The following is a 102,461-nucleotide window of genomic DNA, read 5'->3' on the forward strand; positions in this document are numbered from 1 at the left end:
CTCCACCCATTCCCTCATTCATTCACTCCTCCATCCATCCCCTCATTCATTCACTCCTCCACCCATTCCCTCATTCATTCACTCCTCCATCCATTCCCTCATTCATTCACTCCTCCATCCATTCCCTCATTCATTTACTCATTCAACAAACAAATGTTTCTTGAGCTCTACAATGGGCCAGGCCCAGGCTGGGATGTTCCTGATTTTTAACTGCAAATGTTGTTCCCTCCTGCTCAGCTGGACCTCTTCTAATGGACTGTTCATTGCAGCTTTGCATAATCTTTGCGAAGGATACAGAAACATCTCCAAATCGAGGAAATGAAAAAAAGAAAAGCAAAGCAGTGTTAATAGCATGTGCCCATTTGTGTTAAAAGGAGGGTGGGGAATAAGAATCTACATTTGTGTTTGCTTCTTTTGCACAAAGGAATCGGAAAGGGAGCTTGGTGAGAAGGTGCAGACGGGAGGCAGGCTCTTCGCTCTGTGCCTTTCTTTTTGTCTTTTTGAGCCATCTATTACCAACTGTAGTCCCAGTGGAAATGTGAATTTAAAAATCTGAGGTTTCTGTGTGCTGCCCTCCCGCCTCCCCTCACGGAATGCCAGGGGCCAAGCTTCTCTTTCCCACCCACCCTGGAGCAGAAACAAAGACTCAGAGAAGCTCACATCAATCAGAAATTCTTGGGTTTGAGTTGTACAATGAGTATTTCTGCTCCCGGAGCTTAGATAAGATGACAGCTGGGGGATTGGGCCAAGAGATTGATAACACTGGGCGGGGGCGGGGGGGAGGCGGCAGGCAGAGGCCTCAAAGATAAAAGCTGAAGAGGGCTCTCCCGTGATGAGGGCTGGGGAGTGAATGATGGGGCCTCAGTTCTGAGCTGCCCTGATTTGCTCTCATCCAAGACCATCCCCTGGAGGGGAGTGGGGGGGGGGGGGGCGGAGGCAGGGAGCATACTGGCCATACACAGACACTTGAAACCTCTCTGGTCAGAGGGTGGGGACTTGGCCGCCTTATGGGGAGGGTGCAATAGAAAAAATTTCACCCCCAACCAAGTTTGCCCTGGACAGAACCCATTGGGAAATTTTCTCTTGGATTGGGGCACTAATGGACACAAACCTGTTAGACATATATTCAGAAACTCTTAAAATGTGCCAGGTTCTGCACTAAGGCTTTACATTCATTATTTCAATTCCAAAAGGAAAAAGAATCACCCCCATGTAACAGATGCACAGACTGGAGTTCAGAGAGGGAACAGAATTGCTCCAAGGCACACAGCAAGGGCTAGTGGAGCTGAGATTTGAACCACAGGATGCTTCCGGAACCTCTGCTCGTAACCATACAGTGGGCGGTGCCACCCTCCCCCAAGGCGCTCCACGGCGCGCGTACTCACCCTCGCAGCAGCCTGACTTTGATACCCCCCAGGAGGGTGTCGCATCTCTCGATGACCAGCCTAGGGTAGCCTGTGCGGTCCATGGTCAGCCGGACCTTGGCCGTAATGTTCACCTCCACTGCGATGTCCAGGAAGCCGATGAGACTGGAGGAGACCATGAGGCCAGGGAGACAGAGCGTCACCCCCAGCTTCCAGGAAGCTCAGCCTCAGACAGCCCTGCCTGGCACCTCTCACCCTTGCCATCCCTGCCCCTTGCTATTATGCATCAATCATGCTCCTTGCTCATCTCTAGGGATCCCAAACCAGAAGACTTCCCTGGTCCCTCAAGTTATCTGTGAACAAATCTATGTCCCTCCTCAGTCTGTGAGAGCTTCTAGGGCTGAGGACAGGGGTCAGTAAATGAACTCTACATATACACTGAGTGGCCAGATTATTATGATCTCTGAATGCATAATAATCTGGCCACTCAGTGTGTTTGTATCTCAAATGGGTACCAAAAGTATTCTGGACTTTTGCTGGAGATCAACCGCCTATTTGCCCTGAGCTTTGTATCAGCCAGTGCAAAGGGGAAAACTGATCAGGTGCACGATTTATAGTATCTTTGATATAAAATAAATGAGGTACTCAAGAGAAGTACACTGAGTGGCCAGATTATTATGCGTTCAGAGATCATAATAATCTGGCCACTCAGTGTAAATTTTGGTTTCCAAGGTGAGCACCCAATGACCTAACTATAGACATGACCTCAATCCGTAGGGAGAAATCAATGCACACGTCCACGCTGAGGTCCTCTGATAAGCACCTCCCAGGCGGCAGGCACCATTCAGGGAGGCAGACGCCTGTGGCCACAGCCGCGTGGAAAAGGAGATGTCAGTATGCCCATTGCAGGTAAAGACACTCAGCTTCAGTGACATTAGGGGACGGGCCCAAGGTCACACAGCTTAAAAGAGAGTCGGGATTTGAACCCAGGCTGTCACCTGACTCCAGCCTCCAAGATCTTAACCATCTCGCAGACCGCCCTCACTGCTGACAGGGACTAAAGGTGGCCTGAGCCCAGGGGTGTAAGCCGTGCACTGGGTGGAAACACATTAGACCTTATTAGTCCCCACATTAAGGACAAAGAGGCTAACGTGTAGGGAAGAGAAACAACCGCCCAGGATCTCCCCGCTGGGATATGGGATGCTGGGGTCCCCTCCAGGGCTGAGGGCACACACCTCTTCCCATTGATGGCCACGCGGGTGTACAAGCTCAGGTAGACGCCCACGCCGGGCAGGAGCCGAACGGAAACCCGAGGGAGGGTCAGCTCCACAATTCGCAGCCTGCACGGGACCAAGAGCAATGAGAGGACAGGGGCCCCCACTGCTGGCCATGCCCTCCCTCACACACCCCTTGGCTGTGTCCTGTTCAGTCCTCCTGACTCTAAAGAGACCTGAGGTTTGTGGGTAGAACTTGGAAAACATAGAGAATAAAGGCAAAAGATGCCATGACCCCTACTCCCACTGCCCAGAGACCCACTCTGCATGTCCATGTATGTCCTGGGACTTTTTTAAATTTAAAGAGGCCATTCCTTTGGTTTGTCCCTGCCCCTCTATGCCTGGTTTCCTCCTACACATTCTCAGATTTCAGCTCAGGTCCTCTTCCTCCAGGAAGCCCCCCTGCCTCCCCACTATACACATCCTCATTTCTCCATGAACTTCTTACCGCTGAGGCAATTGGAGGGTTATTTCCAGGCATCTTTATCCATGTCCATAAGGACAGGAGATATGTCTTTTCTTGGCTAGCCATGGGGCCCTGTCTCCAATGCCAACACAGTGCCCAAACCATAGCAGGAGTTCCAAATATTTTTGAATTAAATAGTGAATGTGAGGAGGGAGCTGGGCAGAGTTGAAATTATAATATATACAGGGTAGGGGAAAAGTAGGCTTACAGTTGTTCATATGGAAAATAATACAATAATTAATAAAATAATAATACAAGCATAAACTCTGTTTCATGTACTCACAACTGTAAACCTACTTTGGCCCCACCCTGTATGTATGATTTTAAATTCTTGGGCTTTTCCCACCTAAACTATGTTACTCTGACCATTCTACAGGTGGAAAAGTTGAGACTCAGAGGAAAGGAATGGTCCAAAGTCACACACAAGTATAAAAGGTTGAGCTGGGACTCAAATTCAGGGCTGTTTAATGACAAGACCCAAAACCATGAAACTTGAGATTCTCAAGACGTCCAGCCCCGAGGCTAAGCCCTGAAGTGTCCAAGGCTCTGAAGATCATCCCTCCTCCACCTCCAGGTCTAGGGTGATCACCCGTTTGGAGATTCATCCCGGGGGACTTGATAGGGAGATCTTGGCCCCTCCTTACCCCGTGATGCCTTGCACAGTGCTCAGGATGCCTCCCTCGCCGAGCACGCCCAAGACGCCCCCTCCTCCGAGAAGTCCTCCATCACCAAGAAGACCACCTCCGCCAAGCAGGCCACCTTGGCCCGACAGGATGCCATTGGCTGCCAGCATGCCACCAGTGCCCAGCAAACCACCTGAGCCCAGGGCCCCAGTGGCCACCCCGGGTGGGATCTCTCCCGGCCGCAGTTCTCGCCGGTGAAGCCTGCCAACGGATGCTGCACCTTCGGCTGACTTATACAGCCTGTGTTCCCTGTGGCCACCGTGTGCATTCTCAGCCGTGCGGTAGTCTCCATTTCGGAGGTCTCTTACGTTTCCATCAGACTCAAGAATTTCACCGTATCGGTATTTGCCCCCGAGCTGAGCGGTGTTGTCATTGGTTTCGATGTGACCATACTTGTAATTACCGCCAAGCTGGTTGCCATTCGTATACTTTGGGGGGCGATCTCGGACATGGAAATCATTGTAAGGAACACCACCAACACCTCGGGGGTAGTTCATGCTTCTGTAGTCATCGTAATAGTGTCGGCCACCACCCAACAGACCACCACTACCACCCAAGAGGCCACCACCACTGCCACCCAAGAGACCACCACTGCCGCCCAACAGCCCCCCACCACTGCTGCCACTGCCACCCAACAGCCCCCCACCACTGCTGCCACTGCCACCCAACAGCCCCCCACCACTGCTGCTACTGCCGCCCAACAGCCCCCCACCACTGCCACCCAGTAAGCCTCCTCCAACTCCACCCAGCAGGTCACCGCCACCCCCTCCACCACCACCACCAAGCAGGCCCCCCAGAATACCACCTCCTCCGCCACCTCCACCTCCACTTCCACCAAGCAGGCCCCCCAGGAGAGGCCCACCACCATCACTACCAGCTTTACCCATGGGCACCTCCCTCAGGGCTGAGTGGAGAACATCGCTCTGCTGCAGGTTGCCAGAAATGGCTGCGGAGAAGCAAAGGTGTGTCAGGGGTTCCTCCCTTTCTCCACCTCCAGCCCCCAGGCACCACCTGGGAGCCCTGCTTGGCTCGCTGTGCCCCACTTTTCCCATAGGTAAAATGCCCAGGTCAAATGGGAAGATTCCTCCAGTCCCACCAGCCCTGATGTCCCGGTGAGCTCATTAGCTGCTGGCTTTGACCTGCTCACACATTCACTAGATTTCAACAGCATTCAGCCAAAACTAGATAAACTTGGTTCTTCACCCTCCTTTCCAAGTGTTCCACACTTTATAGCTCAAAAACCTACTTCCTCCTGCATTATCCCACTGACTCTTGGGATATAGTCAAGGCCAGAATTATTGTCCCTATTTGATGGATAAAGAAAGTGAGGCCTGTGACACTCAGATAGGAAATGACCTCATTTTTATTCTCATAATAGCCTTGGATGGGAATTGGAACGGGGAGATTAGAGGCAGGAATAATAATAGCTCCCGGTTTTGAGAGCTGTCTATGTACTGGGAGTTGTGCTAAGTTTTCAAAAGATCAACTTATTTAATTCTCATATCAGTTCTCTGAGATGGGAACTTTGATTACACCCATTTTGCAGATGAGTAAACTGAGGCTCAGAGACTTCAAGTCATAGACTTAAGGTCACACAGTCAGTATCTGAACCCCAGGAAGACTGACTTCAGGACTCAAGCTCTTACTCACTGCTCTCTACTGCCTCGTGCGTAAAGTTCCCAACATGGTGTTTGGCACATAGTAGGTGCTCAGGAAATAGTAACCAAAAGGAAGGGGGAAAACTACAGCCCAGAGAGAAGTCACCCATCCATCTGATGTAGAATCTGCCAGTGAGGAAGAGGGTCCTTGGGAACCTCAGAGTAGGAAGGACTGCCCTGCCCCCTCGGTGCCACACCTACCCCCTTCAGGGATGGACTCACCATGGCTCAGCACATCCTTGGTAACCCTGAGGACCGTGTTTGTTTCTTGGCGGATGCCACACACGGCTGCCACAGACAGAGCAGCCACACACCAAGCCGTCCACATGCTGGCGCTGCTTGCCTGCTGGAGACAGTGCATCAGATGGCCATCACCTCCCTGGCCAGCAGATGGAGCTAGGCACCTCCTTCCAAGAGTCATACCAGGATCCTGTTTATTGAGTGTCTATTATATACCTGATACAATGTGTTATGATTAGAAAGCAGAAAAGGATCCCAGGTCACACAGTGGGGCAGAGTCCAGAATTTCTGATACCACCTTCTGAGTTTTTCAAACTGAAATTAATCTGGAGATACAAAGCAGACCCATTAACTAAACTGCCCCAGAACATGGATGTTTGATTATCTCCCAAGATGAAATTTTTAAATGAAGCCTCAGGGAAAGAGGTCATGAGGATTCCAACCAGAACAGCAAACTGGGAGCAAGCAGGCTCTGGGGAAATCTCTCCAGCATCTACCCCTTTATTTACCTACCCACCCATCCATTCATCCACTCAACAACCTACTGCTCCAACCATCAATTCTCCCTCTCTTGTTCATCCATCCATCTTTTCAGCCATCCTACCATTCATTCATCCACTCTCCCATCTACTCATCCAACTGTCCATCTCCCCCTCCTCAATCATCTTACCCATCTATCCTTCCATTCATCCATGATACAGCCAGCCAACAAGCCAGTCATATATCCATCCATCTGTCCTTCCACCCTTCCATTCATTCTTCCATCAGTCCATCCATTTATCAAAGCATTCACATAGCCACCCTTCCATGCTTCCGGCCAGCCCGCCCGCCAGCAAACACCCTCTCCCACATCTTTGCAGGAGTCAGTTGTATACCATTTGGTTAAAGATAAAGGGCTCTGGATCTTTGGGTGTAATCCTTAGGCAAGAGACTTTACTTTTTTTTTTAATCTTCACCCAAGGATATTTTTCCATTGATTTTTTAGAAAGAGTGGAAGGGACGGAAGAGGGAGAGATAGAGAAACATTAATCTGTTGCCTCCCACAGCTCCCAAACCCAGGTCATGAATCGAACCTGCAACTACAGTATGTGCCCTTGACGGGGAATCAAACCCGTGACCCTTTGGTCCACGGGCCAACGCTCTAACCATTGAGCAAACCAGTGAGGTCAAGACTTTACCTTTTTGAACCTTTGCTTCCTAATCATAACATATTGCATCCGGTATATAACAGATACTCAATAAACAGCATCTAGTGTTATTGTTTTGGGACTCCTATCTCAGACCTCTAAGAAGTGGGTCTTAAGTTATGAGATAAGGGGCTGTGACTAGAGCAGTGAAGCTGCATGTGTGGGTGAGTTGGTAAGCCTCTAGGAAACTTTATTTTGCTGCCTTCATGCCATCACCCACTTCTCTCACTCCATCATCCCAGCCTACCCATTCACCAGCCTCAGAGAATCACCACCTCACATCTGGGCCAAACTGTGAAATTGTTGGCTTCAGCCCCCTCTACTTATTCACCCTGTTTCCCTTTTCCCTGCTCCCATTTCTCTTGAAGTTCACCAAGCCCCCAAGTTTTTTTCCCTACTCCCACTGCTCCTCGGAGAGTATCAGAGGCATTCATTTATACTAGAATATGAAGGACTAATATGTGTAAGAATTTTTCTGTCTTCCTCACCTCATCCTAACCCCACTACCCATAATTCTGTGTTCACTGAGGTACCACCACCTTCAGTTAAAAAGATGGGCTTTTTAATGAAGGGATCTCTGGCATCAGCAAGCAGCAGACCTCAGCTTCCCCCTGTCAACCTGGACACTGAAAAGGGAACAGACTCCTCCTTACCCCTGAGAAGTCCCTGCAGCTCAGTCCTGAGAGGTCCCGTTCACTGGCCCCTCTGCTTTGTGCTGAGTCTGGTCACAGGCCCCTTATATAGCAGCTAGAGCCGGAGTCCAAATCCAGAGAGGGAAATACCGTATAATTATAAGAGACCAGACAGATTTGCTCTGCAAATTGGGCATTGAGCCCCAAAACCACAAGGGTTTGCGGTTTGTGGCTAATTCCAAGAGCTGTGTTCAGCCCCGGATGGTGTCACATGAGCTGGGGTTTATCAGCCCCTGGTCTAGGCATATTCCTGGAGACCCCTGCTAGGCCCCTAGATGGGTGAACTGGAAACATCCCCAAATGCATCTATCTAATTTCCAGCTCCACGCAGGCACTGCTCACTCCAGGTGGCCTGGGAAGGCAGGATGTGCCCCGACTGGACTCAGCATCAGGCTCAAAGCCTGCTCAATCCCCATCTCTCTGCATGATTTTGAGCCAGCCACTTCCCTTCTCTGTGCCTCTTGTTATTTCCATCTGTTAAATGGGTATGATACCCACCTCACAGGACTGATTTGAGATTCAGGGAGATGTATATGGATCCGACCCTTCCAATTTGAGGCTGGTGTGAAGAGAACAAGCAGCTGGGCTTTTTTTGAGCTGCAGGCTTTCTCCCTGTGATTCATTATGAAACGTTCTTGTCACCTTATACCCACCAGCTACTTCTACCATTAAAACTGTGTTATAATTCCTTTATCACATAGCTATACGTCTATCAGTTAATCCATCTCTTTTTATGTATTTCAAAGTAAGTTGCAGACAACAGTACATGTCCCTCTGAACACTTCAACATGTATGCCATTAAGATTCTTTCCTTTAAATGTAAAATTTACGTATTGTAAAATTCACAAATCTTAAATGTTTATTCGTGGAGTTTTGACAATTTTATACAGCCAGGTAGCCCACAACCCCTATCTCAACATAGAGCATCTCCATCACCTCAGAACATTCCCTCCTGCCCCTTCCCAGTTAATACCTGCTCCCACCCCTCAAAGGCAACCACTGCCCCCTTCAAGACCACTGGGACACAGCCCAGACCTCTTCCCTGGCACTCAAGGCAAGTCTGCCTTCCACACTCAGTCCTGCTTCTGCCCCAGCCTCCTGCCTCTGGGCCTTTGCACGGGCAATGCCTGCAATCTAGAACACCCTTCTCCAGACTGCACTGCTCAAACTCCTGCAGAAATGTCAGCTGCTCTGGAACGCTTTCTGTGATGACCCTCAACCTTGATTCTTCCTCTGGACCACTCAGGGTCCTGCAGCCCATATTGAGACGGTGTTGCTCTGGGGAAACCAGGAAAAGCAGGCCTGGGCCCCACCCCTAGCCCAGCACAGGCACAGCTGCCAGTACAGCTGTGTCATAAATGAATGAATGAATGCTCTTACTTCCACTAGACAAGGAGCTCTCCGAGTTTCTCATCCCCCAGCCCCAGCCTAGGTCCTATGTCTGTGTTTAATTGATGCTCCCTCCCCCTGTCCTCACTAGGTCCACCTAAGAATCCTCTGGAGTGAGGGGACATCTCTCTCTCCCTACCAAGGCCTGCTCAAGTCAGGGGGAGAATAAATGTGTTTTCCTGGACTCTGCAAGGAGATCCTCTCCTCCTTCCCAGGAGGCAGTGGGGGATCTAAAGGCAGGCACGGTTGACGTCAAGTTTGCTGATGTGACCACTGGCTCCTGGGCCAGCCCCCCTCTGGAATTCAGTTTCCTCAGCTGCTGTGGGCACACTAATGGAACAGGCCCCGGAGCTGGATGCTGGGTTTGAATTCTGCTGCCAGTTCTCTCCAAGCCTCTGTTCCTTTGGTTTGAAGACAGTGACAGGAACAACCTGGCCTCAAAAGGATGTTGGGAGGGGTGAGAGATTTAATCGTGCAAAGTGCTGGGAACAGGGCCTGGCACACAGTAGGTGCTCAGAAGATGGCTTTTTCATCCTCATCATCCCAGGTCCTCACTGGCTCCTTATGGCAGCAAGTCGTTGAAAGCCATGAGGGGTGTGAGGAGGCGCCTCAGCTCGGGGCCTGGACCACCTTCTGCCCCATCATCTGTGGGGGTCGGAAGGGCTCCAAGGACAGGGACCCCAAGAGTCATGCACCTGTGCTTCCACCCCCCACTCTGTCCTTTGTGACCTGATGGTCACTTCTCCTCCAGGATCTCAGTCTGGCCCCATCTGAGAAGTGGGCTTCATTGCACTTTTCCAGTAGTGTTTTAAGGATTTCATAGGAACCTTCCAGAATGTGCCCAGAGTCTCGTGGAGGCTCAGTAAACAGGAGCCCCCTTTCATCTCCCCATTGCCTCCCACTTGGTGTGATATAAGTGCTCGTTCAACAAATATATTACTTTTTTAAACTGAAATACAATACGATGAGGGCCATGTGCCTCCTCCACCCTCTTCCCGCAGGGACCAATGCACATTGTAAACTGTAGGGGGCAGTGCACACACAAAGGTGGTTACTGTCAGTCACATGAGGCTCTGTGCCCATCCTCAGCCCCAGCCAGAAGGCAGGCCTACCCCCTGGGGCTCCAGGAGGATTAGTGTAACTGTGGCGCCTCAGGGAGGTCACCTGGGCTTAGCATTTAAAAGGCACCTTTGTCTGCAGCTGGAAGGACCAGGCCCTGGGAGGTGACTCACCCAAAGGTGACTCAGCCATGCAGGGGGCCAGGTGGGGGGCTCATGCAGGGGCCGCAGGGACCAGGAAACAGAATCCGTCCAGCAGCTCTTGTCTCCCCTATGAGCTGTCAGCCTCAGGGCTGCAGGCTCAGCGCAGGGGCTCCCTGAACATCCTGGGTCATGCCCCCTCACCCCACCCTAAGTGTGGGTTCAGAGCCTGGGCTTTGAACTCAGAGGCCTGGATTCAAATTCTAACCTCATCATTCCTAACTGTGTATCGTTGGGTGAATCACCTAACCTCTCTGTGCCTCAGTTTCCTCAACTATAGAATAAAGGTAAAAATAGTTCCTAGACAGGAGGGTTGATTCAAGGAGTCGATGACATGATGTATCTAAAGCACTTAGTAAGCATACAATAAATGCAGCAAGTACTACTTTTGTAGCATAGCAAAACCCAGGCTTTGGAATTAGGGTCAGGAGGCTCTGGTTCGAATCCCGGCTCTGCCACTTAGGAGCTGTGTTAGGAGCTGTCCAAAAGGGGGTGTTCAGCATCTAACACAGTGTCCAGTATACAATAAGCACTCAAGGTTAGCTGCTCTCATCGCCACTCTGTGCAGCCACAAGACTCACCAGGATGAGGCAGACACCATCCCTGACCTTGAGGAGGTCTTGGTCAGGTGGGAAAATGGGACCGGGGCAGTGACAATCCCGTGTGGCAAATACAATAACAGGCCCTGCCTGGGGCACGGCGAGGCTGGCAGCTGCGTGTGCCCATGCATTGAGGGGTGATAGGAGTTTGCCAGGCACACTTGGGGACAGGGACGCCCCAGAAAGAGGGAAGCACTGTTCAAAGGCCTGACTACCCATCATGCACGTTCACCACGTGCCAGGCACTCTTCTTAGTACTTTGATTGTCTCATTTAATCTTCAAACGACCTATGAGTGAGTCCTATAGTGTTCCCATTTTACAGATCAGGAGCCTGAGGCACAGAGACAACTCTGCTCTCTCTCCATGCTCCAGGGGGGATTGGCTGAGGCCAGGTCATAGCAGCCTTGAATGCCAACCTGGGAGTTGGGATAATTTCCTGCTGGCAGTGAGAATGCACCATTGAAGGGTTGTCAGCAGTGAGACATGGTCAGATGAGATCAATGATGACAGGCTGGAGGAGGATGGGATGGAGGAGAGGAGGGAGGGAGGTCAGGAAGGGGCAGGTGCGGTCCTCATGAGAAATGAGGGGGGTGTGCTGAAGTGTGGGTGGAGAGGAGAAAACGGATGAAGATCATGGCCTAATGCAGCAGTAACATGGGCTAACAGGCACCAAGAGCTTCTTAAGGGCGCGTCACCATCCTGAGTGCTGGTTAACCCTCAAACCTTACTATTCTCACCCCCAAGTTACAGGTGAAGCGATTCAGAGAGATTGCATGACTTGCCTGAGGCCACATTGCTAGTGCTGGGATGGGATCTGAACACAGACAGCTAACTCAAGCCACTCATTTAACCTCAGCTCTGTCCTGGGTGGAGCCAGGCGACAATGGAAGTGAGAGAGGAGTCAGAGATAAACCCTAACATGTCACTTAGTGCCCGGCCTGGCAGTAGACGGTGCCAGTATTTGCAGGGTGGGTGGATGGGAGGATGAGAGGAAGGGAGGGAGGGAGGATGAATGAATAGGTGGGAGGATGGATGGGTGGATGGAAGGATGGTCACACAGTCATTACTAGTGGGCAAACCTCAAGATGGGCTCCAACTCTCCTGTGTCCCCCCAAATCCTCAGAGCCAGTTTCAAAAACTTAGTTGGCACCTCCTTACTCATAAGTGCCATCTTGGGGCCATTGCCTAGAAACAAGGATGTCCATCCTGAAAGTGGGGAAGATCCCAGAACCAGGAGACAGGTTTCCCATCCCAACTCTGCCACTATGTGGCCCTGTACCGGCCAGGCCCTGCCTGGCACCTGTGTCCCCATCCGCACCACGAGCTTTTGGCAGAGCTGTGCCCTGAGGCCTCTCGGGGGGTGTCCACGGCTGAAGTGCAGCTAGTAGGGATCCTCCAGGACCAGGTCTCCTTGCTTCCTGGGATGCTGGCTCCTTTTCTCCCTGGAAAACTCCTATTCATCTTTCAAAACTCAGCTCAGATGTACTACTGAGAAGTGTCCCAAAGTCAAAGAGACGGAGACAGACAGAGACTCAGACAGACTGAGAGACAGAATGAAGAAAGATGTATTTACAAAAACAGAGCGAGAAGAGGGGAAGGGAGTAAAGAGAGGGACACAGGGAGCTCGAGGCAGAGGTAGAAGAAGGTGGTACAAGACACAGGCCAACCAGGTAAGCTTGAGACACGAAGCTACAATGACTAGGCCCCAAGTCTCCTCACCTCCCAGGAGACCCTGCCTGGAGCGCAGGAGGACACCAGAGGCAGAGGCCAGCATGGCCTGTGTGTGACTGGGGAACAGACTAGCCAGGAGATGCTGACACAGATAGTTTATTGAAAGCCAGGGACTGGCCACTGTGGCCCCAGAGCTCTCTCTGAAGCAGAGTCTGGTGGCTAGCCCTGCAGTCCCCACCCAGGCCGGGGCACAGCTGCAGGGCCAGAGCACCTGGGTGGGCCTGGGTTGATAAGGGACATTTATACTGTCACTGACATAGGCTAGAGACTGGGAGGGAAACTGAGGCAAAGGAGGCAGGTCGGCAGGACTTTGGCAGTCAACAGGGAGGGGTAGTGGCCATCTCTCAGCTCAGGATGCCACAGTCAGCACAACAGCATTCTGCAAGGAGCAACGGTTCTTGGTTAGGCTCTCTGAGTCCCTGTGCCCCACACACCTGTCCTCCCACCTCCACGCCCGTCTCTGCTTCCATTTCTGTGCCCCTCCCATGGCCTGAGGTTAGCACTGTACCTGGGACACAGCAGGCACTCATTGAGTGAATGAATGAACAAATAAGTGAATGATTAATAAATGACATCCAGCATGAGAGAGGTCACTGATTTACTGACTTTAGTTCTTAAAAGACCCAAGTTCAAGTGTCATTTATCCATTAATTTACTTGAACTTGGGCCAGAAATTTGACCTCCTTCAGCCTTGGTTCTCATCTGAGAAATGGGTCCAAAACTCTCTGCTCTACCTCCCAGAACTGTTCCAAAACTCAAAGTTATGCTGGGTTGGAAAAGGATTATGAGGCTATGTCTATATTCAACAAGAAAAGTGTCAGGATCTATTAGCGACGCCTGCCACAGGCACAGGATAAGGAGGGACAGCACATGTATTTGCCACCCCTGGACCAAGGGAACTGCGATCCTGGGAGTGAATCCGAGATCCCACCCTATAGGCCAGACATGGGTCTGAATCAGGGGTGGGCAAACTTTTTGACTCGGGGGCCACAATGGGTTCTTAAACTGGACCGGAGGGCCGGAACAAAAGCATGGATGGAGTGTTTGTGTGAACTAATATAAATTCAAAGTAAAGGAGCGGAGGGGAGAGCAAGAGAACCGGATAGAACAGCCGGATCCGGCCCGCGGGCCGTAGTTTGCCCAAGGCTGGTCTGAATAAATCAGGAAAGAACTCTGTAATTGACTGACAATGCCTGCCATGGGTTAGTAAGAAAGGAGTGGCAGCACTTGTGTCATCTGTTTGCCATTCCCAAGTTCAGTCGTTTGTAATTCCCTGAGCAATTTGGAAAACGGTGCATGGGCAGACCAGATGATGAGTAGAGCACTCTCCTAATGAGTTTCAAGCAAGGCTCTCCACAAACACGCGTACGGCCCATCTAGACCACACCTGCACGGGAAACTCACCTCGATGACCTCCAGGACCGCATTGCCAAAATTGACATTGAGAACATTGGGCAGGGGAATACCAACATCCAGGTCCACTGTGAAGAGGAAAGGGTTGAAAGCAAAGATATATGGGGCAGAGGGGGGGTCAGGGTGGGACCTGCTGACCTATTCCACCACTTTCCTTGAGCCAGCCATTTCTCCTCTTGGGGACTCAGTTTTTCTTATTGGCAGACTCCTACGTGTCCTACTAAACTCAAATGAAAATGCCCCTTTTCTGTATTGTCATCAGTGGCCTCTCAGCAGAGCCTCCTTGAGGTTCTGTCAGCCCCTTGCACATTCTGGGCCTAATATTCTAATCACTTGCTTATATGAGCACTCCCCTCTGGATTGTGAGCTTGAGGAGAGGACCCAGGTCAGATAGCTCTTGGGGCGCAGAGTCTGGTGTGATGTAGATGCTAGTCAGTGTTGTGTAAATGGAAATATTGGTGCCTCAATTTCTGCATCTCAGAAATGGGCATCAACTCCTCTCCAACCTCAGTGTCTCTCAAAACAAGGAAAGAGGCAATAGATTTGGCAGTCCCAAGTTCAGACACTGTCCAAAAAGACAGCAAAGGCCACCCATACCGTTGAGCTTCGGCACATACGCCACCCGGACCACATCACTGAGCCACTCTTCTAAATGGGACGCCTGCAAGAGAGCACAGGGCAGGGAGGTGGCTTCGCAGGGAGCAGCGCACTCCTTCCCGGGGAGGGAAATCCAAGGTCCAGCAGCCCCAGCCTCCCCCATGCCTGGGGACACAGCTCCTAGTAGGCTCCAGTGACCCCAGAGGGGACTCTGAGTCAGGACAGCTTCACCCTGGGCCCCATGAGCTTAGAAGAGCTGCCTTCCTAGAGGAGGGCTCTGTGGGGCCTGGAGGGGGGCCTGTGCCTGAGAAAGAAAGAGGAGGAGGTACCCGGCTCCAGTAGACTCTGTGTGGTCTAATCTTAGGTTCCCACCAACTTAAGAACCCTTAGAATGTTCTAGAACCTGAGAGGATCATGAGATTCCAGAACCACAGAACTATGTGAGAAGCAGAAAACTAAGGGCTCTCTGGGACTCTGAAATATTAGAACTTTCTGAGTTCAGGAGCCTTATTACTTGTGTGAAGTTCCAGAATTTTGAACCTTTGTGGGATTCTGGAAATGTATGACTTTGTAAGGTTCCAACACATTGATAGGTCATGAGATTCAGATTCATTGTCCTAAGGGTGATATCACACACACACACACACACACACACGCACACACCCTGATGTTTGTCCACTCTGTCCACTCTGGCTTGGGGCAGAGCTCAGACTGGGGCCAGATTAGTCACATGGCCCATGACTCATCCCACCTCCTGTCCAGCCCCCCTAGAAGATGCTCACCACTGCCAAGCTGCTCACCCTCCCAGGAACTTACATCAAAGGGGTGGACAAAGGAAGAGGCCAGCTTGACACTGAGCCTGTTGGAGAGAAGAGAGATGTTGGGGGTCCCAGCATCCACCCCAACACCTGCTGAGCAGTGCTCTGCCCCACCCCATTCCACAGCCTGCCCCACCCCTAGCTTTCCAGCATCAGAAAACAGGGTTATGGCCCAACTCTGTCTCTATCCAGCCTTAACTCAGAGACTCAGTTTTCCCACCTGTAAAATGGACCTGGAGGGATCTAACCTCCTTCTGAGATATCATGACCACCACCTCCGACTCCGTGGTATTGGAGCCTCAAGTCTGACTCCTAGTTGTTTGACTCTGGGCGAGTGGGTGAACCTTTCTAAAGAGTGGCTCTCCATAGATTGAGCACTGGACATGGGGTGCTCTGTATCCAGCAGGCACACTAAAGGCCGCAAGCCACTAGTGGATCGCAGCTGGCCAAACGCAGGTCCCAGCCAGAGCCTGGCCGCAGAGCTCTATTTCCTGAAGGGCTGAGACGTGAACTGCCACCAGGAAGGGGAGACGAACTCAGGCAGCAGGCAAGGTTAGAAATGGGAGTCTTGCAAGGGGCATCTGTATGCAGCCTCAGGGGCCGCAAGGGACATTCAAATAGGGTCAAGTAAGCACTGGGTGCCTATGGGCCAGGCTGGGCAGATCTCAGAGACTCTGGGAAAGCCCCCAATCCAGGGGAGGGACAGAGAGGCACCAGGCCACAGGCCATAGTGAGACCACTGAGCCTGGAGAATGGAGGCCCCGATTGCAGGCCTGCTTCCAGGGACAACCCACTGTGCCAGCCTGGGCTTTGCAAATGGTAAAGGGCCATTCCCGTGAGGAAGGATTGCCATCAACATCACCATCTTGGTCCTAAAGACGACCATGAGGCCTAGTTCCCACAGGGGTGGAGAGATTAGAGAAATAACGAATCCACCTGAATAACGAAGCATTTTATAATATCCCAGCACAGTTATCTCTGTGGCCAGCCTCTGGGGCTGATAACTCAGGAGTTTGGACTCCATATCCTGGCTGTAGGTGTATCTCCAGGGCCAGGCTCTGGGCGGTGCTGTGGAAGAAGCCTGCTCTGGACCGGCTTCTCTGAGCCCCAGGTGCCATCTATAAAAATGGGCTAACACCATCCCCTCCCCAGCAGGTCCTGGAGGCAACAAGATGCTGGTAAAACTCCTGCAACTTAGTTGGTGCCTCATAAATGGAAGGAGGTTCCTGTAGGTCCCTAATTCTTGGTCCCAGAGACAAGGCCCAGAATCCCATGTTACCGTTCCAGGGACAGGGAGAGGTGCAGCTTGGTAGCCGAAGGAGCCAGCTGGGCATTTAAAGTCATAACCTGCAGGGGGAAAGCAGGCAGAGGTTACTCTGAATTAGACAGAAGGAACTTGAGGACAGGTCTCCCTTGGCCAACAGGTGAATCTCCACCGTTCCTTCCACCAACCCTTACTGAGGCCCTACTGTGTGTTAGGATCCATGCTGGGCTATGAGGAGGTAACTTGAAGGTTCTGGTGTTCAAGAACTAGAGTATTAAAACTGAAGGGGCATCCGGGCCAGGTGGCTCAGGTGGTTGGAGCATCACCACCTCATACAACAAAAGGTTGTGGGTTCAATTCCCAGTCAGGGCACATACCTAGATTGTGGGTTTGGTCCCCAGTTGGGGCATATACAGGAGGCAACCAATTGATGTTTCTCTTACATTAATGCTTCTCTCTCTCTCTCTCTCTCTCTCTCTCTCTCTCTCTCTCTCTCTCTCTCAACATATCCTCAGGTGAGGATTAAAAAACAACAACTGATGGTGATCTGTTTATACAAGTGGAAGCTTTGGGGTTATAGAAGCTTGGGGAGACCCTCAGCCCAGCCTGCAGGGGGGCAAGGGAGGGTGTCCATTGAGGTGACACCGGAGCTGAATGTTGAAAGATGAGGCATTCGCCAAGAGAAGGAGAGAGACGGTACTGCAGATGGTGGTCCCTGCACACACAAAGGCAGGGAGGTGGGACCTGGCAGCCCTGAGTAAAAGGCAGAGGATGAGGCAGGGGAGGGACCTGCCTCTGCCCAGATGTGTTTGGGAAAACTAGGAGAGGTGGGGTGGAGAGGTGGGGGGGGCAGAAAGAAGTCAGAGAGTCATCCAAGAGATATCTGAGCACAGAGAGGATGGGGATATGGGGAATCATTCCTGAAATCCCGAGGAAGCAGACTGGACAGGCCTTGGCCTGGTCAGATGTGCGATGAGGAAGTCTAAGTGGGTACTTGGGTCTTAGCTCAGATGGTGACAATAAAGGAGAGGGGCTTCCTGGGTTGTGCCACCCTGAAATCGGGGGAAGGCAACCCCCCCCCACCTTCCACCCCCCTCACCCCCCTCCCCCCCCCCCCGCCGCCCAGTGGCCTGGAAAGGGTCAGCCCGCTCAGAACCCAGTGCCAGGCTCCCATCCTTTAGCCACTCACCCCATTCAGCTCCAAGAGGGCTTCCGGAGTCCCTGCAGGGAGGTGGGGCAGCACGTGGATGTTAGCTGTGATGGAGACTGCGGCCTTCTTTTTCTGGAGTGTGACCGCGGGTGCTTCCTTCACCTGCAGCCTGAGCAGGAGCTGCTGGCCCAGGGGCAACTTCCCCAGGACCTGGAGAGAGGCAGAGAGCAGGGCCTGAGGCAGCTTTGATGCCTCACTGATAGAGTCAGCCAGTGACTCAAGAGAGTCAACAAGCACCCAGGCACCATGCTGGGTGCTGAGGCTACAGACTGAACCATGGTCTCAGCCCCCATGAGACTGACAGTCAGGTGGGGAGACACCACCAACCCATGGAACAAGGGAATCAGACTCTTGTCTCACTCAAAATCCCCCGAGGCGCACCGGCCCTGCATGATCCCTCCTCTGCCCTCCTCTTCATCTCACCCCCACCACCAGTCCCCTCGTGCTCTCCTCTCCATCTCATCCCACCACCGGTCCCCTCATGCTCTCCTCTCCATCTCACCCCACCACCGGTCCCCTCATTCTCTCCTCTCCATCTCACCCCACCACCGGTCCCCTCATTCTCTCCTCTCCATCTCACCCCACCACCGGTCCCCTCATTCTCTCCTCTCCATCTCACCCCCACCACCGGTCCCCTCATGCCCTCCTCTCCAACTCACCCCCACCACCAGTCCCCTCATGCCCTCCTCTCCAACTCACCCCCACCACCGGTCCCCTCATGCCCTCCTCTCCATCTCACCCCCACCACCGGTCCCCTCATTCTCTCCTCTCCATCTCACCCCACCACCGGTCCCCTCATACTCTCCTCTTCATCTCACCCCACCACCGGTCCCCTCATGCCCTCCTCTCCATCTCACCCCCACCACCAGTCCCCTCATGCCCTCCTCTCCATCTCACCCCCACCACCGGTCCCTTCATTCTCTCCTCTCCATCTCACTCCACCACCGGTCCCCTCATCCTCTCCTCTCCATCTCACCCCACCACCGGTCCCCTCATGCCCTCCTCTCCATCTCACCCCACCACCAGTCCCCTCATGCCCTCCTCTCCATCTCACTCCACCACCAGTCCCCTCATGCCCTCCTCTCCATCTCACCCCCACCACCGGTCCCCTCATGCCCTCCTCTCCATCTCACCCCACCACCGGTCCCCTCATGCTCTCCTCTCCATCTCACCCCACCACCGGTCCCCACATCCTCTCCTCTCCATCTCACCCCACCACCGGTCCCCTCATTCTCTCCTCTCCATCTCACCCCACCACCGGTCCCCGCATTCTCTCCTCTCCATCTCACCCCACCACCGGTCCCCACATCCTCTCCTCTCCATCTCACCCCACCACCGGTCCCCTCATCCTCTCCTCTCCATCTCACCCCACCACCGGTCCCCTCATGTTCTCCTCTCCATTTCACCCCACCACCGGTCCCCACATCCTCTCCTCTCCATCTCACCCCACCACCGGTCCCCTTATCCTCTCCATCTCACCAGCTCCTTTCTGCTCCTCTCACCTGACAGGCATGCACCCACCTCAGGGCCTATGCAATTCCTGTTTATCCTGCCTGGAAATGTCTTCTCCAGATACCTGTACGGTCCCCGCCCTCACCTCCTTCAGCCTTGTGCTCAAACATCACCCCCTCAGGGAGGCTTGCAGAGCACCCTGTTTAGGAGCACCATCCCTGCGCTCCTCATCTGCTTGGACCATTCCATTCTCTCCATTCATTTGTCCAATGGCAGCTCCTGGAGCACAGGGACTTTTGTCTCCTTTTCACCTTTGCCCCTTCTGGATTCCCAGCACCTGGCACAAGGCCTGGTACACAGTAGGTGCTCAGTGAATGTTGGTTGACTGACTGACTGAATCACACAATCAGGAAATTCTGAGTCTCACAATCATGACATCATGGAATTATAGAAGCGCTGTAAACTAGAGTCACAGAAGCTTGGAGTCACTTGAATGCCAGAGTCTGGGGACCAATTCCTCAAACCCAACTCCCAGAGATGCAGGATCAGTCAGACAGGGAACTACCGATTCCACCCTGATGTGTCCTCAGATTCTGAAGCCATGGACCCAGACTTGGAGCTAGGGCTCTGGCTTCTGACACGGCAAGGCGGGCAACTGGAGGACAAAGGCTCCAGGCTCCCGGAGCTGGAGGAACAGGCCCAGCTTGCTGCATCCATGGGTCCCTGCTCCTGCCACCTGCGCCTCCCCCCAAATCCCTCTCCACCATTTATGGCTCCTGCCTTCAAGGAAGTGCTTCTGAATGTCAAGCCCCAATCTCATCCCTTGCCTGAGACTCCTAGGCCCTTTAGCTAAGGCCTCGAACCATGCCCACTAAGGCTGATTTGAATCACCCACTTCAAGGATTCACAGTTTTCTGTGTCCCCAAACTCAGCTTCCCTCTTCATCGTCTCTGGTAGAAGCCCAGATCTTGCAGACCTCTTTCCAAGCTCTGTCAGAATCTGCTATTATGTAAGGACCTTGTAGTAGTATTTCAACTTCAGAATGAATTCAGATTCTCACAGCTGGAAAGTATCTGGTCCAGCCCCAGGTGAATGAACAGGAAAGCTGAGGCCAGGCCCTGCAGTCTTGTACTGAGGTCCTCCCTGAATCTTCTCCTTTGCCTTCCCCCCAAAGCCAGTGCCCTGAATCTTCTCTTGTAGGACAGAGGAGACCAAGACTAAGATGAAGTGAGGTGGCAGGAGGGAGGGGACTCAGTAGCCTGAAAAGAATCTTCTGTCTTCTCCTTGATAGAAAAGGAACAGCCATAAAACAAATGTCTAATTGACTTCTGGGGCAATTAAAACCTGGTCCTTTCCACTCTGCTGTCAGGAAAGGATACACTGTTAGCCATTCACACTTTAGTGTGAATTTAGATTCAACATTCAATTACAGCTCTCTGGAGAAATGTATTGAGAAAGATTCTGGAGTCCATTCAGGCTCATCAGGAAAGTGCTACAGTGATCAAGGTCATAAGAAGGGTCACTCACCTCAGGGACCAAAGCTGTCAGGTCTGTTGTTGTCATTGGGACATTGCTGGGAACCTGGGCCCAAGACCAAATGAGAGGACATGGTGAACACAGACACAGGACAGGGATCCCTCAGCACACACAGGGCAGTTTTGTCCACATTCTGCCCCACCTCCACCCCCACATACACATCTCTACAAACGCGCATGTTCCTTCCAATGATCACTGAGTGCTCACTACATGCCAAGCACATGCCTTTGCTCATTTCACATTTACAACAGCCCAAGGAGGTGGGTGCTCTGAATACTCTCATTCTATGAGTGGGGAACTTGAGGCTCCTCTCTAGACTCATAGCTGGTAAGCGGTGGCATCAGGATTTGACCTGGGCAGGCTAATTCCAGAACCTTCAAACCCCTCACAATCTGAAGGCCCAGGGATCCGACCCTGATAAGAGGTTTCCCAGACTCTCGCCCAACACAAGACCATCACCCCCTGGGATGGACAGCACTTGAGGATAGCACCTGGCCTCTGAGATCCCTCTCTCTTGCCTAATACTCACACACACACACACACACACACACACACACACACACACACACACACACACTGCTCAGGCACATGCATCCTCACACTCAGAGTCTCTGCCTGGCTATGACTGCCACCTCCCTCCAGCAAGAAGACGCCTGCCTCCTAGCTCAGGAGCCTGGTCCAGTGCTCTCTGGACCCTACATGCAGGAAGTGCCCCCTAGGGCCTGAGCTGCAGATGGAGGCTGGGGGGCGGGAGGCATGATGACAGGTGGCTTAGAGCTCACTGCCTTTGGAGAGGGCTAAGGCCGAGAAAATGCCTCTGGATGCGGCTTCTGAGGGGTAAGCCTTCCAGACATCTGTGAGGTATGAGGAGCCAGAATGGAAGCAGAGGGGTCGCAGAGGCTTCAAAACAAGGGTCCAAATGACCTTTGGAAGAGTCTAACCCTAGTTTTCCTCTCTTCAACTCAAATCTGCTCTTGAGAAAGCATTAGAAATGTTAGTCATTCACACTTTAGTATAAAATTGGGCTCTTGACTCTGAAAGGGATCATCTGATGCCAGGATGAAAAGCTGGCTACATTTCACATGCCAGTTCTGAATAACTGAAAGTAACTCCCTGGAAGGAATGACTCAGAAGTCCCATTTAGACTTAGCCAATCGGAGGGCCATTGTCAATTAGCAATGTTTGCCACAACAAGAATGGACATTTGCATGTTATAAATGTGTCTCACTGTCCAATTACAGAGGAAGTGGCTCATTTAGGCTAATCAGTGATGATGTGACTGGGTCATTGGCATTTTCAGGGCACAGCAGGGGTGGGTGCCACACTCACCAGCTCAGGGGTGATGTCTATGTCAAGGGCACCGTTGGTCTGCAGGAGCCCAAATATGGTGCTGAAGAGGTACAGAGGCACGGTCACCTGGGACGTGTGGTCCTCCTTGGGAGGCACCTTGACGGGTTTGGGGGGCTTGGGGAAGTCAATGACGTCACCAGCTACACTCTTCACAATGGGCTGCAGGGGGAGGAAACGGCATGGAAAGGTCTCTGGGCTGCTCACCCACGTGGCTTTGACCCAGCATCTCCTACCCAGCCTCCACCAGTACCCTACCCCACCCCCAGCAGTGGGCAAGGCCTTCCGACTCACATTGATGTCCAGCTCTATGTACTGGTTAGAGATGAGAGGCAGTGTGGCCAGAGTGAATTCCACAGATCCAAGAGGCCCCAAGGGCACCAGGCCTGCGTGGGGAGAGGAGGAAGGAGGAAGACACCATGAGCCAAGCCCCCCAAAATAACCGGCCCCACTTCCATTTATTGAGTGCCTAGCACTCTACTAAGTATTCACCTGGGCACCACCGTCATCCTCATTATACAGATAAACTCTGAGGCTGGGACAGAAGTCACCAGCCCAAGGCCACAGAAACCACGCCAGGACTCCCCTTTTCCAGAGCTGGTGTCACTGGCCACACTGCGGCCCTGCCTCTCTCACATCCCGCCACATGCAGACACATCTGCCCCAGCTTTTCTGGCCTTATCCTGGCCACACCTGTTTACACTTGGCAAAGCCCATCTGTGCACACAAAAGGGATCTGTCCATGTCTCCATAAGGCTCAGGGAGACAGGCGGCCTCTGTGGCCGTGGGCCTTGGGTTTCTTACTTGAGCTCTCTGGGCCTGTCATCTTGTCTGTCCAGACAATAATAACAACATCTGCCTCATGTTTCTGACCATGCTGGACACCACAGGTGCCTGAAGCCCCCAGCAGAGGGAGAGCTGGGTGGCTATGAGTCCCTCACCTGCTGGACCAGCCTCAGCCCACACCCCCGTGAGGGCTCCTCAAAGGGGCGGCCTCGTCAGCCTGAGGAGGAAGTGGAAGGTCCCAGAATCCTGTCCCTTCCTCTCGGCCTGGTACTGCCACCCTTTGGAGTAATGGCAGGGGGTAGGAGAAGGGGCCAAGGAGGGGGTTGGGCCCCAACTTACTCAGCACAGCCCCAAGGAGCTCATTCACCACGCTCAGCACACTGTCCACCACGGGGCACAGCTGTGTCCAGAGGAGACGGGTGTTACAGGACAATAAGAGTGGGGCCCAGCCTGGCACAGGGGACAGTTGCATTTTCTATACCTGTTTTGCTATAACATTTGCTATCTCAGGGACCAAGGCAAGGCAGAATGTAGGGCAGGGTGGGATGACACGCAGAGGCAGGGGAGGGGCTGGAGCTTGACGTGTTGGAAGGGTGGAGTGGAGGGCCGGTTACATGGGCCCTCCCAGAAAACCCCCAAAGGATGCTGGGGGAACAGGGGAGACATATTTCAGAGGCCAGTTAGGGTGTGTGGACAAGGCCCTCGCCTGAGGGGACAAAGGCAGCTGTTCTCTCTGAGGTCTCAGGTCCCTGCTGTCTTCCAGCTGGACCCTGGGAGACTTAGCATATGGACCCCCAAAAAGGGTGCCTCCCCCTCCATCCAGAGAGTCAGGCTTGGGCCAGGCATTCACTGCATACACTACATTCATTGCATAAATTTAGGATTCAGAGGTCTGGGGATGGATTGTGCCAGCGTGTTTCCGAAAAACCCTGTGTTGTGCGAACAGGGAGCAGGTGGTTCGGCTTGCAGAATCCCGAGTCTGCGAATCACAGGATCCGAGTCCACCTGAGCAGGAACCTCAGGCGACCCAGCCCAGCCCCTTCATTCCACATCGGTGGCTGGAGAAGAATGGCAGCCTGCCCAAGGTCACAGCTGTTCTCAAGGGGACAGGGAGGGGATGCCTCTTCATTTAAACCCTGGGACCTCAAACTGCATGGCCCCTGGAGTCAGGCATGTCACAGAAATGCGAGGACATCCAAGGGGCTATGATGGGTGGGGAAGCCGCCCTGTGGCGCCAGCCATGTGACCTGCGGGAAGGAGGTACTGTGCGGCCAGGGTGGCTGATTGCACAAGAGATGCCAGAAATCGGATCGTTAGGAGAAATCTCCAATCTCTAAATGCTAGTAATTAGCTCTTATTTTTAAAGCCTCTTTGAGTCACACATATCCTGTGTCGCAGCCAGTTGTCCCAGAGAACCTAGTTAGGGCTCACAATTTAAATGCAGCCGCCCTTGTTGAAATCCACCTGAGATAGGCCTGGTTAGGGTCCTTGCTGCTGGGAGCTCCCCTTCTCCCCTGAGCTACTTTCCAATTGACTTCTTCAAGTCCAGGGCAGTTTTGCCAACCTCAGGCGCCCATACCCTTGCTACCTCCACAGGTGCCCTTCACAAGGACTCACAAGAGAGGTCCTGCCAGGGCTGGGGTTCAGGAGGCCTGACTGCCCTGTGCTGGCTGTGTGAGCCCAGCAAACCCCTGCCTGCTGTGGCCTCAATGAAATGAGCCTTTGGCCAGACCATTTTTTCTCAAGTGTGGTTCATGTCCCCTGATAGAAGCCAGGATGGCTGGGGCTGGCCATGGACAAGCATCCTGGAGCAGTTTAGTTATAATGTGTTTCTCTTATGACGTGTTGATATACATGTATGTAATTTTCTGAACATATATGCCAAGCACAGGGCTCAGTTGAAAATCACCGAGCAACCCAAGTTTAATTCAAAGCGAGTTTAAAGCAAAGTTTAAAGGCAATAATAATACAGGTGGCAAAGACAGAGAGGGGATAAGAAAGGGACCTGAATTTGGGAGCAGGAGAATCAGGTCATCTGAAGCTATGAATTTAGGATTCAGAGTTCTGGGGGTGGATTGTGCCAGCCCCCCTCCTCCCCCCCCCCCCCACCCCCCATACACACAGAGACTCACAGGCGGCACTTGAGCAGTTGTGGGCAGGCCAGGATGGATTACCGGGTGGGCGGGAGGGAAGAACAGCCTAATCCTGCCTGGCGCCCAGATTTACTCAAAGCCAGAGGAGGAGGGGCACAGCCCGGGGACAGGGGCGTGCCTGGCCCGAGGCCCCCACACTCACCAGTCCCGGCAGCACCTTGAAGAGGGTCTGTTCTGCGAGCCCCAGGAGCGGTGTGGGCAGCAGCCTGGAGAGTGAGAATCTGAGAGTGTGGCCACCGCACGGGACAGTGCCAACCTGGGTCACGGGCAGGGCGCTGGCTGGGACTTTGGAGACCGGGTTTAGATCTTGGCTCTGCCGCACCCTGAGGCCCCGGGGAGGATTTCCGTCTCCCCGTTTGTACAGCGCCTGCCTCACAGAGCTTTGCTGCCAAGATTAAATATGAGTGTCTACGCATCAGGTATACAGTCTGCTCGATAAATATCTGTTCCTTTTGTCTCCTCCAACATTTGTACATACGTGACATTTGAACCTAGAACAGCACCTGGCTTCAAGTGCGGGTTCAATAAATATTTGTTAAATGAATGAGTATTTGAAGAAGGAAGGAAGGAAGGAAGGAGAGGGTGGCCTGTGGGTGAGAAGGTCTGTTTAAAGATTATAGGGGCACAGAGGGAGGGGTGACAACCACAGAACCACAACCACAGGACACCAGCACCACCCTGGGCTCCATTCCCTCCAAGGCCCCCTATAGCCCACTGAAGCAAGAGGAAGCCAATGGGATTTAAGGGCACCAAAGACCCTATCTGGGATCCCCTTATTAAGGCCCTTCTGGAGACAGGAGCAACCCTGGCTCACCCTACTCCTGGGAGCTAAGATAGAGCTGTCTGATTACCCATCACTGCTCAGGGCCGCCCAACAAAGATGGGGTAGGGTGTGTGATTAGGCTTGGAATGTAGAAACGAATGGGGGAGACACAAAGCGTGAGGCAGGGGAGGAGTCAGGTGCCCCGAGGGTGGATGCAGAGCCCTGGGAAAAGCCTTGGACCTAGTTCCAGAGACCAGCCCACCTCCATCCCTGCCTCAATCTGGTGTGTGACCTTGGGCACGTCCCTTGCCCTCTCTGGGCCTCAGCTGTCTCCTGGGAGTGATAATTCAACACAGTGCAGGGAGGGCCACTGTGCCTGAACAGTTGTGGGAAGAACAAATATGAAGTGCCAGAGCCTTCCAGATCATCAAATACAGGTCCTCATTATACAGATGGGGACACTGAGGCCCAGACTGGGGAGGGGGTTCCCCTGAGGGTCACACAGCAAGTCAGAGATAGAGTTGGATCTCTGTGTGAGGACAGCAGGGACTGAGACGCTGGCAGATCAGATGGAGGGGACTGCAGAAGGCCCTGCTCTATGTGGGAGAGGGGACATCAGGATCTCAGGGCCAGAGAAGGGGGACACCCAGGGGTGGGTGGTACAAACTGTGGGCTGAGCCGGAGTCCCTGTCTGTGGAGGGTCTCATGGTGGGGGGGTAAAGAGCGGGGCAGGAAGGCTGGAGGCAGGGTGAGTTCAGGCTCCAGAGAGATCCAGAAGATGCCAACACGCATGGGCTCGAGCCTGCAGACTCACCCTGAGAGCAGGCTGATGTGGCCCAGGAGCGTGCTGCAGCGCTTGAGGATGAGGATGGGCGTACCCCGCGAGCTTATGCCCATTGCCACACGTGAAGACACATTCACCTCCGCTGCCAGCTGCAGGAGGCCCCCCAGGGTCCTGCGAGACAGGATGCTGGGGATGTGGCTAGGCCTCCAGGCCCCCACCCACCAGGGCCCTCCTTAACCACGCCCACCCCGGCTTGGACCCTGATGAGCGAATTGGGTGGCCTTGCAAGTGATCTGGTCCCCATGTCCTCCTCTCACCCCCTGTCTTCCTGTAGGTCCCCCATCTTGCACATCCCTGCGCCTTCTTCCCCATCTCTTCAGTGAGCTCTGAACAATGGGTAGGGGTCTCCAGGGATCATGAAGTGGAAACCCCTGGGGGTCAGGGCGATGGAGGTACATGGGGAGGGGTAATGGGTGGGAACAGTAGTGTAGGAGTCTCTTGGAGAGGAGCTAGAGTGGGAAAAATAGGGGGCACTGGAGTGGTGTGGGGGGCAGTAGGATAGGGATCCCCAGTGGGCAGTGGCATGGGGTGGGGAGCAATAGGGAAGAAGTTCCCAGGGGCACACTCACCCAGAGCCTTCCAGGCCCACCTTGGTGTGCAGGCTCAGCTGCACCCCAAACCCCGGCAGCAGCTTCAGCGACACCTGTGGCAGTGTGAGCTCCTCGACCTTCAGCCTGGGATGGAAGTCCGGGGGAGGGCCCCCAGTGCCAGCCTCTCAGTGCCCGGGACATCCCAGACCAGGAGGGGCCTGCAGGCCCTCTTGCATGTGCCTCCCACCCCACTTCTAAGCCACAAACTCAAATGTGGGCCCCATCATCTGGGCTTCAGTTTCTTCATCGTCTATAGAGTGGGACAATAATACTGGGACCCATCTCATAGCAATGTCGCAAAGACAAGTGAGATAATGTAGGTGCCACGGCTGGTACAGCATATGCCCAATGAATGTAGTATCATCATCGTCATTGGAGGCTCAGCGAACTAAACTGTTCTCTTCACCCTTCCCCATGGCCTCAGTCCTGGTTCAGTCTCCGGCCTTGATCATTGTCCCTCCACTCCCACACCCCTGGATCACAAGCATGCAACCCAAGTGGATTCCCAAATACAACTCTCACAGTTTATTATTTTCTCTGTCCTCTCGGTCTTTGCCCAGACTGTCCGTCCGTCTGAAACACTTTTCTCTTGACTCTCCTTCCATCCCACCTCCACCTTCGGTTAGCAGAATCCCGACTCTGCTGATTTCAGCTATGGCATCCCCTCCTCCAGGAAGCCCTCCTCCCTGCATCTCTGACTCGGGCAAACGCCCTCCTCTGCCCCAGTTTCCATGTGCTTCCTGGGCTGCCTCCATCACTGCCCTGAGCTTACAAGATCATCATTGTTGGGCTCTGCCTCCTACTGGGGACTCTTTTAGACAAGGGCAATGTCTGGTTCATGTTTGAAGCCTCAGGTTCACACCCACGGGGGATTCTACAGTGGGGGGGGGAGGGGGTTGGACTAGATCTATTAATAATAATAATAATAATAGTTAATATTTATTGAGCATTTAGTGTATGGAAACCTCTATTTAGCTCCTTGACACACATTGATTCACTTTCCTGGCAACGACCCCATGCAAAGCTGGTTTCGTGTAGCCAATAAAAGACAGCACTTCAAATCCTAGCTCTACTACTAACTGACTGTGTGACCTTGGGCAAATCACATTGTTGCTGTGTGCCTCAGTTTCCCCATCTGTAAAATGGGGATATTGACAATACCAACCACAGTGACACACAGTAGTCCTCAAGCAACAGCAATGCCAGCCCTTACCAGCTCCCTTTCTAGACATTTGCTATTTTGGGAGGTACACATCCATCCCCTCTTCTTCCCCCAGCAACCCATTTCCTCCTGTACAGTGACTCTTCCCCATGCCCTGGCTCTTGACCTTCTGCCTTCAGTCTGGGGCCTGTCATTTGACCTTCCCTTGATTCACTACCAGCCTGGGCTGGTTCCCTCCTGCTTTGGGCAGGCGGTGTGGGCTGTGATTAAACACCCAGACCCCCCCCACACACACACACTGCCACACTCCCCAGCAGGGTGAGCTTGAACAGTCCTTTCACGGCCCAGGGCCTCAATCTCCTTACCTGTTAAATGCGATTGATAACAGTCCTACCTCTGGATTCCGTGGGATAATTCATTTATAATGCTTAGCACAGTGCCAGGCACCCAGAAAACTCTGGCTTGGTAGTTATAAATATTAGTTGTTATGTGATTTCATTCATTCAAAAATGTTTTTTAGCATAAATTATGTGTGAAGCACTATTTCTGATACTGAGGACATGGCAATAAACAAGCCAGACAAAAGTCCCGCTTTTCCTGGGGTATAAATCTAGCAGGGGAGACAGGAAAAAGCAGTGAACTATATGAGGTGCAAGGGAATGATATGTCCCCTGGAGAACTCGAAGGAAAGAAGGGGACAATGGAGGGCTGGTCAGGGCAGGGCTATTCGGAGCAGACACCTGAAGAAGAGGAGAGCGGGAGCCGTGCAGGTACCTGGATTAGCCCAGAGGACTGAGCAGCTTGCCCAGGTCACACAGTGAGTAACTGGATTCGACCCCAGAGCGGGAGCACTCAACCACAGGGGCTCGCTGCCCTTCCTGTCTTGCCTGACATGCAGTAGACTCATTATTTTCTGACTCGGGTCCTGGGGCTCCCTATTCAGGGCTCCCGGTATCACCCCCACTGCCTGCCAATAAATTAAAGAGACACGATCTCTCCTCTGTTCCCTGAACGAAAGAAAAGACCAGCCTTACTGTAGGGCACACAGTAGGTGGGCAGTCAGGAAGCCATGCTGCGGTGACTCACCCGGAGAGCTCCTCCACAACACCAAAAACTCCTCCGTAGCCCAGCAGGCCGCCTCCTCCCAGCAGCCCTCGGGAACCCAGGAGGCCCTGGTTCACTGATGTGACAGACCCCAGCACGTTCTGCAGAAGGGGCCCCCCGACCAGTGAGTTCTGGATGGCTGCAGAGAGGGTGGGGAGAGATAGGTTCATTTTACACATGGGGAAACTAGGGCCCAGAGAGGGGCAGAGACTTGCCCAAAGTCACACAGCCAATCAGATTTGGTGCCAATAGTATGACTAGGGCTCCTGACCCCGGGCCACCTTGTTGGAGGACAGAAGCAAAGAAAGGAGCACACAGCCACCAGGGCTTGATCAAGATGGAGAAGGCAACCTCTGCTTCTCCTGGGCACCCCTAGCCTGACTGTGTGCAGATGGTGAGCAGGGCAAGACCGAGGGACCACCTTGTGGAGGTTGGGGCAGGATGGGGGTGGCCTCCCTGAAGCATTTTCTATTTAGGACTGCTCTATTTCCCATGAGACTGTCACCCCAGGGCAGTGGGACCCTGGAGCACAAAATGCTCCCACACCCCAGGAACGTGGCACGGCCAGCACCTTCCCCTTGACCTCCTCAACCCCACTCGTCCGCGTCCCTGAGGCTGATGCAGCCCCACAGGGCCTCAGCCCAGATCACCCAGTCCCCCTCTCAGAAGGAAGTGAACTAACCACTCTCAGAGTCTGCGAGCAAACCTCTAAATCCCTGAATTCTCTCAGCAGTTGAGAATCGCAGCCTGTTCCCTCTGTTCCTGAAAGCAGGCGCTCCAAGCATAAGGATGGGGTCATCTGCACTGCCGCTGGACCCCTCACAAACTGTCCATTGCGGGCTCACCTTTGCCAAGTTCATCCTTGTCAATCCGAGCGAGTGTGCCCACCGTCTCAAGCAGCCCCCGGCACGGAGTTGCCAGACCCCAGAGCAGAAGCAGCGACCACATGCCCAACGTTGTCAGCAGCACACCTGGCAGGGGCAGAAGCAGGAACGCTGAGGCCCTCCTCATGCCCAAGCCTTTCCCCTCCCTGGCGCCCTGCCGCTGGCCTGGCATAGTTCAAGTTCAGCTTCGCTCCCAGAAAGGCCCTCTCCATCCAAATGCAAACGGCGCTACCATGTGCACCCACAGTACAGCTTCAGTGCACGCTACGGTCTTCAGGGCACTTTCCAAGCCGCTGCCTCATTGGACCTCATTTCAGAGATGGGAAAACTGAGGCCAAGAGAGGGGAGGGGACTTGACCAAGGTCACAGAGCTAATCAGTGACAGGGCCAGAATATGAGCCCCCGTCTATGCGACTTAAAATATGTCCTTTCTCTCCTCTCCTGCCGCCAACCCGAATGATGTTAAAGAAAGAAATAGATGGGAAATGAGAGCCTGGCTAACCTTCTAGTTCCCTAGAGGAGCATATCTCTTTATGGAGTTCCATATCTGCCCCCTCAGTCACCTACCTCCCATCCCCTCAGGTCGCCCTGCTTAAACCCCACTTCCTGCTGCTCTTGGGATAGAACATGGGCTCCTTACCAGCACCCACTAGGTCCCTGCCTGCCTCTTCGACCTCCTTGGTCTTAAACATGACAAGCTCCTTCCCACCCCAGGGCCTTTGCACAGGCTGTCCCTTCTCTTAGGAAGGCTCTTCCTCTGGTTCTGTGCATGGCTGACTCCTCACCCTTCAGGTTCCAAATACATGTCACCTCCTTGGACAGCCCTCCCTCCTTAACCTTGTCTAAAGAAGCCCCTCTGCCACTGAACCTCACCCAGAATTTTTGTTTATAGGCACTTATCACAATTTGTAGCTAAGCATTGTGTTTGTGTCCTTGTTTGCCTTGTAAGCTCCCAGAGGGCAGGGACTGTGTCCGGGCCTCCAGGCATGGTTGTGTGCTGGAGACGGTGCCTGGTGAGGGGCAAAGGGGATGAAATCCAGCCCCACCTCACTTGCCCGCTGTTTGCCCTGGCGCCATTTGCACAAAGGTACATATGCACACGTCTGGACCAGCCACAGGCTCGGCAGTGTCTGCCTGCTTTCCCCAGGACTAGTCCCCTAATGGCTCTCTGTCACCTCACAGAAGGAAAGATTCCCACCATGGGAAGCCAGTTGGCTTAGAGAAAAATGGGCACCCTTCAGCCCTTCTGTCCCTGCCTTTGCCCCTCTCTAGGCCCCAGTATTCCCATCAGTAAAATGAGCTTTACCGCCAGGTACCCCAGTGCCCTCCTAGGGTGAATTCTTTCTGTGCCTGCTATTCAGATGGGACAGCTGGCTGGTCACAGGGTCAATGGTTGGGAGCTCACAAGGACAGGGCTGCCACAGGCTGCCTTACCCGCTCCTGCAGCTCCACAATGAGCAGGTGGGGTACCCAGCCTCCTGTCGGCTCCTCTACCCTCTCAGGCCTGGGGGAGGCCCTTATATGCCCACAAGGGCTCTGGAGACACAAAGGGGGCACAGCCGCCAGGAACCCGTCAATGTGTCATGTCAGAAGCAAATTGCGGTTTTCCCTGCGGGCCTGGCTAAGCCTTCCTTCTGGAGGAGTGAGAAAGGGGAGCTGGGGTTGATGCCCTGGGGCTGCAGAGGCACCATCCTCCCCCCAAGAGCTGGGGGGTGAACATTCAGCCCACTATAGGGTCTCCCTCCAGGCTTCCCAAGGGCCACCCTGTGGCACACAGTCTACCCTGACTCCCCACCTACCCCAACCAAGGCCAGGGAGGGGAGGAAAGAGCTTAAGGCTGCTGGGTTTCCTGACCCTCTGCTGCCCCTACCCCAGGCCTGGCCTGGAGATGGTCCTGGGGCCTGGAGAGAGGAACTCTGGGCCAACTGGGGCACCAACCCTCTTCCCCTTTCATCCCCAAGACTTGTGTCCCCCAAGCTCCAGAGAAGGCTGCTTTGTTCCCTTCCTGAGGCTGGTGCAGATGATGGTGGAGAGAAATTCATTCATTCTTCAGTGAGCATTTGTAGAGCTCCTACTGTTTGCTAGGTGCCAGGGATACCACTGTAAACAAAAGGGACAAATCCCTGCACTGAGGAGATGAGCAATAACAACACAACACAATTAAAAATTGTTCTATGCCCTAGCCGCTTTGGCTCAGTGGATAGAGCATCGGCCTAAGGACTGAGGGGTCCTGGGTTCAATTCCAGTCAAGGGCACATGTCCAGGTTGCGGGCTTGATCCCCAGTAGGAGGCATGCAGGAGGCAGCCAATCAATGATTCTCTCTCATCATTGATGTTTCTCTCTCCCTCTCTGAAATCAATAAAAATATATTAAAAATAATTTTTTCTAGTAGCTGCCTTTTTCAAAAGGTAAAAAACCACCAAGTAAATTAATTTTAATAATATAGTTTATTTAACCCAAAATATTTTTTAACATTTAATCAATATAGAACTACTAATGAGATAGTCTACTTTTTTTTTTTTTTTTCCTCTCATGCTAAGTCTGTGAAATCACTGACAGGACAGCAAATTTGGACTTGCCACATTTCAAGCACTCAGTCACCTCGTATGGGTATTGACCACTGCATTGGACAACACAGCTCTGGAGGGAACAGATAAGCACAGGATACGGTACATCAGAGGCTGGTGACAGAAATAAAGTAGGACGGGGTGCAGTTTTCACTAAGTGTTCAGGGGAAGCCTCAAATTGGAGCAGGAGGAGAGGGAATGGGCCAGGTGGCTATCTGGGGGAAAGCCAGACAGCAATACAAAGGTTCCGAGGCCATGTGTCCAGAAGCCCTAGGGAGGCCTATGTGGTGGAGGCGAGTGAGGGACATGGAATCAAGGAAGTGACAGGCCCTGCAGGTCACTGTTCAGACTTACAGACTTTAGCTGTTATTTGCAATTCTTCTGCAGGTACTGGCTTGGGTACCCCCTCCCCCAGGAAGCCCTCCTGATCCCCACGCTGGCTGTGATCCCACAGCCCTCTGGGATTTTCTCTCCCTGAGTCTGTGACATGCCTGGCTGTAACCGTGTTTCTGGGTGTTTGTGGGTCTGTCTCCTGCCTGGTGAGATGGGGAGGAGCGATGGCATCGGCCTGGTCCACCTCAGAACCTCGGAACCCCTAACCATGCAATGCTCATCCCAATGACTTTAGAAACTGAGTCAGGTTACTAAACCCACATACATTCTTAAAAATAAACTTTCAGTTAAAATATAAAGCACATACAGAGAAAGGCCCAGATCACAAGTGTACAGCTGGACGAATTTTCACAAACCGAGCACTCCAGAAGTCCCCTGGTGTCCCTCCAAGTCACTGTCCACCAAGGGTCACCATTGCCCCGACCGCTCACACAGTGGGCGAGCCCAGGATACTCCTGAGGGTCACAGAATGAAGTGGCACCTACGTGCCCGTCTATGTGTGCTTCCCTCATACTCACTGTCTGTGAAATTCATTCGTGTGTGTGGGACAATGACTCGTTCTTTGCTGTACGTACCACTGCACTGCGTGAGCACACCAGTTTGTTATCCGTGCTCCTGTCTCGAGGCACCTGGGTTTCCAGTTGTTGGCTGTGATGAATAAAGCTGCTGTGAACATTCTTGTCAAGTCTTTCTGTGGACATATATTTTCATTCTTCATTTCTCCAGGTACCTAGCCAGGAGCGGGGTTGCTGGCTCGTCATGGTGCACGTTCAGGTTCCACTTCCCCAGACACTGCCAGGGCTCCGCAAGCGCCTCTGCCGTCGGGACTCCACCAGCAGCCCGGAGAGTCACCACTGCCCCACATCCTCGCCAGCGCTGGGTATTTTTAAGGCATTTGTTTGAGGGAGGAGGAGGGAAAGTTAGCACCTAGCAGTTACTGAGCACTTACTGTCTACAAGGCACTGATGCGTGTGAATTCGTTTTGTCACCACAATCCGCTGTGAAGTCAGCAATGCCATATCTCCCCCTCTTACACTCAGGAACCAGAACTCTGCAAGGGACAGCCACTGCTCCAAGGTCACACAGGAGTCCAGCCAGGCCACCTGGCTTGACACTCATCAGCCTCGCCTCTTGAAAGGGCGGAAGATGCTACCTAGTTTCTGATCTGCCTTTTCTCCCCCAATTCTTTCTAGCTCCCCAGAGAAGTCTCATCAGGCACCAAAGGTGAGTCAGGGATTGGGCCTGGCCATGGGAAGGAATCCATAAAATACATGTCTTTGCAACCCTAACTCAACAGGCCAAGGATAGAGGGCCTAGGAATTGCCATGTTTAACAAACCTAGAGCAATCTGATGGAGACCTTTCTGGAGCCCTCGTGAGGGTGCTGAGGAGCCAAGGAAGGGACTAGAGCAAAAAGGGACTCGATGAGGAGAAATATCCCTGGGTTCAAATCCTGACTCTGTTACCAACTCCTGGGTTCAAATTCTGACTCTGTTACCCACTATTGAGTGACTTCCTTGCAGAGCCACAGTTTGCCCATATAAGCAAAATGGGCTTAAATTAAAGGTGCCCACCCTCACCTGACTAGCTGGCTGTGAGAATAGGCATCCTGGAAATGGACTTTAGAGCATCAAGGGAGGGTGCCAAGGGTGCCAGAGAAACTCTGACAACAGAAAGATCCCCGGGAGGCCTTCCTGGGGGTACCTGAGCTGAGAGTGGGCTGGGAAGGGAGAAGGGTGGATGGTGACGAGTGTGGACACAGATGCCGGGGATGTTGTGTTGTCTTTGTCTTCCCAGGTGTGGGCTGCCTGGCAGGCCCCTAGGGCTTGAGAGCTGTGGTCCCAGGATCAAAGACCTTGAGCCAGACACACACCCTGTCTGGACCTCAGTTTCTTTAAAGGAGGAGGATGCATTCGCTGCTGAATGTGATGTGACAGAGCAAAGAGGAGACTTGGACTCAGGCAGACATGGTCCAAGTCGCAGCTCCACAGGTGCCTGTGCCCTGGGGGGCTGGTCACTTCATCTCTCAAAGCTGCCACTTCCTCATCTAAGTTGGTATTAGGAAGGTGACCAGTGCCCATGGGCACAGAACTTCCATCCCTGCCTCCCCAGGGGTGAGGTCACAGGGCAGGGCTCCCCTTGCCAGCCTAGCTAGCCCCCGTGTTCTGCCCAGGGTAGACTGGTGACTGACACTCAAAGGATGCTGAAATCAGATTGGAGGCCAGAGCATCCAACCCCTCTCCCTTTTTACAGATGGGAGAACAGGTTCAGAGAGCAATTGTGGTTTGGCCAAGGCCACAATGTGCTCCTGGTGAGAAGCCAGGCCGTCAGACTCTCACAGCTTTGTGCCTTGGTTTCCCCATCTGTGCACTGAGCCTGGGAGGTTGTGGGGAGGCTTTAGGTGGCCAGGAGTGTGCTGTATGGACATCTAAGGGTGAAATGGGGAGTGAAGGGGGTGTCTATCACACGTCCCATGTCGGGCATCTGCCATCATGGATTACCCAGGCGTCTGTACCTGCCAGACCTGTCTCAAGGCTGCCATTGTCCCAGAATCAGGAAAATAATAATTATGGGATTAAGGCTGATGGTGAGGGACAAGGGGATGGTCCTGGCATCTGGCCAGAGGGGAGGAAGGGCCCTCTTTCCTCTGCAGCATGGGCCTGGGCCAGGCTGTGATAGGGCAGACCTGCCAGGACCTCGTGAGCTCCAGGAGCACTGGTCCCCTGACGAGGCCTCTGCCATACCACACCCCCCAAGACACCTGTGTGTGCCCAACACCAACTCCTTCCCCTGAGACCCACCCAGACTCCCCACATACAGAGACTCACCCCCACCGAGAGATATTTTGACAAATGCACACACCAACACACAGACATCCCACTCCAGTATCTTCCAGCACTGGAGCACCAAGCGATCCTAGGAGGCCCGTGCACATTTCTTTTTCAAAGTTATGGATTTATTTTTTTTTATTTTATTTTTTTACATCCTAGCAAATGACACTGAGTTTCAGGGTCCATTTAGAATACATTTATTTTAAAACGTATATTTAACTGTATTATGTGTAAACATATATTCATTTACTTGTAAAAGGAGTCCATTTAAAGACCAGTACCAGTGTCAATCTCAGATAGGAGATGGGGCAGATGTGACAAATATCGGGAGCTGATCCTCACATGAATGTCATCTGTGAGACGTGGAAACACCCTCAGCACAGTCGACATACAAGTGACCATGGGACACAGGTGCACGCAGACATGGACAGACACCATGTCTTTTCACAGACAAAGCTCCACAGCTGGATACCAGCATCTGCACAGATGCCCCCGGCCGCCCGGATCCTTAGGCCATTTATACTGACACCTTCTCAAAACTGCACATTCTGGAACCCGTCTGGCACAGCTGTCCCCCTCCCCCCCCCCGTCCCTGCCCTCCCCACTCCAGCATAGACACACCTGTTCACATCCCTCTTGGCTTCAAACACTTACCTGTGGCTAACATTTCCTGAGCACTTACTTTGTGCCAGGCCCTGTGCTAAGCACTTTTCATTATTTAATTAATTTAATCCTGAAGAAACCCTGCTGAAGTCAGTACTATCATTATTCCCATTTTACCGGTGAGGAAATGGAGGCTCAGAGTGAAGTGAACTTGCCCAGGGCACACAGCAGTGAGGAGGCAGAGCCAGGATTGGGACCGAGGCAGGTGGCTCCAGAATTCCAATCCCCAGCTCTGTCTCCTGACTTGCCAGGTGGCCTTGGGCCAATTGTTCCACTTCTCTGAGCCTTAGTCTCTGCATCTGTGAAATGAGGACAGTCCTCATCTCTCTCAACTGTTTTGTGAGGATTAAAGGAGGTGACGTAAGCAGGACGCCTGGGAGCCTGCTGTGTCATTGGCTCCCTCAAGTTACCAAGATTTGGGGGCAACTAAGGTGGGTGGGGAGAACTTTGCCACTTGCTAAACTGTGTAACCTTGGGCAAGGGAGTTGACTTCATTGTGCCTTAGTTTCTTCATCTGTAAAGTGGGGATGGCGATGTTGCTCTCTTATCAGGTTATTGTGTATTACATGAGATGGTACAAGTAAAACCCTGAGCATGACATTCAGCAGGTATTCAATATATGCTCAGGCCTGCTCCAAGACTGTGACCAGCTTCCCTCAGACCCCAAGCTGGTCTTAGACCCCAAAACCCACCAAAGGGGAAGAAAAGCCACACGTCGATTTGCTACAAATAATGAGGTCAAAACATTAGATGTTTGTAATGGCCTTTCTCCTGTTTATTGCCAAGGTCCCAGCCCAGGCCTGCCCACTTCACTTCTTGTTAAAGGAAGCAGCCAGTGGTGATAGGGGCCAGGCTCCGGTCAGGGGCTCCTCCACGGTGCACAGCCCATGGTGGTGTGTGGGCATTGGCAGCTGAATCCTGTCCTGGTCAGTCCAGATTCAAGTCCATCACTAGGGCGTTCTGGCAGGAGATAAAGGGTCAGGTGTAGATGGGTGGAGCAATGATGGGGCCACCCAGTGCAGAATGGGATAGACCAAGCCGTGGCCAGGAAATGGAAGCCAGCGTTTGAGAGCAGAGGATGAACGAGACTCGCCCTATGATCCTTCACCTCTCTAAGCTTCCATTTTCTCAATGGCCAAGTGCAGACAAGCACCCCTTCCTCCCAGATTGGAGAGACAGAATGCGCGAAATGCACATTGAATGCTCTTTGTACAATGCTTGGCATGGAGTGAAAAGCTAATATTTATTGAGTGCTTACTGTATACCTTTAGATGAATTATCTCAATGAATCATCACAACAGTTCTCAGGAGCAAGTACCCATATTATCATCCCCATTTTCAGCACAGAAAAATCTAGGCATAGAGAAAGGTGAGGTAATTTGCCTGAGAAGGCAGGGAAAGAGAGTGGCAGAATTCACATTTCCTTCTAGGGACTCCCTGGCCAAGAGGGGCCAGGTTCTGAAGGGGGTGAGGGGGCACTGCGCAAGGGATTGGCAAGATAGTATTGATGGCCACAGCCTTCCTCAGCCCTGCTCCCTCCAGGATGAGAGAGGCAGGCTTTTGCTCCTCACTCATTGGCCAAAAGTGTTGACTGACATGGCCTTCCCCAGTTCCTTTCCTTACCTCTGCTATGTCCAGCTCTGCCAGGTTGTAATTCATGTCCAGAAAGTCTGGAAGTGGAAGTCCAACTTGGAGCACATCTGAGAAATACAGTAAGAGTCATTTCAGCCTGATTACTCTGCAGTTAATTAAGGAGTGGATGCCTGGAGCAGAGGAGTGGGAAATAGTGCTGTGATTGATTCATGATGTCTGCCAGCTGCACAGGCATAGAGAGCATAGGCCAGATCACTCTGGATTTACATCCCAGGTCTGGGTTAAGATCTAACTCCTGGTGTGGGTTCAAGAATCAAGTGTCCAAAATTATGGGAGGTGCCTTTGTCTGTAGACAGGTGACGTTAAGATTACATTAACCTCAAAGATTCAGCAATGATCATCCATTCCCTGTTAGCCTCCCCCATCTGGGGCCAGTGGAGGGGCTTTAAGACCACCAGGTGGCATCCTTTCCTGCTCAGAGTGCTTCTGGGCACCAGCAAAATCAACGCCTGTTGGAGCTCTCACCATTGACAGCCGGGATGTAGGCTTCTCGAAGAAAATCAGTGATAAAGCCAGTCAGTTTTTTCTCCTGGTGGAGAGAAAGAAAGAGAGAAAATACCCACATCCCATCGTTCAATTCAATTCAACAAAATTTTCAACCCTCTCTCCAACTGGGTCTGGGGACCACAGGAATGAATATTAGAGACAGCAAATAATTTGTCCAGCTAACATCAAAACTGGGCCTGACCCTGTTTAACTGTAGGCTGATGCCTTTCACCTCTGCTTAGTCCCATTCAGGTGACATGTGGGCCTTGGGTCATGGTCCAGGCACGGGGGAATTCAGGAGACACTGGGTGGCCTGTGGACCCCATTCCTGCACCTACAGAAAATTTTGATCATTCATTCCGTTTCCCCATCTGTGAAAATATAGTATAACAGCACCTACTCACATGGCTTCAATGAATTTGGGTAAAGCACAGAGTAAGTGTTCAGTAAGGACTATGGTCGGGATTATTATTTTTAGCACCTATTGGGTCAGGTTCTGTGTTGGGCTCTGAGGCTACAGAGACTAATAAAAAGAGCACCTGGGTCATCCGAGTCAGCTCAGGCTGCTGCTATGCATGACAATGTTTTTTAAATCAATCGAAAGTGATGTCCAATTTTTTTACCCAGAAAAGAAAACAGGGACTCAGAGGCTAATTGGCTTTCCCAAGGTCAAATAGCAAGTCGGGATCCCCAAGTCCCACAGGGACCTGCTCTATTTACTTTGCCTCCATTTCGAGGCCGGTCCCTGCAGTCCCAAGGGAGAATAAGCCCAATCTTGCCAGACTAGGCAATAACACTTGGGACACTTACCTTGAAGGCACCAACTGATGAGGTCTCCCGGGACAGGCTCAGTAATCTGTGCAGGAGAAAGAAACAAAGTGGGGAGAGGGCAGTCAGAACCACTGCCCCTGGCCCTGGAGAAAGGGGATCTCAAACACCCCACCCCACTCTCATGCAGAGGTTTCCTCTATGCCTTCCTATCAGGTGTTTGTACGTCTGTGCTTGCATGCTACCTTTGATGGGGTGCTCACTACCTTTCATTATAGCCCATTCTGTTTCCCACAAGCTCAAGCCACTGCCTCCTCTCACTGGTCCTGACTCTTCCCTCAGGGACCCCAAGTCATGTCTATTGCTTCTTCCCAAGGCCACGTATGCAGAGATTTGCAAGCCAACTAATTAGTCCCAAATCCTTGAAAGACACAGAGTTAGGACCCCACCCCCCACCCAGCTCATCCCCTGGACAATCTCTAATATGCACTAATACATGTTGGCACCAGAACAGACCATGCGATGGTCATCTGGTGGCTTTATCATCCCAGCATCTATTCTCTACTCCAGTAACAGGTGCTCCATTTTCTACTCTTATTCCAAGACCTTCAGGTGGGGCTGAATTCAGCCTAAGCACATGAATCAGACCTGGCTAATCAGAGCATTCCAATCAGAGCAGTGTGGTGATTGGCTTAGGGTTGGTCATGAGCTCCATGGTAGACCAATAAGAAGCAGCCTTGGTAATTTTGTTAGAACTATTGAACAAGAAGCCTCTCTTGATGTTAGGGTCACTTTGCCATCACCTGGGGAGAGACTGCTTGAGAATTCAGCCAACAAAGTGGACAGCAAGGGCCAAGGGAGGAATGAGACAGATTCTTGAGGACTTCATTTGCATACCTAGATCTAGCCATTCTGGAAAGCAAGTCTGCCTCTAGAATTTTCAATTACATAAGCCAAGAGATTCTCTTTGGAGCTTAAGTCAGTTAAAGTTGGAATTTTCTCTTGCAACTGAAAGAAGCCTGGCCTAATGCAAGTCAGATGAAAGATTAAAGCAAATACAAAAATGAATGAACAACTAATAGTACAACTAGAATGTTGAAGTGGAATAATGAAAGTAATTTAGGTAGCCAGTGCCTAACACGTAGACAGAGCTCTAAAAATGTTGCTGCTATTTGCCTAAGAAAAAGCTGCCTGGAGGAGTTATCATTTGAGCTGGGCACTGATAAATGGCCTTTGGACAGTATGGACCAAGGCTTATTAAATGAAAAAAGGAACATGGTCTCACCATCAGAGCCACTGTCAAGAGCCTAGTGGAATGGCCTGGCCAGTGTGGCTCAGCGGTTGAGCGTCAACCCAAGATGTTTCCAGTTTGATTCCCAGTCAGGGCACATTCCTGGGTTGCCAGCTCGATCCCCAGTGTGGGGCATGCAGGCAAAGCTGATCAGTGATGTTCCTGTCTCATTGATGTTTCTATCTCTCTATCCCTCTCCCTTCCTCTCGCTCTAAAATTATATATATATATATATAGCAGTGGTGAGAGAATTTGAGAAGAGCCTTGAGTGCCAAGCTAAGATCTGAGAGGAGATCATTTAGACAATGGGGAGTCATTGAGGGTTCTGGAGTAAGAATAGTGAGCAGATTGACCTGACAGTGTGGCCTATGCTGGATGGATCAGAGAAAGACCCTGGAGCAGGGAAACAAATGGTGCTGGTAATACCAAGGATGCCAGAGTTGGCAGCAGACGCATACCTGTTCAGAGAGGTGGTCATGTGCAACCGGTTCTCACGCACTGAGTACTGAATTTTCAGGTTGAAGTGCTGGCATGAGGGGAAGCAGGGAGAAGGCAGTGAGCCCCCATCAGGGCTGGCAAAACCAGAAGTTTTACCACTTCCCCAACACCACACCACTGCCAAGACAGCAGTGGTCTTCCTCTCTGCCCATCCCATCTTCAGGAACTGAGCCCAGCAGTCTCCCCGTGACCCCAGCCCCGGCTGCTCATCCTTCCCTGAACCTAGCCCAGGACAGCACCCTCAAAAATACCTGGCGTGTTTGTAGATTCCTGTGCACCTCATGTAATTTCTCCAGGCTTTTGCACATCCTGTAACCTCTGCCTGGAGTGCCCTCCATCACCAGCCCAACCCCTTTCCTGGCCAGTTCCTGCTCAACTTTCAACTGCCTGCTTAGGTGTCACCTCCTCTGGGAGGTCCTTTGTGATTTCCTCTACTGGATTTGGAATCTCTCCAGGCTCCCACAGTCCCCAGGTTAAGCCCTTCACTGCCCTTATAAATGTTAATGGATGCTGAAGGGAGGCATAGGGTGGAGAGGAGAGGAAAAGGAAGGACTAAACTATTGACCCTCCATTTGTTGATCTTTCTAGCCATTCAAAGTTTCAATGGCAGAGCCAAGGATCAGACATCAGGTGACAAAGTCTGGGAAGTTAGGACCACACAATTGAGATGAACAAAGAACCCATCAGTTCGCTACTTGGCTATCAACTAAAATCCCACCTTCCAAGAGGTTAGGCTTAAATAGGGAAGAGATTCCACTCACAGCTTCCAGGAGAAAGAGGGACACAGGAGCCTTGCCCCGCCGCCGCCGAGCTGCGAACATCTCCAGGGTGCCATGGAGGTGCAGTAGGCTCTTACCTGTCTCCATGGTGACCTTGGGGGGCTTGTTTATCCTAATCTGAGTCACCAAGGGCTTTGGCTTGGGATAGGCCTCAGCCACCTACAGAAACCAGGAAACTCCCCTCAGAGCCAGCCCTCAGACTGATGGCTTCCGTTGAAACCAGGAGTCTGCCATGAACTAGGTGATTCCACCTTGGGCACAGGAAGTACAACATGCAAAGGCTGGGATGTGTCTATAAGGAAATAAAAGGAACAAACCAGACAATCTGGCTGTTTCTATATTGACACAGAAAGTACAACGTACACATTAGGACCCAAAGAGTATTTTCCGTCCGAATGATTCCACCCTGGACAAGGGAGATGAGCATTGAAAAGCTGCCTCCCCAGTTCCTTGTCCCTTTGACTAGAGGAGAACAGGGCAGAGCAGGAAGTGGTGATCATGGGTATTCGGGGCACTCACTTCAGGGATGAAGCCAGACAGTGTCTTAGTGGTTTGTGGGGGCAGCTCACCAACCTACAAAATGCAAGTCAAGTTTAGGATTACTGAAGCCTTCCTTAACCCATCCTAACAACCATCTCCTCTGACTTAATAAGGTGTGCCCTCTGAAGGTCCCTTCATCAAAACACTTGTTACTCTGTGATTAAGTAGATAATGAGCTCCTGGGTAGCCCAGACTGTGGCTTACACATTCTGATACCCATAGTTCTTGGTACATGGTGAAATACTGAGAAAATGTTGGGTGAAAAGGCAGGCAGATAGAAGGAAATGAGAAGATGTAATGGGGGGAATGAATGGATGGATAGATGGATGGGGGAAATGGACAAAGAGAGGAGTGAGTGAGTGGGTGGGAGGATGCATGGATGAAGAATGTTTATATAGGAGAATGAATAATAGATGATGAGCAGGTGGATGGGTAGGTGAAAGAATGAAAAGAATAATGAATAGAAGGGTGGGTGGATGCAAAGATGGTGGAAAGGTATGATAAATGGATGAAAGAATGGATGATGTATGGATTAATGTGCATGAGGATGGATGGGAAGGTACATGGATGGATGGTGGGTACATGGATGGGAGGATGAATGGATGGATCAGAGGGGATGGATGAATGAGTAGATGGTGGTTACATGGACAGAGATGGTGGGTGGCAGGGTTAACTAATGACAGAAACCTAAATCAGTTCAGGCATCTCCCTGTCCTAGCATTGCCCACAACCCCAGGATAATTCTAAGAATGGGCACATCAGACAGGGACTGTCATTACAGGGGGCGTGGCACTGTACAGCTCACCATGGTATCCTGGATGTTCAAATCAAAGGACTTCTGCAGAAGGGCAAGCTCTGCTGTGAGGAAGGCAGCTGAGAGCAGCAGCTGTGAAGAGCCTTCAACATAATCTTCGGGGAACTCTGGGGCCTCCCCGTCATCAGCAAGCTGGATGGTGTTGCCCTCTTGCTGCTGTACCACAGGCTGTGGGACAGCAGAAAAGAGACCGTCAGCCTTGGCCATGAGGGACTGTGGCTAAGGGTGAGTCTCAGTTCTCCAAACTAATGGCACTCAAGCCAGCCCTAAGTCAGCAAGCCATCAGCTATTAGAGTCAGAGCCCAACCCTCCCAGGGTACAGGTGGGTAGACAGAGGCTGATAGGATAGGGAAGTCAGTCACTAAACCACTGGCGGTTTCTCCTAAGATTACTTAAGTAACCTCAGTTAATCTAACTTTGACTGTCTGAGCCCTCATTTATGCAGAACATATTTTCTGTTTTATTCTCAGAAGAAAGGGTAAGTGGAAAATAATACAGGGCCTGTAAGAAACACGCTGGAAGGAGACTTAGCAGGGAGATAACTTCTTGGGATTTTTCTTCCCTTCCTTAAAGATACATCTCACCTAGTCACCTGCAGCTCTGGAAACGTGGGTGAGGACCCACCTCAGCCCCCAACTTATGGTGGGACCCTAGCTAAGCCTTGCCTCCTCCCAGGCCTCAGTGTCCCCGTCTGTACAATTGCAGGGTACAGCTGGGTGAGCCACTCATTGGGAGAAGCAGACAGCTTTGGGAGAAGGTGTGAGAGTGGAGTCAGCAGTCCAGGGAAATCAGCTAAGGGACTCAGGGTTCAAGTTGAGAGCAGAAAGAGGGAAAGGACCCTAGTGTCAGGAAATACTTGCATAGGTGAGCCTGGTCTGCAAGGACCACAGCCCCAGACAGCCCCCACCACTCAGGCCAGTGAACTTGAGACCCCAGGCCTCTGGTGACCCCGGTGCTTACACTGAAGTCCACTTGGATGTAGCTGGCTGTGGTGGACGGTATGGATGTCAGGATATACTTCACGGTGCCCATCTGGCCTATGGGCATGGGGGCTGTGTGAAGAGGAGGTTGCATTTAGAAAGGCACCAACCCGGAAGCAGCTCAAGAAGCCAGCATCAGCCAACCTCCACCTGAGCTTGACCTACGTGCCAGGAATCCTGGCCCTCTGTGTGACCCAAGGCAAATTATTTAGCATCTCTGGGCCTCAGTAATTTCATCTGTAGGATGGAGGCAATGGGCCTAACCTGGAAAACCATGCCCACTCCCATCACTCTGCAGGCACAGAGCTTGAGAGTTTACCAAGGGTTGTCACAGCTCAGTTCTCAACACAAAAGGGTGGGGTTAGGATTATCAGCTCTGTTTTACAGATGAGCAAACTGGGGCTTGTAGGAGTGAAGTGACTTGTCCCAGGCCACACTGCTGGGCACATAAACCCACCATCTTCATTCCCAGCTGTTGGGCTTTCCTCTACCCAACACTGCAGAGTCCTGTGAATCCCAAGATGAGGGAGGCAGCAGATGCTCTTGGCAAAGGAAAAGAGGTATCACAACTTTCCTGGGGATTACTATTCAGATTGCAGGGTGTAGATAGCCCACAATGGCTGCTGTCCTTGGAGTCTGGGGTGATGGATAGAATAATGGATGAAGAGCTAAGAGGCAAGGACCCCAGAGTCCCTCAGGGTCTCAGGCTTCCCATCTGGACAGTTGGGGGATAGACAGACATCATTACCTCAGACCTCCTCTAGTCCCAAGGCTGGGCTAGGAGCAGGCACTTGAATGGGAAGTGGGGCATCAAAGTCTGCCCATCCTGATGTCCCCATGTGGGAGCAAGGCATGGCTAGGACCACTCACCATTCATGTTGGCCCACTTCTTGTTTACATACACCAGGACTGCATCAATGGCTGGACACATCTGGAAGCAGAGAAGGTGCTGGGATAAAAGGACCACTGTGTGGAGGACCTCACTCTTCACAGATGAATGGTACTCCATGAGGCATCCCAAAAGCCCTGGTGGTACAGGGACTGGAGAGGCAACCGAGGCCACAGTTACATGGAAAGTCAATGGTAGAGCTGGGACTAGAATCCATATCTCCTGACCCCAGCCTGCAAAAATCAGTGAGGACTCATGTCCCAGTGATTAGTAATCTGGGCAGGGTTGGCAAGCTGTAATGTGCAGGCTCTCTTTTCTTTCTCCTGTGCTCACGGCAGACATCACTAGATGATCACAGCACTGTCTCCTGCTGAGCCAGCCATAGCCTCAGAATCCTCCTCAGCCACTATCAGCCAATCAGGGTCAGCACCTGAGATAAAATCACCTGCCAGCCCTGGTCTAAGCACTCCCGTGGATGAAGGGAGGCATGCGGCCCGCTGGCCGCGAGTTTGACATGCTTGGGGTAGAGGCTTGCTCTGGGCACTCACCAGGCCAGGGAGAACTTTGTGTAGGGTGCTGTCCAGGAACTTGTTGACAACATTGGGCATCATGCTGGTCACAGAAAATGGGGACAGGGGCACAACATCAGGAAATTAGGCCAGGACAAACACGGGCATGGCTAAGGAAGTGCCATGGCTCAGGAAGTGGGTGCTGAGCTGGGTGGCAATGTGAACCCAGCCTTCCTCCCCAGCTGCAGACCCCCTCACTTGCTAGGCAGGTTGGTCTTCACGCTGACCAGGATGACCTCACAGCCCTCGCTCTTGAATTTGGGGAGGCCTGTCTCCTCGTCCTGCAAAATCCGGTTGGTGGCTGTGATGTTCAAGACCACAATGATCTCCATGTTCTTACCCATGAAGCTGGAAGAGAGGGTAGGCAGGCATCATGGGCATATCTGCCACGATGGCCACTATCCTTATCTCCTCTTTGCCTGCATTCTCTGCAGCTCTGGAAGGGGGAAGGGGTGGGGGACCACCCACACAGGACAGAAAAGGGGATGGGACCTGCCCAATGTCACAAAACCAGTCTTTACTCTTTACTCTTGCTTTGGTAAACTCTTACACATCCTTCAAAACCCTGCTCAGCTGACATAATCTCCAAAAAGCTTTTTCTGATCCCTTCATCTTGCCAATGCTTCCTCTGTCCTGGGTTAATCATTCAATATGTGATCATCTGTGCTCAGGTCTGGTTCCCATCAGAGGTAGGAATCAAATTTGCATCATCTTAAACCACAGCATCCAGATGATAAACAGTAGGTACTCAATAAATGGGCATGTAAGACTGAGACGAGGGCACCTCCTCTCCTCCCCTGCCATGCTCACCTTTTGCCTGTGATGGTCATGCCGGTGGATACACACTGGAAGATGCCCACCCCTGGTGTGAAGCTCAGTGTGATGACAGGAAGCTGCACATCCTTCACCTTCATACTGGGAGGGACAGACATCCACAGCAATGACAAGTGGACAGGTGAGACCTTGCTAGCTGCTCAATCCACTCCTCCACCACCTTGCTTGGGAGTTCTTAGGTAAGTCCCCTCTCCCATGTCATAGGGATAAGCCTGCCTTGTGGGGCCATTATGAAGCAAACAAAAAGCTGGCCATGAGCCCATTTGCACACAGAGAGACACCTGGCTGACTGTGTGACCTTGGGCTACACCTTTCCCTTCTCTGAGCCCCCGTTTCCCCATTGGCACAATGGGGAGGTTTGCTAGGATCAGGGTTTCTCCCCCTCAGTACTATTGACCTCTTGTGCAGGATAATTCTGTGTTGTGGGGAGCTGTCCTGTGCATTGCAGGATGTTTAGTAGCATCCCTGGCTTCTACCCATGAGAGGCCTCAGAGGCACCTCCCTACCCCCACCCCAGCAAGTCATGACAACCAAAAATGTCTCCAGACATTGGTTGAGAACCACCAGTCTGAGGTTTGGGATAACAGGGATGTGGCATGTCTACCTTTACCTGCCCATCCTGAGCTTTTGGCAGACATTGCTAAGTGATCACAGTCCTATTTCCTGCTCAGTCCAGAGAGTGCCTCCCCAGTACATCATTCCAGGCAGCCCCTACCAATCAACTCTATATGGCACTTGCAAAGGAACCGACCCTGTCATTAGAAGGTTGTTGATACCTTTCCAGCTTTGCCATTTGAGGGTTTTCTTTCAATTGCGCATGCTTTCAGTGAGCTCCTGCTGCAGGCAGGCAATTGGAGTCTGACTTTCAACCTCACTTCCTCCTCCCAATGACCCTGCTCACAACAGAGCAGGAATTGTCCTCAGTGGATGACTGTGGAGACTGAGACCCAGGCAGGAGCAGTGACGTGCCCAAGGTCACAGAGCAAGCCAGCAACAAGGCAGGGAAGAGGCCCCACACCCTGCACTAGCTGTCCCACCTGCCTTCTCAGGTCCTGGCACGGCATTCCTCACCACTTCTGCCCTGGCCATCACCCCCCACACACAAAGCCCCTGCCCTACTCACTCAGTGATGCCCTTGATGGGTTTCACTCCCGGACGTTTCTTGCCTGCCTCAGCTGCCATCTTCTCCAGGATATGACTCTCGTCCATCGCACTCTGGACCTCTGGAAAGGGGCAGGATCTGAAGAGACACTCAGCTGGGCTCCTCACTGCTTCCCTGCCCAGGGCCAATTTCTCTGGCATCCTCGGCCCAGGCCACTTACAAGGGGCACCACTATGTGCCGCACAGTCACTGTGCCCCACTCAGAGCTGGGGTTCCAGGGACCCAGAGATGTGTCATGTCATGCCCTCCTCAAGCCTCCTGGAGAAGACCGAGTCACTTGTCAAGGGACCTAGAACAAGTCACCCCATTTTGCTTATAAGTGTATTATGAGGATCATAGGATGCTCGAGGCCATGCAAACATGAGCAACCACTGTGTACTTACTACTTACTCCCTGTCCCACTGACCTCCCACCCCAGCCTCCCACCTGGGCCACCAGCTCACCGTGGTTCAGGACGTCCATGCCCAACCGCAGCAGCGCCCCAGGCTCAGCCCGTGTGCAGGTCAGTAGGCCACAGAGTGCCAGACACAGGATCTGCAGCATAGCTCCACCTGGGCCACAGAGCCTGGATTGGGTGCAGCCCACCAGGCCCTGGAGACCTCCCAAGCTCCAGAGCAGATCGGCCCCTGGATGAGCTCCAGGGTCCAGGAGCCTTGGGAATCTGCCAGCTAAGCAAACTTCATTACCGCCTTCCAGAGGGGTCAGAGTGTCCAGATTAAACACAGGACCTCTGGAGTCACCCCCTGCAGGTCACTTCCCTCTCTAAGCTTCAGTTTCCTCGTCTGTGGGCATGATACATTCTGACCAGCCTGCACTATGAGGTTGCTGGAGGTTCAGCTGCAGTTTTTCATGAGTTCAAATGTGGCTCAGTTCCAGGCAATGCTGCGGCCTTGAAGGGGATTCCAACCTGGTCTGACTCAGGGAACCCCCTTCCCCCCACCTCAACGCTACAGCCAATGGCATCCCCCACTTCCTCCAGCTCTCTCTCACTTCCAGACATCTCAGCTCAGAGCCCCTTAAGGCCTCTTGAGACATGCCTTTACCAATAAGGAAATTGATACACATACCCAGGGTCTCACAGCCAGTGAGTAGAGAGCTGGGTGAGGTCTTCCCAACCCAGACCCTTCAAAGTTCCCTTTCCACCCCAAACCCCCAGAAATCCCTTTCTCCTACTTACCAAGACCTCAAATTCTCCCAACCAGAGGCCACGTGTTTGGTTCAGGTTTGAGCTGTGGATGAAAAGAACCAAGGAGGGGCCACAGGGCCTGGCCTGTGTCACCCAGAGAGGGAGAGCTCCAGCTGGGCCTGCTGACAGCAGCTCAGGCCCCACTGCTCCATGAACAGAGATGGGTGCCTACTTTGAGCTCATGCACTCATTCATTCATTCATTCACTCACTCATTCAACTCACATTTATTGAATGTGACAGGCAGACCAGGCTACAAGGTAGACATGGCAGAGATAGTCCTAATCCTCCTGAATCTTAAAGAGAAGCAATAGAATGGGATACAGTGTGTGTGCCGAGGGGGCGGGGCATTGAGGTGAGCAGAGAAGGACTCTGTGAAGAGGAGATATTTAGGCTGAGACTAAAGGATAAGAAGCAGCCAGCATTTAAAAAGCCAGGGCAGACCATTCAAGCCCGCAATCAATATTTGCTCAATGAAAGTATATGTTTCTCTCTTGTCCCATTTATTTTTAAACGTCTATCTTGGTTTGAAAATAAGCAATCTTGGTGTTTCCTCAACCCCTATGAATACACATTTGTGCCATGGGAATGTGCCAGGCCATATGCATGCCCAGTGTCAAATCTCTTTGAAAATCATACCTGGAGGGACAGTGAAGTTCAGTGCCAGGGGAACAGAGCTGGGAGGGGCCTGGTGAAGGTCTCCTCTAGCCCCAGACAGATCTCCCAGTTTGGAAGGCTGAACCCAGAGGCTTGAACACCACCCCCGCCCCACTGTTTCCAGGCCAGAACTGATGCCAGGCGTTAAGGCCATTCTGGGCGGGGTTCCTTGCCCTCTTAAAATACTAAGTGGCTTGGGGTGACATGGTCGGGTAGGGCTTCCTGAGACGGCCTGTGTCCGGGTTTTGTTTCTGACGGTGCTTGTGCTTTTGCCTACGCTGACCCTCCCTCTTGGAAGGCCCTCCCCCACCACCCATAATCTGCTGATCCCTCAAGTCTGAATTTCAGCCTTTGCTTCCCCACCAGGAAGCTTCCCCTCAACCCTCCCACTGCCCCCATCCTCAGGATCACAGTTTGCACCTGACTGTATACCTAATCCATTCTACCCCCAAATGAGTGCTTCCTGTTGTCCACACCAGCACTCTTTGCTTAACATTTTCAGATGCTCCTAGATGCACCAAACCTCCCCTTCATCCCCACATCCCTACCCCGTCGCCCCAGCTCAGCTCTGAGCTCCTACAAAGCAGGGCTTCTCTGGTCTTCCCTCGGCCTCCGATGGAGCTCCAGGAGGCCCCTCAGATCTGCTGTCACATTGATCTTGCCCGTCCTACAAAACCTAAAGATTGCAAGGTCCAGTGGCTTCCTGGCAAGTGGGGAGCCCTGGCTGAGGATCAGGACATAGAACTAAGCCCTGGCCCTGACACCCACTTGCTTGCTTGCTGTGCGATCTCAGACAAGTCCCTTCCCTTCTCTGGGCCTCAGTGTTCTCACCTGTAAAATGAAAGCGCTGGCTGAGACACTCTCCGGGGACCGTGCCACAGGTGGGGCCTGTCCTTACCTTGCTGGGTCTGGGGACGTCCTGCAGATGACTGACCCCTGCTTCTGGATCCCAGGAAGAGGAAGCCCTTATATTTGGGAGCCTGATTAGCTGCTTGAATAATGAAGGGTTTAATAAGGCCCAGATAATTATCTAGAGGCCTGAAGAATAGGAGCCCTGATGCTCACGTGACCCTTTAATCTGTTCCAATGTAAATAGCACGGAGGACGGTTGGGAAGCCTAGGTGGCTACAGGAGGGCAGGCGCTGACGGGGGGCATGAGGGGGAGATGGAGTGGTCCCAGGAGCACGTATCAGGGCTCACCTGTTCCCTCCCCTAGACCCAGTGCCTCCCACAAGTCTGGGCACACAGTTGGTACTCTTACATTCCTTCCACAAACATTTATTGAGCACCTACTGTGTGCCAGGCCTATGCAGGGCTGTGGGGTTGCTTCAGTGAACAGGCAGTTGAGGTTCTTGTCCTGAGAGGGCTCCTAGCAACAACAGGGGGAGGTGAGCACTCTGCAGGTCACCAACCACAAAGCCAGGTCATTTCTGGGGAGGTGGAAGCCATTGAGCCAGGGGGATGGTGGGAAGGGAAAAACGGGGTTATCATCGGAGCCAAGGGCCTCTGAAGCAGGGGCTGTTGGAGCTGATGTCTGAGGGTGAGCAGAGCCAGCTCTGCAAGGCAGGGGAAAGGTGTTTCGGGAGGGGGCCATCAAGTGCAAATGCCTGGCAGGGATAGGCTGGACCATCAGGCCTGTGCCCCCTCTGAGACTCACAAGGGGCACAAGGAGCTACTTGTCTGGTGGGGCAGCTTCTGGAGGAGATGCCAGGTGATAAATGCCAGGGGCTGGGGAGCTCCTCTCAGTGTCCAGAGCTGAAGGGCAGTGAAGGCTGGGTGGCTCCATGCCACATACAGAGCTGGGGCTGGAACCCAGGCCAGGGGTGCCCAGCCTCTACTCTGCTCTCCATGAAGCCCTTAGGAGGCCTGGCTGGGGTACTTTAAAGGGGGGCTTCTGAATGGCTGGGGTTTTCCTCATCCACCCACAGGGAGCCCCCAGGTCTGAAAGACTGAGGAAGCTATTGTGCCCCTGGGGCCACTGAGGCAAGGTCCTGCCTGAGGTCAGCGGGGCTGAAACCAGGGTTGGGACCGGGGAAGAGGACCCAGGTTGGCCCAGCCAGTCTGCATCCTGACCTGGGCCCTGAGCTGGAGCAGCAAGTCTACAGACAGCATTGGTTTATCCCGGCGGATCCTCACCCAACCCTCCTGCTGCATGCAAATCTACCCAGGGTGCCTCTGCTCATCTGGCCCCTCCCGGCCTCCTCCCAGAGCCATCCTGGTATTGGGGGGTGAGGGAGAGCAGGACGGATATGGGGTAATGGGAATCTGGAGAGACCTACTTGCGTGGGTTCAGGGATCTGTGTGGCCCACTCCCTCAACTTCTCTGGGTGTTGTTGTATCCTCTTTATAATGAGGGGGCAGAGTAACAATAGCAATTCCGAGCAGGAAAAGGACAGGCATGCCATTCTCCCTTATCCTAAATTCGAAGTTAAGTGGTCCAACCACGTTCCAATGGCCAGACATAAACAAAATTATTTTAAGGAAACAGAGTCTTTCCTGGGGCCCAGATGAGATCCCTCTGTAACCTGGCAGCCTCAGCCCAGGCACAGCCTTTCCCCATGCAGCCCTGGGGAACAGAGACCACACCCCCACCCCTGGCCCACCCCCTGTGTCGGTGCCCCTGCGTGTCACACACAGAACAGATGCTAAAACAAGCACAACCCCCACCGGTCCCCAGGGCTCCTCCCTCTCCACCCCCACCCCCCTGCCCTTGCACCTGCTCTCTGAAGGTCTTAGCCGCCCATGGTCTGCCCAGCAGCCATGGGCCAGCTCCAACCAGGCCAAACAGCAAACTTCTCTGCTCTCCAGGAGGCTGAACAACACCCTCTCCAGGGAGGTCTGAGCCCTTCCAAGTTTTTCCTTCCTGGGTTCTCTCCCTCAGCTCTTGAGTCCCATACAGTTTCCTTCTAGCTTAGAGTTACTCTTTTCCCATAGTTCCTCATTCTTCATACTAAACGTCCCCTGTATAAGCTATGTGATTTCTAACTGAATGACTGAGTCATGTCCCTTAGGGACTAGGCCAGCTCTCTTTCCACAGACCACAGCTTCCTTCTGGGCACAGAGCGCGACTCTGGTGCTTCACCCCCTCCTCCTAAAAGTACATTATACAACAGAGCACATCATGTTGTGTAATATGCAAACAAAGACCTAGCTGGTTGGAAAAAGTGATTGAATAAATGAATGACAGGATAGATGAATGAATGAATCGACAAATGGATGGGTGGGTGTATGGATTGAAAGGTGGGCAGATGAATAGATGGAAGGAAGATTGGATCATTGGTCTGACTGCTTAATAGATGGACCTTAAATATTGAGCTCATGATCTTTTTATAGGTTGTTACTACCTTTATGGGCTGGGTCTGTGTTAGGGCTGTAGGCAATACAATCCTTAAGGGCCATTCGTAAGTTTCCCGCCACAGGAGAAGAAGGACCAGGAAAAACTTGCTGGACACCAGGAGTCAGGCCATGCAAGGATTGGAAACTGTCTTGAAGGAACCTGATTGCACACCTGCATTCCATCCGCCTTCCAAGCCCACCAGCTCAGCCCCCAGACCCACTGACACAAGTTTCCCACAAGTGACTGCATAGAAGGATGAAACTCCAGCTCTGGGGTGCTGCCAGCATGGACCCAGTGTCCCCTGGCCCAGTGCTGTGCAGCCCTTCCCTTTGGGTGTCCCATCCCTCAGCCCCTTCCCTTAAATAAATTCAATTTTCTTTCATCACTGACTGAGATGGCTATTTAGCCTGCCCGCGTGCACCACCCACCATGCTCACCTTTCACTCCTTAAACTCTCCAACAGCTCTTGGACCTAACAGTCTATGTCTTAAACCTTTTGTCTCCCATATTCCAAACTACCTCAGCCTTGAGCTGAGCTTATATTAAGTCCCAGTAAAAGTAGGATTCATTCAGTAATTAACAAGCAACCAAATGAAATAAAGGCCATGCTATCCTGAGCGAAATAATGAGGTTGGATTTTACAGACCGCCCCTTTCCACTCCTTCAGCCCCAGCCCCATCACCCCTCCCCACCAAGCCTCTGGGCTGGTCCAAGCCCCCAGCCTGTCTTACACTGAGACTTTAGGGGTGAGCCTATAACTCATACAGGGGGAGAGGCTAGTGTCATACAGTACCAAAGATTTCGCTTCCTGATGGTGGAAATTGGGACACCCTTTCCTCCCCAGGGAAACATGAAGCATGAGCCCTGTATCTAGGAGATGAGCTTATCGCTAGGGAGGAAATCACAGGGCTTTGGTTGCTAGTGTTTGCATCCCTCAGTCTGCCCTGAGCCATCCTATCATGTGTGACCCACTGACTTCGAAGAGCTTTCAGAGGGAAAGGGACTTAGACATGTTCAGTGAGGCCTCAGGCTCAGGAGGTGGATCCTGCCTCCTTCAAACAAAAAACTCTCTCATGACCCGAGTAAACCAAAGATGGAGAAGCCACATGAGAAGGCAGGGAAGTCCCTGTCACCTGAGGCTCATGACTCAAGGACAAACTCCAGGTGGGGGTGCTGGTGAATGGAAGAGAGAACTGGACATTTTATGTCTGGATTCTAGGAGGATCAAAGAGTCCTAGGGATCAGCCACCACCATGGTGAGACTCTGGGTGCATTTCTTTCCTCACTGGGCCTCCGTTCCCGCATCTGTGAACTGGAACTCCACACCCTGCCTGCCTGACTCACAGGGCTCTTGTGAGGTCCTAGCAGCAAGATGGATGTGACACTGTAGAGGGGGAAAGGCATGGGGCATGTCACCAGGTAGGCCCAGTGCTTAACATGTCACTGTGGCATTCGAAACTTCCAGGTCATCTGTGTTGCTCTCCAGGGTCCTCGTTCAAAATATGAGCTCCCCTGGGCAAGGAGGTAATGGAGTCCACAGATGAGGTCAATAGAGATGTGATCTTATCTTCTTCCTCTCCCAAGCAGTTTTGGGGGCTCCAAGGAGAGACAGGACCCAGGACTGCATGTAGAGAACTGGCCCCAGTTATGCAGAGAGTTCTCTGGGCTTGGCTGAAAGTTGCAGCTCAAGGGAAGATGTTTAATGGAAGAGGGGATAGGTCTGTACAGCCTGGAGAGGCAATTTGCTCCCCACTAAGAAGGGGGTAGGAGGAGAAGTGGGTAGGTAAGCAAAGAGGGAGGGGAGACAGGAGAGGGAGGGACAGGATGGGAGGCAGTGAAGAAGGGGAACCCAGGTGTGCAGCAGAGATTAAACAACCCCGCCTGGGCCATCCAGCTGGCTGGAGAGGACTAGGTGTGTCTTTGCCTCGGTTTCCTAAGTGGCTTGAGGCAAGAGAGTCCCCAGAGCAAACAGCTGGCCTACTCAGCCCTCCCAGTGGTCCTGCCTCAGTTTTGGTAGAAGAGTCCGCTGGATATCACCACGTAGCCCTGCAAGGCAGAGAAAACCATGAGCCAAGTCAGAGGCCACACAAGGACCTGTAGGACCCCCAGCTATCCCATCAGCCTGGCTCTGAGTTCACACTCTGTCACTCTTGCTGTGTGTCTCTCGGCTCAGTTTTCTACTCTGTCACTAACAGCACCCACCTCAAAAATGCTACTATAAGGATGCTGTGAGACCACGCGGACAGAGCCCTCAGCATGGGGCCTGCACTTGAAGCGTCCATACATGGTCAGCACCATCTCTGTTTTATGATTGGGAGTCCATACCATTGAGTATCTTCTCCAAATCCAAGTCTCCCAGCAGAGCCAGGCACTCCCCATAGGTCCTCTGCTCTCTACAATGCACTGCAGAAATGTCCTGGAGGCCTGCTGATCATTCATTCATTCATTCGGCAAATCTTCACTGAGCCTTTACTGTGAGCCAAGCCCTGTGTCAGGTGCTGGGAGACCCAGCAGAGAACAAGCCAGACCAAGTCCCTACCCATCTGTAGCTCTGATGTGGTCCAATATGGTAGCCATTAGCCACATGTGGGTAATTACATTTAAATTAATTAAAGTTAAATAAAATGTAAAATTCAGCTCCTCAGTTGTACTGGCCACATTTCAAGTGCCCAAGAGCCACATATGCCCAGTGGCTGATAGTAGCTACTGTGTTGGACAGTGTAGAGTTCCATCCTTGCAGAAAGTTCTATCGAACAGCGCTGATCTAGGGACCTTTGACCTAAGACCCAGCTGCCCGGATTTGTGGGTCAGCACTGACCATGCCTGTTTGGAGAAACCTTGGGGAAATCCCCACTAGTAGCCCTGGCTCTCTGAGCTCCTTCTTAGGGAGGTGGATCACACGAGTGCCTTGGGGTCGTAGTTCTTAAGCAACAAGCAAATCCTCTCTGGAGAGACATCAGTGGGTCTCACTTGGGGAGGAGGGTGGTGAATAACATACAGATTTTGGGCTTGAGGGACCTTGGCTAAGCTTTCTGTCCTATGCATGTCTTGTTGAGTGAATTAGGAGGAATATTAAACTTTTATGTCCCAGGTGAAACAGAAAGAAGCTGTGCGATCACACCCAGGCAGCTGTTTTGATTCAGTTTCACTCTGGGCTCACAATTTCTGATCAAGGAAAGTGATTTTAGAAGGTTCCAGAGTTCCTTCTCCCATCCAGCCTGCAGAGGTTTATGTACAAAGCCAGAAGGAACCTCTTTGTCATCCTCCCCAGACACCAAAGGGGCTGTAACCACCCAGGGAACAGAATCAAGGGACAATTGAAGGCCCCTGATTGTGGCCTGGTATGATATTTGATGAGGACTAAAGGGTGTGTGAAACCCTCCCACCAGTGTCTCTTGACATCCTGGATTTTCCATCTCATTGCAGCTAAGGACTCATGGGGCAGTGGTGGCAGAAGCAGGGGGCACCCCCAGGCCTGGCTGACCTTGAGATCCCACTGCTTTCATTAGGGGGAAGAGAGGGAAAGAGGTGATCCCCCTGTCTTGGAGCCCAGCCTCCAAAGGCTGAGGAGGCCCCTCTGGTCACAACCACCATCTCTCACCTTGTGGACAAAGACCTCAGGAGTGACGTAGTGGAGGTTGACCACGTTGGGAAGGGCAACCCCCATGCCCAAGAGAGCTACAGGCAGGAAAAGAGAAACCAAGTTCAGCCGGAAGGCAGTGACAGAGCACTACCTGGAACCAGGTCTGTGCTGAAGTTCTCATGTTTATACCCACTTTACAGAAGGGAAATGGAGTCTTAGAAAGGGAAAGGAATTTAGCTAAGATCACGCAGCTGCTAAACAGCAGAGCCAAGATGTGCACATAGGCAGCTGGACTCCAGAGCCACCCTCTTACCCTCTGAGCCTGGGAGGTGGAAAGGGGCCAGATGGAGCCTGGAGTGGGTGTGGACAGGAGGTGTCTAAAGGGAACACACGGAGGGGAGGACAGGGCTCACCGTTGAGGTGGTCCAGCAGGGGCTTCTCAAACACGTTGCCCACGAGTGCCTGTATTTGATCCGTCTACAGCCGCGGAGCCAGGGAAGTGGGGGACCGTAGGTCCACCCCGGCAAGGGTCCGGGAGAGATGAACAGGCAGGCCACACATGAACACACCGATGAACACACAGATGGCAGAGGCACAGGGGGAGGGAGGAGGGCAGGTCACCCTTGTCCTGACTTCCGGCAGAGCCCAGCTACCCCCAGGGTCGGGTCAGCCTTCTGAGCACTACGCACCCAGGAACCACTAGCCTGAGAGGAGGCTGAGAGACCAGCGCCTGACTGACTGACACTCGCTCATGGTGTGACCAACAGGTGACTGGCTGCCCTGTTGGTGCTGACTGACAGACAGATGGACTGACCAATAGATAGACTAATGGAGCATATAGACTTGCAGGCCAACGGAAAAGGGATGCATGGTGGCTGCTGGCCCCGCCATGTCCCGTGACTGACGGAGCAGCCAACACCTTCTGATGCTGGCTTGTCCAGTTTACCTATGGTTTCAGTGATTCCTGGGCTGACAGGTCATCGACCACCAGGCAGAGTGACAGGCAGGCCAACTGACTGACACTGACCCCACTGAAGAACCAAGGCTGACTGACTGGCTGACCAGCTGACAGGCATCATGGGAAAGACTGTCGACGGGTGGACTTCTGACTGACCACTGTCGCCAAGCACCCCAGGAGGAAGCCTGGTTGTGGTGGCACACACAGGTGCATGCGTGCACAAGTACACGAACACATGTACCCCTTTCCCAGGCTCATGGCTTGCCCCACTCTGGAGACCCTGGCCCCATACTTACATCAATGAAGCCCACATTGGAGGAGGCCACAGTGAGCTTGACTTCCCTGAAAGGGAAGCAGGTGGGTTAAGGAAGGGGCCTGGTGCCCACCACCCCAGTACCATCACTGCCACAGCCAAGGCTCTGTGATGGGTAGTTGTGAGCCCATTGCACAGAGGAACACACTGAGATTGCTAGGCCCAGGAGGCCTCACTTACCCCAACACAGATGTGGTCCCCTGAAGCTTCACCTTGGACACGGAGAGCTGGAGGCTAAGGTTTACTGCCTGGGTGAGTGGGGAGAGCAGGGTCAAAGGGCACAGGGCCAAGTGAGACCTTTCAGCTGGCCACCAGTGACCCCACCTCCCATCCATGCTCCTACTCTTTCAGGTGTTTGTGAGGCACAGGCCAGTGGTGAACAATAACCAAAGCAACCAGATGGAATCCCTTCAGAGAGTAGTGGGTGCCATGAAGGCAGAGTGGTGGCATGCAGCGGGCTGATAGGAACCATCTTTCTCAGGGTGGTCCCGAAAGGCCACCTAGAGGAAGGCTACAACATTTAGGCTGAAACCTGAAAGAAGAGAAGCCAGCCCTAGCAAGAGCCAGAGGAAGAGTATACCAGGCACAGGGTATGGCCTGTGCAAAGGTCCTGAGGCAGTAATATCCTGGAACATTAAAAGAATAACAAGGATACCAGTGTGGATAGAGCAGAGCAAATGAGAAGCCTGGGGCAGGAAGTGAGGTCTCACTGACAATCAACGCCCTCCCTGCCAGCCCCACCCAACCCACCTCACTCACCACATCAAGGGAGAAAAGGGAGTGGAAAGCCGAGTTGGAGGCCGAGGCCAGGACCTCCACTAAGGGCTGCAGCCGCAGTGTAGCATTGTTGGTATGGAGTGTGGCCACAGGCGTGCCACCCAGCCGCACCTTGAGCACCACGGGCATGGGCTCAGGGAACTGACGGGCCACCTGGGGAGCCGGGGGGAGAGAGAGAGGAGGCCACCTGGAGGCAAAGGCTGGGTGGGCTCTCCACTCATCATTCCTCTGATGCTGATCAAGCCATCATTTGTACATTACTGGTTCACGGGGGTGGGATCTGCCCTCGGGGATGCGGGTCTGATGGGATAATAAGCATAAAGAGAGGCATAGCCTGTGCAGTCTGTGCCAGGAGGGAGGGAAGCTCGGGAGCCATGGAAGCTCAAGGAGCCTCTAGGACAAGACTAGGCATTCGGTCCTCCTCCAGGAGGTAATTCCCTAGCGTGGTTTTAAAGATGGATAAATCTTTAAATGGAAGCAAACAGAACATTACAAGCAGAAACAGTGCTTGGGCATTCCTCCATAGAGGAGAAAATAGCATAGTGTGTGAGCAGGAGGGGCCATGCCTGAGATGGAGGGGGTACAGCTGAACCCCACTTGGAATAGATATGAGCCAGCAGAGATCCCACAGCCTAGAGAGTCCCCCATCCCAATCCTGAGTCTTGACTCCCAAAATGACCAGAAATGTTACCAACCTCGGGGATGATCTGGCCCAGCACAGAGGTGTTCAGCAGGTTGTCATCCGACTTCTGAAATCAGTCCCCCATGCATGACAGCTTTTAGGGTGGCAGCTCCCCAAGATAGGCCATGTCTTGCCTCCCCTCAACCCTCATTTAAACCTTCTAACAGCCTCCCTCTGACCCCAAAGCTCCAGCCACCTCACCCACCCCTGCTTTGGCCTCTGTGGGGGTCTCCCCAGGCTGGACCACAGGGGCACACCTACCCCACATGCCCCAAACAGCAGGTTGACCCTCACCAGCTGTCCTGTGATGTCCATGTTGAGGGAACCAGCCTTCTGCAGCAGCAGGAGGGCAGAGTCAAACAGGTCCTGGGAGAGGCCCACAGTTGCCATGGCACCATTGGTGCCCACGTGCTCTGGCAGCATAAAGCGGGTGGCATTCATGGGCAGGATGATGGGCTTGCCCAGAAGGAAGAGAACAGCCTATGGGGGTGGGGAGAGAAGGAACAAGCAGCGGGGCATCAGCAGGGAGATGAGAGGGCTCCATCACAGAACCCAGGCTCTGAGATGCCACCCATCCCAGGATGCCATGTGTCCTGTGCACACCGGGAATGCCATTCCAGGCCTTCTCTCCTCAGCTCCCCTGCTCTTTAGGAATCTTCCAGAACACCAAGAACTCCAGAGGCAACCGGCCTTTGGCTCTGGGATGACAAGGAGGCACTTACGTTGATATCCAAGGAAATGTAGTCCTTCGTGATGATGGGCTTATTGACCATGAAGTAGCGAATCTGGGACTCAGGACCCACAGGCTTCAGGCCTAAATGAAACCAGAATGAAGAAGAACAGACGGCACACTTAGCCTCATCTATCCAGAAAACTCAACCACCTGACTACCTTGTTTAGCCAGACCCAGGCCAAGGAACAAAAGTGGTGGGAAAAGGCCCCTGAGTAAGCAAACTTAGGTTGCAAAGTGCACACACCCAAGATTTGGCCATTCACCACCTGTTGATTCTTAGTTTAGACACAATTCTAAGAGTTTTAGTTTCTGTTCTCCCAATCAATGGAAGACTGACGACCCCAAATTAGAAGGAAAGAGACAGGTCACACCAGGTACAAACGCCCCCTGCCAAAGGCAAGAAGGAGCCACTGAAAAAGAAGAGAGTTCACATTTACCAAGGTCCAGACATTAGACTTACACTCTCTCGTTCTATCCTCACCACCGCCCTGTAAGGTTAGGATCCCATTCCTCACACATGTATACACACACACACACACACACACACACACACACACACACACACACGTGTGTGGGTGCAAAGTTTGGTGAGTTCAATTGTGTCCAGGATTGTATACCAGGTCCATCCAACTCCGAAGCTACACTCTCTCCCACTAATCACACTGCCTCCTACAGGCACTCAAAAGGCACAGTACTGGCCCCAGGGTTGTGTTAGATGCAAACCCCTGTCTCAAAGGCAAAGCAAACCAATTGCCAAGTGCAGCTGCCAATAGTCACCAGCTCTGGATCTCACAGTCAATGACAGCAGCATGGGAGGAACACCAGAATCCCAGGCAAAGCCATCGAATAAGAGAAAGTGTGCTTCAGATAGGAGCAGCTTCCAAAGAGGCTGGAGCAGGGGGCAAAGGGCGGAGGGGGGCAGGGGGCGAGGGGTGGACAGAGGAAGCCCTGGATTATGCACAGAACCTGTCAACAAGGATGCATTCTTTGATCTCTGTGGAGATGGGCAGGCAGGTCATTGCCAGATAGTTCTTAAATGTTGATAAATATTTAAACTGTTAAAAAGGAAATGAGGCTGACCTACGTTCATAGCTTTTAGTTTCAGATTGTAAGATGAAGTCCTGATGGAGCCTTGTTTAAAGTGAACTGTGGCCACCTTTCTAAGTGGACTGTGCTTTGTGTCTACCAGCACCTGGGACTTCGTCTGAGGGAGTGGAAGGTGTGGGGTGGGGGGGAAGAGACCAATGACGTGGGAGTTGGTAGACACACGGGGAGGATGTTAGTGGTGTGCTACTCAGTGTCAGGAGCTCCCAAGGGCAGTGCCTGCTCTTTAACAGGCCTTCCCTGTCTGACTGCTGCCCTCCCCAACCAGTGCTCCTGGAACCACCCCCAGTGAGCCACTTACACTAAAATCCTCAGCTCAGGATCTGTTCCTGGGGGGTTAGCCTAAGACAGGGTCTCCGCTAGTGCACTCCTAGTACGCCCTGGTAATGAGGACCCCTGGGAAAACCAGAGGTGGGACAAGCCCCGCGGAGGGAGCTATGGCTCTGGACGGTGGTGGCCCCTGAGGGGGGACAGGAGAGGGCCACTTGGGAGCAGAAGAGCTTGAGTTCTATTGAGCACATGCTGAGTGGGAGGAGCCTGTGGGACCTCCAGGAGGAAATGGAATATAAGGACCTGAGCCCTGAAAGGGGGAGAGGTAGAGAGTCCAGCAAAGAATGTGGGAGATGTGGGAGCACAACCAGGGGAGCAGGGGTCTCTGACTCTCCACACTGGGGAGGAGGCCATTGCAAATTGCATGTACTACCCTCCACACACACACACACACACACACACACACACACACATACATGCACTAAACATTCAAAGACATTCTAGAATTTTTGAGATTCCCCCAGATTCCATCAATAATTGTTCAGTCAGCCTGGCCCGCGTGGCTCAGTGGTTGAGCATCGACCTATGAACCAGGAGGTCACGGTTCGATTCCCGTTCAGGGCATGTGCCCAGGTTGTGGGCTCGATCCCCTGTAGGCAGCCGACAGCCGACCAATGATTCTCTCGCATCATTAATATTTCTATCTCTCTTTCCCTCTCCCTTCCTCTATGAAATCAATAAAAATATATTTTAAATAATAATAATAATAATAACAATAATAGTTCAGTCATCCTACAATTGACCTCTCAGCAGTCTACCCTGACCCAGAGGGGGATCTTGATGGGTGTTAAGGGCCTCAGAGGGTCTCAGATGTCCCCCTCCCTCCCCCCCTGGACTCCCAGGTCTTACCAATTAAAGTTCCCAGGTGGACATTGAGGCCCTGCACGAGGTTGGAGACGCTCAGACACATCTGTGACAAGACAGAGGAGCCTGGGTTAGGGCGGCACTCAGGGCTGGAAGAGGCAAGTCGAGAGGATCTAGGGTCCCAGTCTGGAAGTCTCCCCAAACTGGACCCCAAGGCTTGGAATCCCTGCCTTCCTCCACCACCAGTGGGCATCTTTGGGCACCTCATGTGAGCTCCAGAGAGTCAGAGGGGAAGCTGGGGCCCCTGGGTATCGAGGAAAGAACAGTACTGTAGAGTACAGCAGAGGTGGCCAGAGCAGGGCCTGGGCAATTGAGGCAGGGAGCCTGCTGCATAGAACCAACTGGTGGAAGGATGCTACCCTTGGTGGAGGCAGGCCAGGGAGCCCAGGGTCCTCCTGGGCATAGTGGCAGCCAGAGAAGCGTATTAAGCTGGGGTCACTGTGATAGAAGGCGGGGCAGAGGAGAGACTGCAAAGCCGGGGTGGTCACTGTCTGGTCCAGGCTAGGGCTGGTGAGGCTGGCCAGGCATGGCCAGGAGGCAGAGGAGAGGGCCAGGTCAGGCTGTGCCTCCTTCCGCCCTCAAACCTCAGTTTTCTCATCTGCAAGATGGGGGGATGGCACACAGAGGGTGAGTTTATTCTCTACTCCTGCCTCTTACAGGAGGTGGGGATGGGGTAGGAAGAGGCAGAGATGGGTCACCGGCTCTCTGTCAGCAGTGGGCCCAAGTCAGCCACAGGCAGCTCATGACAAGAGCTAAAACAGTGACAGTGACAGCATCACTCACACTGCCCGGACTGTCCCAACTTCTCCATGGATGTTAATGCACTTAACCCCACAGCCAGCCCACCTCTCTGCCTTGCAGATGTGGAATCGGGGGCAGAGGGAGGTTAGGCACCTTGTCTAAGGATCACAGCTGGGGGGAAGAGGAATTCGAACCTAGGCCACATCTGCTCCAGGGCCCATGCCCTTGTCCATTCTCATTTTCACAGCCACATGTCCCCGAGAGCACTGTCCCCATCCCACCCTCTCGCATGAAATTGGGGTTGGCCCAAGAGAGTGAGCCTCCTTCCCCTGCCACCCCCAAACCCACCCTTGTTTGGGCTTCCCCATCACTGCCCTGGACACCTCTTTCCTACTCTCATTGGGAAAGTCGAGGAGCCCCCTCAGGGCCTTCTAAAAGGAAAAAAAAAAGCAACCATCGCAATCCCCCCTGTGCCTGCATCCCCCCCGTGCCTGCAATCCCCCAGTGCCTGCATCCCCCCATGCCTGCAATCCCCCTATGCCTGCATCCCCCCATGCCTGCAATCCCCCTGTGCCTGCATCCCCCCGTGCCTGCATCCCCCCCAGTGCCTGCATCCCCCCCGTGCCTGCATCCCCCCAGTGCCTGCATCCCCCCAGTGCCTGCATCCCCCCTGTGCCTGCATCCCCCCTGTGCCTGCATCCCCCCCCGTGCCTGCAATCTCCCCGTGCCTGCATCCCCCCATGCCTGCAATCCCCCTATGCCTGCATCCCCCCATGCCTGCAATCCCCCTGTGCCTGCATCCCCCCGTGCCTGCATCCCCCCCAGTGCCTGCATCCCCCCCCGTGCCTGCATCCCCCCAGTGCCTGCATCCCCCCAGTGCCTGCATCCCCCCAGTGCCTGCATCCCCCCCGTGCCTGCATCCCCCCGTGCCTGCATCCCCCCGTGCCTGCAATCCCCCGTGCCTGCAATCCCCCCTGTGCCTGTATCCCCCCAGTGCCTGTATCCCCCCTGTGCCTGCATCCCCCTGTACCTGCATCCCCCCTGTACCTGCATCCCCCCATGCCTGCATCCCCCCTGTACCTGCATCCCCCCTGTGCCTGCAATTCCCTTGTGCCTGCATCCCCCCTCCCTTGTGCCTGCACTCCCCCTTCATTCACACGCCTGCTGAGGACAGCGATGCTTTCCTTCCCCAGAGATCCGCCAGGAGTCCTTTACCTTGTTGTGCAGGACAGCTTTGATGTGTTTCTGCACCCGGACCAGCAGCGCAGGGGCCGCGCTAAGGAAGAGACACAGACAAGGCCCCTGAGCTCCGGGCCAGTGCGCTTGGGCCTGTCTCTTTTGGCAGAGCCACAGTCTGGGAGCGGAGTCTCTCCCTCGGTCAGGGGCCAGTGATTCCCATCCCACACCTGCCATGGGCTGGACACAGTGCTGGCACAATTGCCCCCAGAGGTGAGGAAACTGAGCCTCAAAGAAGAGGTCGTTGGTCTCAAGGTTTGGAAGTGGCTCAAGGTTTGAGATGTGAAAATGAGGCTACGTTTGGGGGAGAGAGACAGGGCGCTGGGAAAGCTGGGCCCCACCATGTCCGTGGCCACCTGGCTCTGTGTCCACTCGGAACCCAGTGAAGCGGGGCTGCTTCCTGCTTGGGCTCCAGTTCTCTGCTGCACGTTTAGAAAGTCCCCTCCTGGCTCTGGGCCCGTCCCCTCTGAACAATGAGGGGTGGGTCTTTGATGTGTCTCCACAGCGATTACTAGGAAACCTGCTGAAATGTTGCTCCAAGCTGCCGCCCAATTTCACTCAAGTGCCCCTGGGGGAGGTGGAAGAATGGCATCTGTGCTTTTAATGCCATCAACCTTGGGGTTTCCATTTCTGTGAACAGCCACCACCCGTGAGGATTGCAAAGGGATGTGAGTTCCACATGATGATCATGGGACACAAGCATGAATGAATTTATACCTAACACTTCTCTGGGAAAAAGTCCAGTCTGAAATGCTCACCCGCCTCAGGGAGCCCTGCCCACGTGTGGGAAGGCGTAGACGTAATGCAGGGGAGTCACAAGGAGTAGATTAGTCAGCCTGGCGGGGGGCGTTGAACTCCACCTTTTGCCAGCTGTGTGATCTGAGGCAAGTCACTTAACTGCTCTGTGCCTCAGTTTGTCATTCTCCAAAATGAGGGCAATACTGGCACCCTCCTGGTGGGATTACTGTGAGACAGAAAGGGCCTGGATTGGACCCAGCACCCAGAAGGCGCTCAGGAGGCGGGAGCTGCTGCTAGCTGTGGATGAGGACATGAAAGAGCTTGGCAGGAGCCAGTCCCCCTGAGCCTCAGGCTCCCATCTCTGCAGTCCCTAAAAGAGGCATCAGCCCAGAATCCTTCCAAAAATAGAAAGTTTGTGTGCATTATCACATGGTGCAGGGCCGGGAGGCGGAGGGGACACGGGCAGGGGCTGCATACTCACTGTGTGACCTTGGGCAAGTCCTTCCCTCTCTCTGAGGCTCAGTGTGCTCAGCCATAAAACAGGTGTGATACTGGAGATCTCTAGGCCCGGTGTGGCGATTGGATGAAGGCTTGAGTAGGAAGCTCAAGAAATGACCGCAGCCCAGGCACCCACCTGTGACTGCCATCTAACACGATGGCGTTGTTGAAGAGTGAGAAGCAGGAGGAGATGCTGACCACGGGGGTCCCGATGGAGCCCTGGTCCACACGGGCATCAGCCAGCAGTACCACGGGCAGGACCAGCTCCAGGGGCTCTGGGACTCTACGGAGATGCCATTCTTGAGCCCCAGCAGCACTGCCCAGCGGAGCCCACGTTGACCAACGCGAGATCCTGTAAACCCACAGCCCAAGCCTGCCCCCCACTGGATACAGGCAGGACCCCCACTCAGCACAAAATGACCCCACCTGAGTGCCCCAAACTCCACTCAGGGTCACACCTATACCTAGTGGACAGGTTTGAACTCTGGTCCCCATACCTTCTCACCACAAGACCCTGGGCCAGTCATTCCCCATGCCGAGCCTCAGTTTGCTCTCTGCAAAGCGGACATAAGATTGGGGGTACCGATCTCGCAGTGCTGTGCTGAGTTTTCCATGGGGTAGTCATGTGAAAACACCCTCCTGCAGCCTGGCCCACAGTAAGCCTAATAAAATGGTAGTGTCAGGACAGAGGAGTTAAAATACCAGTAAGAGATCTCTCTGAAGGCCCAGCTCAGTTTGAAACTTAAATGAATACGAAGTGACTGATGCACAGAAATAATTCTAATGTTATGTTTATTGAGCACCTAGTATGTGCCTTGCACTGTGAAAGGGAGGCATAATTTTCATTATAGCAATGAATCCCTTCACTTCAACCCTCATAGTCTTGCTGCGAAGATTCATCCCATTTTACAGAGGAGAAAACTGAGGGCTGGAAAAGTGAAATGACTCTGATTGTCCCTGAAAATCCTCCTTCCCTGACCCTGCAACAAGGAGACTCACTCACCGAAAGACCTTGATAGTAAAATTGGCTGCTGCGAACAAGCGTACCCCAAAATCATCAACGAATTTCAGCTGAAGGCGGAGCACCTGGACATTCAGAATCTGGACCCTGCAGGGTGGGAGTGGAGGTGACAAGGCAGCTCCCATGAAACCATGGAATGGACTCTGGGGTGGGTACTCCGAGCCATATCCGTATCCACACTGTGGATGTTATAAAGAACGCCTTTGGGAACATAGGGTGAGGGATGGGCAGTGAGTTCTCCGTCTTAGGGGCATGCAAGCCATGGGTGGGCAGCCAGGTTGTAAGAAAAAGATGCAGAGAGGACCCTAGCCCTGGACAGGATTGGGTGAGATGATGTCTCAGGTCTTGGAGGGACTTTAGTGTCTGACTGAGGTCTAGAAAGCTGGGAAGGTGGGGAAAGAAAGACTTCAAGATCCACAGAAGGCAGAAATCCCCCCTGTACCATTCCAGTCAACCACGTGGGCTTGGAGCCCTCCAGCGATGGAAAACTCACTCCCTTCAAAGCTGTCTGTTCTCATTGTTAAGCATTTTTCAACTAGCCTATAATTTCTCCTTTTTTCTAAATGAAAGTCATTTTTCCCTGCATAGCAGTGAGGGGCATGTGATTCAGACACTACAAATGGTATAAATTTTAAAAGTCACATCAAAACTCCACCCTCAAAAACTCTCACTGTTAGCACTTGGGTAACATCCCTCCATCCTTGGGCCACAGGCTGACCTAGAACCTGCTTCTTTTCACTTGACAACGCCCCGGGTGTGTTCCCACATCTACAAAGGAGGACCCTCAGCATTATATTTAAATACCAGCGCACTGTCTGTGGTGTGGCCAGAATACAAATCATTTAGGAATCTTGATTTTGGGTATTGATGTCATGCCCAGTTCTCCACCATTACCAACCAGCCGCAGGGCCTCAAGCTGGGGGTCTCTCCAGCTGCTCTTTTACCCACCCAGTGTTTTAAAGTCTTAAAATGTTTAATTAGTTGCCATCATTCAAAGATTGATAGATTTTATAACTTCTCTTGGGAATCCAAAGATCTGGGAAGAGTGAGTCTGTGCGCCCACATGGATGGGGTCAACTGGCCCAGCCCCTCCCTGTCTCTGTCATTGAGTCTCTATGCCAGCCTTGGGCAAACAACGGCCCGCGGGCCAGATCCGGCTGTTCTATCCGGTTCTCTTGCTCTCCCCTCCGCTCCTTTACTTTGAATTTATATTAGTTCACACAAACACTCCATCCATGCTTTTGTTCCGGCCCTCCGGTCCAGTTTAAGAACCCATTGTGGCCCTCAAGTCAAAAAGTTTGCCCACCCCTGCCTATGCGCTACAAGGGGGTGTGGAGGTAAAGTAGGCTCAGGCCTGTGCCCTAAATTCAGTGCCTAGCTTTTGGAGGAAGTAGCCAAGAGTCCTGCCAGCCCTGGGGACCCAGTCTTGGCCCCTAGCGGCAGGAATCTACCAATTCAGAGGCATGAGTCCCCTATGTCTCCACTTGGGCCCACCTCCTAAGTCCTCCTGTGACCACTCCCCTACTGGGTGGGAGTATCTAGCCTGGTGAGGGAAGCACTCCCTATAGACTAGGGGGCTGGAGCAATCTTCCCAGTGGTGTGAGCACGCACCTGCCAGGTGGGACTGCTCGCCTCATGGCCTCATGGCCTCATGGCCTCATGGCGGGCGTACCTTATCCAGAGGACAGGAGCACTCACCTGGTGGGCTGGAGCACCTCTCCACTCCGGTCCAGGAAATGCGGGACAGTGACCTGCAGGGCCCGCTGGAGAGGGGCTTTCCCCATTTCGGACACTGTGAGGCCAGAGCAGGGCGAGGTTAGGCTGCTCTCCGGAGCCACCCAGGGAGACCACACCACCCACCATCTGCCCCGAGGCCTGAGCGGAGAGGCCTCAGAGACTGGAAGGGGAAGGCTTGTCACTGGACGGATGGACGGGGGCCAGCTGACTCCCCGCGAGCCCTCCTCGGGTGGACTTCTCACACCAGGCCCGAAAGGCATGCCTTTCCCTCTCTCTGTCTCTCCAAATCCTATTTGTTCTACGCTGCTCCTCAGAAACAATAACATCCTTTGCCCTTTTGCAAGACTCTGATGGGGTCCCACCTCCTCTGGAGCCCCAAACAAAGGGGCCTCCCAATCAAACAGGGGCAGGGAGGTCTGGGGGCTGGAGGCTGAGAACTCTGGAGTCCCTCAGGTTCTGGGTGCAAATCTCAGCTCTGCTACTATCTGTGTGGCTGCTCTGTGCCTCAGTTTCCTTGCCTATAAGTTTGCAGTGATTATAATGGTACCCATCACATAGGGTCCTTGTGACGACGCAGCACACTATTAATGTTAGCTCTCCCGTTGCTGTGTATTTTGGGGATAACAGTGGCTGCCATTCTACAGCGCCTCCTTTGTGCCTCACGGCTCTATGCCGTAGGCACTGTATGATGCCCAGTTTACCAAGAGGTGAGGACACCTGGAGAAAAGAAGTCAGATCAGGGCCGAAACACCTGGTGCCCGAGGCCCTGGGTGTCCTCACACCTGTACTGCTGGGCGGCGTAGGTGCTGTCTAAATGTGAGTGGAATTTAAAGAAGGGGATGGAGCTGCAAGAGAGCACCATCAAATGAGGGTTGAGAGGCCGAACTCCGCTCAGACTCACTGTGGGACCTGGAGGAGTCCCTGGACCTCTGGGCCTCGGTTTCCCCAGACCCAAGCATAAAGGCAGTGGTCTCTAGGTCCCCAATGCCCCACTCTCCAGCCTGACCCTCTGTGGCCGAGCCGAGACTCACACCCAGGCCTCTGGACTTCCTCTACATTGCATTCTTGACCTCTAGGGGTTTGGGCAGGAGATGGAGGACACTGTTAAGAAGCCACGCAGCCTGGCCGTGGAAAGGTGTGTAGGGCATGGGCCTCCTGCCAGATTTCCGCCCAGAACAAACACAGGCAGGTGCACCTGGAGGCTCCTGGACAAAGGAGGCTCACATGGGCTAGGTGGAGAGAAGGTGGCCGGCGGAGGGCAGTGGCCTCATGTCCCCGCCCGCAGGCATCCGTGCCTGGGACCGTGTGCCAGTCACTCTGTAACACGGATCACTGACCCCTTTCATCACCTGCCTATCTGCCCACATACAAGGTGCTGAAAACCTGTGTATGCACCAGGGGACCCTGCTGCTTCCCTGAGCCACTGCCTCACTGCTTCGTGGCCGGGGTCACTGACAGTCCTTTCGACTCTCTGGCCTGAGTCCCTCACACCGCAGTCTGGCCTCAGGAGAAACAGCTTCTGATTTCTCACCCCTAACCCAGCTTCAAGACCTCGAAAGCCTCCCAGGGGCAGCTGGGGGGCAGCGCTTGTCCCTCCCTGGGCCTAGGTTTCCTCAGTGTGCCTTCCCCAGGGGATGGGGTGGGGTCGTAGGACAGAGGCCTAGGTTGGGCCGGGTGAGGGGATGGATAGTTCTCACTGTGAGCCCAGCAGGGATCTAACTCCAGACGCTCCCCCAGTGCCGTGCTAGACATGCCTTCCCCAGCATGCATGTACACACAGACACCCCCATGCATACTTATGGCGTGCAGCCATACACACCTCCATGCACCATGGCATTTGCACACATGCCCATGGTTAGGCACCCACCCGACACTCGAGTACGTATGTGGATCCATCTCCATTAATTTTCACACAGACACACACAAGCAAAAGTTGCCAAACTGACCCATGCCTACCCCACTTAGGCCCGTGAGCACAATCACACAGCACACTTGCATGTGGGGCACGACATACGCCCCACTCATGCATTCACGTAATATTTGCTGAGAAGCGCTGTGTCAGAAACTGGGAGCCAGGGACACAGTGACAGATAAGATCCAGGTCCTTGGAGGCTTTTGAGTTCATAGGTACATGCACACACTTAGAATTGTACATACATGCTGACATGGGCTCACTCGCACATGCTCGTGACAGACACACATGGGACAGCACAGTGGCACATCTCTTACCGTAGCTCAGCATCGCCTTGTTGAGTCTGACCACGGTGCTCGGCAAGGAGGCACCGACCATGGGCAACAGCAGCGCCAGCAGCAGGCCCAGCCTGCATGCCTGAGCCATGGCAGTCCTTGTCCTGGTCGCTGCCCCCAAAAATCTGTGGGCTGGGGTGGGGACAAGCACCAGGGAGCTTGTCCAGATCCCACTCCCAGCCAGAGGTCAAAAGCCCTGAATGGTGATCCCAGCCCTACCCCGGGCCCCACACACAGGTTTGCGTCTCTGCATTGGAAGAATCACCTTCCCCAGCCTGCTTTGTCAGGAACCACGAGGGATCTGGTTTGGAAATGGCCCCTAGGCCCAGAGAAGACATGGCCTTGCCTACAGCCTACAGAAAAATGGGGCTGGTGCAGGACCCAAGCCATGCCGAGGAGGGTGGGGAGGCTCACGGATGGGGAGACTGAAGCCCAGGCCACCACCCTGGGGCCCAGGCCTGTGTCACCTGATGCCAGTGTGACAGCCCATTCTGGGGTCCAGCTGTCCAACCCTAGCCAGGGGAGGACCTGGGGTGGCTCCTGTCCCCATCTTGTCCAGAAAGTGGGCCTCTTCACCACCCCTTGCCCCTCCCAACCCCAGCCCAGCCAAGTGGGCAGATCTGTGTCCAATTCGGGGAGAGTAAGCTAGGCGGGAATGAGGGGCCACTGGTGAGCTGGGCCCAGTCCCAGGGGGGAGCACTTCCCCAGAATCCCACAGCAAGAGCAGGGATGGGCCCTTCTGCAGAAGGCGGTTGAAAGCAGTGTCCCCATTGAACAGATGGAGAAGTTGAGGTTCCTCCTTGGAAGAGTGCCAGCCCATCCTGAGTCCTACCTCAGGCAGTTCCTGGGACAGGTGGACTGCCAGCCCCAGACAAGCCCTTATCTGCTCCAGGCAGGTATGGAAGCTGCTTTATAGGCTCCCTGGTATGCAGGGCCTACTGGGAAGGGATGTGGGGAGGGACAGGTTTGCTTGTGGTTGCAAGTGTTTTCCCTGCAAACATGGCCTGTGCCAAAGTGTCTTATCCCACTTGGGCAGTGGGGCTGCCACGTAGCCTGCCCTGGATGCCAACCACGGCAAGACCCTGGGTTGGGCAGCTGTGGGGCCTTGAATGGCAAGAGATCTCTGGAAGGAGCTCTGCTCCCAGTTGGGTCCTCTCAGCACTCCAGCCAGGCCTGGCCAGGCCCAGGAAGGAGAGAATGCTCAAGGTCAGGGGGTGGCTGCAGTAACCTCTCAGGCCCGGTGCCTCCAAGCTGGCCCAGAAACATGACCTTTTAGGCTGCTTGAGCCCCAGCCCCAGTGCCCTGACCCTTGTCATAAACTGAGCCCTGATCCTCATCAGACACTGAGCCCTAACTCAGAAGACAACGGACAAGAGGTGTGGATGATCCAGTCCCCACTACTTAACACCCCAAACTCTCCCCAAATGCAATTATTGGTCATAATTACTAGCATCAGAGGAAACTGTGTTTGTGTGTGAGTGTAAACATGGAATGGGCGTTTGACACCTTGGTTTATGGTGTTACATGCCTGTTTACATGACCCTACATGTGTGCAGGTGTGGAGAGTTCTGTGTACAATATGTATATGTGGGCTTTGTATACTGAGTATGTCTGTGGATCTGTGTGTACATGGTGTTAAGTGCATGTGTGTATGTGTACATGTTTATAGCAGACTGCTTCATGGTATTGGGAGTGTATGTGTGTTTGCGTGTATACATACATGTGGACATAGGAGGTGATCGCATGACTGCAGGCAAGGCCCCTTCATTTCTCTGTATGGTTCACCTGGGATACAGATACAAGGGACCTGGGCCTTCCCCCTCTCCAGAGTCCTCCATGGCTCCCACTGACTCCATACCAGCCCAAATCCCAGGCCCAGAGCCCAGGCCCACCCTGTGCTCGGTCCCCACTAGAGCCCACAGACACCAGTGAGCTCTCCCTTGAGAGGCCAGAGCTCACATGGACCAGCCCTGTCTCCAGCCAGGGTCCCTATCCTATTCTATAGGCAAAGGAATGAGAAGCTCCAGTTGCACACTCCCTAACACCCTACTCCTAGCCTCCGTGTGTTCACCAGTGCATAAGGCCAGCCCTCCTGGCCCTGACCGTAGCGGAGACAAACAGCAGACTCAGTGGAGAGGGGCACAAATATTGACAGAAGCCAATATTTGGTGAAGCCAATATAGGGTGAACACTTCCTCTTCCTCGGCATTTCCAGCACAGGGGACACGGAGGGACAGCCAGGAGACACAAGAGAGGGAGATTCCCACCAGCCCCTCCTCCCTACAGCAGAGCAAGCACGTTCAGTGGCACCCTATGTGCAAGGTGTCCTGCCTTTACCCTCACCCCCAGGGATGGGAGCTGCTCACTCCTGCAGCCAGTGCCTGGAACATTGAGGTGCTTAGTAAGTATTTGTTGAATTAATAAATGAATGTACAATTGTTAAGACCCTTGTAACAATGATAACGGCAACATTGCAGGGCTTCCCCTTCACCAAATATTCTTGAGGGTACTGTATTCGTTTCCTAGTACTGCTATAAAAATAACAGACTTAGTGACTTAAAACACGAACTATCTTACAGTTCTGGAGGCCAGAAGTCCAAACGGGGTCTCCCTGGGCTAGAATCGGGGCACTGGCAGGGCTTTGTTCCTTTCCAGAGGCTCTGTTTCCTTGCCTTCACTCCTTGGCCCATGGCCCCTTCCTCCATCTTCACAGCCAGCAAGCTGGGCTGAGCGTTCCCCGGGCTGCCATATCTCTCCTCCCTTGCCTTCCTCTTCCACTTATAAGGACTCCTGACAACCCTGGGCCCACCTGGACAATCTAGGACAGTGGTTGGCAAACTGCGGCTCGCGAGCCACATGCAGCTCTTTGGCCCCTTGAATGTGGTTCTTCCACAAAATACCACGTGCAGGTGCGCATGTAACAGTGTGATTGAAACTTCGTGGCCCATGCGCAGAAGTCGGTTTTCAGCTCTCAAAAGAAATTTCAATCATTGTACTGTTGATGTTTGGCTCTGTTGACTAATGAGTTTGCCGACCATTGATCTAGGATATTCTCCCATCTCAAGGTCAGCTGATTAGCAACCTTCATTCCATCTGCAAGCTTTAATTGCCCTTTGTATGAAACCAAACATATTCACATGTTCAAGTTTTACTACACAGGCCTCTTTGGGGAACCATTATTCTGCTCCCCACAGGTACTTAGCCTGCAATTTTAACAATAGCCACCAGGGGGCAAAGTGAATTCATTTCAGCTTCACAACCCAGTTAGGCTCTCTCCAGAGGCAGGGGGGAAAAATGAAACCAGACATTTCCACTCTGCTAGGCCGTCGGTTGCTTTTCCCCAGTAAAAAACAGAACTTTATTCAAACAACAACACACATATATTAGTTTATATTACACAAAATGCCCACCAATGAGACGCTCAGCGTTCTAAAATGTATTCAGATACAACCGAAGAAAGTGGCAAGGCTGGGAAACTTGGAACAAGAAGGGGTCTGGAGCAAGGAAAAGCAGGGCCTGGATATTGGAGCCTCAGCTCTCACCCCTGCCTCGCCCCTGAGACCCCAGCATGACCCTTCCTGTCTCGAGGCCTCCGTTTCCCCACATTAAACGTGGAAAGTGGTCGGAATGGGCTCCTCCAATGAGGAAGTTCCAAGGCCAAGCTGGAGACTAGGTAGGCCCCTCCCCCGCACCCCCCCCCCCATACTCTGTGAGGTCACAGTGCCAACAGCTCCACTTGACCCGAGCAGATTCCGCATGACTCCTTTCAGGGAATGATAGGAGGCTGAGGTTGCAGCCAGTTCCTCCTCGCCAACTCCCAGAGAGCCTCCCTCCATTCCCCATCCTAGAGAAGGAAACCAATGCCACGGCCCTCAAGGAGCCCCCGGGACCTGGGTGACCCCCTCGACGATGTGGCCCACCTCTGCAGGGATCCCAGGCCCAGGAGGTGAGGACAGCAGCCCTTTATCATTTACAAAATGGTGCCCCTCAGCCCGCTCCTTGGAGGTGAACAGGCATTACCACCTGCACGTTACAGGTGCAGTAACTGAGGTCAGAGGTTTGACAGTGGCTTTCCTCAAGTCTTCCGGCCAGGAAGTGGTGCAGCAGGCATCCTTTCGGCCTGTGTTTATTGAGCTACTACTGTGTGCCAGGCACTGAGTGGATTGCTGGGAGCACAATGTTGGATTTGGGGTCAGCAGACCCAGGTCTGTCGCTGATTCACAGGCTGGTGGTCTTGGGCAAACTTCTCTGCAACTCAGTTTCTCAGCCTGAAACATGGGGACCATGTTTCTTGTGAATTGTAAAATGCCACTGTGAATCTTGTCAGCCCCAGAGCGGTCCAGCGAGGCCGGAACCCCTGCAGAGTGACAGAGGAGTCCTCGCCAAACATGAGTAAGCAGGGAGGGGAGAGGGGAGCCCAGGCATCTTCATGGGCAGCAAGGGGCTGAGGCTCTGAGATGTCAGATGGGCAACCCAGGGTGACCTGGCAAGGGGCAGGGCATGGGGCAGGGGTGCTCACACAAACTCTAGGTGCTCCCAGGTGTCTGCAGGCACCATGTCCCGCAAGCCAGTAGTGACATGACAGCCCTGTGTTCTCTACAGATGATGCCTTCCTGTTTCCACTCCGTCTCAACGGCCCATCCCCAGGCCTGGTTCAGTTCATACTGGGATGTATGTGTAAGTGTATACTGAAGAGCTGCCTCAGGCCAGGCTGACCTTGGAGGTGGGGGAGGGGGTGTGAGCCTGGGCTGGGTTGCAGGGGAGGGAGAGAGCACAGATTGAGCTCTGGAGGTCTTCCATCAGAGGTGTCAGGGGTGTCATTCCAGCAGGATCTCTTCGGTGGTTGGACAGAGGGAGAGGGAGGGAGACTTGCAGCTTGGAGGAGGAGCTAACTGCCAGCCCTCGCCTACTCTGACAGAGGCCTGGCCACTGGGTCAGGAGAACACTGGTGAAGTCATGGGAATGGTGTGATGCAACTGGCCCTCACTTCAGACCACTAAAGATTGGTATTCTACTTCTGTGTTCATCCACCCACCCCTCCACGTATTCATCCACGAAGTCCTGTATCCAACCATCTGTCCACCTATCCTTTTGTTATTATATCCGTGCATTCCATTAGCTCCTCCATCCATTCATTCACTGAGCTATCCACACCTTTGTTAGTATTCACAACCATCCAGTCACCAACCCATCCATCCTTCTACCCTTCCTCTCTTTCCCCATCCACTCAGCCATCTTCCTATTCATCTATCTTCCAAACCCCTTCTTCCATCCATCTGTGTCTCCTTCCCCCTGCTCATCGTCCTGATTTCCTGCTTTTGCCTAGCTCCACGCTGGGCAGTGCTAGGCACCAGGATGAACCAGACAAGGACCCTGTCCTTGAGGAGCTCCCAGTGTCTAGAAATGGGCATTCACGCATCCCAGGGCTCCTGTGTCACTATTAAGTATCTATTAACTGCCAGTTGTGAGCAGTAATCACCTATAGGACTCATACTCACTCCAAGCTGGCACTTAACCATAAGCAGAGCAGGGTTGCCCTGGGCTCAACTAGCAAGTCGAGGGGGTCTTCCAGCTCTAGTCCTCTCCCCCCACCCCTCACACACACACCCCAGGGAGTCAGCAAGTCGTTGGAGAATAAGAACAAGGGTGCAACTATTCACTGGTCTTCTGTCTCCTCTGCAGCCTGGATCACCTGCCTGGCCTGCTTCCTGAGGACTCAGGTCCACCAAGTTCTATTCAACACCTTCAGGTAAGCAGGGGAGGTGAGGGAAGGCTGATAGGAGTTGGAACCATGCAGCTGGTAACCATGGCAGCCTCTTCACTGGTTTGAACCTCCCCCTTGATCTCCAGACCAGACAAGCTATCCCACACCTGGCTTTTCTGATACCCTCACCCCAGAACATACTATGGCTCCCCATTGATCCATCACCTCAGCCTGCAGCCCTTTGAAATTCTGACCCACCTTTCTTTGCGAACTGCCCTCATTCTGCTTCCTGCTGTGGACTCATTGGGCCAGCAAGGCTATGGTTCCCACTTCCTGGACCCACTCTTTCTATTCCCACCTCCACACCTTTGTTCTTCCTGCCTGGAATGTCCATCCCATCCCTTCCCTTTACCCTTCCTGCCCCTTCAGACTCCTCTGAATTCCTGAAGAGCTTTCACTTCATTCATTCACTTGAAGTCTACATGCTAAATGTTTCCTTAATGCCTACTCTTGGCTCAACCTTGGCCCTCACCACTCATGAGCTTCCAGTTGAGTGGGGAAGGCAGACACCAAAAACAGTGTGAGTGTGGGGAGTGCGAGTCTGGAGGTTGTAGCAGGAGGGGACATTTGAGCTGAACCCTGAAGGGTGCATTCACCAGGAGAGAAGACAGGAGGGAACAAACAGTATGTAGATGGAGAAAGTGAGTGATGAGAATGCAATATAGTGAATTGACCTCTGATGGCCCCAAGTGCTGGGGTAAGAGCTTTCTTTCCTCTGTGATGCTATGGAGCCAAGGAACATGCCAACAGCCTGGAGAGGGTGTCACTGCCCAGAGAAGGGCCTGCCCCTCAGGGTGGGGCAGAGCTGGAGGCCAGGCAGGGACTGGCCAGCCTGTGCAAAGCCCTGCCTCGCCTTGACCACTACTTCTCTGTCTTCCAGATGCAAACTGCTCTTCCAGAAGCTCATGGAAAAGACAGGTGTCCTGGTCCTCTTTCTTTTTGGTGCGTCCCCAGGGCCCTGGCCCATCCCAGGTGGGGGAATCCCTAGCTCTCGCCCATTCTGTAGGCAGTGGTTCTCAACCTTTCTAATGCCATGACCCTTTAATACAGTTCCTCATGTTGTGATGACCCCCAACCATAAAATTATTTTAGTTGCTACTTCATAACTATAATTTTGCTGCTGTTAATGAATCGTCGCGACCCACAGGTTGAGAACCGCTAGCAGGGTCGCCTAAGACCATCGGAAAACACAGATATTTACATTACGATTCATTAACATGAGGAACTGTATTAAAGGGTCGCGGCATTAGAAAGGTTGAGAACCACTTCTAGAGGGAAAGACTGGGGGTTCTGGCAGTGATTAGGCAACACAGCCCCTCTATGAGCCCCAATTTCCCATCTGTCTAATGAGTGTTGCTGGGAGGATTAAATGTAATAATGACCAAAAATATTTTTGAAAGCTTTGAAAACGTAAAGCTTTTTCCAAACCATGTTATGATAATTATTACTCGCTCTCTCTGGATTTCTGTGAATTCCTTCCAGCCACCACCACCACCTCCCACATTACAGCTCTGCTTTCTCAAACAAAGGAATCTTCTTCCTCCCCTCAAATGTATGGGGACAGGGGTAGATTTCTTAGAAATTCCTAGAACACTTAACCCAACAAATAAGGTTTTTGAAAATATATGTTTTATTGATTTTTAGAGAGAGAAGAAGGAAAAGGGAGAAGGGAGAGAGAAATAAAAACATTGATTGACTGCCTCCTGCACACTGCCTACTGGGGGGTCGAGCCCACAACCGGGCATGTGCCCTGACTGGGAATCAAACCATGACCTCCTGGTTTATAGGTTGACGGTCAACCACTGAGCCACGCCAGCTGGCTTGAAGGATTTTATTAATGGCTTAAACAGTAAGATTTCAGGCAACATAGATATCATAAAATGACTACCTCCTTTTCTTCTCTTTGCCAATTATCCCCAATAGGATTGGGACAGGGGAGGGGAGGAGACATGGATTATTTGATTTATGTGAGACACTTTGCATTTTTGAAATCATTCAGTAATAAAGTAGACATCACTATTATCCCATCTTACAAATCAGTTGTAGAAAGGTAACGTAACTTCTTCCAAAGTTGCACAATGTTAGCAAGGGGCAAAGTTGGGATTTGAAGCTAGATGCCTTAACTCCAGACCCTAAGCTCTTAAACTTTCATCTTAAATAGTTCCTCCTCATTCCTCTGGCTCCACAGGATTCTGGGTGTTTATGATGCACTTACCATCCAAAGTGGAAGTCTGGCAGGTAAGTGTGTGCTCTCTTCAGGCACACTGCTGACTGACCTTCCCCAGTCAATGTCACCTCTGTAAGCTTCTCTCACTGTCACCACACCTGGATCCTAATCAATTCCTGACTCATCCCAGCTCCAAGTCTCTGCCTTTGCCATGCCATTCACCTGGAACCCATCTCTCGTACCAAAACGTGACTTTCAAAGACCAGATGCAATATTCTCTCTTCCAGAATGCCTCTCCTGTCACTCACTCCCAGAGATAACACATCTCTTCTTTATCACGGCTCCCACATAAAATGGGATGATGAGGGCAGGGACTCTCTCTACTCAAGGCAGTTTGTTCTGCTCCAATAAGATGAGATCATTTGCTATGTGGTTCCTGGGGAAGAAGGAGGAGGAAACCAATGACAAGAGCTCCCAGTCTGAGGACTGCAAAGAGGCTCAGAAGGCCTAGAGAGAAAGGATATTTGATGAGCCTGTCCCTCCCTCTTTATTCTTCTCTCATGAACTCTTTCATCTCCTTCGAGATCCAGCTAATATGTCACTTCCTTCAGAAACACCCAGGCAGAGGTGGTCACATTCTCCTCTCTCCTCCCCCAATTTTCCGTAATCACTAATATAAGTTTCTATAATCATTACTATTTCCCCAGCTGTACTGGCAGCCCTTGAAGGCAGAGCTCATTCATTCCCACAATATCTACCTCAGGACTAGGCACCAGGTTGCCACTATCAATGTTGGATGATAGGATGGCCACACAGAAGTATAAATGGAGAGAGAATGGATGGGAGGATGAAAGTGATGGATGTAAGGGTTGGGGGAACTGTTTGGAGGATGAATGGATGAATGGAAAGTGGATGGATGAAAAAGTGAATAGGTAGGGAGGCAGATGGAATATATGGGTGGGTGGGTGGGTGGGTGGGTGGATGGATGGTTGATTGGAAGGATAGATAGTTGGGATGGTGAATGGATGGATGGATGGGATAAATGGATTGATGAAAGGGTACATGGATAAGGTGCGGTAGATGGATAGAAGTATAGAGGGATGAGAAAGGTTGGATAAATGGAGCAGATGGATGGAAGAGGGTAAATGGATGGGATGGTGGATGGAAGGGAGGATAGATGAATGTGAATGTGGATGGATGGATGGATGGATGGATGGATGTATAAAAAGAAAGGTAAATTGGATTTTGGATAGATGGTAGATCGGTAGATTATGAAAGAGTAAACAAGAAGGTAGATGAATGAACAGATTTATGGTTGTGGGAAAATGGATGGATGAAGCTCTATTGGGCCCAAATTCGACCATCTGAAAGAGATTTCTTGCTTCCTCAACACCCCACCAGGATGACAGCATAAATACTCCACTGCAGAGCTTGAGGTAAGAAGTTCTATTAACACCTAAAAACCAGAGCTATATCTAGGACCTGGGATGTATTGACTAACAATGTGGCTCTGAAGTCAGACCAACCTGAGTTTAAATCCCTGCTCCAGTACTCTTTACCTGGCTAAACTCATGCAATACACTTTACCTCTCTGGGTCTTTGATTCCTCATTTATTAGATGAGGCATAACACCCACCTGGATCTGAGTAATTATGGGTGTTAAAGAAGATATAAACTGTCTTGAATAATTCCTGGCCTATAGTTAGTGCTCAGCAAAAGACAGCTGAAAAGAATTGTAACCAACAAGATACTACCTGGTGGCATTATCCTTAATTGCAGACAAAATACTCAGGAATATTTGGAAGGAATGAGGTAGGTTAAAGAATATTCCAAGCAGGAGGAAGAGCATGAGTAGTATTTTAGAGATAAGATGGGGATAGGCCCAGGAGAGTAGAAAAATGTGAAGCTAGTTCTTAATGGGCTGACTGGCAAAGGTAGAAGCCAAGGGTGACAATAGTACCACAGATCAGTCAATCCATGTTCTCACCCCTTCCTTGTAAGGCTGTACCAGGAGAAGGTGCGACATCACACAGGGGAAATCCAGGTTCTCCGAGGTATCATAAATCAGCTCACTGCCAAGCTCCAGGAGATGGAAGCCATGTCAGATGAGGTGAGATGCTGGCCATTCTACTCCCAAACACCTAACTTCTCTGTTTGATGCCCTGTTTCCTATATCCCAAGTTTTGATGAAGCACGTTCACCAATAACTTCCTGAAAAAGAGTGAAGTAAGAGGTACAATTTATAAGTTATGAACTTGCATGTTTAAAAATATCTTCATCCTACCCTTATACTTGACTAGAGGCCCAGTGCATGAAATTCATACACGGGGACTCCAATTATATCTATGCTAGATCCTGGTAGGATTGGGCCTAAACGGCAGTCAGACATCCCTCTCACAATCCAGGACTGCTGGCTCCTAACTGCTTGCCTGCCTGCCTTCCTGATTGCCCCTAACTGCTTCTGCCTGCCAGCCTGATCACCCCCTAACTACTCCCCTGCCAGCCTGATTAATGCCTAACTGCTCCCCTGTCAGCCTGATTGCCCCTAACTGCCCTCCCCTGCAGGCCTGGTCCCCCCCAACTGCTCTCTCCTGCAGGCCTGGGTCCCCCCCAACTTCCCTACTCTACCGGCCTGGTCACCCCTAACTGCCCTCCCCTGCAGGCTTGATCACTCCCAACTTCCCTCCCTTGCAGGCCTGGTCCCTCCCAACTGCCCTCCCCTGCAGGCCTGATCCCTCCCAACTGCCCTCCCCTGCTGGCCATCTTGTGGTGGCCATCTTGTGTCCACATGGGGGCAGCCATCTTTGACCACATGGGGGCAGCCATCTTGTGTGTTGGAGTGATGGTCAATTTGCATATTACTCTTTTATTAGATAGGATAGAGGCCTGGTGCATGGGTGGGGGCCAGCTGGTTTGCCCTGAAGAGTGTCCTGGATCAGGGTGGGGGTTCCCTTGAGGTGGGGGGCGGCCTGGGTGAGGGGCCTGTGGTGATTTGCAGGCTGGCCAAGCCCCCCAGCAACCCAAGCAGAGGCCCTGGGATCTGGGATTTATTTATCTTCTATAATTGAAACTTTGTAGCCTTGAGTGGAGTCCACAGCCGGCCAGGGTGTGCAGAAAACTTGGCTTCCTCCATTGCCAAGGAAACCCAAGCCTCCTGCTTGCTCCGTGGCTGCAGCCATTTTTTGGGGGATTTATTTATCTTCTATAATTGAAACTTTGTAGCCTTGAGCAGAGGCCTGGGCCAGCCAGGGTGTGCAGGAAGCTTGGCTTCCTCCATTGCCGGGGAAACCCAAGCCTCCTGTTGGCTCTGTGGCTGCAGCCATCTTGGTTGGGTTAATTTGCATACTTGCTCCTGATTGGCTGGTGGGCATGGCTTGTGGGTGTAGCGGAGGTACGGTCAATTTGCATATTATTTTATTAGATAGGATTATAATTTGGCTGGGTATAGAATTATAGGTAGAAAGTACTTTCCTTTGAGAATTTTGAAGGAAGCCCAGTATTGTGTTCTAGTTTATATTATTGCTGTTGAGAAGCCTAACTTTTATTATTGGTCCTTTAAGTGTGGTTTTACAAACTCCATGAGAATTTGTAAGATATTCTTTTTTTCCTCAGTTTTCTGTATTTAACCCACTTGGGGGATGCTGAGTTTATCAGAATCTATGGATTAATATTTTTCAATAGTTTTGGAAAATTCTTGGCTATTATCTCTTAAAATATTGCTTCTTCCTTATTATCTGTGTCCTCTCTTGGGACTCCAATTATATCTATGCTAGACCTTTAGAATGTATACCACATAACTGTTATGCTATTACTTGATTGGTTTGTTTTTTTTTATTCTTTTTTTCTAGTTGCTTAAGTTTTTATATTTTCTATTCACATTTCTTTAAGCTAATTAATAATCTTATATTATTTTCTGTTCAGTCTACTGTTAAATCTTTCCATTAAGTTCTTAATTTCATATATTGCATTGTTTAGTTCTAGAACATACATTTGATTCTTTTTCATAGATTTTTAATTCTATGGTAAAACTTCAACATTTCACCTGTGTTGTCCATCTTTTCCTTTATTTTATTTAACATACTGGTCATAGTTATATTAAAAACCTTGCCTGCTAAAGCCAATATGTGGATTATCTGTGGCCTCCTTCTATTGTCTGTTTTTTCTTTCTTCTTCATGTCTAGTAATTTTTTAGTGTTTTCTGGACATTGTAAACAAAAGAACTATAGATACTCCAGATAATTGTAACTCCTGCCAATAAGAGTTTCCCCTTTTCTTTGTAAGGATAATGAAGTGCACTGATCATATCTATGTAGACATTGACCTGGTTCAGACCTGGATTGCAACTTTTATAAAATTCAGTCAGAGGTTTTTCAGCTTAACCCATGCAGCTTCAAAAATCTGATAAATGTCCTGATGGGAAAGACTAACCTATGTTTGAGGCCTCTGAAGTCTCTGATTTTGTCTCCTAGCCCTGCAAAAATGCAAAGTTTCTGACCCCAGTGTCAGCCTTCTCTGCAAAGGGCAAGCTTGGGTTCTCAGTCTTTAATTGTGTCTATAATTGGTTTAGTGCCCTCCAGATGAAGTGCAGCTATAGCTATTCCTTTTAAGGCAGTAGTTCTCCAAGTGTGATCCCCACAGCAGTATCAGCATTAACTGGAAAAATGTTAGAAATTCAGATTAATGGGCCCCACCCAGACTTATTAAATCATATATGTTGTTTTAGGATGGGAACCAACCTCTCTGAGCCTCAGTTTCCACATCAATAAAATAGAGTCATAATCACTGACCTATTATAGTTACTACTGCTGCATAACAAACCACCCCAAAACCTAGTGGTGCAAAACAACCATTTTACCAGTTAACTGACATGCGTCCAAAATGGAAACCATCCCCATATGCCACAATATTTTGAATTTAATTTAAAAAATCAATTTGCAATGAATATTACAAAAATAAATATATTACTCACAATTCAGGTGTTCTTGAATATTTTCAGTTGAAAATTCTCATGAGAAATGTTTTTTTAAAGCACTATAGACACTTATGCTCAGAGATTCTGTGGGTCAGGAATTCAGCAGCGATGTCATTTTTCATTTCTTCTTGGTTCTTCTTCATTTCCTCTTGGTTCTTGCTCATATTGTCGAATTTGTCTTCCATTCTTTTCAGCCACCTTATGACCATTTCTCTGAATTCATTCTCTGGAAGGTTGCTTGCCTCCATTTCGTTTACTTCCTTTTCTGGTGATGCCTGCTTTTCTTTCATATGCGGGCTGTTTCTCTTTCTCCCCATGGTCTCTCTTCTCTGGGTGTCTGGTTATGTAGTTCTCTCTCTCCTTATCCCAGGTGAAATCTGACCTTTCCGTGGTGGAGTGTAGAGCTCCTCTGAACCCGTGTGTTTGCGCCAATTGGGGAGCGTTGTTCTGGGGCTCGCAGCTGTTCCGTGGGTGCCGCAGTTGTGGATTCTCAGGCTTCCGATAAGCTCCACTTTCCCGTTCAAGATCTCTGTGGGTCAGGAATTCAGATAGGACAAAGCAAGGATGGTTTGTGAGTGTTCCATGATGTCTGGGGCCTCAGTGGGGAAGACTTGAAGGCTAGGGGTGACTCGAGACTTGGGCCTGGAATTAACCAGGGGGTGTTATAACTCATGTCTGGATGATGCTGGCTGTCAATTGGAACTCAAGGCTGTTGACTAAAGCACCCAAACGTGGCCTCTCCATGTGGTCTGGGCTTCTTCACAACATGGCGGCTGGTGTCTCCAGAGAACCAGGCAGTGCTGAATCACCTTAGGACTTAGTTCAGAAGTCATACAGCATCACTTCTGCCATAATCACAGTCCCACTCAGACTTATGGGAAGAGAAATTAAGTCCCACCTCAATGGAAATAGTGTCAAAGTCACAAAAGAAGAGCATGGGATGGGAGACCTTGTTGTAGCCATTTTGGGAAAGTACAATCTGCCAAAGCTGTAAAAAGTCTAGTCAGAATAATAGCCAGCATATACTGAGCCAGCAGTGGAGCGTAGTGGCTAAAAAGCTGGAATCTGGAACCAAACTGCCTGGCTCTGCCTCTCATGAGCTGTGTGACCTTGGACAAGTTATCCTTCTGTGCCTCGGTATTCTCATCTTTAAAATGGGGATGATGATAGTACATACCTCCTAGAGTGAGGAAATTAGAGTGAACGTATGTGGTGCTAAGTAGCCCTGGCACATTGTACCTCTTACGTCTAATCCTCACAACAGTGGGAGTGGACATGATTGTCATCCCATCTTACAGATGAGAAAAGTGAGACTGAGATGTGCAGTAACCCGCCCAACACCCCACAGCAGTAAAAGTCTGTCTAACTTCAGGGCCCCTGCCCTTAACTTCACTGAGACTCCATTCCCACGTGTGACACCCTGACACAGTGGGGATAAAAGCACTGCGTAAACCCAGTGGGTGGGAGGGGGTGGCTCTGTGTCGCCTGTGCTCCCTCACAATATACTGGTAGTGACTGGGGACCAGCCATGGCTTCCATAGGCAGGGTAAGCAGTTAGGGGAGAACTGCCAGTCACCTGGTGTGAACACACCTGTGGACCATGATCTGTAAGAACACACTAGTGAACAGCTTATGTTTTCTGCCTCTTTAGCAAAAAATGGCCCAGAAAATAATGAAGATGATACAAGGAGATTACATTGAAAAGCCGGACTTTGCCCTGAAGTCTATCGGTAAGCGATCACCTCCCCGTGTGCGCACCTCAAGTTTCCTCAGAAACTCTCCTGAGGGTGGATCTCAGAGCTGGTCTGGTGCACCCTCTGCTGCTGGGAAGTTCATCTTCAGAGCTAACCCTGCTCCCCAGCTGGACTTCTTCAGTGGAGGCTGATGTGGGGAGGGGGGGGCCTCCACCACACCTCCACCCACTCCCTGTCCTCCAGCCTCAGCAGAGCTGCCCTTGCCCCAGGTGGGGAAGACTGACCACATTAAAAACCAATACAGGCCCAATTACGGTTGGGGATTGGTGCTTTGGAAAAATAAAGCAGGTGGCAGGAGGGAGGGGAGATGGGCAGAGGTGGGAGCGTTTGGGCTGTAACCTGGTGAGGAAGAAAAAGCATTCCAGACCAAGGGAACCGATTTGAAAGGTGCCCCTGCAAGGACACGGCAGGATCGAGTGAGGGCATGCGGGAGGAAGTGAGGTGGGGCCAGCAGGGCGGATTGCCTCTGCCCAGCAGCCACAAACTGGCCCAGGCACCCTCAGGCCCAAGCAGATGTGGGGTCAGAGGGCATCAGCTTAACCTCCCAGGGCTGGAGTAATGGGTGTAAGAATTACTGGGTGTAATTCTTACATCCATTTCTCTTCTGGGAAATGGATGTACTAGTAAGAATAGCCATAACAATGATAATGACATAAGTGAGGGCTGACTCGGCGCCAGGCACTGCTGGACAAACACTGAGGTATTCATTCATTTCAACCTCACAACAACCCTGTGCGGTGGATGTTATCTATCATTCCTTCTATTATTGTTATTATTATTATTATTCCTATTTCCCAGAGAACACTGAGGTCCAGAGAGATCCAGTGGCTCGTCCAAAGTGCATTGGACACAGAGTCAGTGCCCAATCAGTGAGGCTCCCCTCCACCAGGCAGAAGTGGGGGGTTGCTCAGCTGAGACCCTCCATCCCCCACTTTTCATACAGGAGCCTCTATTGACTTTGAGCAAACATCAGCCACATACAACCACGACAAGGCTCGCTCCTACTGGAACTGGATCCGGCTGTGGAATTATGCACAGCCCCCGGACGTGATCCTCGAGGCAGGGGGAATGGCGGGCAAGGGGAGAGTGGCAGGGGTGTGGGCAGGGGTCTGGGGGTCTTCACTGAAAGCAGAGGTTGGGGGTGAGAGTAAAGGGGATGGAGCCTGGGGCAGGGGCAGGGCTTGATGCAGGAGACCAATGGGGCAGGGCAGGAGGCAGACAAAAGTGGCAATTGGTGGGGGTGGGGGTGGGGGTGGAGAAATCGGGCAAGGGCAGGAGGCAATAGCAGACAGCAGGGACCACTGGGGGACTGGGCAGCAGCAGGAGACAGGCACAGGGATAGGGGGACAACCTGCTTTAGCTAGAAGGGGCCTCACCCAGCCTTCAAGACTGAGGGTCAGGGAACCCTGAAGGGCCTAAACAGGCCCCTGTCCTCACTGCGCTGGGCTGAGGGGAAGACTCGTCTTGCTGCCTGCAGTCAGGGGAGCTTCCTGGAGTTGGGGGCACTCAAGCCAAACTTTGTAGACAGGCAGGTTCTGGCTCACCCCGGAGGGCAGAGGAGGTCTAGGGGAGCAGGATGGGGTGAGGAGTCTGTCCTCATCTACCCACCCAGCATAACCTCCCTTACACCTGCCCCTCCAGCCCAACGTGACACCTGGCAACTGCTGGGCCTTCTCGGGTGACCGCGGCCAGGTGACCATCCGACTGGCCCAGAAGGTCTACCTGTTCAACCTCACCCTGCAGCATATCCCCAAGACCATCTCACTGTCGGGCAGCCTGGACACGGCCCCCAAGGACTTCGTCATCTACGTGAGCAAGCCCTGGCAGGGAGCAGTGTTTCCCTAGGGGATGGCCTCATAATGGCAGCATGCCAGGCTCTGTGGTAAACTGCACAACTCATGCAGGCTGGTGGGCCTGGGTGAGGCTCTGTGAAGGCGGGCATGGCCAGGGTCAGGGTCAGATTGCAGCCTTCAAGGACAGGGGATAACAGTTACTCTGTGTCAACTCAAGCTTTTCACAACTAGTTTAGTTCTCAGAGACCCATTTCACTGATAAGGAGACTGAGGTCCGGAGAAGGGTAAGGGAAACACCCAAATCCTACAAGTCAATGGCCGCGTAGAGGTGGACCCTCAGCCTCCTGAGTCCCAGGCCAGCGCTCTTTTCTATCCATTATTCTGTACTGCAGCAGAATGGTCCCCAAAGAGGTAGGGAGCTCCCCATCCTGGGCGGTGTGCAAGTCTCAGCTGGAGAGTGGCAGCACTCTCTGAAGGTCCTGCCTGTGCCTGACACCTTCTTCTTGGTTCTGATTCCACAGGGCATGGAAGGCTCCCCCAGGGAGGAGGTGTTCCTGGGGGCGTTTCAGTTCCAGCCAGAAAACATCATTCAGACGTTCCAGCTCCAGGTACCTGAGAAAAGCTGCCCTGCTGAGCACCTACTAAATGCACTGTGTGCCAGGCTTTCCCCAGGGGACCCCACTTCATCTCCCAGCAGCCCCAGGAGGTGCACGATGGTCACTGACCTACTTGACGAAGAAGGGAACTGAGGCTCAGAGTGAGGGACCTGCTGCCGGGACAAGAGTGGGCCCCTGAGGAGATCCATGCAGCCTCTGGCAGTTCCTGGTTTCCCTCCTCTGCCCAGGAGCCCTCCCAGGGGCAGCAGATGTTGAGCAGGAAGGGCCCCTCAGGCTAGGAATGCTGGCTTCCAACGTAGCATCTCCATGCTGGACGGTCCATTATCAGCACCTGGTCCAACCATAGGTGGGGGGACTGGAGGGGAGGGAGCTGGAGACAGGTAGGACTCGACGAGTAGCTGCTGGAACGGCCCTGAGACTTGGTGGAACAGCTGGGCTTGGGAGCTGACACTGGTCCAAATCCTGATCCAACCACAAAGTCTGCGTGATCTGGGTCATTCCCTCCCTCGCTGGGCCTCAGTTTCCCCTTGTATAATTCCCTGGGAGACAGAGACAGTCCAGTCTCCTGCATCTACTCTGTTCCAGGTGCCAGTAAGTCGTCCAGCTCCAAGATCTCATTTCATGCTCACAGCAACCATGGGACATGGATGTTACCACTCCAGTTTCACAGGGTGGGGAACTAAAGCCCAGAGAGGGATGGCCATTTGCTCAGGGTCCCTCAGCACATAGGTGCCCGGGCCCCAAAGCTGGGACACCTTCCTAATCAGTGTGTCTCTCCTTCCGACCTTAGCATCTTCCATCCCAGCCCCTGAGTATCGACTTGCTATGTGGCCTTGGAACTGTCCATTCCCCCCTCTGGGCCTCAGTTTCCCCTCCTATGAAATGGGTCCCCACCACTCCCAAACGCCCTTCTGAACAGGCAGAGTTGAGGCCTAGGGGAGAACTGCCCCATGTCTGTGACTCTCTTTCAGAACCAGCCCACCCGGACTTTTGGGGCAGTCAAGGTGAAGATATCAAGCAACTGGGGGAACCCACGCTTTACCTGCCTATACCGCGTGCGAGTGCACGGCTCTGTGACCCCACCCAGAGAGCAGCCTAACTGATCCCCCACCCCGAGAGAGATTAAAGTTTATTCTTCATGACCCAGCCCAAGTCTATGTGTCTTTGGCCCCAAAGATTAAGGGTGGGCTAGCATTTGATGTAGCAATTATTGATCATGTACTGGGTGCAAAGGCATGCTCACAACAGCCCCATGTGGCCCCATTTCACAGATGGGACAGTGAAGGCTCCCAGGAACAAAGTGACTTGCCAGAGGTCATGGCCAGAAAATGGCAGCATCAGGATTCAAACTGTCTGACGGCTGTATGTAAGTCATCTCCCTTGCTCCAAGTCGAGCTCTGCCCTTGACTCAGGCGTGACCTTGGGCAAGACCCAGCTCTCTCAGGGCCTCAGTCTCCCCAACAGTACATGGGGACAGTATTATGGCTGTTATACCAGATAAGGTGGAAGATGGGAAATCTCACCCCTGCCCGCCTTGGAGTGTTTCAGCATCTTACAGATGATTTGCTGTGTGGCATTAGGTAGGACACACCCTCTCCGGACCTCAGTTTTTCCAGGTATAAAGAAACATTTATTTTCTCTCTTGTACATCAAAAACATAACATCGACAAGTAAAATGGCAACCCACAGAATGGGAGAAAATATTTGTGAATCATATACCTGATAAAAGATTAATAATCAGATTATATAAAGAATTCCTACAAAAGAAACCATCAACAAAACAAGAAAGTCCACTGCATGGGAGAACATATTTCCCAATGCTATTTCAGATATGGTTTAATCTCCAAAATTTACAGAGAACTCATACAACTTAACAAAATGAAGATAAACAACCCAATCAAAAAATGGGCAAAGGACCTAAATAGACACTTTCCGAAAGAGGACATAAGGAAGGCCAAGAGACCTATGAAAACATGCTCGAAGTCACTAATCATCCGAGAGATGCAAATCAAAATGGCAATGAGGTACCATCTCACACCTGTCAGAATGGCTCTCATCAACAAATCAACAAACGACAAGTGCTGGCGAGGATGTGGAGAAAAAGGAACCCTTCTGCACTGCTGGTGGGAATGCAGACTGGTGCAGCCACTGTGGGAAACAGTATGGAGTTTCCTCAAAAACTAAAAATGGAACTCCCATTTGACCCAGTCATCCCACCTCTAGAAATATATCCCAAGAAACCAGAAACACCAATCAGAAAGGATATATGCACCCCTATGTTGATAGCAGCATAATTTACAATAGCTAAGATTTGGAAACAGCCTAAGTGCCCATCAGCAGATGAATGGGTTAAAAAACTGTGGTACATCTACACAATGGAATACTACACTGCTGTAAAAAAGAAGGAACTTTTACCATTTGCAACAGCATGGATGGAACTGGAGAGCATTATGCTAAGCGAAATGTTAGTGGGAGAAAGATAAATATCACATGATCTCACTCATATGTGGGATATAATGATCAACATAATTTGATGAACAAAAAATAGATCCAGAGACAAATGGCAGAGGAGGTGGGGGTGGGGGGATTAGAGAGCAACCCAAGGACTTGAATGCATGCATATTAGCATAACCAATGGACACAGACACTGGGGCGCTGAGGGCTTGCCCAGGGTGGGAATGGCTGGGGTGGGGAGGTCAACTGGAGAAAAATGAGATGTATGTAAAACTTCAAACAATAAACAAACAAAAAAACACACACACAAACAAAAAGAATTCCTAAAACTCAACCACAAAAAAAACAACCCAATTCAAAAATGAAGTAAGGACTGTACCAAAGATATAGATATTTCTCCAAAGATATATACAAATGACCAATAAGCACATAAAAAGATGCTCAATATCACTGATCATTAGGGAAACTAACATCTAAACTACAGTGAGATTCTACCTCACACCCATTCCAAATGGCTACTATCAAAAAACAGAAAATAGTAAGTTGAGGAGGATGTGGAGAAATTGGTACCCTTGGGCATGTTGTGGGAATGAAAATGGTACAACCATTATAGAAAACAGTATGGTGATTCCTCAAAAAGTTAAAAATGCAATTACCATGTGATCCAAGAATTCCACTTGTTATATACCCAGAAGAATTGAAGATGGTCTCAAGGAGGTATTTGTACACCCACGTTCCTAGCATTATTCACAGTAGCTAAAATGTGGAACCAATCAGATGTCCATCAACAGATGGATAACAAAAAATGTGCATGCCATGAAATACTATTCAATCTTAAAAAGGAAAGAAATTCTGCCCTAACTGGTTTGGCTCAGTGAATAGAGCATTGGCCTGCGGACTGAAAGGTCCCAAGTTCGATTCCAGTCAAGGGCATGTACCTTGGTTGCAGGCACATCCCCAGTAGGAGTTGTGCAGGAGGCAGCTGATCCATGTTTCTCTCCCATCGATGTTTCTGACTCTCTATCCCTCTCCCTTCCTTTCCGTAAAAAATCAATAAAATATATTTTTTTTAAAAAAAAAGGAAAGAAATTCTGACAGTTTTACAAGAGGAAAGAGCTGTGGAGATGAATGGTGGTGATGGTTGCACAATATTATGAATGCATTTAAAACAATTGAACTGTACACTTAAAAATGGTTAAGATGGTGCATTTTATGTTACATGTGTTTTACCACAATAAAATCTGGGGGGAAAAGTTATACCAGTCACTCATTTTGCATGTATAACCTTTGCCATAGCTGAGTCCCACCTGTTCTGTATTTGAGCTTACAGAAGTGCTAAAAACAGTCTCTACTGCCAGAATCCACTGTGACTTTGCCCACAAGCTGTCAGCACAGAGCAGGGCACACAATAGGTGCTGGGTGAATGATCACCAAAACCTGGGCCCCAGGCAGGTGACAGGAGATCAGTCCCCTGGGAGGGAGTGGCAGGGCCCCAGATTGGAGCAGGCTGGCCAAGCTGGAAAGGGCACGGACTGGAGCCTGTAAGGGAGGAAATTCATACGGGCAGGGGCAGGCAGATGCGGAGGCTGGCATAGGTCCAGCTGGGCATTAGAAGGGCGGGTAAATCGGAAATACGCTTGTTTCCTGGCAGGGCACACTGGACAGGCCCTGCTCCGGTGCAGAACCCACCCCTCTAGTCATTTGCCAGGCTCCTCACCAGCCCCTGGAACCCTCCAGCACACAGCCCTCCAATGGTCTCCAGAGTGGGTGGGCTTCACCCCATACTCCTGCCACTCATTGCTCCCCTCCCCTCCCCAGCAATCATTGGGTCTGGGAGCCACACATGCTCAACCTGGCATTATTTCCATAATTTTATAAGAGCCATTTTTGTCATTAAAAAGCCACACCATACTGAGATTTGTTGAAAAGCAAACCCATAGGCAGCCTACTTCCTCCCCAAGTGCCCGTCCCAGTCTTACTCCTCTAACTTTTCTTCCCATCATTTGTCCTTTAATTTTGTTTAACGTGCTTTTGTTCAACAAATTTTTTTGAAAAATTTTATGTAGCTAAATCATTCTTTTCCTTTATGGCTGATAACTTGTATACATTGCAGGAAGAGCCTGCACAGTTTTAAGATTATAGCAATATACTCCTATATTTTCTTCTACCAATTTTATCATATATATTATATACTAGGTTCCCAGTGCACAAATTCATGCACCTTGAAAGGAACTGTGGGCTGTGAGGCTGCAGTGGGCACAGGGCTGGGTCTTGGCCCATCCTCCGCACCCCCACCCGGCACCTCCTACCGTGGCCCCCAGTCCCCTGTCTGCCGGCAGCCCTGCTCCCACCATTCCCACATGCTCATGGCACTGGCCCTGCTCGCACCTGCTGACGGCACGGAGTGATTGGTGCTGGCACCATCAGCGGGTGTGAGTGGCGGCTGCTGCCTCTATTGCCCCTCAGGAGCAGGGGGAGGTGGAGAAGTCCTCAGGGGTGATCGGGGCTGGCAGCCGCCACTTGTACCCACTGATGACACCAAGCGATCGGGGCCGGCACCAGCAGCAGGTGTGATCGCTGGGTGGGACTGCGGTGCGAGCAAAGAATTTTTATTAACCGCCAGAGGCTTGCCCCATGACAGCGACTGGTGCCCGGTCTTGGTCTGGCACTGCCGCTCACCAGCTCCACCATCCTGCTGCAGCTGATGCCCGCCACGTTCTGTGCTCTGCCGCCTGCTGCCGCCGCCCACCATGTTCTGTGCATGCCCCCTGGTGGTCAGCGCATGTCATAGTGACCATTTGTTTGGTTGTTCTGCTGTTGGGTCTATTTGCATATTAGCCTGTTATTCTATAGGATAGGTAGAAATGCTCTTTAGTGCATGCATAAGATTTGGATGTAGAAAAACTTCAAAAAATATTTTTATTGATTTCAGAGAGGAAGGGAGAGAGAGAGCTAGAAACATCAATGATGAGAGATGGTCATTGATCAGCTGCCTCCTGCATGACCCACACTGGGGATCAAGCCCACAACCCAGGCATGTGCCCTGACTGGGAATCAAACCATGACCTCCTGGTTCATAGGTTGATGCTCAACCACTGAGCCATGCCAGCTGGGCTGGATGTAGAAAACTTTAATGCATCGGGACGTTATTTTTGTGCATGGTGTGAGGTAGGGATCTAGTTTAATTTTTGCTAAATTATTGCCCAAAGGCCACGCTGCAGTATCATTATTGAAGAGCCCACCTCTTTCTGTAGCTTGGAAACAGAATCAATGCACAGCTTCTGGTCTCTTTTCCACTTCACTGAGCCCCTGCCTCGTCCTGCACCAACACGGGACTCCTGGAGTTTCTCTAGTTTGGGAATATGTGAGTACCTTCCTCTTTACTACTCAGTTTCTCATACACTTCCCTTTCAGGCGAACTTTAGAATCAGCGTGTCAAGTTGCATCTTTTAACAGCTAAACTTGCACTAGTTACATGGATTCGTGTATGGAGCACACATTTCTTTTTTTTTTTTTTTTTTAATAAATCTTTATTCAGATTATTACAATTGTTTCTCCTTTTTCCCCCATAGCTCCCCTCCACCCAGTTCCCACCCCACCTTCTGCCCTTACCTCCCCCCCACTGTCCTCATTCATAGGTGTATGATTTTTGTCCAGTCTCTTCATGAACCCCCCATACCCCTTTCCCCCTGAGAATTATCAGTCCACTCCCTTTCTATGCCCCTGATTCTATTATATTCACCAGATTATTCTGTTCCTCAGGTTTTTAATTCACTTGATTTTTAGGTTCACTTGTTGATAGATATGTATTTGTTGTTCATAATTTTTATCTTTACTTTTTTCTTCTTCCTCTTCTTTAAGAATACCTTTCAGCATTTCATATAGTACTGGTTTGGTGGTGGAGCACACATTTCTTGGCCATGTCAGCCCTTCTCTCTCTCCATGTCCTATCATTTTCCTTCATATGAATCCTGCACTTTCCTTGTCAGGTTTAGTCCTGGCTATTTTACAAGCTTTGGGGTGGGGGGGGCTGTAATGGGATCTTTGGCCTCATTGTCATTTTCTGTGGCTAGAGCTGCTTTGTCGGAAACTCGGTTTGTTTGGCACTCCTTTGGCACTCACCCACCCCACCACCCCCACACGCAGTCTTCACCCTCTTGAGTGTTCATGTGAATTCCCCCCACAAGCATTTCATAATGCACAGGTGTGTTCACACCCATCACCTCATCTACAGGAATGGAGCACCCTCACAGATGAGGAAACGGAGAGGTGGAGCACCTTCCTAAGGTCACACAATGAGTCCTGGCGCGGCTTCAACACCCAGGCCCCAAAGTGCCTGCTCTCCCCTCCAACCTTCCCACAGGCTTGTCAGATTCTTGTAGGTTCAGGTGCACCAACTGTGGAGCTGTGTGTGGAGAGCAGGATCCTTGGGTTCTGTCCCAGCAGCGCCCTGGGGAGCAGGCTGATCCCCACCCCCACCACAGGACCACTGAGGCCACGTACAGACCACAGGCAAGGGCACAGCCAGTCCACGAGAAGCATTATTCCTCCTGAGGAATTCCCCCTACATGTGGCTCAGCCCTGCCTGGTTACCAGGCTTCCCTTCATTCACCAAAGATCCCCTTTCACCTGCCCCATATGTGCACCCCACACTCCACAGACCCTGCCCTCCAAGGTCACTAGGCCGTGGGTTGGGCACTACAGCTTACAGTGCTTTTGAATAGGGGACAGGCTCCGAGAGGAACCCAGTCCCACCCAAGGCCTACATCGAAGCCTGACAGCACGGCAGGGATCCGCTCCAGCCCAGGAAGGCTCTTTTCCGGGGCAGCATCCTGCAGAAGAAAAAAGATTGCCCCTAGGCCGCACTCTTTGCCCTCATTCCAGGTCCACAGTGCGCAAGGCTGGCCGCCTGCCTGACATTCGGCCCGCCCACCAGACTGGAGCAGAGGATTGGGCAGCCAGCCAGGGTGGGAGTCAGCAATCTGTGGTGACCAAGGCAGAGCCGGAGGTACTGAGCGCCAAATCACCCCCAACGGCCCCAGAGTGGCGCCTCTGATAATCCTACCAGGAGCCCCATGGTTTGAGCTAATCCGCTAATCCCTGAACACCAGGCCGGGTAGGGCTGGGGCAGGCAGGCAGGCAGGCAGGACTACAGCTTCTCTGAGCCTCAGAGATCCTGGACCAGTGACAAGTCAGAGAATTAGGCCCCACCCCTGCCCTGTGCTCCCTCACTGTATGACCTGCAAGGAGTCACCCTCTTAGCCTCGGTTTCCCCATATGCACCCAAGAGATGCTAGTCCTCACCTCTTCCAGCCAGAGGTGGATGAAGGTCCCTAAGATCCACTCCTGTTTTTGCCCATGGGATGCAAGTGTTTATGGGAAGCTCTAGGTGGCCTGGAAGATTGGCACAGACGCTGCTCCTAGACCCCCGTCCACCTCTCCTGGGTCTGTGGACACAAAGAAGCTGCCCCTGCCCCTCAGTGGGGCAAAGAACCTCCTGCTCTATTCAGCTCTCAGGCACTGGCCTGGGGCAGTTACCTGGAGCAGGAGGGGTCAGACCTGGGGAAGGAGAGGCAAGGCCAGCCCCTGCCCAGGGTCAGTGAGCTTCTGCCTCCGGTACACAGCCCAAGTCCAATGAGACCCTCAGCTTTGTTGGTGGGTCTAGATGGGAAAGGGGAGGAAGGAGAGACCTGGTCCATCCCTCAGGGCTCAGAAAGCATAGCTTGCCAGTGACACCTTCCTTCTGACACTGCCAGCTTGTCATTATCAATGCCACCAACTAGCCCTGTGGCCAAGTGATACATCACCCCTGGGACAGGACAGAAGTCCCCAGATGGCCCTTTCCAATGAACACAGATGTGCCAGGCATCATCCCAGGAAACTCTGAGACCCTGGGCTTTACAAGCAGAGAGAGAAATAAACCCGACATATAACTAGCACCCTTCACTGAAGGCTCGCCCAGCTGGGCCTGGGGCTAAGGCTGCTGCATATCCCCACGTCCACCTCTCCCACAGCCCTGTGAGGGAGGCGCAGTGGGAGGAAATGAGGGGAAGTGGGCTGCGTGTGGTCACACAACTTGGGAACTGCAGGGAGGAATTTAAGGTTGACTGGCTGGCTCTGGAGTCGCTGCTGGTGGCCTGTCTGGGGAAAGAGGAGCTGGTAGGGATAGGGGTCTGTGTTTTTGGGTCCCCGGGGAGGGTGAGGCAGGCTTTGGGGCCCCTGTAAGCTGGCCTAGCTATGTCTTTCCTGTAGCCCCTGTGAGAAGCTAAGGGAACAGTCCACCTCCTGGGCAGAGCTGGGCCAGAGCAGGAGGTCAAAGTGGATGCCACCCAAGGAAGGACTTTCTAACAGTTGAGCTCTGCAGGGACTGAGCCCTCTGCCCAAGGAGGCGGCAAGCCCAGATCAAGCTGGGCTACTTGAGAGCTCAGAATTCTGTGGATTCTCTAACCCGGCTTCGATGTGGCTCCTTCCTCCTCCTCCCTGAGGGGCCCTCAGCCCTGGACTGTCTATTGAGTGCTACCCATTGGGATGTTGGCATTTATTTGAACACCAGCAGCGACTTCTTCCCTGATCGTGTGTCCTAATTAACTCCCTGTCACTCCCCACCCCTGCTTTATTAGTTCCTGTAACAGACATCAGTTGATCGTTTTACTATTTTCCTTGTTTGTTGCATGTGAGGTCCCTGAGGGCAAGTACCATGTTGGTCTTATCCACACTGTGTCCCCAGAGCCTAGCACAGAGCCTGTCATACACTAGGTGCTCCATAAACACCAACTGGACGAATAGACGGCACACTGGAGGGGTGCTGACACCCCGAACTGCCCACCAGTGGGGACGGCAGGCTAGGACTCTTAGAATCAAGGAACAAACAAGGACGATTATTAGCAATAAGGCACTGATGTAGCGTGAGCAGGGCAGGCTTGGCCTGGGCTCCCCCAAGCCCCAAGGGGACACTCCTTGGTCATTGTCACAGGAGCAGCATTCCCTGGGGAACGTGGTGGCTCACATGGGCAGGAGGGAAACAAGGACTGGAAAGGCAGGGACCCAGCCAAGTCCCTCTCTGACCTCAGTTATTCCGTCTACACAACAGACCTGGTTGATGAGAGGTAGGAAGGGCCCTCGGAGAGGCCGAACGCTGCCGCTTCTCATCCAGGAGAATGAGGCACAATGGGCCAGGTGGTAAGGGAGCGAGCCCCGATCTCCTGTGTGCAGGCAGGCCAAGAGTCCGAGGGTGCTCATGCCACGGGGGCTGACTCGGACAATCTCCACGGTGACGCCGCCAGCCTGATATCCAGGACACTGGACAGAAGCATCCCTGGCACCAGGCAGCCTACCAGGGTCGAGTGTTCGTGCAGGCTCGGCCCAGCTGCCTTGCCCAGCTCCAGACGTCTTCCTCCCTACAAGTCTCTGCTTATTTAACAACCTTATCTCTCTTGTTCCATCAATCCTCCGGAACCACCTTTCTCCTCCCTCTCCACCTCCCCCCACGCCCCCCCCAAACCCCCAACCAACCCCGACCCCACGTCTGAAGGTCTTCCTGTGTGTTTGGATTTCACCTGCCTTACCAACATTTCCTGTCTTCAGATCTGTAGAGGAAGGCTGGGTATTACCCAAGCCTGTGCCTTTTCTACCTGGGGGTGGGAGCAGAGCAGGGGAGGGGCCATGAGGACCCCAGGCTCCAGAGTAAAACCAGCTCTGCCTGTTGAGAAACATCAACCTTGTGAGAATCCCATTCCACCAGGGGACGCTCCCTGCCTTGTTTCTGTTCTAGAATACACCATCCACGGAATGCCAGCTTGCCAAGGGGAGAAAATTCATTGAATATAACCATCAATTGTGAGACACATCCGATTTCTTAAACCTTTTTAAATAAATCTTTATTATTGAAAGCATTACATTCTTAGACCTTTTTAAATTTGTTTTTAACTTTCTGTCTGAGATAGTAGCCTTTGATTCAATCACCCAGGCCCCAAAGCGCTTGTTCTCCCTTCAATATACTTTTTTTTAAAAGAAAAAATTATGTCTGAGAATTAAGGAAATCTGATAGTGTTGAAACTGAAATAAAAAGGGGAAAAATATTTTTAATGGAAAGAAGCCAGGGCAACTCAGAGCTCCTCTCCTGCGTACCTCAGAGGCTCCCACAGCCAGCTCTTGGCCATCAGTGTCTGCCACCCTCTGGTCCAGGCCCCCCTCCCCAACCTCCATCCCAACCCCTGGTCTCCCAGAACCACTCCTGTCTCTATAGTCCATCCCCACTAGGCAGCCAGAGGGAGCTTTTCAATGAGAGTGTATTGCACCCCCTTATTAAAATGCCCTCAGGATTCCCAAGAGAGAAGAGCCTGGTGTGACCCCGCCCCACAGGGCCTCCCCACAGGTCCTTCTTCCCTCTGCCACTCCCATGAGCCACCCTGGCCTCTTTGCTGCTCTCTAAAAATGCCAATTCATCCCCACCTTGGGGCTTCTTCCTGGCCGTTCCCTCTGCTGGAAGACTGCACCCCCACCCCTCAAAAAAAAGGGCAGCAGGCACTGGTCTGGAAGCAGCTGTCACAAAGCCTGGGTACCACCATTCACCACGAAAGCACCTGTGACTATAAGCTGAGCATCTCCCCTTCTCGAGTCCCAGGCTGCTGCCTTGGGCACTGGACTCGTGAGGGACGTGCATGACCCGGGGGATCTGCTCTCTGAGCCCAGAGCACGGATGCTGGTGGTGCTGTCCCCTTGGGGAGCTCAGCCACACAGAATACCCAGCAGCCCCCATATCCTCTTGGGCCCCCTGACTGACTGGAAGGGCCCCACCTGCCAAGTAACTCCCATTGCCCACCCCTTGACCTTTGTGCCTGCAGTGTCCCCCTTTTTTTTCAAAGTGAAGAAGTTGGAACTTGAACTTACATAGACTTAGGCTTAGTAGATTATGGAAGTATTCTTTTTCTTTTTTTAATCCTCACCTGAGGATATATTTTTTGTTTTTTACTGATTTTTAGAGAGAATGTTTAGAGAAACATCCATGTGAGAAACATCGATTGGCTGCCTCCCAAATGCGACTCATCCAGGGATTGGTGCATTTTCTTCTAGATCATTTGGTGCAATCTGGGTATGTGCCTTGACTGGGAATCGACCCTGCAACCTTTTGGTGTACAAGATGATGCTCCAACAAACTGAGCCACCCAGCCAGGGCCCTGCAGTGTCCTTGCCTGACACCATCCTTTACTCCCCACCACCTGCCAATCCAAGACCTACTCGCCCTTCCAGACCCCTGTCAAGACCCACCCAGCATTGAATCCACAACAAAGCCTGGTTACCCAGAGCCAGTGGGATCCACTGCCCCTTCCAGCATCTTCACCAAAGACTTGGGGCTCACAGACAGGGTCTGCAGTCCCTGTCGGGAGGGATACTCCAACATCCAGCCAGGACCGGCAAATAGAGGACACACATCCCCAAATGAGGGAAAACCACAGTGAGATCAACCTCAGAAGATCTCCCAGGGGAGGCAAACTTTGAGCTAATGTTATGAGTATTTATTGGACAAATAGTTATCCAGCACCTGCAATGTGCCAAGCACTGCCTGCCCCCCACCCCACCCCCGCCCAGGGGTGGGAACCATAAACAAGACAGACCTTGTCCCGCCCTGGGGGAAGAGGACACAGTGATAGACATAAATACTGAGATTAGAAGAAAGCAGGGCAGGGCTTACAGAGGGCAGAAGGTTGGGCATTGAGGGGATGTTTGAGCAGGGCATGAAGGAGAGGCCATTTGATTGACCAGGTGCTTCTCTCAGATAAGACAGCAAACACAATGGTCTGGGTGGCTCTGGGCTTAAAGGCTTCCTCATCCTGAAAGCCATCTTGGATTGCTTCTCCTAGTCCCCAGTCCATCTGCACACTATTTCATGAGCTTCACCTGCCTCACCCTGGATGCTTGTGCTCAATAAGATCATCTGGTGGATAAATGGATGAGAAGATGAATTCACACAACAGAGGAGTGATCTGTGTCCCCAAGGTGAGATGGTTGGGTGCTCCTATTCTGATGTCCCCAGTGCCCGGGACAGTGCCTGGCATACAGCAGGTGCTCAGTAAGTGGTGCCAGAAATATGGAAGTGGTGCCAGAAAATGAGGTCAATGATGGCTTCTCTCTAAGGACAAGGCTTGCCCAACTCCCCTCAGTGCCCTTGCACCCCATCTCCTGGTGGAGAGACACCCACCCTCAGTCTATCAGTGGGGTCGTGACCCCTCAGCCCAGCAGGGCCAAGGAAAATGTTTCTGCTCCCCAGAGATAAATGGATGCTCCTTGCTCTGATTGTTAGCAGTACATTGGCAGGGGGAAACTGGAGGCATGGCCTTCCTGCTCCTCTCAAGAGCAGCTGGCAGTGGCCCTAGATCCTGGAGAAGGTGACCCTCGTGGTTCGTCTACAAGGAATTGCAGCGACAGACCATTTGCACATCACATGAGGGAAGCTTGAACGCCAAGGTGATGGGTTGTGTGGGTGTGAGTACCTGAGAGAATGGATGAGTGAGGGTGTGAGTGAATATGAGGGTGTGGGCGCATGTGTGCACAAGTGCACAGGAAGACAGAAAAATGATCTAGAAGAAAATGCACCAAAATGATCTTTGGGAGAGAAAATCCAGATGGTTTTTATTGGCTTCTGTGCTTTTCTGTATTTTCCTAATTTTCTATGCTCAGCCTGTGCTACTTTTAGAATCCGAAAAGAGCTAAAATAAGTCTTTTTAAAAAAAATATGTCACTCTTTAAGGCCATGGGTGCAAAAGGCAGAGAACAGACGAAAAGGAGACAGGTGTAGCTCTGCAGGCACCTGGGCCTGGGGAGAAGGACAGAGTGCTGTGGGGTGACCAGAAAGAGGCAGGGCCTCCAACCCCGCTTCCTCACACCCAACTCCTGTGTGAAATTGACTTCTTTGCCCCATTGGGAATCTCAGCTCCTTCGGACCCAGATGCTCCAGAGTTATCTGCCCAGTATTCAGGTAGGGCCTGGGCCAGGAGGGGCTGGGTATGGGCAGCCTGAGAGACAGGTCGAACATATCTTGGCTAAGCTCAGCCCCACCTTTTGTCCTGGGGCCTGAGATTCCACATCTTGGGTGCCTGGTGCCTGGAGGGGCTGCCTACAAGTTCAAGCTTGGTGTCCAGAGACAAATCTCCATGATGCGCTGCAGTTGGGGTAAGAGGCAGAGTGCAGACTCTACAATTATTTTAAGTGCCCACAACGTGCCAAAACTGAAACATGTGGGCAAACGCAGTAAGACTGTTGTAAAGGGCTGGGTCTATTGAGAGAGGGCTCCCAAGTCCCAGAATCAGGAGGAAGATCCCCCAGAGGTTGGCATGTCCTGACCATGTCAAGATCTTGGGACTTAAAGGGGACCCTGAGTCTCCCTCCAGGTCAGGGCTGTGCAGAGGGGCCTGGTAATTGCCATGCCTCCTCCTCTCGCCTTCCCCCACCTCGGCTTTCAGAGGAAGCTGGCCCTGACAACACCTCCAGTGGCCTCCAGAGCTGTGAGACAATACAGCTCTATTGTTTTAAGGCCCCGTTTATGGTGCTTTGTTACAGGAGCCCTAGGAAACGGATGCGGGGATGATATTGGGGTATAGCATGCAAATGTGTTTTGGCCTCACTAACCCTGGCTCCTGGATGACCCCTCTACCTAAGAGCCAAGCCTTAGAGGGTTTGGTTCTCCACAGCAGAGAACACAGTGCCCTGGGAGGAGGCACTGTGAACAGGGGCTCCCTGCTAGCGAGTAGAGGGAAGCCCACTTGCAGGCTGGAAATGTGAAAAGGAGAAGCAGTGGAGAGAGATGTGAAGCCCCACATTCGCCCCGCAGGGCTGAGCCTTGGGCTGGGTAGAAGGGGCCGTGGAAAATACAAGTTAGAGAGACCTCCAGGAACCCAAGCCCGCAGTCCACCTCCTGCCGCTCTGGCAAGCCCCTGCCGAGCGCGGCGCTGTGGGTACCATGGCACAGCAGCGGTGGCCGCTCTGGCTTTCCGCAGGTCGAAGGGCATGTGTCCAGAGT

At 52.2% G+C, this 102,461-nt stretch overlaps 5 protein-coding genes across 5 annotated transcripts in view; 1 reads left to right on the forward strand and 4 right to left on the reverse strand.

The window, feature by feature from the left end:
* The window catches only part of BPIFB4 (BPI fold containing family B member 4), a gene marked incomplete at both ends in the record, with an annotated part of 23,746 nt that extends 17,973 nt beyond the window's left edge, over positions 1–5,773 (reverse strand). The window contains 5 exons of the mRNA XM_080684656.1: positions 1,386–1,529; positions 2,600–2,704; positions 3,749–4,268; positions 4,671–4,733; positions 5,668–5,773. Of these exons, the coding sequence (XP_080540782.1) occupies positions 1,386–1,529; positions 2,600–2,704; positions 3,749–4,268; positions 4,671–4,733; positions 5,668–5,773 (938 nt within the window). The remainder of the gene's footprint in view (positions 1–1,385; positions 1,530–2,599; positions 2,705–3,748; positions 4,269–4,670; positions 4,734–5,667) is intronic.
* A 7,119-nt stretch (positions 5,774–12,892) lies between these two features.
* BPIFB3 (BPI fold containing family B member 3) lies at positions 12,893–31,158 on the reverse strand (the record flags this gene model as incomplete). Its single annotated transcript, XM_080684897.1, has 16 exons — positions 12,893–12,922; positions 13,948–14,024; positions 14,554–14,617; positions 15,370–15,412; positions 16,651–16,718; positions 17,825–17,995; positions 20,825–20,878; positions 22,163–22,342; positions 22,475–22,566; positions 23,306–23,366; positions 25,262–25,325; positions 26,697–26,837; positions 27,296–27,400; positions 29,565–29,721; positions 30,428–30,553; positions 31,107–31,158. The coding sequence occupies 16 exons, from the start codon at positions 31,156–31,158 to the stop codon at positions 12,893–12,895; spliced, it is 1,485 nt and encodes a 494-aa protein (XP_080541023.1).
* Positions 31,159–37,847: 6,689 nt separating this feature from the next.
* BPIFB6 (BPI fold containing family B member 6) lies at positions 37,848–48,726 on the reverse strand (the record flags this gene model as incomplete). The annotated part of the gene is made up of 15 exons (XM_080684898.1): positions 37,848–37,880; positions 38,436–38,620; positions 39,039–39,102; positions 39,870–39,915; positions 41,577–41,644; positions 42,378–42,554; positions 42,915–42,968; positions 43,741–43,917; positions 44,710–44,801; positions 45,600–45,660; positions 46,167–46,230; positions 46,386–46,535; positions 46,998–47,102; positions 48,145–48,244; positions 48,627–48,726. The coding sequence occupies 15 exons, from the start codon at positions 48,724–48,726 to the stop codon at positions 37,848–37,850; spliced, it is 1,476 nt and encodes a 491-aa protein (XP_080541024.1).
* Positions 48,727–55,366: 6,640 nt separating this feature from the next.
* On the reverse strand, positions 55,367–71,015 carry BPIFB2 (BPI fold containing family B member 2; the record flags this gene model as incomplete). The annotated part of the gene is made up of 15 exons (XM_080684653.1): positions 55,367–55,408; positions 56,964–57,040; positions 57,359–57,422; positions 58,200–58,245; positions 58,397–58,464; positions 58,976–59,146; positions 59,689–59,742; positions 59,970–60,155; positions 60,398–60,489; positions 62,692–62,752; positions 64,663–64,723; positions 66,056–66,202; positions 66,923–67,027; positions 68,639–68,732; positions 70,907–71,015. The coding sequence occupies 15 exons, from the start codon at positions 71,013–71,015 to the stop codon at positions 55,367–55,369; spliced, it is 1,377 nt and encodes a 458-aa protein (XP_080540779.1).
* A 3,818-nt stretch (positions 71,016–74,833) lies between these two features.
* On the forward strand, positions 74,834–89,094 carry SUN5 (Sad1 and UNC84 domain containing 5; the record flags this gene model as incomplete). The annotated part of the gene is given in 15 exon segments (XM_080684899.1): positions 74,834–74,870; positions 75,258–75,289; positions 75,293–75,313; positions 75,317–75,392; positions 75,527–75,601; positions 76,607–76,673; positions 77,569–77,630; positions 78,877–78,926; positions 80,257–80,291; positions 80,857–80,965; positions 85,479–85,557; positions 86,525–86,640; positions 87,223–87,390; positions 87,896–87,982; positions 88,963–89,094. Coding segments are annotated over 15 exon segments (1,146 nt in total).
* Between the last annotated feature and the right edge of the window lie 13,367 nt (positions 89,095–102,461).

This window comes from Plecotus auritus (assembly GCF_963455305.1).
Source record: "Plecotus auritus genome assembly, chromosome: 8".
NCBI classification, from domain to species: Eukaryota; Metazoa; Chordata; class Mammalia; order Chiroptera; family Vespertilionidae; genus Plecotus; species Plecotus auritus.